Source organism: Sorex araneus, chromosome 3, assembly GCF_027595985.1.
Source record: "Sorex araneus isolate mSorAra2 chromosome 3, mSorAra2.pri, whole genome shotgun sequence".
NCBI lineage: Eukaryota > Metazoa > Chordata > Mammalia > Eulipotyphla > Soricidae > Sorex > Sorex araneus.
The window spans coordinates 179003483-179132293 of NC_073304.1; the positions used below are offsets into that span (position 1 = coordinate 179003483).

The 128811-nt window shown below is 45.8% G+C and overlaps 1 protein-coding gene and 1 non-coding gene across 9 annotated transcripts; both read right to left on the reverse strand.

Annotated features, from left to right (window-relative positions):
* Positions 1-13210: 13210 nt before the first annotated feature.
* YAP1 (Yes1 associated transcriptional regulator) lies at positions 13211-107913 on the reverse strand. 8 transcript variants are annotated; one of them, XM_055130941.1, is made up of 9 exons: positions 107454-107913; positions 103917-104167; positions 64333-64448; positions 49084-49197; positions 34964-35145; positions 32612-32659; positions 22165-22295; positions 18572-18684; positions 13211-16877 (listed from the first exon to the last, which is right to left on the reverse strand). In XM_055130941.1, exons 1-9 carry the CDS (start codon positions 107775-107777, stop codon positions 16639-16641), a joined length of 1518 nt encoding a protein of 505 aa, XP_054986916.1. In that variant the 5' UTR covers positions 107778-107913; the 3' UTR covers positions 13211-16638. The 8 variants fall into 8 exon arrangements, with proteins under 8 accessions (XP_054986916.1, XP_054986914.1, XP_054986915.1 ...); XM_055130939.1 differs by having other exon boundaries at positions 34952-35145; XM_055130940.1 differs by having other exon boundaries at positions 49078-49197.
* LOC129404023 (small nucleolar RNA SNORA29) lies at positions 102531-102669 on the reverse strand. The gene has a single exon (XR_008629634.1). It is a non-coding gene; the product is annotated as a small nucleolar RNA SNORA29 (small nucleolar RNA).
* Positions 107914-128811: the final 20898 nt, after the last annotated feature.

Genomic DNA, 128811 nt, shown 5'->3' on the forward strand with positions numbered 1-128811 from the left:
AAGTCCTGAGCACTATGGAGTGTGGCTCCCAAACAAAAGCCAATAAATGGAAGTTTTGCCTCCTTGCCTAGCTGCCGAAGACTAAGAGCACCTTGCTGTTATGCGTCTCTGAGTTCTCTGTCTCTGACTCTATCTCTGTCTCTCTGTCTCTGTCTCTGTCTCTCTCTCCTAGTCATCATCCTCTTTCCTCTCTCAGGCTCCCTTTGCTCCCTTTCAGTCTCTTCACTTTCTTTCCTTCTGTCCATGAATAGCTAAATGCTCTGGGCTTCCCCAGAGGGTTCCTAGGCTGGCCTGGGTTTCCCCTGGTCACCTCACGCTCCTCCAGGTGGGCACGGCGAGTGGGCATGCTCGCCCACAGGCCTGCTCTCTGGACATGTGAGGCTACTCCTTCCTTCTACCTCCAGGGCTTCTCCCAGGACTGCCTTGGCCAAGCTGCCTGGAGGTAACGACAGCTGGTCCTGGCACTTTAGATTGTTCTAAGAGATTAAGCTCTGTGTCGACTTTCCTTTTTTTTTCCCTACTTTTTTTTAAGAAACTTCCTTGGATCCAAAACAAAACAAAAACCCAAAACCCCAGGACCAGTCTAAAAGGACTTGAAATAGAAACATGGGCTGGCCCAAGTGACCAAGTAACAGGGTGTGTTTCAGACTGCAGAAGCCCCAGTCGCCTGACCCCCAGGGGCAGGTGTCTGGCAGGAAGGGCCAGGGCAGACCGTGACTCCTGGCTTCTCATTATACCAAGGAAATCAGAAGGCAGCACCCACGGGCAAGCATTGGGTTATGAGTGAAGGTGCGGGGACCGTCTGGGTGGGTTTAGACCAAGGACAGGAGAGACCTCAGGACTGCCAACCTCCTTATTACCACGGCACAAATCAAGTGTCCCAGCCCAGGCAGAGTCTCTTAATGCTGGGTCCCTAGAAGAGTTTAATTAAGGCAAACAGCACGGGCTTCAATTACACACAGGCTTGTACTAATGGCCTAGTGGGACATCAAAGGAGCAGTTTGGGATCTCCTCCCTCCCTCCCTCTTTCCTTCCCTCCCTCCCTCCCTCCCTCCCTCCCTCCCTCCCTCCCTTCTTCCCTTCCTCCCTTTCTTCTCCTTCATCTTTTCTTCTCCAACTGTCCCTTCTTCCCTTCCTCCCTTTCTTCTCCTTCATCTTTCCTTCTCCAACCATCCCTTCTTCCCTTTCCTTCCTTCTTCCCTCTCTCCCTTATTCTTTTTTCTTTTTCTCCTTCTTCTTCTCTCCTCCCTCTCTCCTTTCCTTCCTCCCTTTCTCCCTCTCTCTTTCTTCTATCTCTTCCTCTCTCTTTCCTTTCTTCCCTCCCTCTTTCTTCCTCTTTCTTCTTCCCTCCCCCTCTCTTTCTCTTCCTTCCTTCCTTCCTTCCTTCCTTCCTTCCTTCCTTCCTTCCTTCCTTCCTTCCTTCCTTCCTTCCTTCCTTCCTTTTTTCTTCTTTCTTTCTTTCTTTCTTTCTTTCTTTCTTTCTTTCTTTCTTTCTTTCTTTCTTTCTTTCTTTCTTCCTTCCTTCCTTCCTTTCTTTCTTTCTTTCTTTCTTTCTTTCTTTCTTTCTTTCTTTCTTTCTTTCTTTCTTTCTTTCTTTCTTTCTTTCTTTCTTTCTTTCTATCTTTTCTCTTTCCTTTCTCTCTCCATCTTTTTCCCTCCTCCTCCCTCCTTCCTTCCTTCATTCCTGAGAGGTTCTGTAAGTGAAGTGGCCGCCATGAGGACATTCTCTGACTCCAATTTTCTGCCAAGATGGGGCCCTCATCGATTCCCCTTATAACAAGACAAAAGGAAGGCAACAGGGCTCAGGGCTTGCACCAAAACCAAGAATAAAACGCTCTGTAGAGGTCTTTTTTCTTCCGTGTTCCCCATCTCCAGTAGGGGGCGCCTGCAGGAGCCTTCTAGGTCAAAAGGAAAGAGCCCCTGCGTCTGTGGGCTCCCAGGAGAGCACCCCTGACTCAGGAGGAGCCGATGCACCTCTCTAGACGACACCAAGGCCTCAGGTCCCAGGCCAAGGGGCGATCCCCACCAATTACAGTCTCCAGCATGCTCAGGGGGGACCTCTGAGTTCTGAGTCACAGCCACACCTGAGCACCCCTGGGTGAGGCTCCCAAACACAAACAAAGTCATTTTTCACTTTGATTGAATTATTCATTTGTCTCTGAGCCACACCCAGGGGTGCTCAGGGGCTACTCCTGGCTCTGAGATGCCATTGGGTGGGCTGGTGGTCACCCTGGGGATGGCTGGGGCCCTGCAGGGCTAGGATAGTTGGGAATGATCCCTCTGGGCAAGAAGCATGCATAGAAGCAGGGAAAGGAACAAACATGATAACCTCTCAGTACCTCAACACATGCCAACCATAACACCCAAAGGAGAGACAGAGGAAGAAAGAAAGTGCCATAGAGGCAGGCTGGCGCGGAGGTGGCGAGAGGGAAAATGGGGACATTGGTGGTGGGAAATGTGCACTGGTGGAGGGACGCGTGTTGGAACACTGTATGCTGAAACCCAACCATGAACAGCTTTGTAACTGTGGATCTCACGGTGACTCATTTTTTTTTCCCCAAAAAGAGCTTGGGCCTTTTGCGTTTGAAGCACAAGCATAGCCAATGAGCTCTCCCAGGCCCTGGCTTTCCAGCTCTTCACATATCTGACTGTCCTCTTCCTGCAGTAAGGTAAGAGGAGGGGAAAGACCTATTCCAGGCCAGGAATGAAACTGAGACCTTGCGGGTCCTTTCCCCGTGTCCCCCCGATGTGTGAAGGAGAATTTACCTTTCGGGCAACTCGATGAACCTCGTGGGCTGGACTTGGCGTGGGGTTTCCCCACGTGGCCTCTCTCAAAGGAGGAGGCCCTGCCCAGGAGCAGAGGGTGCAGGCCGCAGTGCAGAAGCCCAGCACACACCAGCTCTATTCTGATCCAGGCCCCCGGAGTCTCCTGCCACGATATCTGAGCAGGGACAGGTACCCGCCAGCTCACCTGTGAAAAGGGCCGGCGGGTCTGGCAGCTACTAGTCTAAGGTGGATTAAAAACAAACTAAACCCCTTGTCTCCTTCCTTGACTGTCACATCCCATTGTTAAACCCCCCAGGTTCCCCCCCACTTTCCAGAGTAGAAGTGAGGGCTCTGTGCCGGGGAAGACTGTAGTCCCAGGAACAGACAGATCCTACCTGCAGTTTGGAGTGAGGTCAGCGACCCCCAACCATGTTCCCAGCCTGTCCTGACCTCGGGGCCGGGGGAGTGGGGGGGTTGTGCTGTGGAGACCAGCAAAGGGAGGGTATGTGCCTGGGAGCCTCAAGGGAGACCTGAAGGTGTATGTCCACTTCACAGCCACACTCTGAAGGGATCGTGCAAACAAGCGCAGAGTTCTGCCCAAGGCCGACCTCTCCATCCACGCCCAGCCTGGCCCGCCTCACTGACTGAAGTGCAGGTGCTAGAAATTCCTCGGTAGGCTGTGAAGGGAATCATCCCACGGCGTTGTGAGCTAGGAATGTTGGAGTGGATCAACAGTTCGTTTGTTTTCTCGGCTACACCCGGTGGTGCCTGGGTTGCTGGGGGCTACTCGTGGATCAGGGTTCAGGAGCCATTCCCAGTGGTGTGGGAGGATCCTGCAGTGCTCATTGAACCCAGGTCTCATGCAGGCAAAGTTGAATTCTCTCTCTCTGGTCTTTTTTTTTTTTGCTTTTTGGGTCACACCCGGCAATGCACAGGGGTCACTCCTGGCTCTGCACTCAGGAATTACCCCTGGCAGTGCTCAGGGGATGATATGGGATGCTGGGAATTGAACCCGGGTTGGCCGTATGCAAGGCAAATGCCCTACCCACTGTGTTATCACTCCAGCTCCTTTCTCTGGTCTTAAAGTGGATTTGTAGGGTGGGTTTTGGAGGGAGGGGGCGGTGTTAAGGCCCTACCTGGTGGTGCTCAGGGCATACTCCTGGCTGTGTTCCAGGATCACTCCGGGTGGTACTTGGGGGAATCAAACCAGGACTGGCCGTGTGTAAGGCCTGTTCGACCCCCAGAACCACACAAAACATACCACCTCTTGGCCCTTGGGAGGACTGGATTGGTGAACTAGCCACTCATCTCCAGCTCTGTCCCTGGATGCGTTAGCAGGACAGTTTGTGGGGCCGGAGAGATAGTTCAGTGGACACTTGGTGTGTTTATGGCTGACCCGGCTGACTCCAAGCACCACCAGGAGTAGTTCCTGAGTGTAGAATCAGGAATAAACCCTGAGTACTGCCAAGTGCACCTCCCCACGCCCCCATCGCAAAAACAAACAAAAAGGAACACTGAAAGAGGAGAACCAGACTCTTAGAAGAACTGAAGTGTCAGTAAGGAGGAGTACCCTGATTTTCTTTTTTCTTTTTTTTTTTTTTTTGGCTTTTTGGGCACACCCAACAGTGCACAGGACTTGCTCCTGGCTCTGTGCTCAGGAATCACTCTAGCGGGGCTGGGCAGGCGGGGGGCAGGGGGAGTACATGCATTTTATGCCTGAGGCTCTGGGTTCAACTCCCAGAACCACAGGGGAGTACATGCATTTTATGCCTGAGGCTCTGGGTTCAACCCCCAGAACCACAGAACAAACGAACACCCAAGTATCTGGTTCCTTCATCGCAGGCTCTGCCCGGATGTCTCCTGCCAAAGCACCTTTCCAGCACTGAGACCTGCCTCAGCGTTTCAGCTCATCCCAGGCCTCCTTCACGGCCTTCTCCCCACCGCAACCGGAGTCAGGGTCGAAAATGCACGAGGTAATTCTTTTTTTTTCTTTTTTGGGTCACACCCGATGATGCACAGAAGCAATGCATGCTCCTGGCTCGTGCTCTAAGAATTATTCCTGGCGGTGCTCGAGGGACCATATGAGATGTTGGGAATTGAACCCGGGCCAGCCACGTGCAAGGCTGTACTACTGCTGTACTACTGCTCCAGGCCCGCATGAGGTAATTCTTGAAGCAACTGTAAATGAGATAATTTTTATTTCTACTTCACTGTTAACTGTATATAGAAGTAGCACTGCATCAAGTGGCACTAACTTGGTGCAGATTTGCATGGCTGGTAAAGTCTGGTACTGAGGTAGATTGGCACTGGTTGGCTCTGATTCGCATGGACTGGCACAGATTAGCATTAACTGGTATGATGATAGAAATAGACATGGAATATCATGAATTGGTATCAAGTGGCATACACCATCATATACTGGCTTCAGCTGCCATGGGCTGGCACTGGATAGCACAGGTTTGCATTGGCTGATGTAGGCTGGTACTGATTGGCACAATTTGGCAAGGACTGGGCGAGGCTTGCATGAGCCAGCATCAACTGGCATAGACTTGCAATAATTGGCAAGAGTTAATAGAAATGGGCATAGAATGCCACAAGTTGGCATCAACTGGCCTGAACTGGCACGGACTGGCACAGGTTGGTATGACCTGGCATTGGCTGGCATAGACTAGCACTTCCTGGGAAAAGCTGGGATGGGGTGGTACTAGCAGAGAATGGCATGTACTTGTATGGACTGACATTGACTGGCACCAATGTTAGAAATGGACATGAAGTGTCAGGAGCTTCATCAAACTGGCATAGGCTGGAACAAGCTGGTATGGGTTTGTGTGAGTTAATATTGACAAAATGGCATCAAATGGTAGGTTGGCACTAGATGGCATGGGCTGGCAAGGACAGAGCTGACTGACACAGGTTGGTAGGAATTGGCAACGAGTGGCATGGGTTGATATCAACTAGCACGGATTGGCATGGGCTTGCATCAACTGACATAATCGGGCACAAGTGGCACAGGCTGGTACTGAAAGGCACAGGCTGACAAGGAATGTACAGGTCATCAGGGACCGACACAAACTTCCATTGTCTTATATCAAATGGCACAGATTGGTAGAGATGGGCAAAGTGTGGCATGAGTTGGTACCAACTGCCACAGACATTGTATCAATACTACTGACATTGGTTAGCACAGACTGGCATCAGCGGGCATGGTTTGGCACTGACTGGCAGCAACCAGAAATAACTAATGCCAACTAGTGGATTTGCACAAGGTGAGTGCCGGCTGGCATGGGTTAGCACATGCTGCACTGGCGAGCACCAACTGGCAGGCTGGCATGTGTTGGAACAGCTAAAGACCTGATCTCACCATCCAGACTGAAGTTGACTGGCACAGCCTGGCATGTTGACACAGACCAACACCAATTGGGCATGGACTGGCACAGGCTGGCACTTGGTATTGGCTGCTAGAGACTAGCCCAGGTTGCAAACTGGCATGGACCAACACTGGCTGGCGCGTACTGGCAGCACCCAGGAGACTGGTGCTGACTAGTACAGACTGGCATGGGCTGGCACAGAGTGGCAGGGTTGGCATGGGTGCTGTCCATCTCAGAACCTGTGGACTTGGCTGACCCCCATCAAGGAGAGTGGGTTGCCGCCTAGGCAGCTCCGGAGGCGCAGCCGGAAGGAATCTGTGGGGATTTTCTCCAAGGCCCAGGAGCTGGGTTACTTGAACCAAACCACGCCTGTGAGCAGGTCCTCCCGAAGGCCCAGGGAACACTATTCCACAGCGGCTGTACTGCCAGAAAGACCGGGCTCGATTCTCCTAGTGCAGTCCCGATGCTGCGATTGAAAGGGTCAGTGCCCACAGTGTCAGCAGGGCACCTTTGCCCACCAGGACCCCTCCTGTCCCAGAAGGGCAAGAGGAGGGCAAAATTAAAATACTGCAATGACTTTAATACACTGAATTAATATATATAATATATTATGTATCATACTATATCTATATTTCAAACCTCCCCAAGGGATTCTGTTACTCCAGAAGGATGAGGAATCATTCCCCCAAATTATAAATCCTGAAAGCAGGGAAGTGCTTATTCTTCACTGGCATTCAACCGTCAGAGAGGGAAGGGGACAGAGGGAAGGTGGTGTGGGGGTAGGGGGGTGGTGTAGGGGGTAGAAGGAAGGGAAGGAGAGAAGAGGGAGGGGGAGAGAAACTTTTTTTTTTTTTTTGCTTTTTGGGTCACACCCTGTGATGCACAGGGGTTACTCCTGGCTCTGCACTCAGGAATCTCCCCTGGTGGTGCTCAGGGGGCCATATGGGATGCTGGGGATCGAATCCAGGTCAGCCATGTGCAAAAATCTCTCTCCAGCCCGAGAGAGACTTTAGAGACTGGAGAGCCCACAGATCCTTCAGCTCAGGAAGTGTGGGCCTTGGGACTAGTGAGGAAAACGGCCAGCGGCTTCCTCTGCCCTCCATCCCAAGTCTTGGCCAGAAGAACCAAGCACTGCGTCAGGAGTGGTCTCTGAACACCAGTGGACGTGGTGCCCTAAACAGGGCGAAAGCAACCCCTTTCAGGGCAGCAACTTCCTGTGCTGCGGGCAGATGCGGTTTCCTCGAGGCGGCTACAGGATCAGTTCAGCTGGGAGTCAAATCAGTGCCCGGCTCCGAGCGGGTCATTCCTGGGCCTCTTCTCTAGGTTTAGAAGCCCGGGGGGGGGGGGGGCAGCGGGGAAGGGGAGGCCTGTATCACATCACCGCATCTGCGTCTGTGGTCCTGCGTCTGTGGTCCTGCATCCAATGTGACCTTTCCCCCCGGCAGCCCTGAGGCCTGCAAGGCCCAGGAAGGCCTTGGCCATGAAGCCACCACAGGGACAGACCAACAGCCGGTGCTCACATCTTAGCCCAAAGAAACATGCCTGAGCATGAGGAAGGAGCATGAGAGCCGGGGGCCAGCCTCGGGGGACGGGGGACTGACATGCCAGAGGTGCTCATTGGGGTCATTGCTGGAGCAAGGAAAGTACCTTAACCCTTTATTGTCTCTCTGGCCCCTGAGGTGGTTTTTGTTTTGGGGGTTGCCTCTGGTGGGGCTATTTTTAGCTTTGTGCTCAGGAAAGTGCTTGGATTTGGGGATTGGAACCAGGTGGGTCCACGCACACGCAAGGTAAGCATCTTACTGCCTGGAGTTTCTGGCCTTATTTTCCTGTTTAAAAAAAAAAAAAAAGGCCAGTGTGTGTGACTTTTGGCTCAGCCTGCCTGGCCTCTGCCTCCGTGTCCCTGCCTGGCAGCTCACCCCGCCCCCAGCTGGGTCCAACAGCACGGCAGAAGCACGGTGTGAAGCACGGATCCAATCCACGCGAAGTTCTGGTCCCTTTGAACCAGTCAGCAGAGAGACTGCTGAGAAGTCCTGTTGGAGCCGGAAAACACAGAGCCGTCAACATTCCCTCGTGTGCTGAGGAGACCTTAAGCCTGAGTCTCCGGATAGGCCCCGGATCTTATTTTAGCCACGGACAGATATAGTCTGATGGGGTTTGACCTGCATTTAAAAATAGCAGCACACCAACTCTTTTCAGTCCCTGTGGCGCATGTGTGAGGGCTGGCGCGCTGACACGGGTTCCCTCAGGCTCTGCTCATCTTGAAAGGAGCCAGGGGCTGGTCTTGTCCAGTGGGCCTTTCCCAGATGCTCTGTTGGTGTCATGAGTCCAAAGTCTTGAGATACCCGGAGTTCACCCATGAGAAAACAGTTCTTGAAGGCCTGACAGGGCAGGAACCACATTTTGGTGCCAGGCAGCGAGTTTATCGATTCATTCTTCTCCGTGGTTGGTGACATGGCTGGGGTGGGGGTGGGGGGAACACTTGGTCACAGTCCTCACACCCAGGTCCCCTGCAGGCTTGCATGTGCCACATGGGCTGCACAGGGGCTGGGGGGGAGGGGCGGGCACACAGAGCTGCCCCCAGCAGGCAGTAGTGTGATCTGAACTCACACGTTCCCTCCAAGCCCCGCTCTCTTCCCATCCTGTCTCCTTGTCTTCCTTCTCTTCTTTGGGTCCTGTCTGCTACTTCCGTCCCATGGCCAGCAGTGTGCCCGGGCTTGGTCCCTGGCAGGTGCTCCCCACACAGGGGTCCCCCAAAGTGATGGTGCCCCCTCAAAGACTTCGCTTTTCTTCTACAAACCTCTTTGTCTTTGTGGATGCAGCTCAGCCTCCTGAATGCAGAGGGCAGCGCCCCATCTATGGAGAAGTGAGAGGAGGCAGGCAGACAGATACACACACACACACACACACACACACACACACACACACACACACACACACACACACACGCTGGTGCCCAATCTCTGGAGAAGCGAATGGAGGCAGACATACACAGAGGCTCACGCCCCATCGCACACAGAGACACACACAGAAGCCAGTGGCTCATCTCTGGATAAGGGAATCGAAGGACACACACACAGACACTCACACCCCCACTGCAGTTTCTTGCAGATGGGAGCCCCTCAGTACTCCCACTTTGTGCTCTGTAACCCCCACACAGCCTTTGGCCTCTGAGTAGCTGCTCTTGATGGCCTCATAAAAATAAATTTCCCCACAGCTTTTCTCAAAGGTACATTTCACAATTAGCTATGTGCGCAGGCATGGACAGATAAAATCATTTCTGCTCTGCAGTGCTCTGTGCCAAGGCTGAAGGGTCTCATATGGTTTGGGAAGAATCCCGCTACCTTCAAGTTACCACAGTCACCACACCCGCCTTCGTTTGCCAAGCAGACGTGCAGCGGGTAGCCATTCTAGAGCATTTCTCTCATCTGTGTTCAGATGAGAGAAGTGGTGCAGTCCTTTGAGAAATTCAAACGGTGATTTGACGGCCTGCATGGTAAATAATTTCTTAGAATATCACAGTGTCGTGTGAAAGACCTTCACAGGCATCCCTGGCTCACTCAAGCCACAGACAGCGCACAGGGTGCCAACGAAACAGCCGTTCTCCGAGGTGGGCTGCCTTCTCTGAAGAGGTTTACTTTTCCCTGACAGACTCCTTTTTTCTTCTTGAATGCAAATCAGTCCTTCCGAATCTAGAGGCCAGGATAACTCTTCATGACAGAGACAGTCTGTCTCTCGCCGAGGCCAGATTTAGAGCTGGTCTGTGCAAATACACCACTCGAGAGACAGCTGGCCTTAGCCAGTTTTTTCTTCTCTGTAGAACCAGGGTGACAGCCCGTCCTGGTTGGGAACGTGTGAATGGAACGGAGTGGCTGACTGGGCAATCCACAGGAACCGTTCTTCTCTGGCCCCGAGGGTCGGGGTCTGTGCTGGGTTTGCTCCTTCTTGTTTCCCTGCATGTGCCGGGCACTCTGGAATTCGTGGAAGGGTCCGTCCTAACCACATCTGCGTGCTCCTTGTTGCTGCTTATTCTTACCCGCTCTCGTGTGTTCTTGCCCCTGGTAAAATCTCTGCTGCTGACCAATAGGGCAGGTCCTGGTTGCTCCTGGAGGCAGGGACCCCTGCACACTCTCTGCGGTCACTGTGAACTACTGCTCGGCTCATCTGCCTCCTGTTTTCTTTAGACTGCTTGGGAAAATTACCACAAACTTGTGACTGTCAAGCTAGACTATTAGCTCCCTGCCTGTTAAAGTATATGTGATCTGTGATAAAACGAACCCACAGTGTTAGAACCTAGCGGAATGCTATCTATCTGCCGTGGGCTGGGGCAGGGGAGAATCAAGTCACAAGAGCCGAAAGCCTCCATCAATCCTTGGCCTGGTGCCCGAAGTGAGGGGCTCTGTCCTCACCTTGTCCAAGCATGTCCCAACTCCAGGGAGGGCCTCACCTCGGTTTGAAGCATAGTAAACAGTTTCACGGTGCATCTGCTCCTGAGAGTGAGGCTGAGAGGCTCAGGCACCCACACAGGCACCCCACACCAGGAGACCCTCACTCGGCAGCAGTGCAAGTCTCTGAATACGAGGGCACAGGGACAGTCTATTGTGGGGAGACGAAGTACCAAGGGGCTCTGGAAGAACATTATCAGGTTGGGGCTGGAGCGATAGCACAGTGGGTAGGGTGTTTGCCTTGCACACGGCTGTCCTGGATTCAATTCCGAGGATCCCATATGATCCCCTAAGCATCGCCAGGAGTAATTCCTGAGTGTAAAGCCCGGAGTAACCCCTGTGCATCACTGGTGTGACTCAAAAAAAGTAAAAAAAAAAAAAAATTATCAGCAACTCCCAGAAGATCTTGTGATGAACCTTCTAGCCAATAGTAGAGGGGCTGGGCCAAAAACTTTCCGTATTGCCCAGGATTTGGAGAAAAACTCACAATCTTCAGCTACTTAGCACCTTATTATCTTGAATGAAGATGCTGTGGGATTTGTGTGGTTGTGTCAGGCAGAACACAGCTGTGGGCACAGACAGGCCTCGAAAATTTTGCTCTAATGACTGTAACAGAATAAGGATTTGGTCCCCGGTGGATTTTAGATCAAGTCGGTTAATCTTTCCAACTCTGGTCCTGATTTGGCCTGCCACTCCGTACACCCAGCCAATAACGTTTCTTTCCCAAGGCACTCTGAACTGGTGGTGAACACACATGCCCAGGATATGGTCTGCCTTTTGACTCGACAGCACATGGGCTCGGGCTGATCTGCAAATCCCTTTGGCCTAGAATACAGAAGAGCTCCATGTTCATGGTTTGCTAAAAGGCAACTAACTCTCATGTCTATGTTCTTCTCTGGCTACTGGCCTCCTGACTCCTTTCGTAGGGCTTGCGTCACCCAAGGGCGTCCTGTCTCGCTGCCCGTTTTCTAGTGCTCTGTGTCTTGTGCTCTGGAGAGGTTCCCCTGACTAAGAATCCAGGCCCTGGACACTCACAGGAAGCTCAGGTGGGGACATGCCTGGTGGTGGTACTTGGGGGATCACGTACCTATGACTGAACCCGGAAAGCAGGCACTCCGGAATGTTTGGCAAGCTCTCAAGCCCCTCTGGATTTTAACTTAAAACAAAAGAACAACAACAAAGACCCAAGCGCCAGATTAGTGACTTAAAGCCTTGCTTCTTTTTTTTTTTGCTTTTGTGCTGCTGGGATTAAGCCCAGGGCCTGGCACAAGTGAAGCCAGTGCTCTCCCAATGGGCCGTTTCAGGAACGTGGACTTTCAACAGAGCTGATGGTGGCTCTGGGACAAAACCCACCAGCACAGAAGCCTCCTACCAGCCCCCATATGATCACCGAGGCACTGGCTGGCTGAGGTTCTTTCTCTTCCACAGGGAAGCTTATCCCAGGTAGGCAATTTATCCAGTGAGGTAAAGGACTTTGACTTCAGGCACTGAGGTCAGGTTCTGTATCCAAACTCTATCTCACTCTCCAATATGTAGATGGACCTTCTTCTCGGCAGAGGTTGCTCTTCCCAAATGCAACCAACAACCTTCTTCAACACACTGCCGAAACTGATGACTGATGGACAGTCCAGTACAGGTGCAATGCTGGACTACACTGGACAACCGTGGTGAACCAAGGGAGACCCTGCTGGACTTCATACCACCCTGTCATGAGCAGGGTGAGGATAACAATCCCTCTTAAGCCCCACAAAATTAATGGTTTCACTACTGGGGGGGATAAAATCATCGCAAAGTTGGGGCTGGAGAGATAGTAAAGTGGGCAGGGTGTTTGTCTTGCATGCAGCTGACCCGGGTTCAATCCCCAGCATGCCATATGGTCCCCTGAGCACCGCAGGAGTGATTCCTGAATATAGAACCAGGAGTAAGCCCTCAGCATCACCAGGTATGGCCCGAAAACAAAATGATAGCAAAGCAGGAAATAATTTAAATGTGCTATACCACCATAGCAATGTGTCAGTAATTAAAGCGATTATGCATGAAAAGCCAGAGATTAATTTTCACGGACAATCAAATCTATATCTTATTTGAAATCCAAGATGTACACTTAAATTTGTGACTGAAACAGCCAAAAGTTTTCACTAACATAAGTGCTAGGTATGGGAGACCACAAATAAATATTCTGGAACGAAACAAAACAAAACAAAACAACTCAAGGTTAGTTTGTTTTCTGCGTCATACTTGGCTGTGGTCCGGGCTTATTCCAGGGCCTAAACTCCAGATTGATCCTGCTCATGCTTGAGTGACCATATGGGATGCTGGCGACCAAACCAAAGGGGGGCCCTGTCCTGTGCCCGGTTCTAGACGAGCTAGTTTGAAAGGCTGTGTCATGGTCTTTAGGTCCTTCTGTGCCAGTTACTTGGTGATGTCATTTAAGAATGAAAGAGACACCATGGATGGTGATGGTCTGTGTCAAGAGAACAGAATGTCAGTCCAGAGAACTGCATCTGCCAAACTAAAACTACTAGTTACAACTGTAAGCACCTTTTAATTTCCTTTTATTACTAGTCCTTGTCTCAGAAGAACACTAAGATGTCAAAAAAATGTTTTAGAATATCAGTTGTTAAAAACAACAAAGAAAGTTTAAAGAAAGAATATATTTGAACCACATAAACAAACAAAAAGGTATTACACAAGAAAAAAGTAATGTAACAATGTATGTCAGTACCTAACACCAGCATGCTCTTAAAGCTAACACAAAAAATAAAAAGGCAACATTGATACTGTATATATATCTGACAAGGGCGCATTAAAGAATCTAATATAAAACATTTAAAATGTGGAAAATACTTTTTTAGGATACAGAAAACAATGGTTAAGATAGGCACCCCCACAATACCTCTCCAAACAAGCTTGTGGAAGACCCATCTCCTCTGGCCACTCCCTTCTCGGTGGGGCTAAGCTACAAAACGCTCATCAGGGGCACTATCTCCGCTCCTGCACTGGGTTTCAACACTGTTCGGTATGAATCATGAATTGAACAACTGATAACTTATCTTTCGGTCTTTCTGCCAGGATTCTGGATAGAATGCATCTACTTAGTAGGAATACTTTCACCAGCAATATTAATTGCCTCAAAGTCCTTCCGTTCTTTTTTTAAAAGGCACTGTATTTAGAAAACAGTCATGACAATAGTGCTTTGGAGAATCTGAAACCCAGATCCCTGTGCTCCGTCATCCACCTCAAGCAAAGCTAAGAGGCCCTAACCGGAAAGAACACAAGTGTAAAAAGCTGATCAAATTAAAGGTTATAAAATTGGTTTATTTATGTAAAAGCAATTCAAGAATACCCAGTTAAAACCTTATTCCAATGCTACCCAATCCAACCAGAAGCAGTTAAAACACTTGGACATTAGGAACCCGAACATCAAACAAGGAAGAATGTATGGAGGCTTCGATTCCCACCGAGAGGGGAGGCGGCCCCAGGTCTTCTTCACACAGGGGACACCTCGAGGGCCATGTACGTGTCCGCCCACAGTCTGGCTGAGACACTGAGGCGGAATTGGGAAAATCCAAGTCAGGAGGAGATGAAGAATTCCATCTTCCTGTCTCGTGGGGGGTCTTGAAGTGATTGAAATTTTAGCAATGGTCTTTAATGATAGCAAGATGCAACCATGTCTGAATGGGGGGAAAGCTTCTAGAGTTCTCTACCAGGGTCCCACAGTAAGTCTTTCCACTCCTTCCCTGCCCCTTCCACTACCTAGAGTCACTTGTATGAGACAGACGTGAGTCATCATGGTTCGTGGCTCACTGGCAAGCTGCAGGCACTCCTTCCAAGTAGCTTGGATCTGCTCGTCAAAACCCAACATGCTGTGTCATTCACATACTCAATTGTGCATTCCACATAGAATTTCATTATTGCCAGGAAAAAAATGAAACAAACCAATGCATTTGAATAGTGGCCTCTCCCCCCAAGACTTAATTCAAGATTTAATCTTTCTACTGTTCGTAAAAAATAAAAACCTTAAAGTCAGTTATCATGATCAACCTATGAAATCATTACACATACACAGTGATAGCATTGTCTTGAGTACTGAAAACACTTAATAAAAATGTCTCATTTTCAACTTTTGCACTTCTCTAAGTTGAAGGGTCAAATACTTCAATTCTGCATTAAAAAACGAACAAAGAAACACTACCATCTTCCTAAGCAGAGGCTTTTCACAGAAGTTTTAGCCAGGAAAAGGTATGTCTGTTACAAACCCTTGAAAATAAGGGCTTATTCTAGAAACAATGAAAGACCCTTAATCATAGAGGTGGCTAGCTGGTGCCACTGTAATTCATAACCAAACATTACTTCATAGCTTATACTGAAGAGTTGATTCATGCTCATTTTGTTCCTTTAAAAAATACTCTTTGGAAACCATTATTATTCCTGTAGAAACATACTCTAGTTATATCTCTTCCTGTAAAAATAAACGTATAATCATGATTATCTCTATTTCTTTGCTAAATTCAACTATCAATATACATTTATTAATCTGATCACTTAACCAGCTAACTCAGACCTTAGAGTATTCTATATATTGCCCAGGGTCAATTCTCAGCATAGAGAAGTAGGAGCAAGTAAGAACAATCTTAAAGGCAATATCTCAGACTAGTCTTTAATGTCATTGTTATAAATGAGAACTCAAGAACTAGAATTTACTTCCAAAACTAAGGCAAAGGTAAGCTTCAAAAGCTAAAGCTAAAGAGAGGTAAAACCACTACATAAAGCTTACTTCTGCAAAAAAACATTACAAACCTACTCAGTGATTTCTCATCAAGACATTAGATCAAGGGAGCAACAAGGAGGAAAACAAAACCATTTCTTGTTTGCTTCTTTCCAATCAGATACTACTGTGTGTCCAGAGGGCATATAGTACTGCTCTGGGCACAAATCATTATAACATGTCCTTTTCACATTAAGCTACCTCAAACATTGCAGATTGCCACAACCAGATTTAAACTACTTGTGAGATATAAACTACTAATCATGTATTCTAAATGCATACATTCAAAGCTACCATTTTAAAATAAATGGAAAGTAGGGAAAACTAAAAAAAAAAAAAGATACATTCTGCTATCACACTAGCATAAACAATATAAGTGTGTGTGGGTATATATGGAGAGCAGATAATCAAGATTTAAATAAGATGGTTTAAAAAAAAAATCAGGATGTAGATTTTTAACCAAAGGATCTAAAATAATGTTCCAAGCTACAACTATGAACAGAGTCACTTACTATGATTATTTGCCTAGGCTCCGAGAAACAAAAATCAAAACAAGTCCAACCAAATCAAATGGAAACAAACCCACAGAAAACCCCAAAACCTATATGAGAGTATGTGGCAATAATTACTCTATTTCTATGGAAACTGTCTCATGCCTTATAAGCTCCTAAAATAAAATCATAGTCAACGTGTGACTTATGACAGCACGAGGTGGGGACACATGGGAGTGAAACAGTCCTCAGCCTCAGTTTCAGCTACTGCTTAGAGTCAGAATCAAGGACTTAATATCAGATACACCGTATTTGGCTGGTCAGACCAGTAAGCTGCGTTTTCCACTGGCTGAAGGCAGATGAAGAGAAAACTGAACAAACTCAATGCTGCCACGGGAAGCACGTGGCTTCTGGGTCTGAGTCTGTGGCTAAAGTGATATGCGACCACCTGGACGGGGCGAAAGGAACGGCACCATCGCCACACAGGCTCACTTCCCCTCGCCCCTCCAAACCAACAGTAGTTAAAATAGCAAAAGAAACCAAAAAAAAAAAATAATAATAATAAAGTGATTTTTTTTTTTGATTCTTTCGAGCCAACTATGAAAGAGGTCAGCAATATATTAACAGCAGCAATGGACAAGGAAGAGCAAAGTAGTGGATGAAAGAATCTTGCTGGACGTTTGTTCATCTTCTTCTGTACTGAGCCCAAATAGTGTGTGTGACTGGCTATCGGGGAACTTCAGGCATTCGGGTCATGTTTCCTCTGACCCTGCACAGACTTGGGACACAGTCTGCCCGGTGCCCTACAACCAGGTGAGAAAGCTTTCCTTGTCGAGCTTGGTGGCGGCCAGCACGGACTCCATGTCATTGAGGATGTCGGAGCTGAGTGCCTCCTGCAGACTGGGCATCAGCTCCTCCCCTTCCAGGCTCATGCCATCTCCCTCCAGCGTGCCAAGGTCCACGTTTGTCCCGGGAATGCCTTCCAGGTAGTCTGGGAAGCGGTTCTGCTGTGAGGGCAGGGTGCTTTGGTTGATAGTGTCACCTAGAGGGAACAGAGGGAGACAGTCAGGCCCCCTGAAAGGCTGCCCCAGGGCTCTGCTGGGTAGCGGGCAGAGGAGGGACATGGCCCTGCAGACGGCCTCCAGCCTAAGGCTCAGAGTTTATTTTAGCACAACCACCCACAAATAATACCAAGCTTACAGAAACTTTTTTTTTTTTATCTCATTGACTTATCATTGGTTTACAATACCAAGTTTACTTTTGCTTCAACATTGTTCAGATACCAAGCGACAGCCCCGCAGAGGACCTTGGGGGTGGGGTGAGCACAGACCCCTTGGCAATGCATAAACTGCAAGGGGAAAGCAGCAGCATAGCCTGTAACAGCACCACTGCCCTCCCCACATGCGTCTCCACAATGAGACGCAGTGATGCCCTCAGCCTGGCTGCACTCCGGGGACGCTGAGCAGCAAGGACTGCATCTAGCCCATCCCCTCTTGGAGGGTCTTTACCCCTGACAGCAAAATAGCCTCCCAGAACTGCCTGAATGAACCAACCTTGCTGGCTTTGGTTTTCAGGTTTCTCAAGTAGACCTAGTCATACAGAACTGCAGAGCACTTGCCTGGCATGCGGCCCACCTGATTTTGATCCCAGGCCCCTCATACAACCACCTGAGCACTGCCAGGATCGAGTCCTGAGCTCAGAGTAAGGAGTAAGCCCTGAGCCCCACCGTGAGTGGCCAAATGCAACAAAACGACAACATTAAAATCAACACTCCTTAAAGCTTCAATAGAATATGCTTCTGGGGGTAAAGAACATAAAGTTCACTGGGAACAGGATGCTGTGTATGAGTGTAAGTCTCCCAAGGTCATCTAAGATTTAGATAAACAGAGGGGATAGCGAGGATTTGCAGGCACAGGAGACTTGCCAGATAGCATCCGGATTATCTATTAGAGAACTAGTGGGAGAGCTGGTCTGTTTCCCTGTTAATTCATGCCCTCAGAGGTGCCAGCACAATCAGTAGTCACCAGGGGAGCCACAGGACAGAGGTTCTGGAGCCTTCTCCCACTGCTGTGGGGCAGGCGGGCAGGAGCCCTGCAGCTGAGTTAACAGAGAGGGTGAAACCACCACTGAGTCTTTCTCAGATGGTTTTCCTTGTCCTGCAACATCTAAGTTGACCCAAAAATCCTCAGCCTCGGTTTCAGCTACTACTTAGATTCAGCATTAAGGACTTAATATCAGATACACCATATTTGGCTGGGCAGACCAGTAAGCTGCAGAAATCTCTGCACAAAATCAGAGCACAAGCTTCTAGCAGGCTCCTAACAAGCCCTCACTCACCTTGCCAATGAACTCAGTACTGGATTTATTCGGGGAGATGGGGTGGAGAGAGGTGGTCAGCCATAACCTCCGCAGCACCCAGGGGTGCTGACAGGGACCGAACCTGAGCCGGCCACATGCACGGAAACTGCCTTACCTGCCAGACTATCTCTTTAGTCCCGACTCAGGTGTTTTAAAGGCTAAACTAGGCCACACTATAAATGGACTTCAAACAGTGCAAAGTTGGCTCTACTGGGGGGCCGGTTTAAACTGCCCACGAAACAGGCTTGTTCTGAGTTTAAGTTATCCGGATTTTAACAGTTTTCTTCTGAATAACTCTTTGCTCACAACAGTTTGTTACACCTGGAGACAAGCATGTGAGGAAAGGGCAGGTATGGAAGAGGGACCCAAAACACCGACCTGTGTCCATCTCGTCCACACTGTCCAGGAAGTCGTCCGGGGTGCGTGGGACGCTGTAGCTGCTCATGCTCAGCCCGCTGTCTGTACTTTCGTCTCGAGAGTGGTAGGTGCCACTGCAAAGGACCATCGCAGAACACAGTCAGAGGGTGGCTGAGGAGCCGAGGCTTCTCCAGGGGATTCGGCTCTGTGCCCTCAGCACCTCTGGCCCTGGCCGGAAGTGTCGGTCCCACACACAAGTGAGTCCTGCCTGAGGCTGGCCATACTAAGGAGCCCAGAGCTCTCCCGAGGGTCTGGAGAGAGGCTGTTGACTGCCTGGGGACTAAATTCTCAGGAATACCATTGGACTGGGGGTGCACACAGCTCCCTGCTGAGGTGTCAGTTCACCAAGGGCCTGGGGGAAGATAAACCCAGGTGGGGGCTGGGACGGGCCACGCCAGCAGGCAACAGATCAGCCAAGGAAAAGCCAGCACCCCCATGAAGTAGCAGAGCTCCTTTTTGGACTGGGCCTGTCAGAGGAAGCTCCGTGATTAGAGCTCCTGCAGGCTGGACAGCTGGAAGGTTCCAGCGGGGCCCACGCACCTCAGCACTGAGGAAGAAAAAAATTAAATAACAAAAAGTGACAAGCCACATATGGTGAGTGAAACAGGAGCCACAGGGTCCGAGCAACAGCACAGCAGTGAGGGCATCTGCCTTGCACACGGCCACCCCGGGTTCGACCCCCGGCATCCCATAAGGCCCCCTGAGCCCCGCCAGGAGGGGTTCCTGAGTGCAGTCAGGAGTAAACCTGGAGCATTGCTGGGTGTGACCCCAAAACAAACAACCAAAAATACCCTAAACATGAACCAAGACAGATTTTTTTTTTAACTTAGGCTAAATAAAAACTTTCCCAGATTTCCAAAGGAGTTCAGCAAATATTGTCAGAACATAACCGTCAGAAGCAGAACTTTCCTCAGAACACATGTAACCAGCTGGCACTAGCTTCAAAACCTGGGGTTCTAGTAGGTATACAAAATCTTACGGCGAAATGTGCAGTCAGGGCCAACGCCATCCTAACGGAGGCTGAGCATCCCACAGGTGCCAACTTTCCCATTGGCACACACCCTCACCCAGTTGTGGGGCTTACACAAAACTGAAGCACAAGACAAAGACCAAGTTTTAAAAATACCTGGAGCAAAGCGGTCCAAGGCCGAGTGTCCCCACCCTCCTCCTAAACTACTCACTGCCTCTGTCAGGCCCTCCCTCGGCCTTCCATACAGCGACTACGGGGCAACTCTGACGATTCCGTTGCACACTAACTAAAAATAATACAGGCTGGCCTCTGGCCCTTGGCCTACGGTGCAGCTGCTTTGGGGAAGGGCTCTGGATGCGGCCAGTGTTCCTGCGCCTGCTTTGACTAGGAAGACCCTGGGCCCGCACCCCTCACTCCATCCCAGCCACAGACAGGCTGGTTTATACAGCCGCACCACCTTCCCTCTGAGCCCCAGGGCAAGACAGGCATCGCTGGGGGCCAAGTTTCAGGGGGGGTCACTTCCATGGCAAGCAACTGCTCCTGGCAAGAGTATCCACACAGCCCACGCCCCTGTTCAATGCCCAAGCATCCTGGCTGGGGGTAGCACCTCGGCACCATGTGCTCTGGGAGGGGGGGTTCCAGGAAGCCCCTGGGACAGGCAGACTCAGGAGAGCCGCCAGACTGGAGGCACCCAGATGGTACATCAGCCGTCCCCATGTTCACCAGGAGAGAGAAGATCAAAGGGCAGCTTGGCCCCCCTGCCAGTGCCAGGGGCCGGAGGGACAAGCAGCAAAAGGGCCAGTGAATGGGCTTCGCCCTGGCACCAGAAGGTCTGCCAACAGCACCAGGTGCCATCCCCGCCAACCCCACGGGTTAGGAGGAGCTCCTGAGCACTGCCTGGTATGGCCCAACACCCTCCCACAGTCCCCCAAAGCTGAGAATCTTCACAAATTCTCAAGGAATATGCAATATATCCATTTTTCTTCTTTTGTTTTTGTGGGGGAGAGGGCACATCTGGTGGTGCTCAGGGCTCCTGGCAGGCTCTGGGACCATATGGGGTGCCAGAGATGGAACCCAGGTTGGCCCTGTGCGAGGTAAGCACCCTGCCCACTGTACTATCGCTCTGTCCCTGATATTTCCACTTTTCTAAGTCATTCAATAGTCCAACTGTCCCATAAGCCCCCTATTCATCGTTGGATCAATAATACAGGCACTAAATTTAAACTCTGAAATCCCCCCGCCTTGGGGAAGTGGGGGTTACATGGCCATGTTTTTCTAAATAACCTCAGCTTAATTTCAGAACTATGACCTTACATGTACACAAACTCAATTTTTGACAGAGGCCACAGGAAACACCAGGATAAAATACATCACTACATTCGGGGGGCTTTCTGGAACCTGGGCACCAACAGGTGGCCAGCAGAGCTAGCAGTGGGCGGCGGGTGGGACGGAAGTGCCACTGGACACAGCAGGGCGGGAGGGTGGCCTTCTGCCAGCGCCCCGAGCTCTTCCACTCAGTTGGCGGCGATTTAAAGGCGAGCAATGGTAGCTCCCCTAAGCCAAAAGAAATTTAAATTTCATTCTTTTCTCTTTGGGGGTCACACCTGGCAGTGTTTGGGGGCTGGTGCTGAGGAGGAGGAACTGTGTGGTGTAAGGGGCAAATGTGTGTGACGGGCCTTCCACACACCAGTCAAAGGCTGTCTCTGAAGACCGGTATCATCTTTACAGCGTGGTGCTTCTGAGTGCACTGTGGGGCTGGGGAGAGCTCGAGAGAGGAAAAAAAAAGTGCCTGCCTTGCAGGCCGTCAACCCTGGACGAAGGAAGGAAGAGCACGAGAGAAAGAAAGGCGGGCATTGTTAGTCAAAGATGAAAAAGCAGAAGCCAAAGGAGCAGGAGGTTTTCATTCGTATTTAAAAATTCTGAAACACCATATTTTATGATATACAAAACGGTGTTCTGGACAAAGCACACGGCCTGTTTCAGCCTGCTCACTTCTCGGCATTGCGTTTTATCTATAATCACATTTTTGCCATCTGCCTGAAACCCAAGATTTGTGGTAACTCACTAAAATGCATCCTTATACCATGTTATTTTCAAATACTGCCTGTACGAGCGCATTTAGGGGAAAGAGGCAAGCCTTCTGCTTTATCTGCACAAACTCTTGCCCGAAGAACACAGGGCCTGCTGGGGCCCCTGTTGGGAAACTGCTCGGGTAAAACAGCACGGTGGAAAATCCCCCCGAGTGATCTCTCCACTGCAATCCCGAGGTGGGTACGATGCAGCTCACTTGCCCTCCCAGAAAAGGCATTCACATGTTCCTTCACATCCTGTAATTCTAAGGAACTGTTAGTCAACACGAGACTGCACAGGATCCCTTCCACAAGTCTGGACAGCTTGCTTCCCCTCACGGGAGCCGGCTTTTAATCCTCCGCTTCTATTGTACCTGCCAGTTATGGGGAGACTTGTTTACAGCTCTGCGTTGGGGGCCACACAGATGTTCAGACAGCTTATTACAGGTACAAAGCAGAATGATCTCCAGGCTAAGATCCTCTCCAGATACCGGCCAGGAGCAATTTTTACCAACCTGTTCAAAAAGGGGTCTGAGCTATTGGTCGTCATTGTTCTCAACTCTTGAGCCATCCCTGGAGATGATCCCGGATTCTGGGTCCCTCCGTCCTGCTCCAGTGCTGGTAACTGGCTACGGAGAGCTAATTCCTAGGGGGAAAAGAAACGATCAGTCCAGGCATTGAAAAGTGTGTGAAGTTTAAAATACCGTCATCAGGATAACCAGGAACATATAAATTTGAAGCACTAAGATATCTTTTAAACTTAATAACTTTCTGAGTCAGAAATACCCAGGCATTTCTAAGTGGCTGGGGAAGTTTCAGGTCATTGAAAAGAGAACCCAGTGAACTGAATCTGTGTGACGGGCTCTTGCTAAACCGGCAATCACATCGACTTCACCCTCAGGTCATTTCCCTGACTCTGAGAGACGCTTCCAAACCCCTCCTTTATGCAGGACAGTAAGTCTATCCCGAGCACAGAACTCCTCCTTAAGCGGTTTTGCATTGTGACTGTTGTTTCGGTTGAGGGGTGCCATGGTCTGGGGAGGCCACGCTGGGAGGGGTCCATGCATGCGGGTGCTCAAGCCGTTTGCGCTGAGGACTCCATCTGGGCCCCCTGCACGGCAGACGTGCACCCCTGCCTTCCCTAGCACCCACTCACTCCCTAGCAGTTTATTTTTTCTCACCAACCCGAACATGTTTCTGTATCTTCAGCACCCACAAATGAAACCCAGTAGGAAGATTAATATTCGGTCATTTGTTCTGAACACCAACACCGATGCCCCTGTGGTTATGCACCTACAAAGTATCTCGTTCTGACGCAGCTTTCGCTCTCGGACCACAGACACCCTGCTCTGCTGTTCCATGTGCTTGTTCATCTGCTGTTCCATGTGCTGTCTGTTGTATGCTATTCCATGTGCTGTTCTGTGTGCTGTTTTCTCCCTCGGGTCAACCACTCACACCTCATTACTAGCCCAGTCCCCTGCCACCGGCTCTGCGACTGCAGATGGCAGCTTCCTTTCCTCAGCCTTTGGCCACGGGTGACTGAGGATTCTGCCTGCCTGTGCCCTCTCACGCCAATGGGGTCTCCCAAGAAATGCCTCCTGGGTATACTCCCTTCAACTCAGATGGCCCAACCAGAGGAGTCTGGAAGAAAACATGTAAGCCTGGAAGGAGAGACACAGAATGGCTGAGGGCCTGACTCAGTGCAGTTGGCCCCCGTTCAACCCGCTGCTGGCCCCATGTAGTACGTTCTTTAATTAGGACTGCAGGGAGCAAAGTATTTATTATGCCTTTGAATTTTCATCAGTAGGACACACTTTCACACCACACAGTAGTTGCTGCAAATAAAAGATTGTATGCTCACTACTATTTTACTATTATTTTGGTTTATATCACTGGCTCTGAACTTAGGAATCATTCCTGGTGGTGCTTGGGGGACCATATGGGATATCAGGGATCGAACCCAGGCTGGCAGTGTGCAAGGCAAGTGCTTGATGTACTATTGCTCCAGCCCCACAACAGAAACTTAATAAGTAAAAATAGAGGCTCTTGAGTGAACCAAGGGTTTTGTGATAAAGCTGTGGGTATTTTAAAATATGCGGAAAATGGTCTACTATCTTAAAAAGTGCCTAATTTGCTTTCTATCAAAGAAGGCACTGAATAAACTGGCTATAATTTTCATATCTTTTCCTGACATTTCATTTAACCTTTCCGATAAAATTCCTACTTTTCTTAAATTGTTTTACAAGGCTAAAGTTGAGTTTCATGCGCAGACTCTTCACATTCCTATTATTTGTTCCTGTTACAGTTTGACTGTTCCAGGTGGTCAAAATGTTTAGCTTTTGCTTTCTCTAGAACTGAATTTCTACTTTCAGCACTTGCAGAGCTAACAGCCCACAACTTCACAAGAAAGGTAATATGGAAATACGCTGAGAGCACCATGCACTGCAGCAATGTCCAAGGCGTGCGGGGAACACACTTCTTGTCAAACCCGTGTCTGAGCCGTAATGAAGAGTGAGGAGTCCATAAACCCACAAAGATGTGGTTTGCAATTACTGGCCCGTGAACTGGAGCTGGCTCAGGTGTCCCAAGGCTGAAAATTATGGATCTAAGTGGTACTGATCTAAGCATTAGGGGGCGGAAACGGCACTTCACTGCTTGTGGGGTGGGGGGAGTTAGCATTACTAACGAAGTGGGGAAGAATATATGATGAAAACATAAGAAGTGTGGTATGGTCAAGATACAAATAATATCCACACAGGTTACGGACACCACAGCCCATGTATGATCAGCATACTTTTAAAGCTTTCGTTACAACAAACAATCCAGGGCAATGCCTAAGTGTTTACTCCATTGTTTTACTGGAGTATGCTGATGCATAATTAAATACAAGTGGAAGTAAACTCTACGTATCCAAAAGGGGACTTTCACAGCTCAGTAAATACTATATACTAAAACCAAAACTGCTTCCAGAATTTAAAAGTGGACCCCCCTCTCCCCAGGACAGTAATTCTTATGTTAATGTTTCTATATACTGTGAACATATTTAATTTCACTAAATAAGAAGAGTGAGAAATGTTGCTTTGCTATGTTTTGAAGTGTCAAGGATCAAAACATAGGGCCACACTAATGTGAAATCAGTGCTTAACTAATAAGCACCCATTCTGGCACCTTGCTCTATTTTAAAGAAATGTCAAACTGGACACACACACACACACACACACACACACACACACACACACACACACACACACACACACACACACACACACACACACACACACACACGAAATAGGCCAGACTTTCCCCCTCTTTAGCATGTGACTTTGGAGTTCAATTGAATATGGAAATATCAACCTTGATTTCCCACAGAAATGCAACCATGTGCGTATACACAGAGACCGCCTTAAGAGGGTTTCAAAAGACAGTTTTAAGACGTGATGTGGAAATTTCAGACGTGTCGATCAAGTGTGGTTCTGGAAGGGAGACATGGGGCCAGAGCTAAGGGAAAGTGCCCTCCCATGGCAGCTCTGCAGCTGGCCAGAAGCGCGTCACCCCACGTGTCCACTGCGGCTTCAGCTCGGGAATTCCTTGCATTCTTAGCCAAGGACTGTAAGTGCGAAAAATTTATGATTCTTAGAAGCAAAACACTAAAAACTTGCTTCAGAGCTGTAGAAGCCATTTGCTAGTGACTTCAGAGAAAAATAATTGTTTATTAATAAAGTTGAAAATGAAGTTAGGTAATCTAAATTTTAAAATTAAAATCTACATTCCACATAAATGCTCCATTATACTACCTTAAAAAACAACAACAACAACAACAACTCCTGTACATGCAACCGATACCTAAACGGAACAACTAATCCATGGCAGTATTTATTGTAGCACACTTATTCTTTTTTTTTTTTTGGGTCACACCCGGCAATGCACAGGGGTTACTCCTGGCTCTGCACTCAGGAATTACTCCTGGTGGTGCTCAGGGGACCATATGGGATGCTGGGAATTGAACCCGGGTTGGCTGCGTGCAAGGCAAACTCCCTACCCGCTGTGCTATTGCTTCAGCCCCTATTGTAGCACACTTTGCATACTGCACACTGCTTTGTAACTGGACAGTCTGCAGAGCTGTTTTAAAAATAAGCCTGGTGCCTGGAGAAACAGGACAGTGATTAGGGCACTTGCCTTGCATGTAATCAGTCTGGTTCATCCCTCACACCGCAGGTGGTATCCCGAGCACTACCAGGAGTGATTCGTGGGCACTCCTAAGCTGCGCCAGGTGTGTCTTGGGCGCTAGAGAGACAGCTCGTGGACTGTGCTAGTATGCGGGGGCCTGTGTGCAACCCCTGGCGATCCGAATGGTGTCCCAAGTACTTCCCTGAACGACAGCCCAACCCATGAGGCTTCTTCCCCGAACACCATAGGGGATGGGGCTGGGGGGGCAACGGTCAGTCTTGGAGACACCACTGGATAGCCGACACAACCAGAGTTTCAATTCAGAAAAAACTCATGTGAAACATTTATATCTATCTCAAATGAGTTTCTCCCAAACACAAGCCTAAAATTAGAATAGGAGTTAAAAATAGAAGTTTGTCAAGCTACTTTTCCCCCCCAAAGGTAGTTAGACTAGTTTGAAACTTTCAAAAGGGGAGACGTACGCAATTTATAGGAAATCCAGCCAAAATTTAACCATGCTTCTGTATTTCAAAGGTCAAATAGTTCCTTCAGAGCATGACATTTTCTAAACGAAGCACATATTTTTAGCTCACTTTCCTCTGTAATAATACAAAAATGTGGTGGCTTTTCCCATCGCGCTTGTAAATCTTCGCTAATCTTGGCTGCATCTGCGGGCAGAGCAGTACTGCAAAGTGCAGTGAAGGGCCCAGAGGAAACCAGGAGTCGGCCTGCTCTACAGAGTGACTTTCCTGGCCTCGGGATCTGGCCTCCTTCTCATTTAAGTAGCATCATCGTTTTCCGGAGGTTAAAAAAAAGACACTTGAATAAAACACCTATTTTGCAGCTTCCGTATTCTGGTCCCACGTAAAATTGATGCTTTGGTTCACAATCATTTAGAAAAGGGGAAAAAGCAGTACAGTTAGTCTGGAAACATTCTGAACATCCCGAGGCTATTAAATTCTCAGGGTACACAAGAAAAATGAAAGCATATGTCTACACGCAGTCAAAATTTAGAAACCAGTCAAATGGCCATCAAGAGGTCAAGAGTTTAGCAACTGCAGTATGCCTGGAATGGAATACTAGCTAGCAAAAGAAATGAACTAAATATACAACCTGAATGAATAATGAAACCATTCTAAGTGAAAAAGTTGGGATTCCATTTACAGAAAATTCCACACTGTAATGTAACTTTTTTTCCCCCCTGGGGGGGGGGGGAGTACTGAGTCAGGCCTGGTGGTGTCTGTGGCTACTCCTGGCAGAGCTCAGGGATCAGACCAATGCCGTGTGGAAGCAAAGGCGGCACCAAGTCGGCTGAACTCTCTCTGCCCTCAACTACCCTCTCCTAAAGCAACTATTGGGGCAGTGTCCCAAACGGTGCTCCCTGTCATCAGTATTGCTTGGGCCCAGCTCACCCTGTGGGCCGCAGGCTCGGGGGACCATGTGATGCGGGGACTTGTAGCAGGGTTAGCAGAACGCAAGGCTTAATGCCTGTACCAGCTCTCGAACCCACCGAAAGCAATTCTTTCTCTGGCAAGAACTCGGCTGTATATGAGCACATCCTTTTCAGATGCTGAAGGGCAGACAAGTGTGGCTAGAACCTGCCCTGCCCTGCCCTCCAACTCCCTAGCCCTAACTAATTTATGTTTAAGGATAGTTACTTTAGTGAACTAGAAACCCAAATTTAGAAATAGACACTAACTGAATCTACATCTTAGAATTTGTCTTAGTGATGGTAGTTTATGTTGGCAATGCTTAAAAAAAAAAAAAGAAAGAAAGAAAAGTCATTTTTTCCAACTGCTCAAAGATGGGCCTTGCCAGTATCCCATTTGTAAGCACAGCTCTTAAATGCCACCAAATATTTCATTATGTCCAAAGTTATCAAAACTCCTGAGCACTGGGCACAGTTGTGCAAATTCCCTGACAGTCCTAATTCTGAAAAGTGACCCCCAGACTAAGTGGCTGTTTGGTTTTCCCAGAATTACGCTAAGGCTCCACGCTTGCTGACAGATGTCTGGACTTTCATCTTTTATATTATCTGCTGCTTAATTATGGTCTCAATTAAAATAATTAAAGTTACAGCACCTCGAATCATGGCAACTTCAATGAATTTTTAAAAGTGAGAGAACAGACTATGCAAGGTATGAGGCTAAATCCCACCTCCTTTTAGGGCCTGTTATTAAAAATAAGATGCAAACATCCATGGGGGTGGCAGGAGGTCAGGGCTCAATTCCCAGCACCACCACAGGCCCCCAGGCAGCGCTGCCAGCAGACGGTGTGAATGGCAAGGCGTCCACTGACCCCGGCACTGGTTGGGCTCGCTAGTGAGCCCCCAGACCCCTGAGCACTGCAGTGCCCGCTCCCCAAAACACTCACAGGGAACATCCAAACTTCAGAGGGAAGAGACATCATCTTGGGAAAAGTGGTAGGAGGGGCCTGAAACTGGTTTCTCAGCATCAGCTGAGACAGTGTGGAAATAAAGCCAAAACAAAACACTAAGTTCTTTGCTCTTATTAAATCTGGGATGATGGCGGGAAATAAAGGTGCTGGTGACAGTTTTCTCCTGAGTCTGAACAGAGACGTTATTCTTCATTCTCTGACTAGAACCGTGCTCACCAGAGCCTCACCACCCAGAAGTGGCAGCCGGCCCTGAAAGATGCTCACCACTAGGACCACAGACCAGCCAGACCAAGCTTGCACAGACGCAGAGAAGCACAGGAGTTGGACTTAGGAAACGCTTAAGAAATGTCCCCCTTCGAAGGAGAAAGGAGCACTAAGTAAATGATGGTTGGAAGGCTCACTCCGGATGGGAGACGCGTGCTGACTATGGACCAAACATGATGGCCACTTAATACCTGTACTGCAAACCGTAACACTCGAAAGGAGAGAGAAAGTAAGAGGGAATGTGCTTGCCACAGAGGCAGAGGGTGGGAAGGGGTGGGAATGGCAGAAGGGATAGTGGGAACATTGGTGGTGGAGAATGGGCACTTAATGGAGGGATGGGTACTTAAACATTGTTTGACTGAACCGCAATCATGAAAGTTTGTAAGCCTGTAACTGTATCTCATGGCGATTCATTAAAATAATAAAAAGAAATATCCCCACTGGCTGGGGGCACAGGGAAGGAAGGGCGCTGGTCTAGCAGAAGCCGGGGCGCATAACCACCTGCTCAGAAAACCTCTCCCATTCACCAAAGAGCCAACGGCAGAATTCAAAGGAGTACCAGCCAGGAAACTGAGCACCAAAGGCAAAGATACAACTTCTAATTTCCTTTTTTTTTTTTCATTCTTTCTTAGATTAGACACTGCTTTAGAAAGAAAAAGAGCAAACACATAGCAAAAGAGAAAATGGAAAACTCCACAGACAAACGTCCCCGTACTCCGAGCCTACGATCTAACGAATTCAGCTGATCATTTTCATTTTTGTTGTTTGTTTTGGGGCCACAGCTGCTGCTGTTACTTCTGGCTCTGCACTCACGAATTACCCCTGGTGGTGCTGGGGCCCACCTGGGGAGTCTTGGGGCTGGGCGGCCGAGAGCTAGGCGGGAGCCTGGCTTCTGTACTGTGGCTCCCAAGCCATGCTCAGGGCCCCGGGTGCCAGTCCCCCCATTATGCCTGCCCTGGCAGCGGGAGTCTGGTTCAGTGCAGTACTGGGGGGCACTATGGCGACTCTCAGCAAGGCCTGGGGACCCATGTGACACCAGGGATTGAACGGCATGAGCTCCTGTTCTTTGATTTCTGTCTCCTCGGCCCCATCTTTTCATTTTATTTTAGATCTAATAATGCCTTTAAATGTGTTTTAATCTTTCTGAGGGCTGGAGCGATAGCATAGCGGGTAGGGTGTTTGCCTTGCACATGGCTGACCCGGGTTCGATTCCTCCGTCCCTCTCAGAGGGCCCAGTAAGCTACCGAGAATATCCCATCCGTATGACAGAGCCTGGCAAACTCCCTGTGGCGTATTTGATATACCAAAAACAGTAACAACAAGTCTCACAATGGAGACGTTACTGGTGGTCCACTCGAGCAAATCGACGAACAATAATAGTGCTAACAGATGACAGCGCTAATCTTTCTGAAGTCTGCACTTCACTCTCACTGACGTCAACTTCTGGCTACTGCATTAGCCTACCCCGAGGTCCAGGGACACATATCCTATTCAGAGAGACTTGCTGGCGGCTTTGCAAAGGAGCACTTCTTAAATATCTCCGAGTCTGGTGCCTTCCCATCATGCAGCAGGAGGTTCCTCTTGGAAGAGAGCAATGGGACACTCTTTCCGACTCCTGAGCTAATGTGGGGGAGGGGCGGCACAGCCAGCAGCGGGCAGGAACCACGAAGTTCCAGGGATCAAACCCCATCTCCTACACAGAAAGCAGAGTCATACTCCGGCACCAATATTGAATAAATTTGCCCCTTTTCCTCGAAGATCTTTATACAGTCTCATTTGTCTCTGGGCCATACCCAGCAGTTCTCAGGCTTATTCCTGGCTCTGTGCTCGGGAGCATTTGTGGTTCTGGGGGTCAAAACGTGACTGGCTATGTGCAGGGCAAGCGCCTTAGCCTTTGTATTATCCTTCTGGCCCCTATACATTCTATTTTTGGTTTATTTTCTTTCTGAGACTGGGTAGTTCCTCTCTGTTTTTATTGACTATCATGATGAGCCTATCTAAAGTCACCTTCATGTAAGGGGAATAATACTCCTTGGAACAACTTTTCCAACATCTAAAGTTCATCTAGAAAGTATGTCAGGTGAAAAAATACACAAATGTTTGCCATTAGGTTCTGTATGACAGCTACTCCAAATTTAAACTACACTGGAATTTCAAATATTTAATGACATTTTCATAAAGGTGCCGGGTAAAGACAATGATGACCACAACTTTAAAATCAGAATTGTCTTCAGCATTTGCAAACTAGACTTAAAAAAAAAATTAAAACAAAACAAAACTCTGGTTTAGACAAATCTAAGTAATCAATTCTGCAATTTTTTTTTTTTTTTGCTTTTTTTGCGTCACACCTGGCAATGCACAGCGGTTACTCCTGGCTCTGCACTCAGGAATCACCCCTGGCGGTGCTCAGGGGACCATATGGGATGCTGGGAATTGAACCCGGGTCGGCCGTGTGCAAGGCAAACGCCCTACCCGCTGTGCTATTGCTCCAGCTCCCAATTCTGCAATTTTAATACTATGTAACAGATTTTATTTTTCATTTATAACTTTATTTCTAAAATTTACCTGGAAATGTATTAAAGAACTTGGATTAGAAGTAACAGCAACTATTTATACTTGCTGATGATAAAAGAAAAGAGCTAGGAGATACACTTTGCAGACTTAATGTTTAAGATCTCAGTAGGAAAAGGAAGAACAATTTCAAGTCACTTTTGGGAAGAAGGGTTGTTTTTCATTTTATTACTTGAACCCAAATCTCATCTAAACTAATGTCTGTTCTTGTGTATCATCTATAGAAGACCCTTTTGGAAGCATTTTGGAGAAAAAGCAAAGAAAAACATGCCCGCATTTTATAAAGCTTTGACTCTATGTTCTTCTCCATCCCGTGGTGCACCGGGGCTTTCATCCTAAGAACATCTGCATTTGGCTTCAGCAGAGAGACTGCCTTCCTCAGTTACTCCCTTCCTAGATCTCTTGATTTTTGAATCTCTTGATTCAAACAGACATCCCAAGATACAGAATATTATTTCCCCTCTCACAAAGTCAACTGGTCTATAAGAGGGCTACCTCTGAGTTTATCAGCAAGAAGTTACCAACACCCAGGTTACAGCATAAAAAAAAAAAAAAAAAAAAAAGAAAACCAACTCCCAAAGTGGAATCCCACAAACTGCCCCTCACACAGCTGACACCACACAGTGCTCTTCTCCTGGAGCTGTGTGCAGAGGGGGAGGGAGACTCCTGGACGGTGCCCACACGCTCAGGGAAGGGCAATGAGCCCCAACTTCCGGCACAACCTTCAAGTTTCAAGAACCCTAAACACAGGGAAGCTCCATGTGCCCCTGAGGGCACAGCTGCTGTGACAAGGAAAGGCCACGTTGTCCCCTCCCGGAGACACACTCCTAAACTTGCTCTGCAGCTGGGTCAGAAGCTGGTGCCGCCAAGCAGGAAATGGTTCACGGAGCTCTGGGCAGCTCCTTCTCTCACCCGCTCATCTTCCCCAAGAACGACTACTAGAAAAACACGCTCCAACCCTAGCAGCATCCTCATAATTTTTGTTTTGTTTAGGGGCATAGCAGGTGGTACCCACGGCTTCCTCATGGCTGTGGGGTCATTCCTGGTATGGCTCAATGGACTGTATGTGGCGCCGGGGAAGGAAAGTGGGCCAGCCGCATGCAAGGCAAGCGCCTTACCCCTGACCTATCTCCTGAGCACATGACCCTGGTTCTTAATGAGCTTTCCAAAGCGATACCTCCAGGTAAATCATTAGTGCTATCTTTGTTCTTGCTGTAAGTATTCACTCCCGTAAGTCATTATCTATTGGAAGTTATGCAAGTAGAAATCAGGTGTACCTCTCAAGGCTGACAGGCCACACCATTAAGACATACACATTTCCAACACAGAACCTGAAAAGAGCTCCCCAGAATGCTACAGGCTCTCGGGCAGAAGTGTAGGGAGCAGACAGGGCAGGCTTTCTGGAGACAGCAATGTCGACTTGGGGACCGTGGTGGCAAGAGGGCTCAAAGGGATACTTGGGGCTAATCTCCCATGAGGACAGGCCCCTGGTGCAGAGTTGCTCGCTTTCCTAATTTAATGACTTTCTTCTGTTCAATGCTAAAACATCAGATAAGAGCCTACCTGACATTTTGGAGAATTTGCTGTGCTGAGATTGATATTCCGCATTGCCTAAGAGTAAAAAATAAGATGGATACAAATTACTTTGAGCCACATGGTTTGGCTATGTAGGCTGAGTTAACAAACCGTGTCCAGTCATACCACCATAGCACAGAATTCCCAAGCTAGCCCAAGCAGCAGCAGCAGACTGAAGACAGGCGCCCAGAAGCTACTACACAATGAACTGACACCTCAGAAACGTCAGACAGCATCGAGGAGAGACAGCAAGACCCCATATGCCTGGGCCCAGACGACCTGACACTGGCCAGCTGGGTTCTTTGCTTCTGAGTATTAGACAAAGCAGGAACAATATAATTTGATGTTTCCATGATAAGAGAAATTGCCAACAGAAGTTCACAGAAGTCCAAATACTTAAGGTATATTGAATTTATACTGATGGTTTAAAAAAAAAAAAAGAAAAAAGAACAAACACAAACATCCCAAGAAACAAATGATTAGTATGAAAATAGAGCAGGTCTATCACTTCAACACGAGAGATGACAACAGAAAAGACAGTAAAGAAGAGACAAGGAAAGTATCTTTCAGCGAAGTGAAGCTATCCGGTCCAAGACCCGTCACCCAGAGAAGGAGTGAGAGCAAGACTGAGCAATCGGCTGGGAGCAAGAGTTTCACGAGCAGCAGCATTTGTCCACCAGGAAAGACCAAGCTGTTCCAGAGCGCACAACAGAATGAGGAACGGTCATTTCTGGACTCCAAATAACATTTTAAAAACAGCAGCGATTCTGACATTTGCAATTAAAAAGACTTTTTTCTTAATAGTTTCCTGTTTTGATAGTCTTCATTCATATGTGAAATGGAAACTTATGACTTCCTTGAACCATTAGACACAACAAAATGAAAAGCAAACAATGAAAACAGGTTTGTTATACAAGGTCTAAACTGCCTTCCTGTTTCTTAATCGCTACCTAATCTCACTCTGAAGAGATAACAGTTTTATATGAACATCAAATATCCTTCCCTTCCAGTCATTTTGTTGGAACTTCCCTTCCCGGTGCAGACACTAAATCAATATTCTAGCTTCTTCACAGTGGAGGAAGGAGCACTTCTCAGGAGCCCAGTCCCTGACCCCCGCGCTGCCTAGCTCAGAATACTCGTCTCGGGCACACCTGACTTGGTGCCAACCACGCTCGATGATGCTGGCAGGTTACTGATAGCAATGGTGGGTGAAGTGTGGGTGGTTTCTCTGGGATTCCCTGGTGGCATTTCTCACCGCTCCTCAAAATCCTAGTCTGAGTTCAATGGCGGCATCAAGCTCACCCACGTCCATGAACACTTCAGAGGCACGTGGCACAGCACAGAAGCAAGTGAAAGCACCTCGGTCAGGTGGCTGCGCCTCACGATGGAAATGGAGACAAGTTAATGTCTACACTCGGTCTTCTGGGGGGAGAGGGGGGAAGGGGCAATGCAATAGATATGTGAATCTTATGTCTGTAAATAATGTCTTCGGGGTGTGGGGAGGGCACACAAGAAATTGACACTATTTCAGTCTAGAGAAGAGAATTAAGGAAATGGAAAAGATTTCTTTCATTGCACTTTCACCTTTTGTTCACTTTCAAAACTGCACATTTTTATTACTTAAAAATTCATATAAAACTTTAAGATTATTGCCTAAGATGACAGGCTCACACCCTCCTCTCCTGGCTGTGCTGGGGGCCGCTCCCAGGGGACCTCAGGGAAGCATGTGGGGTCAGGGATGGGCCCTGGGCCTGGCCCGTTCTTAAGGGTCACACACTCCAACAAGACACCCTGCAAGAAAACTGAGGGGAATAACCAGAGAGGCTTTCATGGTTGTTAACATCAGGCCCTAACTTTTCTAACATAAAAAAAGCAAAACAAAACAAACTCACCCATGAGTGGGTGATTTAAAGTCACTTGGGGATCTTGTAATACTGGGATGCCTCACAGTTATGTTGTAAGTAAAACACCGCAGACTCAGTAACACTGAAACATCTATCCTTTGAGAAATATCACGCTGGTGTCATAGTCCCCCAAATAATCCACATATGAGCTGTTTCTCCTGAAGTAATGCCACGCTCCTGGTGGAATTCTGAGTCAGACAGAAATGTCCATTTTCCTGTCGAAGGATGCACCATCCTTCCCCTGTGTCCTGCCGGATTCCTCTCTGCAAGCTGGCTACGGGGCACAGCCCCGAGCTCAGTGTTCAGGCCGGGGAAAGGTTTCTGCCACCCTCTGGCCCGGTGGGCCCGATCCTCCCCGAATCCAAGCATGCCCACCTGACTGACACCAGCCAGCAACCCCCATAAGTGGAAAATGGGTTTCTACCTGCGGCCTCACCTGCCGGAGCAACTCTTGCTGCTTCAGCCGCAGCCGCTCCTTCTCCATCTGCAGTTGCTGCAGCCGCATCTGCTGCTGCTGGTTGGAGCTGCCACCCCCCAAGACGCCCCCCTGTGGGCTCTGGGGGGCCAGCGGAGGGGGCTGCTTCACAGGCGCACTCTGACCCATCCTCTGGTTCATGGCTGAAAAGAAACAGAAGGTGAGTGTTCAAGTGCTGATGAAGGAACAGAGATTTCCCTACTCAGAAGCAACGAGGCAAAGCAACACAGCCCTTTCCGTATGGGACTGGACATGACCTAAAAGCCCACTGGCAGGAAACGGCTCTGGTGGTTGTTTCTGCTGTCATCGAGGCTACTGTCTACCACGCAAGAAGATGAAACTGTCTCTGAGACACTTCAAATCCAAAGAAGTCCAGCACGGCCAGAGAGATAGCTGAACGAGCTTGAGCGTCTACCCCAGCTCTGCACGGTCGCCAAGGACTGCCTAAGTGACCACTGAGCTCCAGGCTGCTAGCAGCCCCTGAATACAATGGATGCCCTGATCCACTGCCCAGAGAGCAAATGCAGAGCAGGAAGAGTGAAAAAAGAACTTAGTCCTATAGCAGGTTCTTCCCTGGTGGGGCGGTTTCCTTCCCCTTCCTTCTCTTCTACTTTCCAATAAATCTTCCTGTTAAAATACATTGTGCGCATGTGTGTGTGTATATGTGTGTGTGTGTGTACACTGCATGGTGCATATACAAAGACTAAGAATAGACCGACAGTAGTGTGACTCAAGACTGAACTGAAATGGGATGTTTTCATCAATTTTTACTTTTATTTTTAAAAAATTACCTTGACATACAAAGTCTGTTCATGACTGGGTTTCAGTCACACAGTGTTCCAACACCCGTCCCTTCACCAGTGTACATTTCCCATGATCAATATCCCCATTTGCTTCCCACCACCTACCCCAGTGTCTCCTCCCTCTCCCCATCTCCAGCTCTCTTTCTCCCCCGCAATCCCTCTCTCACATTGTCACAGTTAGTGGTCCCTTCTCTATCCTAACTGCCCCCCCGCCTCAAGCTTCAGATTGTGGACTAGTCCTCCTGGCCCTTGTTTCTAACTGTCCTTGGAAATTATTAGTCTCATACTCATTTTCATTCATTTTAAAGTTTGAACACTGACTGCTGCATACTACAAAATACGCATGTGATCTAAATCATCTTTTTAAAGCAACCAAGACATCTAGTCCGTAGTGTGACCTAGCCTGCAAGTCAGTTACAATGACCCCATGTATATCATGTGCCCCCAAGCACAGGGGGTTCTCCCCCTCCTGCAACACCATTGTCACCTGCAATCATTTTTCAGTTGACTCTTAAGTAAACCACTTGACAACTATCAAGATCTAAGAGGGGACCCTTAGACAGGTGGACTGCTGCCCCTGCCGGACACTGGGCCACCTTCTCACTGTAGTAACTGCATGAAAAACAGAGAATATTTTTATGTGAAAATGTTAATATGATGATCTCGCCACCTTTTCAGACATAATCAGCTTTTTTGGGTTTGGTGCTGGTGATCTAAGCCAGGATGTAACACATGCAACATTCCTGCTCACATATTTATTTTCTCTCTCTCTCTTTCTCTCTCTCTCTCTCTCTCTCTCTCTCTCTCTCTCTCTCTCTCTCTCTCTCACACACACACACACACACACACACACACACATACACACACCCTTTTTTTTGAGGGGTTGGGGGTAGAGGCCACACTTGAAGGTTTTCAGGAGCTACCTCAGACCCTATGATCGGGGCCCATCCCTGACCGTACTCAGGGGACCATATGTAGTACAGAGATCAACTGGGTCAGTCGTGTGAGGGGCCAACACCTACCCTGATACTATCTGCCATGCTACATTAGTTTACTACTTATACCCTAGGTACCAATGTTCGTCATAGTCCAGCCTGGCACCCCAGAGTTTGGAGGGAGGTTAACTCTTTATATTATTATTACTGGGATCTGATTTAACCCCTCAGTAGTTAAACTATTTTATTTGGGGGCCTCACATGGCTGGTACGCCTGGCTCTGCACTCAGGGCTCACTCCCTGAGTGGGCTCAAGGGACCATATAGGATGCCAGGGATAAAATCTAGGTCTGCCGCATGCAAGGCTAGTCCTTTGCCCACTGTACTAGTGCTCTGGGCCCTAACACCTGCATATGGTTCATGCGATTTATAACTCTTTATGATCTGCCATGGGTCAATAGTTGCTTTTATACTAGGTCAGGGTCAATGGCTGTGTGCTGAGCTGGGAGGAGAGCTGAATTCTGTAAGTTCTTCCTTGTTCTCAGGACTTAATACTCTGAGTTCCTGATATCCTCAAGAGTGAAGGCCCAAAGGGCCCTACCCTTGGTTCACTGTTTCTATGTGGTTTTTATCTTCTTGCCCGCAGAGATATGTTTTTTAAGTGAATGATCCCCCAGTTATGTCTTTCTGGTTATCTCATTTGATTATTTTGTCTAGCAGAATGGAGAAGAGGTGTCAAAATAGGAATCACTGTTTCGTACTGTTCAAAGCCTTACTAATCTCGGCCATGCCCCCACCAGCCCCGTATTTGAGAAATAGCTTTATAAAGAATAAACGGCTAGAACTTTCACAACTATATACTATAGAATGTTACAGGAGAGTGAATAGGAAAAAAGCCAAACATTTCTGAGAGCTAAGATTTGCCAGGCAGCAATCAACCACTTGATTTGATGCAACTCTAATATCACCTGGAATGTGTACGATTAGATGCACAACTGATAAGCATCACAGTACGATTAAACAAATGGAAAAATACCCTTTTAAAGTCAGGGATCCATCCTCAGCTTTACCTGCAGACACAAACACCTCCCTGAGTCTAATGCCTGCTTTCTCTTTGCTAAGCTCACAATGATCCATAGAGACAAAGCATCCCGTACCCGAAACCCCCCCACCCCCGATCTTTCTTTCCTACAAGGTCTAAATGCAAAAGATGGGTTTAGGAACTGACTGGTCATCTGAGCTTTCACTTCACCCCTAGAACATCTTTTGGTCTCCAGAAAGACTTGATATAATTCCCCACAGGTCCCACTGATTCCCGGGCTCCCACCAAGCTTGATGAGTTTCTGGGAGAGGAATTGGGGTGCTGGTCGAAGACGGCTTCACAACAGTCTCAAATCGAAGCCCAGAACAAACAATTACTGGTGAAGAGCATTTTGTCCAAGAACTTAAAAAATGAAAATCTGGGACTGGAGAGATAGTTCAGGGGTTAAGATGCTGGTCCTGCAATGAGGCTCCATCACCTGACCCCTGATAGCCAGGGTGGCCCCAAAATAGAACAAAAGAAAAATTAAAATCTGTCAACATCCCACTGGCAAGTTGAGGTGTATGAATTATAAAAGGGGGCCGATAGCAAAAGAGTCTAGAGCTACACACTGTTAAATATCTCACTTATTAAAAAACATTAAAAAGCCATCTGAGATTTCAAGACTAAGTTTTTACTAATACAGATTTTATCTAGTTCATTTGAAGCAATATTTTAAGCTATCTGTTTTCCTAACAGGAGGGTTTGCTTCCATAGGAGGCAATTTCCTTCACATGGACTAGTGCAACCTGAATATGGGTTGTTAAAATACACATATCACTTGTACTTGCAGTTTAAATCTTTCTTAAAATTTAAGCATGTGAATTATCCAAAAGAAATCTTCATTTTTACTCTCTTTATGCTCATGCTGATCTCTTTATGGTAGATCCTTTAAGATAGTGGGGACCAGAGCGGGGAGGATGTTTGCCTTGCACACAGCTGACTTGGGTTCGACCCCCAGCACCCCATATGGTTCCCTGAGCACGGTGAAGAATAAGTCCTGAGCACAGAGGTAGGATTAACCCCTGAGCATTGCCGGTGTGACCCCCTAAAAGACAGTGTCCTCTGGTGAGAATATTTTCATGAAATAAAACAATCCTTCCATGGTTAGTTAAAAAAAAAATTTTTTTTTTAAATTCCCTCTGAAAACTAGTTGGACAATAACAAAATTGAAGAGCATTAAATCCAAATAGTGTCTGTGCTCACTGTGTCCCCCAGCTGCCAGCACCAATGACAGTGGTCACTGTTGATGGCGCAACAGCCCGACCAGTCAGATCTTTTTTGAATCTAAGCTCCTCTACTTGAAGTCCAGAAAGGAGGGAAACAGGCAATCAAAAGATGAAGGGAAACAACTCCATAGGACAACAGAGGCATTCACAAACTACGCTGACAGCAAAGTCTCTCCTCTGGCTACTGGTCCACACTCTGGACTGCGTCACCCCAACACGTTCCTGGTGGCCATGGAAGTGCTGCCAGCATCCATGTCAAGAGCTCACAGAAGTGACCAAACACCCCGACATAGCTTCTGAGGCAGGCAGAGACTCCTTGGCAGAAGCAGCCTGCTCCTTACATGCACAGAGTCTCAAGAGCCCAGGGCACTGCACAGGACCTCACAAGCAGGGAGAAACCAAACAGGTTCTGTTTCAGGAGGCAGGGCGTTGGGGAACAGGAAAGCATTGCCAACTTCTGCCCCTCCCTCATCAATTCAGTTCACTTTGAAGAAAAAGTCTTAAAAAAAAAAAATCCAAAAACCCCACTAAACTAAAATGTGATCAAACTGTAAAAACAACAGTAGCTCTATGTAAGAACTGATATTAACGTGTAGTCTGTACCGCTTGGACCACACAATCATTAGTAACTGTTTTATCAAACAAATCCATCCTGACAGTTGGACAGCAGCAAAGCCCAGCTTGGCAATCAGCAGCAACCTGCTCCCAGACGTAGAGGTTCCTCCACGTCCCTGCACAAACCGCATGGCTTTTCCATTCACGCCATTTGAAGCTCAATCTAGGACTATTACAAAGATCCCCCCAATCTGGTCTTTGACATTTATCAATGGGATAATAAGTCCAACTACAGCAAACTTATGAAAGGTAAACTCAAAAGTAGAAGGTATTTTTTTTTTTTTTTGCTTTTTGGGTCACACCTGGCGATGCACAGGGGTTACTCCTGGCTCTGCACTCAGGAATCACCCCTGGTGGTGCTCAGGGGACCATATGGGATGCTGGGAATCGAACCCGGGTCGGCCGCGTGCAAGGCAAACGCCCTACCCGCTGTGCTATCACTCCAGCCCAAAAGTAGAAGGTATTTTTGAAACTTTAAAGCATCCTATCAAACTTCCTACCACAAAAGATATCACTGTTTTACTTTGTCTAATGATTTATATGGCTCAGAAGCTGCATGATTTTATATTAGTCTGCCTATACTAACTGTTCTTAATTTTTATTTTTACTTTTTGGGTCACACCTGGCGATGCACAGGGGCTACTCCTGGTTCTGCACCCAGGAATTACTGGAGGTACTCAGGGGACCATATGGGCTACTGGGAATCGAACCCGGTTTGGCTGTGTGCAAGGCAAATGTCCTACCCGCTGTGCTATCACTCCAGCCCCCTGTACTTAATATTTAGAAACAACCTGAACCCTCCCCCACACCTACAAATATATTCAGGGTTGTAAAATAGCAGATCTGTAGGGCCAAAGGGATAGCACAGCGGTAAGGTGCTTGCCTCACATGTAGCCAACACATGGACATGTCACATATATGCGATCAGTCATAATGTGGCCTTGAGAATGGGCTTGCTCTTCTTAAAATATTTTCAAGATTTGCCCATGTTACATCTCATTTCTTTTTTATTGCTAAATATTTTACCACTGTGTGACTCTATCATATTTTGTTCATAATTTGGTGGGCATGTGCGTTATTTCATTTTTCACAGCCAAGTGCTATCACAAACATTCACATAGGTTTTTGAGCAGGCCAAGGTTCCGATTATTTTGTATATATCCTTGGAATGGACTGGTAGCAACAACCCCTTACAGATCTGGTGTTCAATTCTTTAAGTAAAAGCCCAACTTTCCAAGATAGCACCAGTTCGCAATTTCACCAGCAAGGCATGAAGGATCCAGTATTTCCACGTTTCAGTCAACAGTTATATTACTTGCCCTTGATTTCTGCTCCCCTGAAGGGATTGGGTATATCCCCATGTGATTTGTGCTTTGCCATATACGGTAACAGCACCCCTGGCCTGTAAAGTGGCTACTCTGGGTCTCATCACAGGCAAAGTCAATTGCTCCTCCCATACGACAGCCTCCAGGCTACCCAAATTACACTCAAGTATTTCGACCTTTGAAGTGTTCAAATCTCCAGACATGCCTGGCAGGGGCCCTGGGGATGAGGCACTGCATGGTCCCAGCTCACCAGTGATCCAAACACCAAACTGCCCTCAAAATTCACCAAGCCATTGATAACAGACACCGTTATTCTGGTTAAGTGGGTTTCTTCTTTCATTAGCCACTCGCAAAAACCTGGGATGAAAATTTATTATAAAACATTTCACAAATGCAGTTAAAGATAGAGCTTTAAAAACAAGTCCCAGTAGAACATTTTCTTCTGATCACTTCATTAAGTAGCTTGGGGATTGCTAAATGAGGTGAAGGGAGAAAGCGTTGTAGCCAGTTTTCAGTTCTATCCCCAAAATACAATCATGGGCTTGCCTGCCTTGCTTTTCTTTTCTTTCTTCCTTCCTTTCTTTTCTTTTTTTATTAAAATAATTAGGAGCACTGCTATTTATTCAGTCATTGATTAAGCTGATTGAATTGGGTATGAACTTCATATTACTTTTTTTAAAAAAATTTAATTTTATAAGTTAGTTCAATATTCAATATTCAAAAACCAATCCCACCACCATTACACCTTCCCACCACCAAATTTGGGATGCTTCCATCTCAAACCCCAATCTCTGTCCCAAACACAACCAAAACAATATATTTTGTATTGTTTGTTATGAAAAACTGCTGAACATGCTTACAAAAAGTTTTCATATAGGAAACAGTGTGAAGATTGTTCTATTTTGGCAGGAGCCATTAAGACATTCTATAGGATATCACTAACATGTTGTTAAAGTTTGGATGATGTGAGCTTTGGTATATGTACCTGAAATATATATACAAAAAATATATATTTCCCTCTATGATTTGTTGCCCACTATCTGAACCCCATCAAATATGGTGTGGTAATTATGGAAAATGGGTAGGGAGTGTCTTATGATGTGTCCAGGAATATTTTCACTCATATATGAGGCTGGGCCCCAGTGTGTGGGAAGAGGCCTTGAGCATGACATGGTTGGGTTCTGGAGTTTTTTGGCTGCTGGAGCTGGGTCCCTTTGGGCGAGGAGGGCTCTCACCCGACCCCTCTGGGGCACCCCATGTGAAACAGCCTGGCACGGAGTGTGGCATGGCTATGGCGGCCTCATATTATGCTCCCTTTCGGGAGATGCAGCCAGATCACTTTCTTACCACCATGAAAAAATAAGTTTAAAGTCTACTTAGAAGAAAAAGTTCACATAATGAGACTATTAGTCTAAAGATAAGAATTACATTTTAAAATATGTCTCTACCATTAACTCATGTTAATGAGTAAACAGTTCCGTTAATAAAGGTTTTATCTTAACCACACTTAATTTACTAATGTTATTTCATTTGGGAAATTGGCCATCTAGTACAGGGGTTGCCAAAGTGGGCAATATTGCCACCCTATGGGCGATGCAGCATTGGTGCAGTTGGGGACACTTTGTTTAAAGAAGGTAGATTTCCAGGGGACCCGTGAATGATTCTTTCTCAGAAAAGAGTGTGTTGGCTCAAGCTTGGGAACCTCTGATCCAGGAGGTTACGTATCTTAGCTTCCACAGAGAAATGGTCCTTTCGTCTACTCCTTCGATGTCCCCCACTTCAACCATCTCCCCCAAGCACCCATGCCCGGGGGGTGCCCTCCCCTGTACCATCTATTTCTAGCACCCCTGTATGTAACACACTCTATAATGATGTTCTGAATAACGCAAACATATCTTCCATAATTTGGGGGGATTGTAGGCAATATCAAATAGAAATTTTATATAAACGTAATTGTATTAATATTTGTCTTCACACCTCAGAGAATGAGTTGTAAAGAGATTCTTTCCAATGAGTGACCAAGTACATCTGGTCCCATCCTCTGGAATTTAACATTTTTTTTTTTTTTTTTTTTTGCTTTTTGGGTCACACCTGGCGATGCACAGGGGTTACTCCTGGCTCTGCACTCAGGAATTACCCCTGGCGGTGCTCAGGGGACCATATGGGATGCTGGGATTCGAACCCGGGTTGGCCGCGTGCAAGGCAAACGCCCTACCCGCTGTGCTATCACTCCAGCCCCAGGAATTTAACATATTTTTTAAAAAAGAATAATATTGCATAGCTCAAGTATTGAGCTATTTTGATATTCTCTGACAGATATTCAACTGAATGCTTCTTTCATATACTATGTTATAACAATTAGTTATTATCTAAAAGTAAGTTTCTTATTGGGCTTCACTAAGTGAGAAGACAGCCTCCAGTAGAGTTCAACTGAACTGAACCGATATCAGAGCAACTTTTACGTTGTAGAACCAAGACACACCAAAAATGCAGTACCTTTAAGTCATTATCACTGTGCATAACTAATATAAGTGTATCTAAACTACTGTGTGTTCCAAGAGCTTGAGAGTATAAATGAAATTTAACTCTTCCACCTAGCACTTTCTTCTCCCCCCCCTCCCCCTCCCCCCTCCCCCCCATGAGATGTATGTGCCTGGGCATACTCACCCTGTGATAAAGCTTATCTTTAGATTAAAGGCTGAAAGGTTTCCCTGTCTCCTCTTCAAAAGCAATCCCCAACTGTGAGCAGAAGACCAAGAACTAAACTGAAATGGTGCAATAAATAGTTCCGAAAGGATCTCTAAAATCTCAAACCCATAAAGGTTCTTATTGAAACCTCCTCTTAAACAAGGGTCCAACAGCAGAGGCTGACATATTCCTCATCATCTAGACACAGCTTTTGTTATTAACTGCAGACATTCTTAAAAAAGCACTCTCATTTGACAGAAAAGTCCACTAAGAGAAGGTTAGGAATGAGTTGTCCCCAGGGGATATCTGAAGAATTTGGGCCTCTTGATTCTCACCAAAATGAGTTGGTGTATTTTTCAATATCACAGTTTAATTCATTTGAATTCAGCCTATTATGCAACTTCTAGGGAGAAAGCAGGATGCTAGCTAACTCTTCCTACAGATTTGAAAATTAGATTTTGGGAGGACATAAACAATAGGTCAGAGCAGGGCCCTAACTAGTTTTTTCCTTACGTAATAGACATACTAAGCATGAGTGTCTCATGTCAAATAAGCGCTAATCAACTGAAAATCATGCAGAGAAGGGAATGAAGTGTCAGAGAACCCTAACTTGGCACACAATTCCAATCCATCAGCATCTGGTTGCAGATTCTATTGTTGACTGTTTTGAACAGGGAGGAAAAGATTTTCAAGGTTAAGGACAACTGTAGCTGACTAAAAAGTCACAAAGACACTCACAAATGAGGCCTCAAAAAGGAGCTTCAAGTGCCTCTAACCAACAATTCTCAAAAAGTGGAGTGAAAATGCAGCTAGAAGACAACACTTTTGGAATTGAAACTGTGCCCACTAATCTGAAGGGGAGAAAATGTCTTGGGAAAAGGGGCCTACAACTTCTGGTCATTAGAACATCCCTGAACTAGAATGGACAGATGCCCAGTCCAGAAGGAAAAGATGGGAGCTGGGGTGGAAAGTCACTCTTCGAACATGACAGAGATGAGGCATGAGAGTTCTGTGAGATGGCTTCCCAGTCAGATGCAAGTAGAGATCTTACACTTCTTTCCTATAACTGGAAATGTGGTACATCCCTGAATAATTTCCTGACGGGGCAATTATTTGAGCATGTACCTGCTCATACATCTATATGGCATGTACCATGTGTGACTACAATGTGTACACAATACAGCATGTACAGTAACCACTGTCTTTCTCCCCCTAAGTTTTCCAGCTATTAATACTGGAGAAAACTGGTGTTTTCTAGAGATTAATTGTATGCAGGGGCCAGAGTGATAGTACAGAAGGTAGGGCATTTGCCTTGCATGTGGCTGACCCAGGCTCAATTCCTGGTACCATGAGATTCCCGAGCACTGTCAGGAATGATTCCTGAGCACAGAGCCAGGAGTAAGCCCTGAGCACTTACAGATGTGGTTCCCCCCCAAAAAAGCTAGATGCCAAAAGATGAAATCAAGGGGCTGGAGCGATAGCACAGCGGGTAGGGCATTTGCCTTTCACGTGGCCAACCCAGGTTTGATTCCCAGCATCCCATATGGTCCCGTGAGCACTGCCAGGAGTAATTATTGACTGCATGATGCAGGAGTAACCTCTGTGCTTCGCCAGGTGTGACCCAAAAAGCCCCCCCCTCCAAAAAAAAAGATGAAGATTCAACCTCTGTGCCAGAACTATATGACCACGGATAGGCTACAACTGCTCTAGATCTCAGAGAAGCTCAGATTTAAGACAATATTCCCTAACTCACCCACCGCTTTGGGGAAAAGATATTTGGTGGTTGGGGAGTAGCCTGAGTGGGTGGCCAAGAGCCACGGTACAGCATGTCCTGCAGAGGTAGTCTCAACTACTCCCCCCACCAATTCCTTGTTTTGAGAAATGTTGATGAGGGAACTTAAAAGTTTCTTTCTAAGGGCAAGGTTTATGAGGTTTCCCTTCACTTCTGTGGCGCAGCAGCAGACTGCATGCCCCAAAGGAGCTGTGTCTGAAACCTGCACACACCCGCATCCCTTTTTAGTTAGCAACGGCTCTTCTTACCAAGAAGATCAAACACCTCTTCCATCCTACAGTAGCTAGTAACATAATCCACAGCAAAAAAACTGGCAGAATTACCAGCAGAGATTTTAAAGAGGGTAAGAAAAACAAACTCCTGTTTTCAAAGCACAGATATCAAGGGACTTGCTCCAATAAAATTTGGATGATTAGTTGCAGGCGCTTTATCCGCCCAAGCCTCCGTGAACACGATTAGCAGCTTTAACTTCTACAGACTGCTGCATTTGTTCCCACCTCTAATGGAGCAGACTCGGGGATTTTGTTACTCATTACGTACACTGTCATCAAAAGTAAAGATCACATGTAGCGCCACCGAAAATATTTGGTCTTAAATAAGGGAAAGGGTAATGATCATAGTTTTAATACTGATACACAATTAATGCAAAACACATTAAACAACTTTTGCCTTTGGGAATTCTGTATTTTTTGAACTTATTCTTCAATTTTCATTACTTATTTTAGGAAACTTACCATATACATAGATGCTCAGAAAGAGCATTTAACAAGTTTTGGGAAACTTTTAAACAAAGGAGCAAATCAGCATCTAGATTTTGTGTGTGTGTGTGTTCGAGTCATAGCTGCAGTGCTCACGACTTACTCCTGGTTCAGTGCCCAAGGATTACTCATGATGGGAAGACACACACACAAACACACACACTTCATGGTGCTCAAACCCCGGTCAACTGCATGGAAGGCAAGCACCCTACCTTCTATACTATCTCTCTGGTCCTTCCGTGTCTAAATTTAAATGGTCTTTGGTTTCTGTGCATAGAATTAGGAATGGAATGATATTCTGGCTTTATCAGAAAAACCTCTAAAAACCAGTCCTTTTCTGTGTATCCATGAAATATTTCACAGGCCTGCCTGAAACTTAAGGATTCCTTTTTCTAAAACAGAGTAAAAACATTCCTAATAAAACTTCTTGGGAACAAATAAAAGCTCTCCTTTTGTAACAATATCACTTTAGGGCTTGTCAATAATTAGTAAATACCTAAACACATAAGGTGCCAATGATAAGTCACTTTTCAAAGGTTAAGAAACAAAAAAATTAAGATTAAAAAAAAATCCAAAACAATTTACAACAAATCACTATATATCTTGAAGCTATTATAAATAACAAAACTTCATCCTGGGAAGTGGAGGACTGATAAATTAGCCTAAAGCATCTGATAGAGAATGGAAAGATAAAGGAGGTGAGTCTGAGTTGGTCCCTAAGGGCGTGAGTGACCAAGTCATGCTTACTCAGCCAGCATGACTGAAGCATGTTGAGCACGTGGGTGTAGATTTGGGGGGCTGAGCAGAGCCGGCTTCACAGGCACAAAGGCCATGACCCGCCATGTGTTTGTGTTTGCCTGGCTCAGAGGGTCAGAATGAGGGTAGTTTATATTTTTCTGGCAGAGATAAAATATAATCCAGTATAGAACCTGAGTTTTCAAGGACAAACTCCCAAATCAGCAACTTACAGCTTGTGCCTATTTGCTGTCACTCTAGATCACAGAGACCCCCACTCTTCCCCCCTCCCTTCCTGGGCACCCTCCCTGCTCTGCTTCAGTTACACTCGAGCTCTCTGACTGAAAAGGTCTGGAACAGATTAAAAGTCGGGCCACAAAATAAAAAGCTTTGGCAAGCTGTCAAGCCTGTCTGGAATACACATACAAAGTGGGCCCAGAAGGGGAAGCTAAAAGCAGCAAAGAACTTCATGAAACTTTCCTTGGGCATATCTAATTGTATACTTGTGTGCTCATATGTGTTGGAGGTAGGGAAGGAAAACTTTGTATTTTTCTCCATCTAAAGTAAAAGATCAAGCTATAAAATTATTAGTTCTACTTAAGCTCACAACAAAGCTTTAACTGAGAATAGATTTTTTTTTTTTAAAAAGGAGCTCTGTTCCAATTTCTGCAGTGAGCTAAGAGTTAATCATCATTTCTCATTACCTTATGCTGGTGACAGACCATAGAACCATTCTTTAAAATTTCCAAAAGGTGGGTAAATTGAATTCTTTTTATCGAAGATGATTTAAGGGAACGTGACTATTAGAGTTCTAGTCCATACAGATGGCAACATTTATTAAATTCTCTACCTTACTTGGCTTCCTGTTTAAACCACAAGGGCTTATTCAAGTAGTAAATAGAATCTGAGGTTGCAAATTATTAGCATGCCACATTACATTACCAAAAAAAAAAAAAAAAAGCCAAACAAATCTTGAGCTCAGGTGTCTAGAGTTTAAATCAAATTGGTTATTTACCTAGGTGACACGGTCCCAGCTCTGGTCCCAGTTTGGCTTGCATAGGGAGGTTCCATGAGTCCACTACACTGAACAACCCCCCCTCACCCCCCAGGCCTGGGCAGGCAGATATGGGAGACCACTGGTGCAGGGGGTGTTGCCTTTCCTTTTCTGCCCAGGGATGGCAATCCCAGAGCTGAGCCCCCTTTCCCGTAAGGGCCTACAATTTCTGCCAGGTCAACCCAGCGCGGCTTCAAAGGCCCCGCGTCCCGTCGGAGCCCCGCACGCTGTTTTCATTTAGCTGCACTCGGTCCAAGAGGAAAGCTCCCGACCGCAGCGATGTGCTCGTTTTAGATTAATTTTTCCATGGCTTTGGAAAAATATCTCAGAAACCCCAGTGAAGAAACTGAAAATAGTATGTGCGTGTGCGTGGGCGGGTTGGGGGCGGGGGAGGGAGAATTTAAAAAAAAAGAAAAAGGCATTAGAGAACTTGTATACGATCGTGAAAATGTGCATATTTATTTGGGAGGGGAGTATCCTTTGGGCAAATGGGAATTTACTTATGCAAGTGATTTGAAGAGCAATATGGTTTTGCTTTTTGTTTCCTAAGGTGAAAAAGAAAAGGACCATTACTTTTTTTAAAAAAAAGTTTTGTTTTAGGAAGAGAAAGAAAATGCTTTTATGGGATTATGTCGAGAATGACAGAGATTGCTCTAATCCGGGACAGAAAACTGCCCCCGAGCACAAGGCAGCTTCTCTCTGCAGCCTGGCGCCAAGAGCAGTGCTCAGGGCTCAGCTGCAGCGACCAAACCCTTATACACAATCACTGTTTCTCCGGCAAATGAAGGCAATGTCTGCTCAGCCTCCAGATAACCACCTCCCCCCCCCTCCACACACACACAGTCCAGCCACAAAGGGGAAAGCTAAAAAAATAAAATAAAGGGTTCACGTGAAAATTTTCCACTTAAAGTGAAAATTTTAAAAGAAGCGTTAAAATAATATTGGAAAGTTTGGGTAAGTAGAATCAATAGCAAAGCAATGCCCTTTTAATGTTTTTACCCAATTCACAAAGTTAAATAAGAAAAGAAATCAAAAATATCTGAAAAGGTTTTGAAATGAACCTTTACCAAAACGAGGATCAAGCCTTGGGTCTAGCCAAGAGGTGGTCTTGTTCTTATGGTTTATGTAGTAGATCTCTCCGTCCTGAGTCACTGCTTGCTCCCACCCATCAGGAAGAGGACCTGCAAGCACAGGGTGAGAAAAACATGCTTAGTCTTTATTTGATGCACCTGAAACGTGGGGGAGGGGTATAAATTTAAAACACATCTTAACATAGAAAGAAACAACCTCATTAAAGCAGAATTAGGTATAAGTTCAGGAGAATACAGGCTTAATTCTTCTTGACTGAAAAGAAAGCAGTAAATAATGAAAACCTATATGCCTCTAAAACAAACATTTAAAAGTCAGATTAAAACAAAGCAAAACAAAAAACCTTTCTGGAACTTTTTTTTTTTTTAAAGTCAAAAGATTCTCACTAATAATACAAACCACAAAGAGCCGCAGCTCTGGGAGCCCCCACCCAGTGAGCCTGAGACAGTGTATCCCTTGAGACTCCAAGATCCTCTCATAAAAATCCATGCAAGTGTTTGCCAAGCAGTTACAGTATCATAAACATTCTGCTTACTATACAGCATGCTTTAGTTAAGCCCACCAGGCTCCATTTATTTCCATTATTTATGTGACTGGCTCAGGGTGGGGGGCAAAGAGAAAACTGCAATGCAAACTTATTCTGAAACTGCTAGGAGGTGGTGAGGGCTGCGGCTGGAACTGTTAAGTCTTGTCAGAAATCAGGAAAGAGACAGCGTAAGCTTATTTCCCAGGAGAAGAGAGAACAATCTCTGCTTCAAAGCTACAAATTGAGAAAATAACACAGGAGACCTGAGGCCTACAGAAGCCCAAAGGGACAGTCCCCGGGACAACTGTGGAAGCAAGACCACTCCTGCAGGGGTGAGAGGAAGGGGAGGGGAAGAGCTGGAGCAGCCTTAGTCCCTGCCCCACACTGTCCCCTCAGTGCCACAGTTCCTCAGTCCCTGCCCCACACTATCCCCTCACTCCCAGCCTCCACTCTGTCCCCTCATTCCCAGAACAGCCCCTCAGTCCCTGCCCCCACTCTGTCCCCTCAGTCCCAGAACAGTTCCTCAGTCCCTGTGTCCCTCAGGCTGTCCCGACAATCCCAGAACAAATAGTCCCTGCCCCCAACACTGTCCCCACCAGTCACCATCTCACAGGAGTTGGACAGGAATGTGTAACAGAGAAGAGATGGGGACAAAAACATGACAGGAACAGGGTTCCCCAATGGTTCTAAAAGGTAGTAGAAGAGGGACAGAGAACTGTGTGTGTTCATTAGCGTTCGCCTCCCCACATATACACAGTAAGTACAGTAACACTGCATCACCCTCAGATCCACACTGGGGCTTTCACCAGAAAGCATTCAATTTTACTATATAAAATAATAATTTTCTAAGTACAGGTGGTTATTCACATATGAGACTGTATAAGTCTCCGAAAAACAACCAATGCTCACCTTTCTATTACTCACAGGCCTGGTACCCAAGGATCCACGTTCTTTAATATAGGGTCTTTTTGAAAACATCACTAATTTATTTCCTTACCAATAAAAGCCCTTTTTTCAAAGCCAATTAAGTATCAATGATTCCTTATTGCCATTGAATGTCATATGTTATAAAATTATTAATAAATTCCCTAAATTAATATAAATGCCAAAGATAAGTGGTTTTCAAATAATAAGAAACAAGAAAAGCAGATTTAAAGAAAACAATCCAGGGGCCAGAGAGAGAAAAGGTGGCAAGATACCCACCTGATATTTGGCTGGCCCTAGTTCAAATCCTTGGCATCATATGTGGTTCCCTGAGCTCAGCCAGCAGTCCCACCTGAGCACCACTAGGTATGCTCCAATATTAAAAAGGAATAAAAAGAGATCCACACCAAATGGTATCTTGGTATCGTCAAGTTATAATGATAACTTATTAACTACTGTAGGATGCGGAGGACAGATAAATCATTCCAAATATAATCTAGAGCATCGAATAAAAAGACACACACACAAACACACACACACACACACACACACACACAGAAGCTGTTGCTATTTAAAACACATGCGTGGCCAAGTTTAGCTTTCACAGTTCCTATTTATCATTGTAAAACCTCCAAGACAGAGGTGCAGCTGACTGGAGCTACCAACTGATGCCTAAGAGGAAATCCTAGTCTGGGCCCGGGCTGGGAGCACACAGCCCAGGAGCACTGAGTCTGGGCCATCAGACCCTCAGGAGCCAGGGTTCTGGACCCCAAGAGGCTTGGGGGAAGGTGGAACTCTGCACACGCACTAATCACATCCAGGGTGGGCCTCTCGGCCGCTGGGAACCCAAGCTCACTAGAAGAAGAAAGGAACAATGCACTTGGCTTACAAATCAAAGCACTTTCTTCATGAGCTTTCACTGTCACTCCAGGCCATTTCCCCACCAGAAAGACCAAACGTCCTAGAATTCTGAATGATTAACAAATTGGCAGGAATTACTAGATATCTGGGGAGCTGCCACTCACCAATCTTTAGACATCTCCTGACAGCGTTCAAACATCCCCCAAGAACCCGGCTTCCCTCCCCTTCTAGGGTGGAATGGTGCTCGATGTAGCCAGCCTTGCCAGCACCCAGCTCTCTGCCACCGTCACCAGGGAACCTCCTTCTTCCACGTCTGACTTCTCAGTTCTCTTCATTCCAGCCACCAAGAATTTCTTCTTTAAATATTAGCGGACCCACTTTTCCCGCCAGGCCGCCTCCCCGTGGCACCCGAGAGCCATCAGGATGCCAGCGGGCAGTGTGCAGCGGGCATCATGCAGTGCCTATTGCTGAAACCTGGGGCCCTGCCAAAGCACACGGGTGCTTGCATGCTTCCAGCTTTCTCCAAAGCTTCCAGCTTTGCTCCTCACGTAGTTAACCCCACACTAAACGCCACACCTTCTAGAATACCATCGAGAGGACAATGCCGGCTGAACACATTTCTCAAGTCTGAATTCTTCAGGTCCAGTGTAATGCCCACAACTTTTCACAAAATCAAGTATCCTGTTGTGTCTCATCCCCTTGTCATCTCACAAGAGACAGTTCAGATGTCCCCTCCTCACTGTGGCCTTCCTGATCTTTCCCCACTGACACCCCACTCGCCTCTAGCAGAGCTGCCCTGACCATAAGTGGCCACTCGTCTCTCACAGCAAGTACTTCAGCAGTGGCTCAGGCACTGCTTAGCAAAATAAATGTCTCCATACTTTGAACTTCCCATAAGTAGGCTTAACGCCAGGTAGTACTCAATATCTTGTTTATGTTTATAAACGAACAAAAAAAAAAGACTGCAACACTATTGACCCAGTCTTTTGCTTGATCTTTTAACTTTTCGTTCAAAAATGTATCTATGTTCAGGATTCATTAAAAAAAAAATTTTTTTTTTTTTTGCTTTTTGGGTCACACCTGGCAATGCACAGGGGTTACTCCTGGCTCTGCACTCAGGAATTACTCCTGGCGGTGTTTTACTCAGGGGACCATATGGGATGCTGGGAATCGAACCCGGGTCGGCCGCGTGCAAGGCAAATGCCCTACCCGCTGTGCTATTGCTCCAGCCCCTCATTAAAATTTTTAATGTTAAAAAGTACAGAAGTGGAAAGTGAAGAAAGTAAGTTTCTTTGTGCCTTACTCCTGGGACTAGCTGAATAAGTGCAGCTCTGGACTCTGTTCCCTGGCGCCTTCTTTAAAGCAGGGAAAAGGGGCTCTCACCTGCTTGTCCATCCTGATTTAACTCAACACATGATGTGTGATTTTCCTGCTCAACACACAGGTCTCAGATTCTCTTTATTGGCATTAATTTCACAGGTGTTCTTGTTCTTATACCAGTCCTCCCTCCCTTTCCTTCGTGCTGGCTATCCGTGGTTTGTTTCTCCTTGGTGCCTCCCACATCGCTGTGGTACTAAGAGTACCAGGTAGCTGGTCAGTGAAGAAAGGATGCAAATGTTCATATCCCACAGCATCTGGGGCACTGAGCACTGTCCTCATCCCATCACACACAGAACACAGCACAAGCGGGCAACTTGCCTGAACAAAGCTCTGAATCCAGGCAGTCTAAGGCAGAGCTGGTATCTTGTGGGGCTTGGTTCTAAGACAGGGCTTGGTTCAGGCATGAGGTTCAGCACTAGACACCGAGATAAAGGCGGAAAGCAGGGGCTCCTCAGATGGGGAACACCTCATCCTGGGCTTCAAGCCATGCTCCCCCGCCTGCCCCCTCTCTGGTCCTTACCCATGGCAGAGTTCTGCTATTTCCCCCAAATCCATCCACCTCTAAAACTCATTTCCATACACTGGATTCTCAAGGCAGGTGACACTGCCCCTTTACGACAAGCTTAATTTGCATGATTATTGCCATAACGAGATCCAAATATGAAATTTAACGCAATATATCTTAGAGTCCAGAAGTGAAATCTTAACTTATGTAAATGAGATGCATTTTATTATATTGGATTAAAGGGTTTTACTTTCCTTATTTACACAGGTTAAAAATTCACATAACAATCACAAATTGGCTCTTACTGATTTACATTTTAATCATTCTATTTGCCATTTCTTAAAGTTTTATTGGACAAGTACTAGAAAGTAAATCTGCTGTATGGCTAAGGGGGCAGATTGGGGATGGGAGGGAAAATGGGGACATTGCGGGAGGGTCACACTGGTGGTGTTGGAACACTAAATGCCTGAAGCAACTGTAGAATGAACAGCTTTGTAAATCAGTGTTTTTAATACAAATAAAATTTAAAAATCTTATATTTATATAAACCATAAAATACTTAGTATTTCCCTAAAAATAGTGGACTCCCAAAGTTCATGAGGCCAGGAGACTGTAAAGGGTGAGCGTCCATGCTTAGTTTGGGTCCCACATGGCACCTCGTGCCCTGGCACTGCAACCTCAGGCTTTACAACAAACTCCTAGACTATCTGGCCAAGGGCCTCCAAAGTGGCCCCAGGTTCGCCTGAGAGAAAGAAACAGCCTTGGGATGTTTCTCCATACTGTTCTTGCCATCACAAACAACAAATTAACAAAAGTCTAATGGGTCCAATTCTTTTATTTGGGGCATTGGAGGGGTGGGCATAGGTCACACCCAGTAGTGCTCAGGACTTACTTCTGAATCTGGGCTCGGGGAGCGGGGGGACCACTCCTGGAGGTGCTTCGGGAATTACAGAGGGTGCCGTGGATTGAGCTGGAATTGGCCACATGCAAGGCAAGCACCCTACCCGCTGTACTCCTGTTCTGGCACTAACGGCACTGACTTTAGTCAAAAAGATATAAAGACACAGGGCTTAACAAATGATTCGAGGGGGAGGGGAGTCACATTCTTGATTGTGTTTGGGGTTGGGGTGTTAATCCTGGAGATGCTCAGGGAACCACTGTGATGCGCAGGGATCAAACCTGGGCTTCCCTCATGCAAACAATCTTTTGAGCCATCTCCCTAGGTGACAGTGCATTGTAACATTATGTAAGTTTCAGACGGGCATAAAGTCCAACACTGATATACACTATAGTTAGTGCATCAAACCCAATTCCACCCTTCACCTTTCTGCTGACTCCTCTTAGGGTTAAATATCAATCTTATGTCAAATTTACAATACTACTGATCGAGAAAAGTTTATAACTACAGCAAATACTGACTTCCTGTAATATTTTACAAAACAAATAAAGTATTCCATGTCATTGTAAAAGTGACTCAACATCAACTTCCTGTTCTTGCACCAGGACCCTCCTGAAACAGTGTTAGTAACAGCCACTTGAAATGTCTAATCCAACCAGAAAGTCTTGATTGACCACACAGAGATACAGGGTCAGCCGCTCCCTCTGTCCTGACCTCCAAGTCAGGGAAGGAGAAGTCACTGGCCCAGCAGTTTCCGAAACACGCCCCGGGAGGGGCTCCAGGGAGGCCGATGTGGACTGGACGAGCAGTGGCAGGAACCCTGAGGCAGATTCCCTCCTCCGAGAGGAGGCTGAGTCTCCCCATTCCAGTCTCACATTCTCATATTCTCATATTCTCACTGTCCTCACTACGCTAACGCACCCACCTTTTTCAGAAGAGGGGAAATTGTCCCAAACCCCTTAAGTCTGGGAAACCAAGTGGCACAGCTGGGACTCACTCCCAGGTATTCTAGGTCTCCAGAACCCTACTCAAGTTCTCCATTGCACATAGGAATTAGCCAAGAGTATTATTATTATTATTATTATTATTCTGTTTTGGGGCCACACTCAGTGGTGCTCAGAGGACTATTTGGGATGACAGGGACTGAACCTGGGTCAGATCATGCAAGAAGAGAGTCTTACCTGCTGTACTGTTTGGCCCCAAGAGTATATTTATTTTTTAAACTGCATTTTCTGATGTTCACAGTAAGTCCCAGATCCTACTCACAGAGATGACCTTTCAGCTCTAAACACTTCTCATGCACTCGGTACTCATCTGTCCTCTCCATCAAACGGGCACTTCATCTTTTGAACCAACTTGACCGTAAAACAGCATTTGTGTTTTTTCTCAAGTGAAACTTTAATGGAGACTTTCACATTTCCCCAGCTTAATTTCTGCAAGTCTCCAGTGGTTTTGCTGACAAGGCTAAATATGTAGGTGCCACAAGGTCACCTTCCTTGCCAAGGAACTAGCTGTCATTCCCAGGGCTCCCCTATTCTGCAGGGAACAGTCCCTGAAGGAGCACCCGTTCCTCGGGCTCAGCTCTCTCCCCACTCCCACTGCACGCCCCTTGCCCCCCAGTCTCCTCTCTCCAGGACCTCGTACAGAAGTGGAGTCTCCACCTTCTCCACTCGGCCCACTTTTGCCCCTCCTTCCAGGCGCCCACTCTTTCCTGAAAGAATCCTGTGATTTTGTTCCAATAACATCAAAATATGCGAGCAGTGTAGAAGATGGGTCCCCAAACCCTGGGGTGGGGTTCCAAAGGTAAGTTCAAGATGAAGTGATCAAACAACAAAAAGACAGGGAGCCCCTCAGAGATGGTCCCTCTCCAGGGGGAGAGAAAAGTGACATCCTGGGAGCTTTCTACAGCTCTCAGAAAGAAGCCCGTACCCGACTGATCTCCCCTTTTCTTCAGCAAAGCCAGCTCTCACTCAGCTGGCCCCGGGTCCGACCACTGCTCGCCATGACCACCTGCTCTGACCAAAGCAGCCTGTACTGAGTTAGGCAGCTCCCCAAGCTGACTGAAGCCCTTAGATCTTACAGATCACTTTCCTGTTCAGATCCAACAAAGTCTTAACATACCTTCATGACCCATGAACATTCATCCCGCTCCTCCAGATACCTGCACAGCCCAGCTCGCTGACGCCACCGGGAATGGTGGTCTGCGCCGGGGAAGCTCTCGACAGCATCCCACCCTCTCCCCGGCACTCATCTCTGACCCTGACTTAACTCGCTTTTACTTGTACTCTGGATTCGAGCAGTGCAGACAGTGGCCGGCACATGGCTACAGTCAGTGATTGCTGAGAGGGGGAATGAACTACCTATTCCTTGGCTATGCCTTCTCTACCCTCCCTTCCCACATTGCCTTGCAGTTACCAGCACTGCTGCAAACTTGTGAAAAACGGAACTTGATCCTACAGTCGCAGTTCATTTGATGTTGGTTGAATGAATGAATGACTTAGGGGGAAAATTCAGCTGTCCCTGATGGATTTTTGAGATTGAAAAACCTTGTCCTCTATTACCACAGATTAACTTCCTAGAGGAAATGGCCAAGAATAAATTCAGAGAATGTTTTATATTTAAGTTTTCACCTTTTCTTTGATGCAACTGGATTTTTTTAGATTTTAACTTCATAAATAACACATTTTAATAAGAAAATCTATATTTTGAAAAAAGACAAGTGTAGAATCAGGGTGATAGTACAGCGGGTAAGGCGCTTGCCTGGGTTCGATTCTCAGACCCATATGTTCCTCTGAACATGTTACCTGCCAGGAGTAACCCCTGAGCATCACTGTGTGTGGCTCCTCCCTCTCCCCCTCGAAGAAAAAAATAAAAAACACAAGAGCTTTCTGTAAACTCACTTAGCCTTCAGAATATTCAACACAACAACTTTTTGTAAGAAAATTAACCTAATCTAACTTTCAAGGCTGCCTCACCTTGTTGACAGAAAATGCTTATTTTAGAAAGTAGACTATTTTATAAAACTATTATATAATGCAGAATTTATTTCCTTTCGTTGACGCTGTCTATATATGGTCTAAGAGTATTATTTTTAAAAAGTAGCATCTTAATCTTTCACACAAATATTTCTCCTCTGAGTCATGAAATTATCATAGCAGTAGAGCAACCACAAGGATTTAGAAATCAGTGGGAAAGACAAAAATAATATTCCAACACTTATCATGAGAAGAAATAAAACAGGCACTTGATTTGGTTCTTAAATGTAAATAGTTTACTCTCTTTCTCAGCCTCTCTATTCCAAAGCTGAGGAAAGTTTCCACACTCTACAAATAATCACTAAAGAAATGTTGAACATAGGCATTTTAAATCTTTTTCTTTATATTGTTTTAATATCCTCTCAATTCTTCCAAATTAATCCACTGGTTAAAGTAACAGTAATAAACACATATCCTTTTTGACATTAGGTTCAGTATTCACACTAAATTCCTACTGACTTTTAGGATGCAAATAAACTCAAGATGAGTCTTTCAAAGATGACTTCTAATACATATGTATTTAAAACATTTGTTACTTTGTACCCTAAGATAAGGTTAATGGGACTCAACTATCTTGGGTTTCCTCTGCATTAGTAGATAACTTCTAGAATAAAGTAGATAGGACAATGTTACCATACATGAAATAATCAAGTATATAACTAAATATGAATAATACTTCTTAGTATGACTGTGATTTAGAAAATTATTTTAGATATTATTTTAAAGCTCAATCTTTGTAAAAATGGAACATGAAACCAAACACTGATCAGTCACGCCCACAAACCAACTTTGGCTCACAGCCATGTAGGCTCCTCTACTGTCCTTGCTCCAGAGACTCATAAATAAATCTCAAAAGAGATAACAAGCTGGAAAAATATCTCCAGACACCCATTAGAGGCTGAGATACCCAGGGCACCCCGGAGGTGGGCAGGTCAGCCCAGTCAGTGCTGGTCCAAACAAAACCCCAACAGCTGACTGCTCTCACATTCCAGAATTGCCACCATGGCCCCTGGCCGGACTCCGCTGTCTTGGGACCGAGCTCTACCCAGAAATTCATCTGCTGGGAAAATGAGGTATGTGGGCTTTGTAACTGTAATCTCCAGGCTTTTCTGAGTCGGGATGGGCTACCTCCCCCAACTCCCAGTACTTTGGGAAGCCCTGGCAGTCTGGACCACTCCCCAGAGCCATGATTCAGCTATAAATTTAACTCTAGATGTAACACCCTCTTAAAAATTCTGGACTTCTTGGAGCACAGCCACACAACAGCTCAATCTCTACAACACTAATAAACCAGTAGCACACCAGACTGGATGGGATGTAAAATAAAAGGCAACCAATTTCGATTGACAAAACAACAGAAGTTTAAACCTGTAACAATATCTTAGTAGTCTTTTACACAAGGATTCAATGTCTCCATGGTGAGGTATAACCATCACTGTCATCACTGTCATCCCATTGCTCATCGATTTGCTCAAGTGGACACCAGTAACGTCTCCAGTGGGAGACTTGTTGTTACTGTTTTTGGCATATCAAAAACACCAGGCTCTGCCGTGTGGGCAAGATACTCTCAGTAGCTTGCTGGGCTCTCTGAGAGGGGCGGAGGAATCGAACCCAGTCGGCTGCATGTAAGGCAAAAAAACGCCCTACCTACTGCGCTATCACTCTAGCCCTTTCACAACCATTTTCACAAATTTTCTTCTAAGCAAACATTTTTTGGTTATGCTGTTAGGAAAATTATTGATAACAAGCAATATTAAGTAAATTATTGAGGGCCTGCCATGGGGGTAGGCTTAAGGGGAGGTTGGGAAAATTGGAGACAATGATGGAGGGAAGGTGCAGTGGTGGTGGGATTGGTGTTGGAATACTGAATGCCGTAACAAATCATCATGAACAACTTTGTAAACCAGTGTTTACATAAAGTGTAAGAGGAACACTTATGTATATAGGCTTCACCTATTCCATGTAAATTCCAAAATATATTAATATAGAATTGCTTTAAAAGTTTTATTGACAGTGAGATATGATTATTACCATAAAGAGATCCAAGTATAAAATAAAATTTAATATCATATTACTTTATATTCCAGGGTTGAAAACTTATATACGAGAATAGACTTTTCATTATATTGTATTAAATGGCTTTAATTTTTTTATTTACATAGGTTAAAATCATATGCTAATCACAAACTGATTTATTTTCTGATCATTCTATTTGCCATTTCTTAAAGTTTTGTTGGAATAAGCAATATAAATAAAAAAAATTTGCTATGTACCTATGGGGACAGGTAGGGATTGGGAAGGAAACTGGGGATACTGGTAGAGGGAAGGTCACACTGGTAGTGTTGGAACACTCAATGCTTGAAACAACTGTATAATGAGCAACTTTGTAAATCAGGGTAAATAACTTTGTAAATAACTTTTAATATCACTGTAAAACTGTATCACTGTCATCCCATTGCTCATCTATTTGCTGGAGCAGGCACTAGTAACATCTCCATTGTGAGACTTGTTGTTACTGTCTTTGGCACATCAAATATGCCATGGGTAGCTTGCCAGGCTCTGCTGTGCGGGTGGGTATACTTTTGGTAGCTTGCCGGGCTCTCTAAGAGGGACAGAGGAATCAATCCGGGTGGGCTGCGTGCATGGAAAACACCCTATCCGCTGTGCCAAAGTTAAAAAACTAAAACGACAAAATACTGATCTGAGCCACCAGAAAACCAAGTAACAATACACTGATCCTTCAACATGATTAATTTGAATGAAAAGTTTCCATAATACTAAGTCATTTTTGTCAGAAACTTAACCACCAAATCAGCCAAGACAAAAACTATGTGTCTTAAGAATCTGTTACACTGAATTTAAATGTTTTCACTTTTAGTATTTTCCCATTTTGTTTTTCATTTATTTAAATTCCCAGGAGCCAGAGAGATAGTACAGGACTGTTTGCCTCAAACCCTGCCAATCCCAGTTAGTGTCTTGGTACCTCCAGGAGTCACTCTGCAGCACAGAAGCGGAAACAGCCCCTGACCAGCACTGGGCACGGCTGCCAACCCAAACCAAGGAAAGAAACTGATGCAAGTAGGTACAGTGATGAGCCCAGTGGCTCTTAGCGCGAGTCCATGAGTTCTGGCTCTGAAGCTCTATTTGATTTTGCAATTGGGGCCACACCCGATCAAGCTCAGGACTTACTCCTGACTCTGCACTCTGAGTTGTATTTGAAATTTCTTCAGTACCCTCCAAAAGTGAGAAGTCAAACTTTCAATTTTGTGACCTGTAAGACGTTCACAATGATCCCGTCCTAGAAATTTCTGTCCGCACTTCAAGTCTTCATGATCCTGTCCCATCTCTGTGCTCTTCACAAAGGAACAACTGAGATCCACAGTCCCTGCCTCTTTCCCATCCCACATTTATTCTCTACCTGCTCTTTCAGTTGGTCAGTGCCTCCTTGCCCTCCAGGTACTTCGTGCTGACACAGAGCAGCTCAGGAGAGGAGCAGGGCTGCTACTCTTCTTGCCTCCGTTAGCTTACTTCACCAGAGCAACCAAGGTGTGAGGCACATTCCTCACTCCTACATCTGGAGGTGTAGCGACAGTGCAGTGGGTAGGACATTCACCTTGCAGGCGGCCAACCCGGGTTCGATTCCTCTGCCTCTCTTGGAGAGCCCGGCAAGCTACCGAAGAGTATCTCGCCAGCACGGCAGAGCCTGGCAAGCTACCTGTGGCGTATTCGATATGCCAAAAACAGTAACAAGTCTCACAATGGAGACATTACTGGTGCCCGCTCGAGCAAATTGATATGCAATGGGGTGACAGTGACAGTAACAATGACATCTGGAGGTATCTCCTAGGAATTCCATGAAAATTCTCATCAAGGAGGCATCTGAAGGGACTACACTGGAAGACTGAGCATGAGTCAAATAACTGCCTGGCTAAAACACAATCAATCCCTTAACATGTCCTTTTATTAGGACACGGATCTTCTAGCTACCCTTTATTTTTTTGGGGGGGGAGGTGAAGGGATGGGAGGATGGGTCACACCTAGCTTCACTCAGGAGCGGAGGACCATATGCAATGCTAGAGGTCAAACATTTCTGCATTTGAGGTGAGTGTACTCATTGTACTAAGTCTCTGATCAAGTTACATTAAAAAAAAAAGGGCGGATCAAAGCAGATCAATAGCTTCATTTTCTTTAATTTAGATCATGACTTACAGCTTTTTTTTTTAATTGAATTTAATTATTCCAGCTTTTAGGCCACACCCAGGGATGTTTAGGACTTACTCTTTGTTCTGCACTCAGGAATTCCTCCTGGCAGTGCTCAGAGAACCATATAGGATGCTGGGGATCGAACCTGAATCAGCTGCATGCAAGGCAAATATCCTATACTATACTATTGCTCTGGCCCTTTGGTTCCTAATTCTTTATTTTTAAAAAAGAATTGTTATTTAAAACCCATCAAAAACTATGAGTCATGGGGCTGGGCACATGCCTTGCACTAGGGTTTGACCTGGTTCCCCTTGAGCCCTGCCAGGAGTGACCCCCAAGCACAGATCCAAGAATAATCCTTAAGCCCCACTGGCTGTGGCCCCCAAACAAAACAAAATAAAGAAACCAGGACCTTCTTATGAAATTCAATAATAATAGGGGTCAGAAAAAGTCCAGCGGGTAGGGTGCTTGCCTCACATGCAACTGACCCAGATTCAATCCCTGACACCCCACTTGGTCCTCTGAGCCCTGCCAGGAGTGATCCCTGAGCACAGAGCCAGGAGTCAGCCTTGAGCACAGATATGTGTGGCCCCAAAGCCAAAATAAATAAATGGTAAGGAAATCAACCTGTGTCAGGTTTGCTGACCCAGTGCTGCTGCTCAGGAGCTGTGTGTGGCCCTGTTCCCACAAGGTCCCAGGGCAGGAGGGTAGCTCTGCAGAGGAGATCATAGACAGGGGAGCTCCAATAGCTTGGGGGCCAAGGACCCTATCTGTAACAATAAGTGGCCTGAACTCACTTCACTCATCTCATTCTCGACTCATCTCATTCTCATTGACTCTTTATTTAGTTAGTTTTACTTTTTGGGTCACACCCGGCGATCCACAGGGGTTACTCCTGGCTCATGCACTCAGGAATTATTCCTGGCCGTGCTGGGGGATGGGGAGAGTGAGGGACCCATAAGAGATGCTGGGAATCGAACCCAGGTCGGCCACGTGCAAGGCAAACGTCCTACCTGCTGTGCTATTGCTCTAGCCCCTCGTTGGCTCTTTAACACCCCTGACATTCTCTAACCTCAGCACCCCTTCTCCCAAGGAGAGCAAGGTCATTTCCTCCTGCATACGCCACTGCCATTATAACTTGTGATGCAATTCAAAAGAAATTAGACTCAACGTTCACAAGCCCTTAGTTTTTCACCTTACCCTTATTATGAAAAATCTGGTGACATATTTTTTTCTTTATTAGGAACCATTTGAGGGGGGTCTTGGGGGTTTGTTTGTTAGAAAAAAACCAAAAAAGCCTTAGTCTCACCCTGTGGGGCAGTCTTGCCACCAGAGAAGTCCTTGCTGTTCATGAAAAATAATGACCTCCAGCGTCCTTCCACAGAGGGAGGGAGCATGTGATTAGATACCAGAGCTCAGGAGTCAATCCTGCCCTCCCCTAAGCACAAAGGCAGCTGTACAATCAGCCCTTCGGCCTGCCCCAAGGCTCTCCCCAGGGCTGGCCCCTCGCACCGCCCAGGTTCTAGAGGGTGTCGACCTTGGGTTGTGCAGCCCCACCACCAAACTCAATCCTGGCCCTCGCACTTGAAAGCTGTCCTCTCTGGAGAAAGAGTTTCCAGAGGTGAATCGAGACATGCAATAGGACCTAATGACCCTCGTGAGATAGTTCAAAAGTGATCTAGGTTGAATACCTGACATATAAGTAGAGTTTTGGGGGGTGGGCCATGCTGAGGGCTGATATGATGCTCTCCCTCTGAGTTACCCTTGTCGCCTTCCCTGGCTTCCCTCATCAGAGGCCTGCTGCTTCTTGGTCCCAGCCACACTTCTCTCTTTACCAAACACTGATTTGTAGTCCTACATTCTAAAACCCATTCTATATTTTACAAACAAATGCAGACTTCTAATGGATGCAGGATTTTCTGCAAAGTCTTCTCTGCAGCCATTTATATGATCATGTAGTTTTCATTTTTCCCTTGTGCTAATGTGGTATCTTACGTAGACAGATTTGCATATTATTAAACTACCCATGTATCTCTGGAGTTAAATCCTACTTGGCCATGGTATATGATCTTTTTGACTACTCTGGCTTAGTTTGTTAATGCTGTATCAAGGATATTTGCCTCTATACTCATCAGGAACCCAGGGCTATATAATTTTCTTTTGTAGTGGGGGCTCAAGGTCGTGCTTCCCTCCAGGCTGTTTGGAAAGGTTCCTGTTCCTTTGACTTTCTGCAACAGCTTTAAGCAGGTATTTAAGAGCTTAGGAAGAACTTACTAGTGAACCCATCTGGACCAAAAAAAAATTTTTTTTTCTTTTTGAGATGATTTTTGAATACCATTTCAATTTCCTTGATGGTAACTGATCTATTCAGGTACTCTGGGTTCCTCCTGGTTTAGTCCTAGAAGGTTATAAGAGTTGGGAAAAAACACCCATTTCTTCTAGGTCCTCTAATTTAGTAGCATAAACATTTTCACAGAAATGCCTGATGATACTTTGAATTTCTGTGGTATCGGTTGTGATGAATGCCTTTTTATTTCTGATTTGGTTTCTTATAGTTTTCCCTCTTTCTAAGGAGAGAAAATGGTGTGTCAATTTTGTCTGCTCTTTCAAAGAACCTTTGGGGCTGGAGAGATAGAGAGTACAGCGCTTTAGTTCTGAGTCACGCCCTGGGCCCTTGAACTGTACGGCTGAAACCTCCAGCCGGCTCTCCATGCTAACCCCTTTAAACAGGGCTGTGGTCTAGCATATTCTGCTTAAAGAAAGTAAGCCTACCCATCTGAAGCAGGAGAGGAAAGGGCTGCCCGCCACGTTCCAGGTTCTAGAAGAATGGGCTATTGTTTCTTGTATGCAGCAAGTTCTCCCTCCCAGAACACAGTGACTCTCCCAGGAGCTCACCTGAGACCGAGTGCATAGCACTCTGCTGCACCGGGGGGCTGGTGGGGGCCGTGACGTTCATCTGTGACAGCATAGCCTTCCTGGGGTCCTGCCATGTGGTTGTCTGATCGATGTGACTATGATTAAAAAACAAACAAAAAAAAACAACGACTATGTTAGAAAACACCAGGCTGAGAAAGACCAATCGCACCTACCCATATACAGCAGACGCAAGAAGCGCAGGGCAGGTCCTCTCTGCCCAACTGACCGAGCAACCATTTCCACCCACAAATCACCCAACTTTGCACTTCTTGAATCTTAAACTTAAGGTCTGAATAACAACACCTGGCACTGGAAATCAAGTAAATGGTCACCTTAGCAAGCAGCCATGACTTGCTTCTCATTCAAAGACAAAAATTTTAAGCTTAGGCCAGAGCAATAGTACAGCAGGTAGGGCATTTGCCTTGCATGTGGCCAACCCAAGTTCAGTCCCTGGCACCTAATATGGTGCCCCGAGCACCATCAGGAGTAATTCCTGAGTGCAGAGCCAGGAATAACCCCTGAGCATTGCTCGGTATGACCCCCTTCCCCCCCCAAAATATTAAGTTTACTATCTAAAACAGCAGCCATGGAATCAAACTCAAAATCTAGAAAGGAATGACTCACATTTTTCTCTGAGAACTAAAACTGACATTTATTTCACTTTTATGAGCAAAAACTTTTAGGTAAAACACCAAAATGTGGCAAGTCTTATTATAATACATTCTCTTAGGCCAAAATGAAACTTAAAAATTCACTTTTAAGTCCTTACTATCTCCTGTGACTGTCAGAGGCTGATGACTTATAAACAATAGATTTCCTAAACATTCCTAACTTGCTACACATTATTTTATACACATGCACATGAATTTGTTCACCTGTAAAGTTGGGGACAAAAACAGTTAAAAACTTGATAGAATTTAAGACTGAAAAATCTCAATAAATGATGGATAAATAATGAGTCAATAAATACTAGTTGTCTTCTTCCGGCAAAATTTAATGATTTCTGCAACAACTAAAGATAGTATTATAATTTCATATTCTTTGGCAGTGCTAGCCAGGGCTTGACACATGGGAGGCACATCTTACTCTGCCACTAAGCTACGTCCCCAGGCCCCCATAATAGGGTTTTTATGCTTTAAAACACTAAGACAGTAATGGGAAACCAGTTAAATATATGTGTATACCACAAACACATGGGAAGATTAGGCATTTAGTAGTTTGACTTTTGAGCCAGGAGCATAGAGGATGTGTTTATCCTCAATTTATCCCCACTTGGTTTATTCCCAGTACTGCAAATAAACAAAATGCTTCAAGGGTATCTTAAAAGAACCTACCCCACTAAATAATTGTTTGTCTTGCTCAGTAAACTCCAAATCTGAGTCTTCTGTTCTGGAATCACCCCACATTAAAGAACCACATAAATGGTGAGGAAAAGACATACTGTTATTAAGTTTCCCAGCAATGGGACTAAAATGTGATCTCATCAATACTGTTATCTTATCAAGAGCACAGTAAAAAAAAAGAAGAATCAGAGATTGGCTGAAGAGGGCCTTAGATAATCATCTTCTGGAGGAGGTCTTAGGCCTAAGCAAGCAGTAAAGAAGTGAAATAAGTGTTGTTGCTGTTGTTTTTTAAATGAGGAATGTCAAGGTTATTACAGATGAACCAGAAATGTTAAGAGAAAACGCTTACAGAACAGAGTAAGAAACTACTCAGATGCCAACCCAGCCATGCCTGGCTACAGGCAGTATCTCCTGCAGTGGGCTTCAGCAGCTCCTGCTGAAAGATCAGGCCCAGTAGCAGCTTTGTCTTCTTCCTTTTCAATCCTCTGCAAGAGCCACTGAGCAGCTAGAGACAAGCTTTGGACCTCTAGACACCCAGCGACCCGCAGAACACCGAGCATGCAATCCTGCTGGAGCAAAGCTGCAATCCACAGGAAGGCCTCAGTGAAGGGAACGGTCCTCACTCTCTGCTAGCATAGTAAGGAGCCAGGAAATGAAGTCACTAGGGACCATGTACGCTACTGCTCTTGTCTCCATGTTTCCAACAAATCCTAATATTTGCCAGCACAAAGAAGAGAGAGGAATCAGCTCACTGGAGGTCTTCCAAACATCTAAGAGTTGAGCTTCTCTGAAAATCCAGATTATGGAGATGACACCCATCTAGTCCTAACCAGACAGGGCGGCACCCAAGGCGTAGGAGAATCCAATCTGATGACTGAACGTAATAACCATCAACTCTTACCAAATATTGAAGATAATCAATACATTTACTCTAAGGTATTATTCTCCTTCAAGTAATCAATCTGGGTTTTAATTTATTTGGGGTTTGGGGGTCATACCTGGCTGTGCTCAGGGGTCACTCCTGGCTCTGCACTCCAGGATCACTCCTGACAGTGTTTGGGAGTCATATAAGGTACTGGGAACAGAACTCAGGTCAGCCATAAGCAAGACAAGCAACCCTAGCCCCTAAATTAGGGTTTTTAATAGAATCAGTGAATGTACAGTTTCAATGTCCTCAAAATGATGAATTATGGGGCTGGAGCGATAGTACAGAGGGTAGGGTTTGCATGCTTTGCATGCAGCCAAACTGGGTTCAGTCCCCAGCACTGCCCGAGCACTGCCAGGAATATTTCCTGAGTGTAAAGCCTGGAGTAACCCCTGAGCACAGGCAGGTGTGGCCCAAAGAAGGTGTGATTCCTGAGTGGAGAGCCAAGAGTAACCAACAGTCACCCCGAGCCTCACCAGGTGTGACCCCAAAAGCCAAAATAAAGATGAATTATTTTGCAGAAATTTGAATGTACAATTGCTCAAATTTCTCCCTGTGAAAATCTGTGGCAGCTCTTAGATCAGAGTCCTATAGACTTGTACTATGTCCCCTCAGTGATGTTCCACTTAACTTCATTTCTTTAAGGAATAAAGATGCCATTACCTAAACTGTCCAACCATAAAAGCACATAACTGAGCTGGAGAAATAGGACAGGGGTTTAGGAACTTGCCTTGTATATGGACAGCTCCAGCTGGATCCCCAGTACCACACATGGTCCCCTCCAACCTCTTAGCAGCACCAAGCATGAGCCCTGAGCACAGAGCCAGGAGCAATCCCTGAGCACAGAGCCAGGAATAAGCCCTGGGCATAGTCAGGCATGGCTCGAAGTCCACCCCACACCCCAAAAATGTAAAGCACGTAATTACTTAGAAGCATAATAAATGAAAAATAAAATTAACTACAGAATGCTCACCTTCACTTTTTCATAATTAAATCATGGGCAAGTCTTATCCTAGTAAGTCACTTTCCAACTACACACACACACACAAATATGCAAGGTTCTCTTTTATTAGAAGAACAAGAACCTTTGTTTTCTTTTGGAGCCAAACCCAACTGTAGGCTTAGGGAATCATACCGGGTCCTGGGGATCTAACCAAGATTGGCTGCTGTTCTCTCAAGAGTTAAAGAGCACCTCCCACTTTAGGAAATGCTGATCTGAATTAGAGCAGAGCAAATTCTCATGTCCATCCTAATAAATATACCAAGATGCTCTTCAAATGTTTCATCGCCAAGCACTGAAACCACAACCCTTATTAGGAGCCACTGAACAACACTATAGGAAATGGGTTTGAGAATATCAGGAAAACACTGGTGTCTTTCCTGTAACCATCCTGCCACTAACCAATGAAAGCATCAAGCTAATAGTTTCCTAAATAATTATAGCGACTAACACTAGTATTGACACTGTGATGAGTCATTTCAAGGAGAGAATAACTAACAACAACGTGGGACTGCCTGATCCCCAGAGTGTAAGCCTTAAGCCAGCAGCACCTAGAAACTTGTTGGAAATACAGAACTTTAGGTTCCACCCAAATCAATGATTAACCACCAGCACTTAATACGATCTAGAAGAAATCTTTTCCGCCATTAAAATTTGAGAAGTACTAAACCTCAATATTGGAGAACTATGCTATATTTTAAGGATGCCTGGAAGGAAGTATTTTCTGTGCACCAGGAATCTATGGTTCAGATAACAAAGTAAAATAAATAACCTGTGGTAAAAACTCAAAGTTTAATTTGCGTCATTACTGCAAAAGGGTACAATGAGATCAACCAACTGCTGATAGTACCACATTAAAAAATACTTATGTCACAAGGAAACAATTCTTACTGCACCAATGGCTTTAGGTCTTCATGCCTACTCAATTAAAAAAGAAAAAGCACACTAGCTCTTAAAGGCTGATTAGAGCATAGGTTCTCCGTGCAGAAACTGGGATGGGGCATTGTTGGTTATCACCGTTCTGAAATTAACAGGGAGGGAAGTACACTTTACTGTGTACTTCACAGTACACTAGTGATCTGCCACTAGTTTTGAATGTCGGAGAAGACATTCTCAAAACTCCACTTTACAAAGAAGAAATGTACTGTACACAATTTTAATTACAAACCATATTTTCCTAAAAGGCAATCAAAATAGACTTAGTTCTCATCAGAAAATTATTAATAGCTTATCTTTTTTAAAAAATATATAATTACAGTACCAAGCGGGCACCAGTAATGTCTCTCATTGAGACTTATTGTTACTGTTTTTGGCATATCCAATACACGCAGGTAGCTTGCCAGGCTCTGCCGTGCGGGCTCCATACTTTCAGTAGCTTGCCAGGCTCTCTGAGAGGGGCAGAGGAATCGAACACGGGTTGGCCTTGTGAAAGGCGAAAGCCCAACCACTGTGCTATCGCTCCAATACCAAGAGCAAGGCCTCAGGTATTTTTAGCTACTCATCTAACAGTCTTTATTCAGAACTGTGCTGTTGGGGCTGTAGAGTTAGAACAGGGGTTAAGGTGCTTGCCTTGCATGTGGCCAAGCCCAGTTTGATCCTGGCGCCACATCCGGTCTCCCAGGCACTGCCAAGAATAAGCCCTGATAGAGAGCTGAAGCCAGCCCTGACAGGTGTGGAGTGAATCCCAGCTCCCTTCCCCCGAAGAACACACTGGCATGTTGGACCCAAGAGAGAGCTCAAGGTGGTGAGCACATGCTTTGTAGGAGGAGGGCCCATATGGGCCCCTCAATACCACAGGGAATGCCCCCAACACCACTGCAATGCCCTGAAATAAGAAAACTCCTGTCACATTCTGGGTGATATAAGCAGAGACTGACGCACTTCAGGACTTTATTGGGGAGTCTATACAGTCATGCCCGGCCTTTTATGCTTTATATACATACTATCTTATGGTGAACAGCTTCTAACTAACGTGAAATAAATGATGATGCAATAATGATTTTCAAAGTTACACATTAAGTGAAAAATACATACAAGTTTTACTTAAGGACAAACCCTTTATATGTAGTAAGAGATGACAAGCTCTAAATACAACATTTTTATAGTGCAAGTCAAATGTGTCTTTCCCATGAGACCATAAACGACGGGAGGGTGAGTACCAGCCCTCTGCCTTCTGACAGTCCCTAGAGGAACACAATGCTTTGTTAACGAGTAAGTGCTTTAGTAACTGCTTGATAAGTTAAAGGCCTATTCTATTAAGTTAGCCTTTAACCAAGTAAAACTGTAACCGAAATGGTAAATAGATGAACTGACATACAAGGTGCAGTATCATGCATAAATCAGCTGTACTTTTCAGTAAGGAACAGACACCACTATGAAAATATGAGCTGTAACAGAGAACAATGGGGAACCGTATGAACACAGAGGTGGGTGATACTGGGGACAGCTCTGAGACCTGGTATGCATGCTTTGCCAGCAAAAGGCCTGGGTCTGAGCATTCCAACATCTCTTCCAGATCTATACCCCCACAAAAGGAAAAAAGAACACAAGCCAGTTTAATGGAGTCTTGGTTTTTATTTAGCAGGGTCAGGAGGGGTCAATGATGAACTAAGTGTATCCGTAAACTCCATATCACTTTGTAAAATGCTGCAATCTTGGTTAAAATACAGAAATAGTTTCAGCAAAATAAACCTGCTAGAAATATAGGCCTAATTCCGTTATAGGTAGGGTTTAGTCATCTTCTCAAAAGCCACACTTGGAACTGTTTTTCTTCTAAGTTTTAAACTTACATTTCATAAAACCCTACAGGGGCTGGAGAGATAGTACAGTGGGTAGGGCATTTGCCTTGTATGCAGCCAACCCAGCTTCCATCCTGGCAGTCCATATGTCCCCCCTGCACTGTCAGGAGTGATTTCTAAGAGCAGAGTAACCCCTGAGCATAGCCAGATGTAGCCCCAAACAAATAAACAAAAAAAAAAACCCCTACAAGGTATCTAACAGTTTCTTTGCATCTTTCAGACGACACAGTTTAAACATTAATAATATATATTTTTAAATACAAAGTCTAGGGGTCAGAGCAATAGTACAGCAGATAGGACTCACATGAAGCTGACCTGGGTCCGATGCCCCATGTCCCATGTTTCCCTGAGCATTGTCAGGAATAATTCCTGAATGCAGAGCCAGAAATAAGCCCTGAGCACTGCCAAGTGTGGCCTCCACATCAAAATCAATCAAACAAACAAACAAACAAAAAAAACACTATAAAGCTTCTTCAAAATGTTGGGGCTGGAGCGATAGCACAGTGGGTAGGGTGTTTGTCTTGCACATGGCCGACCTGGGTTTGATCCCCAGCATCCTATATGACCCCCCGAGCACTGCTAGGAGTAATTCCTGAGTGCATGAGTCAGGAGTAACCCCTGTGCATCGCCGGGTGTGACCCAAAAAGGGGGAAAAAAAAGTTTCTTCAAAATGCATCTGAGGAGCCAGGGTGTGGCTCGATGGTAGGGCTTACACCTGAGCTCCATCCCTGGCATCTGCCTACCAGAGTACCACCAGGAGGGATCCCTGCAGATCGCCTGCTAACCTGTGTGGACCTCTGTTCCCAGAGGAAAAGCAAGGCAATCAAATACTGTCTGAGCTTGCAGAGACGCCGGCACACACCCTGCACAAGGGCATCTTTGTGAACTCATTTTTGCTGCCAGGGTTTGCAATTCAACTATTCGGTGTTAAATATTGCCGATAAAGGCAGACAAAGATGAAATGATTCAAAGAGAATCTGTTGCTATTCTGCAGACATCTGGGTACAAATCACCATTATCCTGAAGAAAATAGGATCAGCTGTACTTACATCTAATGAGAAGCAAGCGCCTGAACTCAAGGGCTCTTTCTATTAAGAAAAGTTGACTTTCAAGAAACAACAGAAATACAATCAAAACTGGAAAACCTGGAGTAAGAAAATACAGTTGTGAGGGATGTTTTAATTTTAAAACGCCTATTTTTGCTGTCGTGGCCTCAAAATACTACAATGGCAGAAACGGTCCTAAAATTTAGAAGTGGGCAGTCGGCCCAGATTTATTGCTCACTTATCAAGCCCATGTTTGTTGTGCAAGTGTTATTTATAGAGTCACATGCTAGAGGCTGTTCCCAAGCTAGTTAAACCTCCAAGCTTAATTGACTCTAGGAACAAAGATGCATTGTTCAATCTAATCCTTCTATGAGCTACAGTTTCTAAGCTACCATATGCTTTTTATATTTGTCTATGGCTACCCTGGGTTATTTTTAGAGTCCAAATGCCCAGCGAAATAAACATATAATTTTCTGGGTAAGGTTGAAGAATAAGACTTGTACTTTTTCTCAATGATAAAACAATCTTCAGATTACTGTGAATCAAAATCTTAAATTGAAAGAATCAGGTTACCACTAGAGGCTATTAAAAATGAACTGAAATTATGAACAAGTGTGGGAAGAAAGGTACAAACAAATACAACAGCTGATGATATGCTACCACTGTAGGATGCACTCCATAATGTAATCTGACCCCATACAGCCTCAGATTTGGTCAAAGCAACAACTGCTCAAGGCTTCCTCACAATCTACCCATTTTCTATACAGGAGTGGCACACCGACTGTTCCCAAAGGTAGGAGTGAGGATGGAACAGTTCTGAGAAGAAAAAGGTCTAGTGGGGGCTTCCAGACACAGAAAGTCATTCAACCTTGATCCCAGACAGCTTTTACCTGTACACAGTTCTCTTCAGAGAAAATCTTTGTACAATCCCCACAGAACCTGAGAACTTTCTCCCTCCCAAAATACAAAAAAACATGTAGATGTCCTTGTTCCAGGATACAGAAGATGACAATGTCATCACAATGAACTGAGCCTATATGTAGGAAGAGAACAAAGAACAGTAATCAAGTCTCTTGGTTCTCAACTGGAAAGTCTAACTAGTTCCAGCTTTCACCAAGTGTCCTTTAAAATAAAAAGGAAAGTAAGAAAAAGGGCTGGAGAAAGAGTTCAAAGAACAGAGTGGATGCTTTTTGCCTTCAGGGGACCCAGGTTCAGTTCCCAAGGAGAGCCAGGAGTAGTGGGTGCTCGCCGACCCCTCAAAACAAACAACAAAAGGGGTTGGAGTGATAGTATGGCAGGTAGGGTGTTTGCCTTGCACGAGGCCAACTGGGATTTTATCCCTGGCATCCCATATGATCCCAAGTACCACCATGAGTAATTCCTGAGTGCAGAGCCAGGAATAACCCCTGAGCATCGTTGTGTGTGACCCCAAAAGCAAATAAATAAATAAATAAACAACAAAGAAAAGAAATGGCAGTACTATGGCCAAAATACATCTGAGATATTTTAAGATGCAGAAAATCTGTAAGTGGAGCTGGAGAGACAGTACAGTGATGCAGGGTGCTTGCCCTGCATGCTGCTGACCCTGGTTTCACCCCTGGCACCCAATATGGTCCAAGGCTCCCCACACCTGTACCTCATATAGTACTCCAAGCTTACCTAGAGCGATCCCTGAGCACAAGCCAGGAGTAAACTCTGAGCATAGCCATATTATTCATAGTACAGTCTTTAAGTCTCTTCAAAAGGTGGCTGATATTCTCTTACAGCTCTCGGTTTTGCTTATATTGATTTTCCTGAGAAAATGCCATTTCAGGTGGAGTTACTATATGTCAGATACCAAAAAGAATAGCACTTTTCTTATCCATATTAAAGACCTTGGCAGCATTACTGTTCCATTTTGTAACTATCAGCCTAGGGTAGGTAGGAAAAAAAACCCTGTGAAGATAAGGAAGCAAATGTGCTGAGTATCAAACTTTGGACTCATTTGCCATGACACGACTTAGGACCAAGAAGAGAGACAAGTTTTACAGTCCAACAAAGCTAGAATCAGCTCTCTGGGTCTCATCAGACACCAGCGGCGTCCAAATAAGGATCTGCTCCGTCTGCTGGCTCACGTCTACTCCGAGAAAAGCACACTGAGTTACAAACACAGAACTAGATTTTCGTTGCATATTCATGGCTACTTTCAAGTTTGACTGTTATCCATACAACAAGGCTTTAGCCACCCAAAATATTATTAACACAGGACGAGTGAAACACTCTGGAAAATATTTCCCAAACAGTAAATCACCAGAAAGGCAGTCAATAAAATCCAAAATAAACACGTCTAAGCAAAGTAGGTAAGTGGCCCTACCTAAAAGGGGTATATGTGCAGAACTTTTAGTATGAACTGCTAGAATCCTCCAGCCTTCCCCCACTTTGATGAGAATACGAGTAGTCATTAGAATCTCACACATTTCCCCCTTATTACTTAAAGCAATAGTTTGATAACACTCAAAAATGTCTTCACTTATCTAAAACTAAGGATCATACTGACATTAGCAAAATATTTTAAAGAAACCCCCAAATCTAAAACCATTAACTTTGACATATTCTACATCACCTTCTCAGGATACAAAGATTAACACTGCAAGTCATACAGGTGAGAGATGGTTTCTGTGCACAAGTAGGACAGTGTCTCACTCTAACAGCATTTCATTCAATGTTACATAAAGCCTATCTTACGTAAATACTTCAATCATGCTTTATATCACTTGTATAACTGAAATGCTGTAAATGCCTCCACTAATTCTACCACCAGAAGAAACAGCAGGACACTGGTGGAAAGGTACTGTGTTTATTTACTTAATTTTAGGCTTAATTTGTTCAACTTCAGTCAAGCCAGCAGACATTTCTGGACCTCAAATTTAGCAGCTGTGATAGACTTGTCAGGGGCCCCCGCTAAGTAAGAACCAATTCTTTCCTTCTCTGAAGCCCGCCCATGGTGCTGAAAGCAGGTATTTTATCTGAAGCAAATAAATATATGACAGGAAGACTATAAAGCAAATATTCTGGATGGAATGACAGAATCAGAGCCACCAAGGTGATTTGCTGGCAGTCAGGAACAAAGGAGGCCCTCTGTACTAGTCCTGTCCAGACGACAGACGCTCGGGAGCAGGCCAGCTCTGTGCTCTCCCTCTGCAGCTCAGCAGCTGCCCCTGGCTCTGTGCTCCCGAGTTTCTCCTCGAGGTGCTTAGGGCATCATACGCGGTGCCAGAGGGCTAACCTGGACCCCGCACACACAAAGTATACATTCAGCCCATGACATGATCTCTCTGGACCCATGCCAGGCCTCTACATATTACATGGGTGAAAGGAGCAAAAAAAATAATTTTGCATGTTGGTTTCTTTCATGCATACCCAACCTGGTACCATCTTCCTTCCCCTGGCAAGGTCTCAGCCCAGTCCTGCCAATCTGTTTCTTTCTTAGATTAAAAAAAAGTCAGATAATGTTTTGAGGTAGGGTTTGGCTTTGGAGACTGCTCTATAATCTATTAACAGAGGCTAAAAATGCAGATTAAGTATCTTCCCTCCCCTGGATTTAACATATTAATTAAAAAGAGAAAAAATGCATATTCCCTTGTCTACCAATACCAAAACAGGCTGAAAACTAGGATTCAATTTGCTTTTTTGGTAACCTGTGACTGAAATGTGATCCCATCGGAGAAAACAGTTTTCTCCTTTGAATCTTTCAAGTTAAGTGACTATGAAATTAAATTATACTACGAAATGTATTAGCACCTTTTTGAGGGAGAACTTGTACAGTCATTGGAAGAAAATGTTGTAAAGAGTCACAGTCATGGCCATAAAGAGGAAATTACTGAAAAGGTTAAACTATAAAAACAAAGTAACATTATCACATAAAGACTGATGGAATGATGAAGACCAAGCTGAGACCAGGCTCTTCATTCCCAGAGGAGATACTGTAGACACAAGGAGCAGGGACACAGGTTTCTGTTGTTTTAAACAGCAGGAGCTACGTAGAGGGTATTCCTCTCTGTTCTGATGGAAATACCAAGCATCCACCATCATGCTGAGCTAGAACTCTGAAATGTTCGTGAAGGGGCCACTCACTAAATTTGGAATTTCAGTGAAATGCTTCAAGTGTTCTTTCCATAACTAAAAATGATTAGCAACCCAAAAAGGCTCTCCAAACCAGTAATTCACTGTGGTTATCTACGGAACTTGTTTCAATAAACTTCTAATATTGATATATGAAGACTATGCACATTGAAGATAATTAATTCCTTAAAATAGTATGAAAACAGTTGAATTTTAATGAGAAGACAGAAAAATAAAATGATCACTTTTTTCGATCTCAAAGAAAAACCCCTACGATTGAGTCTTCATCAAATCTCATGCCCACTGCTGGCTGTGGTGGACAGGACAGCAAGAGAGAGGCAGAGCGGGAATAACTCCTGCCTCTTGTGACTCACTCATGTCTGTGAAATGATGGAAAGTACGTGTCACTATTGCACAACGGAGTTGCCTGACCAGAGTTTCCCAAACTTATTTGGCCTACTGCTCCCTTTTCAGAAAAAAAAAAAAAATCCTCAGTGGCCCCTGGAAATCTCCCTTTAAGCAGAGAGCTGCCATCCCCGGCTTCACCCCACCTCTGCCTCCTGGGTGGGGCCATCAAGCCGGGCTAGGTTTCAGGGATGGAGGAGACAAACCCTCATAGAAAGGAAGCACCCCGGGAGTCCAAACAGAGCTGGGAACACACTCTCACTGGGGAAGAGATGCTGAATCTTGAGACTGAAACCCTCAGGCCTGGAGGAAAGCTTTGGCACCACCATGCCCTGTCTCCCGGCAGCACTCAGGGCCTTCCCTCTCCCACTCCATCTGCCCCAAACCTCTGGCGCTCCCCAAGCTCCACATGGCCCCTCCGGGCTAGGCTAGAACTGCCCCAAGTTTCCCTGCTCCTGCCCTCGGAGATAAGTTGCACTTGGGGGTCCCAGGCCCAGGCCCCTCGAAGGGAGCAGCCCCTCCGAGGTCTCAGGACACTGTAGCTTCACGAAGCTCTACTGAGGTGTGAGACAGTTAAAACACACACGTGGCGTACTGTGATGAGGGTGCTTGCCCTGCGCGCCCACCCAGGTCGTGCCCTGGCAGGAGTCATTCCCGAATGCATGGCCAGGAGTAACCCCTGAGTGTTACAGGGTGTGTCCCCAAAAGAAAACAGAAATAAACATAGTATGCCAACACTGCAAATATGCATTATGGCAGTAAAAAAGTCTAGGGATCTCAGAGTCGCCTTAGCATTAAGTCAAATTATTAAATTTCACATATCAACTCAGAGGCATGAAGCAAAGACACACCCATGCCAAGAAATGAAAGGGGGTGGTCCCTCCCAAGCAGTGCTCAGGAAGCGAAGGGCCACCCCATCCAGTGACACGTGGGTTGTATTAGAACAACCGTGAAGCTGGGGTAAAGTACAGATTGGGCAAATGGTCCAATAAAGGAAAAAAGGTAAACCCACTTTCATCCATCACTATCACTGTATCACTGTCATCCCACTGTTCATTGATTTGCTCGAACAGGCGCTTTCATCTATAATCAGAAATATTCCAGTCAGCAACTCGGGGCAGCTTCTGTGGTTGGGGCAAGGTAAAGGAGAGTGGGGAGACTTGTCTGTGTGCTCTGGGAGCCTCCCACAACATGCAAACGTAAAAGACTTGCAAAGGATCCCAAATGATTGGGCAGGGGGGTGGGGTGGGGGTGGGTGCCAGGAGAGGACACAGCTAGCTCTGCTCAGGGCTTACTCCTGACTAGTGCAGGGACCACTCCTACAGGACTCAAGGGACCATGTGTGATGCTAGGAAGCTGCAAGCAAGCCTTCCCCACTGTTCTATCTCTTTGCCCCTGACTGCCCCCCCCCCCGCCTCGTTTTTTTCTTTAAATAATAATTTAGGTCTGCTTTGTCATTATTTCAGTCCTTAACAATCTTTTCCCTTTTCAAACTTGCTGTAACAGTTGCCACGTGTCGTTACTTAGTACTCACTGAATGCCTATGGGAACCAACCCTCACTATAGTTTGTTACAGTTTCTCATCAACTGGAGTATTTTCTTAAAGCTTAGAATCATACTGTTTTTTTGTCTCTTGAGGAGACTCTGGCAGAGCGGGCAGCAAGCACAGGACTGTCCAGCAGTGGTCAGGGGAGCCCCCCTTCCAATCTGCCTTCTCTCCAGCCCCCAAAGCCTGGGCTTGCCATTCCGGCACACTGTGCAGGCCCGGACCAAACTCGGCTTACCGATGGGGAGACTGGAAAGACAGGGCAGGCACTAGCTATTCCAGGATGGGCTGCTGATGTTTCCTTCCAATCATCTAGAGACAGCACAAATGACTCCTGGCGGAGGCGGACCCTAAATGATCTCTGGTCACTCAATTATGTGCAGGCATGATTCTCCGAGTCACTAACAGGTGATTAAGCTGACACAACAAAAGAATCTGTGGAACTAAAGGGCAAGGTCCTTTAGAGCAGGTCAGTCCTGGAAGGAGAGCTGGGCCCACGTGAACACTTTCGTTTCACAACACAGGAAACAATCACTCAAGCGCTTTCCATAGGGCGGCACCACCAACTGTCCCAACCACGGTCACGTGGCTTCCATAGGCAACATCCAACTTCTCCTCCACCGAGCAGGCTGGCAGAAGCTGAATGGAAGCGGCCAGGGTCCGACCGGCCTGCCCGGTGACATCAAGCTCACAGGTGGAAGCAGCATCCGCAGCTGCTTTGATGCCGGTGACTCGGAGGCTGAAAAACAACTCATGGCAAAGCCAATTTCATCAGCATCGTGTAGTTCATTAGCCTGGTGAGAAATGCTCACTAAAAACTGTGCCCCAGACTAAAGATGTGCAATACTTCACACATCCGTTACTTCACCAGTAAAGAAGTGTCTCCCTGTAAAAGTCCCTGCACAGCAGAGGGGGGAGAAGCAAACAGTAATCAAAAGGACAGGGAGGCAGAGTGCTTGCCTCAGTTCAAACCAGTCCCACCCAAACAAACACCAGGTCTGTCCCTGTCCAGGTAAGCTGAGAACTCTTTTTGACCTGCTCCCCGGGGTGCCATGCTCTGCCCCCCTCCCCCCCCCCCCCCCCGCACACATACGCACACATAGCCGCAATCCGGGAGGTTCCCGGCGTCCAGGGTGAGTGCATTCTTCATCTCCCAGTCCAGCCCTCCCTCCCTCTGAGTCTGACCCTGCTGGGCGCTGGGCAGCGCAGGGGGACCCCACTGTCCACTACGATTTCTGGGCCAGCACTTCTCACCCAGCAGAGGCTGCTCTGTGACTGAGTCCCTGAATGCGCTGCTGGGTTCTGACCTGCCCAATCACATGTTTCCAGAGACAAGAGCACAGTTTAAAAAAACCTCTGCAGGTGCTAAGCTCCTGACCTCCTGTGAAGGAAAGCCCTGGGGTGCAACGTTTTTACTCTGGGGAAGCCAGTAGAGCTTGGTGGTCCAGGGACCCCCGGCATTGAACACTGAGCCCCGCCACCAGCAAGCCCCCATGCGGCTGTCTGCTGCCTTCACAGCCACACAGGCATCGGTGTGTGTAGGTTTGGGCAGCAGCACTTGGAACGTCCAGTGAGGAGTCCAGCAGCACGAACTCCTGACCCACCGAAACAGACAATCTTGAGCTAACCTAGACGGGCAGACAGACCGGCCTGGATGCTCGCCACAGGACGATGGGCTTTCTTTCGGGAAGGCTTCAGCCCATTTCATACCCAAAGGCATCCTTTCAGGAACTCTGAAAGGATTTGGATATTCGAAGTAGAATATTCAGCTGAGAAGAAAGCAAAATACGTTTTCTTCAGTGACACGCCCGCATGGGCATCACTGCCAAGGAGACATCTCCTAAGTGGAAACCCAAACTCAGCCAGTGGCAAAGACTTCACAGGGACTGAAAGAACATTCCACACTTTCTTCAAGGAAATGAAATTTCAGCGATGATCACAACTACATAAAATTCAGGTACTGATTATTTCCATAGGAAATAAAGTCTATCGTCAAAAAGAGATTTGCAAGTGAAAGATTTTTTTTTGTTACTTCAAAGTCAAGTTAACATTCTAGTCTTATAGAAATAAAAAAATGTTAAGGATCAAGGCAGAATTAGGCCAATATACAAATTCTGAATCACTGCAGGCCACACACAACTCTGTAACATTGTAGGAATTTCAAAATAAACATTGAATAGAACACTGTTCTCGCAAGGATCCTATCTAAAGGGATTAAAAGACTTAGATGAAACTATTAGAGCACCAAATACACTGTTTAACTCAGGCCAACTTGGTAACTGTCAGTAGTTTTTAAACTGAAAAATGTCGCCACACAAGGCGGTAAGCACCAGCCATCATTTCTGACAGGCCCAATTCCAGGCAACTAGTTCATCTGTCCAAAGAATCAAACATCCTGAGTCTTGTAATCTGACAAAGGCACAAGGAACCCTAAGATGACTATCCGGATCTCTGTGGGGAAAGGGGAATGCTGCTTAAACACTCTTATTCCATAACAGCAGATGAGTTTAAGATAGGAAATGGAAAGTAAAACTAAAGAAAAATGTAAAGAAGATGCAAAGTTTATGTTCTAGCATCAGTGCCGGAGAGATCGAGCAGGGATTAGCCCAGGGATCAACCCAGGCTCATGCTTCAACACCATAGACCCCGGAGCAGAGCTGGGGAGAGTCCCCGAGCAGCAGGAAGCGGATCCCACCTCCCTCCCGAACCCTCTCACCAAAAATCAAAAAATAAAATTCTCTGCCCTGACTCCTGCAACTGTCTTCTCACTTGACTTCTGAACTTCTGACAGCTTTTCCTCCTTCACCTGAGTGATCTGCCAGGTGACTTGCCATGCATGTTTCCAACTCTTGCCCAATGCCTGGTACTGATCATTTCACATCCATCTGAAAAGAAGTAGTGGGTAGGGGGCCTGTGACAGTGCCAGTGCTTCTGCACCGTTTCAGGGGATGCGGTCCCCGGAACAGATTATACACTATTATTCTAAATAAAGATAATCAGAAGAACTAGAAACTTCATAACGAGGTTCTCAAAGCATCTTCCAAACCCTGATTTTATCAAAATCCTAAAACACACTAAATAATTTTTTTTTCTTTTTGGGTCACACCCGGCGATGCTCAGGGGTTACTCCTGGCTCTGCACTCAGGAATCATTCCTGGCGGTTCTCAGGGGCCCATATGGGATACTGGGAATTGAACCTGGGTCGGCCACGTGCAAGGCAAACGCCCTACCCGCTGTGCTATTGCTCCAGCCCCTAAATATATATATATATTTTTTTGCTTTTTGGGTAACACCTGGAGATGCACAGGGGTTACTCCTGGCTCTGCACTCAGGAATTACTCCTGGCAGTGCACAGGCAACCATATGTGATGCCAGGGATTGAACCTGGGTCGGACGTGTTCAAGGCAAATGACCTTCCTTCTGGACTATTGCTCCAGTCCATACTAAATCATTTTTTAAACCTGAAGACAACATTTTTTTTCATGACTATAATTCAAACCTCTTTGCATAAAAAGGCACCATTTTTTTAAAGTCCATGTTATGACTGACAGAATTTACGAGGCAAAAAATAAATATAAATTATCTGAAAGTTTTGGTATGCATGTTTGTTAGTAAAAACAAAAAAGAATTTCTAAGACACCTAAAATTAAAAGAAATTTTAAATCGCAGAAAGGCCAGGGATGCAGCACAAGCATCAGAGAACATGCCTCGCCTGTAGAAGGCCCCACGCATGACCCCTGAGATATTTGAAGCTCGACAGACTGCACTGTGGCTGGGGTGAGGAGGGAGGAGCAGAGGTAGAAGGCAGAGGTGAGGCTAGAGGGGAGACTGCAAGCCAGGCGACAGTCCAAATCTGGGCTTGTGATCCACACAGGGTACACTGCTTTAACCAAACAGGTTCCTTGACAAATAGGGCCCAGTTGACTAGACCTGGGGCCGAGAGATGGGGCTTCCTTCTGTGAATGGGTCACGGCTTCACAACCACTTCTGTCCTGAGACAGCGAACTCTGCAGTATCGCTTCAAAAAGCAGGAACAGTATGAATAAGCACAGGAATAAGAAAAGCAGAACTAAAGACAAGGTGCCTAGGATCTAAGTTCAAGAATCTTGACTTTACAATTTTAAATCAATTTTGTAAAGTACGTGTCTTGATTTTGAAGCGCTCACACTAATAGGTTAAAAATACAGCCGGGTAGGGGGCTGGAGAGATAGCACAGCGGGTAGGGCGTTTGCCTTGCACGCGGCCGACCCGGGTTCAAATCCCAGCATCCCATATGGTCCCCTGAGCATGGCCAGGGGTGATTCCTGAGTGCAGAGCCAGGAGTGACCCCTGTGCATCGCCAGGTGTGACCCAAAAAGCAAAAAAAAAAAAAAAAAAAAAAAAAAAAAAATACAGCCGGGCTACCAGGGGCTGGAGGGAAGCTCGGGACTGGAATGCCTGTGATGTATGCGAGAGGCCTCGGTTCCATCCCCAGCACTAGCAAGCGCACCTGGCCAGGAAAATGCCCAGAGCCCCACTCATGGTGGCCCAAAAGAGGAAAATAGATTGCAACACTTTACAAACATGTCCCACAGGTGAAACTAGCTCCTTGTGCTTCCTACTAATCTTCTTCTCCTTGGATTTATTTTTTCTTAATTCAGTTATGTATGAATTCTAAGAGCTTATCTTCCATAAAGATGATATATTGATGACATGCTTCTTTTCAAGTTGGTTACATCTGATTTAGAAACAGCCCCTTCTCCCTACGTTTGATACCTTCTCTGGGATACACACAGAAGCAGTCTTACCTATCAGCAGTCCCACTGGAGTTCTTTCCTCCAACACTAAATTCACAGGCTAGGGAAATGGCTCAGAGTATATGCGTGCTGTTAGCGGCCCAGATTCACAGTATCACCAAGGGATGGGACCCAGCCCTCTGAACACCATGCTGGAAAAGGCCCTAAAATCTAAAAGAGGAAAGAATTTGCATTTTTTTTTGGGGGGGGGGGTCACACCAGGCGATGCACAGGGGTTACTCCTGGCTCTGCACTCAGGAATCACCCCTGGCGGTGCTCAGGGGACCATATGGGATGCTGGGAATCGAACCTGGGTTGGCTGCGGGCAAGGCAAAGGCCCTACCTGCTGTGCTATCACTCCAGCCCCAAGAATTTGCATCTTGTGCTTTCCTTCTTTCCTACAAAAATATACTTGTTTCTTTTGTATACTCAAAAAGTATACAAAATCTGGGTCAGAGAGGCAGGACCTGGGAGGTACTTCCCTCACAGCTGGCCTGGGCTCAGTCCCCAGAGGGGCTCAGAATAGTCCCTGAGCACAGAACCAAGGAGTAAGACCTGCGCATGCCAAAACCCATACTCCCCCCAGCCCCCCCCAAAAAAACCCGGAATATAACAAACTAGCATGTATACCTGGCATTCTGAATAACTACCGGAGAATCGGGGTGAGTGTGGAGTCCTAACCATTTAGCAGAATACTTCTATTCTTGGGAACAGCAGGATTTAGTTCAGTTGGCATTACTTCTGGCCTCTTAATCAAGGTCAGTCTCACATTTCACATAAGAAATACAGTTTATAACTCTTGCTAACACTCCTGCAGAATAATCCAAAAGGCCTTAGATCACAGTTCCATCAAAAGTCAGGTATCTGGTAAAAATTCTTATCTAGGAATATGGAAATATTGTGGACATACATTACCTCTCTTACAGGGAGCTTGTGTAGCTAAAGGTAGGAGAAGTGAATTGTGTTTCCCAATTACACAACGATATTAACACTTGCTTTCAAATACTACCCTGTTCCAAAAAGAACAGGATGGTATCTGCAACAAAGATTTCACTAAAAGTGAGCATCTAGTCTTGAAGTACTTCTATTAAATAATGTCACTTTAGAATACTCTGGTGGTGAGCTAAAAATACAGAAAAACTTTCTGCAGATATGAAAGGCCGTATCAAGTGATTTCATGTAGACAATCCAAAAGCACACAACACAGACAGGGTGGCACCAAGTGATTAACAGCCCTTTACAAAAATAGATAAATAATGTTGCAATACATGAGCTCCCGTTTGAAACACTATGCTGAATTCCTGGAAGCAAATTATTCTGTTCTTTAAAAATAGGCATCCTAGTAAAATCATAGGCCTCATTTAAAATTCCTGTAACAGGTGTCTTAAAGAGTACCTGATATCTTAAAAGATCATAAGGTAAATTTCTTAATTACGAGTATTTTCTCCTACTTAGATTATAAATTATTTTATGATTCACCCCTAAAATCACAAAAACAATAGGACCTGTGGCGAGATGGCACGCTGGGTGGAGTGCAGGTAATGTGTATACACACACAAACTTGAACCAATTTTGTACAACTGGGAAAAATTCATCAATGTGTGTGCAGCTGTTAACAATTTTTCTCTATAATGCCACGAATTTTCAATTTTCATTTAAAATGGACTTGTCGAGGCCAGAGGGATAGCCCAGCAAAGAGGGTGTTTGCCTTGCCCATGGCCACCCCGGTTTTATCCCAGTCATCCCATACGGTTCTCCAAAAACCCCTAGGATTAACTCCTGACTGTAGAGCCAAGAGTAAGTCCTGAGCATTACTGGGTAAGGTCAAAAAAACAAATAATAATAATGATGATGATGATGATAATAATAATTATTTTTTAATAAACTTGTCTAGTACTCTTCTTTCAGTATTCACATAGTGTTAGCTATGGACTACTGACAAAGGTCTGTGCCAGGGGCACCAGTGAGGTGGTGTCATCTCTCCTCACACTGGACTGCCAAGCCCAGAGTGCAAGGTGCCACACACCTGCCAATCTCACTTTGCCTGAGCCTCTTCAGCCAGCCGTCGTAGATCTAATAAGGTGCTACTGAGAAATCATTCCCACTGCTTCACATTTCTAAGTGGTGGGAATTTCAACAGGACAGTTCCACGAACTAGGCTCTAATAGGAGTGCCCGTCTGCCAGAACATTTGCTAAAGTTTTCACAAATTTTCATCAAGATTGCTACTGTTAAATAAAAGCAATGGAAGACAAGTCCATAAATGAAATCAATATTTTTTTTTTCTTTTTGGGTCACACCCGGCAATGCACAGAGGTCACTCCTGGCTCTGCACTCAGGAATTACCATATGGTATGCTGGGAATTGAACCCGGGTCAGCCACATGCAAGGCAACGCCCTACCCACTGTGCTATCACTCCAGCCCCAGAAATCAAATCTTAAACCAACTATTAAATACTAGCATATAACTGTTCAAGGAAACACTGATTTTCAGAAAATTGTAACCTCTCCCGTCCTGGGTACCCATATCACGTGATCTGCTCTTAGCAATAAACCTAAGAAATAAAGAACAACAGTAATGAAACTTTACATTGTATATTCTCATCCTACATTCCCAGAAATACCTATAGGAGAATGAAGGGAACTTGTGATGGCAAAACTACATCTGATCCACCCTGATACATGTGTTTATAATCCCACAGCAGTCTATGATATACTGAGAATCTGAATGTCTTTTCAACTCATTCATTGCACTACTTGATTAGTGGTAGATTGCATGTGTCAGAATCTTATTTGCTTTAGAACAAGCAGAAATTCATCCTGATGGGTGTTGTTTTTGTTGCTTGTGGCCCATGCCTGGAAATGCTCAGTGGTTACTCCTGGCTCTGCACCCAGAAATTACTCCAGGATGCTGGAGATCCAACACAGGTGCCTCACCTGCTGTACTATCTCGACAGCCCCGTAGTGGGTGTCATTTCTTTTTAAGGAACATGGTTAATGTTTAAGATCCTAATTTAGTTCAATAAGTGTATTAGCCATCTGATGAGTGGCCAGTATTGATGGGAAATAATTACACTTAGCTCAGTCTATAAAAAGAACCTGTAAGACAAAACCAATAAAAGGCGTTGATTGTTGAAAGTCAACCATAGATCTGACAGAAATGAGTTTGTGCTCTGGAATGACACAAGCTTGGTGGTGGTCATCTGTCTCTTCAAGGTAAACTACTAATCTATGAGACGAGGAGTACCTACACCCATGTGACGATGGAGCCACCAACAAGCACTCAAGACAGCTGCGCTCATTAAAGCAGTAAAACATCAAATGCAGGGCAAAACTTGGCTCAAGGACCTGGAGAGATAATCTACCCATCCTTAAACTCAACCTAAGACCAAATCACTTATCACCTCCAACAACTCCAACAGTGATTTTTTTTTAAGATGGGGGTGGGGTGGGGATAGCGAGGCATGTTAAGGGAACCACATGTAGTGCAAGTGCGAAGCAAGTGCCATATCCACCAGACCGTCTCTCAAAGCCACTAGTTCTTCTTTTTCTGGGTTCTTCACATGCTCCAAGTTCAGAGTATGCACATTTATTTTCCTTTTCTGAAGTTTTGCCCAGATGCCTCCACAGAACAGGGACATGCAGCTCCCAAGTCCCACGGCTCTGAAAGCTCCACAACAGCTAAAACATTTCTGAGGGGAGAGGGAAAGACATGTAAGAGCAACCCTCAATATTTTTTGGTGAGCAGTTTAGTTTGTGCTGGCAGTATATAGTGTATGAGAGCGACAAGTTTTTTTTAGTGAAACTAGATTCCTCACGGGAGTCAGAAGAGAGGACTCAAGATCAGGAAACATTGGGGTGGGAGCTCTAGTTCAGTGGGCAAATGTCTGTCTTGTGCACAGCCAACCAGGATCCCATCCCTGGCAAACAGTACGATGCCCCAAACCCCACCAGGAGTGAGCCCAGAGCCAGGAATAAGGCCTGAACACCGAGAGGTGTGGCACCCCCCACCCCCAAACACACACACGGGTAAATCTGGAAGACTCTAGGGAACTAACAAGCTGACTGTTGAAAAGAATTTGCACTCCATTTAAATAGTCTCTAGGAAAAGGGTAGAAAGTAAATCTAACAGGCAGTTCCTAGAAGCTATCATTTAGCTAAACAGAAATGTCCTAAATTTCAAGTTAAGTCACAGGAACTGGGAAATTTCTCTCAATTATAAATGTCACAGTTATAAATTCATTATTCCATCCTCTGTGATGCTTACAGAGATTATTTAGAAATGGGGTGCCACTTTTGTTTATTTTTGGTTTTTGAGTCACACCAGCAGTGCTGTGGGTTTACTCCTGATTCTGCACTCAGGGATCACTCCTGGCCGGGATCAGGAGGACCATATGGGTTGCCGGGAATCAAACCTGGGCCAGCACCCTCCCCGCTGTACTATTGTTCCAGCCCCAGGATGTCATTTTTAAAAAGCTACTGGCGGGGCCGGAGCGATAGCACAGCAGGTAGGGCGTTTGCCTTGCATGCGGCCGACCTGGGTTCTATCCCTGGCATCCCATATGGTCTCCCCAGCACCGCCAGGAGTAATTCCTGAGTGCAGAGCCAGGAATAACCCCTGTGCATCGCCGGGTGTGACCAAAAAAAGCTTAAATAAATAAATAAATAAATAACTACTGGCTTGAGAGACGCTTCATAGTGACACTGTACTCATTCCTTCCCGTCTACACTGCTGACTAGACTGGGTTGTTTGGGGAGACAGAGTAACATAACCCTCATCTCCCAGAGATAACACCTATTATCTATATTTGAAACTCATTCCAAGTATAAGAGTCAAATGTCAATTTACAAAAAATTTGGACTGCATTACACACACACACACACACACACACACACACACACACACACGGCTTTGGGGTCACATCCAGCTTGCTCAGGTTGAGTTAGGGGACCACATGTGGTTTGGGGATCGAACCCAGACCAGCTCCATGCCAGGCAAGTGTCTTATCTGCTGTACTACCTCTGGTACCTCAATCTTTATAATTTCTGACTTTACCAATTTATGCTTTTTTTGTGGGGGCGGTAGAGGGGCAGGTGGGCTTGGGCTTGGTTTTAGAGTCACACCCAGTAAAATGCTCGGGGCTTCCTCCAGGTTCTGTGCTCAGGGATCCCTCTGGCAGTGCTCAGGGAACCAAGGGGGCATTGGGATTTGAATTGCGTCTGCTGCATGTCAGCCAGGCTCTCCTGGACTGACCAAACTTACGTTTTTTTAAAATTAAAATCACAGGGGCTGGAGAGATAGCACAGCGGGTAAGGTGTTTGCCTTGCATTCGGCCACCCGGGTTCGAATTCCAGTATCCCATATGGTCCTCTGAGCACCGCCAGGGGTGATTCCTGAGTGCAGAGCCAGGAGGCTCTGTGCATTGCCGGGTGTGACCCAAAAAGAAAAAAAATTAAAAATGCAATTGATACAAACCAATTTTCTTAATTTTCATTTAGTAATTTCCTTGGTTTCCATTTAGCATTTTCCTGAAATCAAATCCAGAACCACAATAAAACTTTGTGGGCTGGGGGGCTGAGAGAAAGCACACCCCCAGTGCTAAGAAGAAGCAGCTGTGCGGGATTCCAACTCTCCTCCCCCCCCCCCAAATTCATTCTCTGTCTCTGGAGTCTAGGAAACAAATTTTTAATAGGATGGAAAATACCAAGGATCAGGGGTCTAAATTTTAAAAGCTACCACACTGTGGGCCAGAGCAACATACAGCAGGTAAGAAGTGGGTTTTGTATGTGGCTGACCCGGGTTCAATCCCGGGAGATCTGCCAGGAGTGATCCCAGGGCACAGAGTCAAGAGGAACTCCTGAGCACAGCTGGGTGTCCTTGTTCTCCCCACCCCTCCACTCCCATAAATAAAAGCTATCTCCCTTTAAGACAGAAAAGGGTCTTTGTTTTGAAAGTTTCACAAAGAATGAAAGACTATAACAAACAGGTTGGCAGTGCTCTGTTTAAGATAGAAACTGATTCCCCCCCCCCAGACCTGGCTGAAGGTCACTGTTTTTTAGCTCATCAACCACTATTAGCTAATCAAATATAATTTCTAACCATATTAAAAAAATAATTTCATCCAGGGGTTACAAAAATGCTTCATGTAATTAACGTTTAATTATTTTTCTATTTCAATATTTAAAAGAAAAACAACTCCTCAGAGAAATTATGTTTTTATTCATAGGTAGACATCCAAGTTGCCTACAATCAAAAGCAAACTACCCTGAGGGGTGAGAGTGATAGCGCAGCGGGCAGTGTGTCTGTCTCCCACGCTACTGACCCCAACCCCCCAATCCCTGGCATCCTAGGTGGTCCCTGGAGCCCTCCAGAGGAATGAGCCCTGATCATAGAGCAAGGAGTAAGCCCTGAGCATTACTGGGTGCAGCCGAAAATCAAAAACAAAAAAGCCACTTCTGGGAAACAGAACATATGCACATTTTCTAAAATCACTGTGAGCACTCTCTGGTTTTATTTATATTTATGCATATTTACACACAACTTGAACATTAGGCTCTTTTTTCCCTTCAGTTTGCAGGTTCACTCGGAGTGGGCCCCTGGGACAGCTGAACGGGGCTGTGTGCTGGTTTGACCCACAGCACCAATGGTCCCCTCAGTACCACAGAAGCTCCCCAAGCACCAACAGGGTGACCCTTCCAAAACCAAAATAAATAATCACTAGTCTCATAAATAAAGTCTTATTCGCTAGCAGTAATAATGACTTTTCCCCTCCACTGTAAACAAATTCAGGTATTAGAGAAAGAAAAGGCAGCAGTATAAATCAGACCCTGGTTGGTGCCAAGAGATCCAGTTACAATTTGGCGACAAATTTCTACGTGAATTCATGCCTATGTTAATCTGAACGTAAAATAAAGGGCTAGAGCCATAGTACCGTGGGTTGCCTTCACAGGCTGACCTAGGTTTGACTCCCAGCATCCTACATGGTCTCCAGAGCACTGCCAGAGCTGATCCCGGAGTGCTGAGTCAGGAGTAAGCCCTGAGCACTGCCGGGTATGGCCCCAAACCCAAAAAATCAAATCAAATCTTTGAAAGTAGAAGTTTCAGTCAGCACACTTGTATATTCACTTTTCTGGAGGGAGGGCGAAGGAATTGGGGACCACATCCAGGGGTGCTGAGGAGCTCCCTTTTAATCTGTAGTCCAGGATGATTCCTGGCAGGGCTCAAGAGAACTTATGGGGTGCTGGGAATCAAACGTGGATTTGCCCAACAAAAGGCAAGCATCCTATCCACTGTATTATCCCACTAGCACTGTACATTAAAAAGTTAAAATCTGAGGCTGGAGCGATAGCACAATGGGTAGGGCATTTGCCTTGCATGCGGCCGACTGAGGTTCAATTCCCAGCATCTCATAAGGTTCCCCCGAGCACTGCCAGGAGTAATTCCTGAGTGCATGAGCCAGGAGTAACCCCTGTGCATCGCCAGGTGTAGATAAAGGACCAAACATGATAACTTCTCAGTATCTGTATTGCAAACCATAATGCCCCAAAGTAAAGAGAGTATGGAGGAAATTGTCTGCCATGAAGGCAGGAGAAGGGTGGGGAAAGGGGGGTATACTGGGGCAACTGGTGGTGGGGAATGTGCACTGGTGGAGGGATAGGTGTTTGATCATTGTGTGACTGTAACTCAAACATGAAAGCTTGTAACTGTATCTCACATTGATTCACTGTATCACTGTCACTGTCATCCCACTGTTCATCGATTTGCTCAAATGGGCACCAGTAACGTCTCGATTGTGAGACTTGTTACTATTTTTGGCATATCGAATACATGACAAGTAGTTTGCCAGGCTCTGCCGTGCAGGTGAGATACTTTCATTAGCTTGCCGGGCTCTCCGAGAGGGGTAGAGGAATCGAACCTGGGTCAGCTGCGTGCAAGGCAAATGCCCTACCAGCTGTGCTATCGCTATTGCTCCAGCCCCATGGTGATCTAATAAAAAAAAAATTAAAAAAAAAAGTTAAAGTTTTGGGGCCAGAGCAACAGCACAGTAGGTACAGCACTTGCTTTTTACCCAGCTGACCTGGGTTTGATCCCCAGTACTCCAGAAGTTCCCCTGAGGCCTGCCAGAAATCATCCCTGAGCACAGAGCCAGGAGTAAGCCTAAACACGACTGGGTGTGGTTCCAAAAAGAAAAGAAAAGATTGAAATTTGGGGAGCCGCTTAAAATGCAAATAAATGCCATTCACAGTGGGTAAAATGTCTGTGCAGCTGCTGCTCTCACCATCCCCACAGCGTGCATACACATGCAGCCACACGCGGGCACACCCTCGAGGGCACCGCAGGGCCTCACCAGGACAGGCCCCAGCGTCCTCATCATCCTTTTCCCCGGGCCCCCAGGTCTGTGGTCTGCTCCCTGCTCTCACTCTCATGACAGAATCGTACTTCTTGGTCTCACGGGTAGATTTGAGTATGGTCAGGAGTGACCCCTAGGCCTGTGGAACTGCTATGAATCTCCTTAACCCCAAGAATGGTTGCAATTGATGAAATTGCAATTCAAAATAGAATTGATCTAGAACCTTTTTTTGTTATTGTTGTTTGGGGCTTTTGGGTTGTTTTAGGGCCACACCCGGCGATGCTAAAGGGTTACTCAAGGCTCTGTATCCAGGAATTTCTCCTGGCGGTGCTTAGGGACTATGTGAGGCACTGGGGATTGAACCTGGGTCAGCAATGGGCAAGGAAAGTGCCCACCGTGCTGGATTATCACTCTGGCCCCTGATTTAGCATCCTTTTAGTGCTGATAGCAATAATTACTGAGCACAGATCATAGACATTAGTAAGTGGACTTCCAACCCACCGGCTGAAATCAAAGATGTCTGAAAGTAAGTGTCTGGAGCATGTCGTGCGCCTGTGACTCCATCAACCCTCAATATATAATGCTAACCCAAGGGGCCACAACCCTGCACCGTTTCTGCAGGGAGAGGTGTGAGCAGTGAGGAGAGAAAAGATGTTTTGGCCCTCAAGACTGATGTCTGAACCCCATCCCAAGTGCACACATGGGACTCAGCAGCCCCCAGCAACGCCTGCTGCTGCCGCATACCCTGCTTGTCTGTGAGGAAAATCCCCCGTACACAAAGGGGTGAAGTTGTCCAGTCACCGGTAGGGAAGCTGTGCTATTTTCCTACTCTTCTGTCCCGAGAGAGGTGAACCAGGAGCACACAAAGGGTTCGCTTTGTCTCCAAACACCAAGGGCAACGATATTCGCCTTCTGTATCACCGTCTATAAACAGTGATTATTTTGTCGCCCGTGAGGCGGCACCTGGACCAGTCCGGACAGGAACGTCTGCACACCCGCCCGAGGGGAGGGGCTAAGGCAATCCTGTTACATCACCTGGAGCCCATCCAAAGGACTCGAGTTTGGAAGCATAACCTGTATGAGTCTGAACATGTGCGGAGGAAAACAGAAACATCTGTATTTTGGCCAACTCTTCCCCAGAGGTGGGGTTTTTGTTTTGTTTGTGTTTCAAATAAATATAAATCTTTGAAAGCTGTCCAGGAGCACTTGGTAAATTTAAACTGTGACCCCTTTCCCTCATAAAGACTATTTCCAGGCAGGGTCTCAGAAACCTCTATCTACTGATCTCCCTGCTAATCTCAGTCCCTTGGGATATTAACATACTTTCTTTACCTACTGAACTAAGGAACACAGACTCTGGTTCTATACTTCCATATCCTTAAGCACTTTGATTCCTTTTATATCTCAGAAGCTTCCAGGCTTTTTTGGGTTTCACTGGCCACTCTTCTTTGATGGCTAAAATGCTCCAATCTGAATCTACTTTTTTTTTTTTTTTTAGCTTTTTTTGGGTCACACCCGGCCATGCACAGGGGTTACTCCTGGCTCTGCATCCAGGAATTACTTCTGGCGGTGCTCAGGGGACCATATGGGATGCTGGGAATCGAACCCAAGTCAGCTGAGTGCAAGGCAAATGCCCTACCCTCTGTGCTATTGCTCCAGCCCCTGAATCTACATTTTTTAATGTTTTAAGATCACTTGCCAGGAGAAGCAACAGCTGAGAAGAACCAAGTTCTCTACATGTGGGTGTTAACCTCTACTAAGCATATCAACAATTATTGAACCAATTTAGGTGCACACACAAATATTTGTTTCCTAACACTATACATATGCAGATAAAAATTAGACATACGAACTGAACTGAAAGCAGACATTGATGTATTTTATAAGGTTGCATTTAAATGCCCCACTTTGCAAAGCTGCATGTTAACAAAGCACCCCAAAATTTTATACAAAAGGGAATATATCTCCACTGCCATGTCACTTCTAACTTAATGTGTTTTGGACTTAGGGCAACATCTGGTAGTGCTCATGGGTTACTCCCAACTTGGTCCCTAGGAAACCGTGTGGTGCCAGATATTTTACCTAGGCTCCAGCCTTTTGAACTATCTTCCTGACCCCGTGACTACATTTAAAATAGGAATTCAGGGACAGAGAGCTAGCAAGGGGCTTAAGCACATTGTCATGCTGCATCCAGTCCCAGTTCAATCCCCAGCACACCACAGGGTCCCAGAAACCCACCACAGCAGGGACCAGCTGGAGCACCACTTCAGAGACCCTCCCAATTTTTAAATAATGAATGAAATAGGAATCAGGTCACCAATCTCTGCCCCTTCATACTTTTTCAGAATCCAATGCCCCCAAACAAAATTTATAAGCAGTTCTATGCCAACTACCCTGGTGGTTCTCCTACAAGAAATCAAACACCTGAAAATGTAAGCTAGCCATTTATCTGGGAAACACAAACCCCAACAATGAGATATCCCCTCGCACCAGTGAGACTGGCACATATCCCAAAGAACAGAAACAACCAGTGTAGGTGGGGATGTGAGGAAAAGGAGCCGCATCCACTGCTGGTGGGAACGTGGACTGGCTCAATCCTTTCGGAAAACAACATGGAGATTTCTCAGCAAACTAAGAATTGAGCTACAGTATGACCCAATAGGGGCTGGAGCAATAATAGCACAGAGGCCACGGCCTTGCATGTGGCCGACCCAGGTTCAATTTCCAGCATTCCATATGGTTTCCTGAGCACCGCTAGGGGTAATTCCTGAGTGCAGAGCCAGGAGTAACCCCTGTGCATTGTCGGGTGTGATCCAAAAAGAAAAAAAAAAAAAAGACCCAGCAAGTCTGCCCCTTGGTATCTACTCCAAAGGCTTAGAGAGTATTCAGATGAGTCCAGAGAGACAATACAATGGGTAGAGCACTGCCTTGCATACGGTCAACCCAGGTTCAATCTCCAACTCTCTATATGGTCCTCTGCACCCTGCCAGGAGTGATCCCTGAGTGCAAAGCCAGTAATAACCCTGTGTACTGCTGGGTGTAGCCCAAACCCAAAAAAATTTAAGACATATGTGTTCCTATGTTCATTGCAGCCTAGTTACAACAGTCAAAATCTGGAAATAACCCAAGTGTCCAAGAACAGATGACATGTAAACAAACTCTTGACTCTAAGAAAAGATGAAATCATGTAATTAGCCACTACACTGATAGGTCTGGAGAGTATGATATTGAGTGAAGTCAATCAGGAGACATATAAACAATGATCTCTCAAGTCTGGGATATCAAGAAACATTAAAAAATGGGCTGGAATGATAGCACAGCGGGTAGGGCATTTGCCTTGCACGCAGCCGACCTAGGTTTGATTCCCAGCATCCCATATGGTCCCCTGAGCACCATCGGGGTAATTCCTGAGTGCCAAGGCAGGAGTAACCCTGTGCATCGCGGGTGTGACCCAAAAAGCAAAATAAAATAAAATAAAGAAACATTTAAAAAAATAACAAATGGCCAATGACAGAAGAATATGAAAACTGGTCTAACTGACCTTACCAATTGGTGGGGGAAAGGGAGTCAGAGTGGGAGTCGGGGAAAGCAGACGAGGGCGTGGAGCTGAGCCCAGTGTGCATGGCGCCCTTCCAGTAATAGTACTGTAGATCAGAGTGCTTCAAACTGAAATTTTTTGAAGACCTTCCCTTACAAAAATATGAAATGCAAACTCACAAAACTGACACCACAGGGACAAACATAATTGAGCCGATCTTTAACCTTGCCTAAGTGAATACATAAGTATTCATTAAAAAGTGATCTTGTGTTACTTAAGTCAAATCAAGTGAAAATGCTAATAGATACTAGTTGGGCTTAGAAAATTTACTGTATGGACCTCATAATTACAATTTGCATTCACCAAAAAAAAAAAAAATCAGGTTACATAAAAAATAGCACAGTGGGTGGGCATTTGCCTTGCATGCGGCCACCCAGGTTCAATTCCTCAGCCACTCTCTTCAGAGAGCCCGGCAAGCTAACGAGAGTATCCTGCCCGCACAGCAGAGCCTGGCAAGCTACCCATGGCATATTCGACATGCCAAAAACAGTTACAAGTCTCACGATAGAGACGTTACTGGTACCCGCTTGAGCAAATCGATGAGCAACAGGATGACAGTGACACTTGCCCCTCTGACCCAAGTAGATGGGAAACTTATTTTTCAAAGAAAATTACCAAGAAGCTCTGGATTTAATAACTGGCCCCATCCAGATCAGATGACACCCACAATGCCTCGACAAAGGGCACGGGGACATTTTTTTCCCCAGAGAAAAATGCTGCAAGGAAACATGAAGATACTGGCATCTAGAGCCCCCCAATGTGGAGTCTGGGGATGCCTGTTCAGTCCCTCCAGGGAATTCACCGAAGACAACGAAAGCAAAGAAAATACCAAGAACACCCACTGCAAACATTGTCCTAAGAGATTACATTACTGCACTCATGAAATAAGAACAGCATATTATTAAAAATAACAAAGATGCAATGGGCTCAGAAAAGAGTTTGTGAAATTAAAGATGATAATTTTTTTTTGGAAAAAAGAAAAACAATCTAAATAAATGCTTAAGTGGAAGGAGGTCCCATTAGGCTAAGTTAAACAGGGAAGAAAAAGGGCTATCCTAACTAGTGAGAATTCCATAAAAAGAACAGATCCAACAGACTGAGAAGAAGCAAGTAAAAGAAAACTCGCCTGATGACTGGCCGACTGGGACCACCTCACTGTAAGGGCACCTTCACGCTGAAGGCTGAGTTTCCACCCCAGTCAGTCTCTGCTGTGATACACAAAGACACTGTTTAAAATGCCCTGGAAGCAGGGAAAGCACACAGGCAGCATGCAGCAGAACCGAGCTCCAGCCCAGCACCACACGGTCCCCCAAGCTCTGATGAGAGCAAGCCCTGAGCACAGAGCAGGAGCAGCCCTCGAGCACTGCCAAGTATGGCTCCCAAGCCCCCACTTCCCCTCCCCCACAAATATTCAAGGTTGGAGAGGGATCAATGGGCTTCGAGGCGATCTGATATTGCATGGTCCTGCACGCACCATCAACCCCCCACCAAAAATATTTCCACAGAGGCTGAGGAGTTTGCCTTACATGTGGCTATTCCTGGTTCCATTCTTAGCACCACATGTGGTCCCCCTAAACATTACCAGGAGTGCCCCATGGGCACAGAGTCAGGGGTGGCCCCTGAGCACTGCTGGGTATGGCCAAAAAAAAAAATACAGTCTACAGATTTAGTTTAAATGCACATACATAAATCTGGAAGTTAGAATAAATTAGAGCAATGCTTTTTAAAATTCCGAGGAGGGGGCAGAGCAATGTTACAGTGGGTAGAGTACTTGCCTTGCACATGGCTAATCTGGGTTCTATCCACAGCATCCCATATGGTTCCCCAGAACCTGCCAGGATTTAATTCCTGAGTGCAAAGCCCTGAGTACTGACAGGTGTGATCCCAAGACCAAATTAAATAGCATGTAGCACGGTCATCCAGTTGTTCATCAATTTGCTGGAGCGGGTACCAGTAAGGTCTCCATTGTAAGACTTGTTGTTACTGTTTTTGGCATATCAAATATATGGTAGCTTGCCAGGCTCTGCCATGCAGGCGGTATATTCTTGGTAGCTTACCGGGCTCTCTGAGAGGGACAATCGAACCTGGGTCGGCTGCGTGCAAGGCAAACATCTTACCCGCTGTGCTATCGCTCCAGTCCGCCAAATTAAATATGATAAATAAATGAAGTTCCAAGGAAAAGTAACTTAATCTTAAATTCTACAATCAAAGTGCCCTTCAAATAACAACATTTTAGGCACAGAAAAGCAAGTTACCTGGCATGCACCCTTTCCCCCTGCAAAATTGGGAAGGGAAGAAAGTGTTGGAGGAAACAGTACACAGGCTACCTTATCACAGAACGAGAAGCCAGTCTCACCTAGAGCAGATGGAGCAGGGCAAGGGCACAGGGAGGGATGGACAGCAGAAACACAACAAGACACAAAGCAACTAAGAAAATGTCAGCTACCTGGAGACCTGGAAAAACACAGGACATTATGCAGCTCCATTACAGGCACTCCTTCGAAAGAACAATGTTAAAGTCATTAAAAAAAAAAAATTAATGACAGAGGCCAGAAAGATAGTACAGAGGGTAAGGCAGGTGGGCCGACCTGGGTTTGATCCCAGCACTCCATATGGTTCCCCAGGCCCTGCCAGGAGTGATCCCTGGCACAGATCCAGGAGTAAGCGCTGAGTGTGGCTGGGTGTGGTTTGAAAACAGACATTCAAACAAAAAACTTTCTAGCTAGCCCACATTCAATGTAGTTAGGAAAGCACACACTAGGATCTTAAGAAAGTTGTGTCCAGGCTGGAGAGAGAGTTAAGTAGAGAAGTTAAGGTCCAGATGGATACAAAGAAGGGCAAGGTGCTTGCCTTGTGTGCTTCTAATTCTCCCCCTGCTCCCCCCCCACCGCCGCCACATGTTCCCCTGATCACTGCCAGGAACCCCTGAGCACAAAGTCAGGAGAAATCCCTGAGTATCACTAGGTGTGGCCCAAAAACCCATTCCCTAACACCCCTCCCCCACAAAGAAAAGATGGCTGTCTTCACTCTAAACAACTAATAGAAAAATCTAGCTGTGAACATGTGGAAAAACACATCCCTCTAAATATATACTTACTGGCCAAACAAAGACCTTCCTTTAATTTAATTCCTTTGCTTTAATTAAGCAAAATGTAGCCTCATCACTCTGAAACCCTGACCTAGAACAAGCACTGTCTCGTGACAAACACCTGTGTGTGGAGACGGAAACACAGTGAAGACAGCGGCAACTATCACAAAGGAAGGACTGAAAGTGGGCTGGAGCAATAGGATGTCGGGAGGGCACCTGCCTTGCAGTGCGCAGTTTACTCAGCCCGATCCCCAACACTCCAAGTGGACCCCCAAGCCCTGCCAGGAGTAATCCCTGAGCACTGCCCAGTGTAGCTCCAAAACCAAAGAAAACATTTGGGAGAAGAAAACATTGGTATCTTAATAGAACCACACTTGCACTGTTTTCTTAATTTGCAACAATATGCAGAGAAAAATCTTGTCATTCGCTAGGAAGTCTGTCTTCTCATGCCAAGAGCCAAAAGAGGATTACATTACTGACCACTTTTCCAAGTCTAAGTTATCATAAAGGGAAAGAGAAAAAAGACCATGTAATTTATACCAAGCATCTTTGTTTGCTCTTTAGAAGGGGTCAAGTCCTACACAAATAAAAATGCTCCCATGCTGACAGTCCTAGTTCCCAGGAAACTCGGTGCTACAGTACTTGACCAACCAGAACCATGAAGCAATTCTTCATGAACACAGCAATGTCCCCTTCCCAGCTTGAAGCTCTGATTAAGCCCAGAATCAGAAATCCTTTCTATGATTTCTATAAGAACGGCATCACTTAGTAACCACACTATAGAACAACACAGCTCTTTTAAGATCTCTTTACGTAGCACTACTCAACTATTATTAGACTTTCAAGTCATAATTAATGAGTAAATTATGCTATTATGAGAAGGAGCAAATTAAGTTTGAATAATCTTAAATCTTAGCAACTGATCTTTTAACATGACTCCACTTTGATTTGTCCTAAACTTACATTTTATTTATTTATTGATTGACTGGGCCATACCCAGCAATGCTGCAAAAAATGGGTATGACCCATTTTTGAGTCATACCCAGCAATGCTCAGGGGTTATTCCTAGCTCTGCACTCAGGAATTACTCCTGGTGGTGCTTGGGGGACCATTACATGATGTCAGGGATTGAACCTGGGTCAGCCGCATGCAAGGCAAACGCTCTACCTACTGTACTATCACCCTGGCACCTAAATTTACACTTTAGTATACATCCTGACAACTGAAAGGGGTAGCAGATGCAGTTTACCTCTTCCCAAAAGCCTTAAGGAGCAATTTCAAGCCACAGAAATAATCTCAGGGCTTCAAAACTTTTTTTTTTAGTTTAGTTTTAACTATTCAAATACTACCTAGGATATTTTTTTTTTTAAGTGAAATTTGAGGTAAGAGTATTTTTGAATGTTAATTGTTAAAGAAAACGACTCCAACCGATGCCTTCAGAACTTGCTGCTGAACATCTAGTCTGAGAATCTTGCTTAGTCGGCACAAAGAAGGCTTGCTGCTCTCCCATGGAATTTATTCTTGTCTCTCTGTTCTTCATACTGCCCATAGCCACTCTGTCAGGGTCTGCAGAAGCCCAGAGTCCTGCCTGGATCACTATGGCACTGAGGTTCTTTCTCTCCTGGACACCCACTGAGAAGTCAAGAGCTTTTCTAAAAAGCCAGAGGTTTACTTTTCATCCCTCCCATTGGTCCTATCTGCAGATAGAGAAATATTTGCTGACTGCAATTTGAACTGTTTTTTTTTTCTGCTCTTTTCTTTACAGCCTAACACCTAATGGCAACATAAGCAGCTTTCTCATTTTTTAAAAAGGAAAATCATTTGGTTATACTTAATACATTAAGAAACCAAACAACAAAATTAACTGTCATGAAATTATTCCTATTTAAAATGTGTAATTTTTTTTTCCCGCTTTTTGGATCACACTCGGCAATGCACAGGGGATACTCCTGGCTCATGCACTCAGGAATTACTCCTGGCGTTGCTTGGGGGACCATATGGGATGCTGGGAACTGAACCCGGGTCGGCCGCATGCAAGGCAAATGCCCGACCCGCTGTGCTATTGATCCAGTACCAAATGTGTAATTTTTTTTTGGGAGGGGTGGTTGCAGGAGGGACACGTTTGGTGATACTCATGGGTAAGTTACTCCTGGATCTGCACGCAAAAATTACTCCTGGTGGTGCTTGGGGGATTAAATGGGATGCCAAGGATTAACGCTGGGATGGCCACGTGCAAAGCAAGTACCCTATCTCCTATACTATCCCTCTGGACCCAAAATATCTAAACTGTATGGTGACAACTACATACATCAGCTGTGTGTTGGCTATGTGGTTATAGTCCCTTATTGGCTAAGTGTTCAGAATTTAAAAAAAAATTAAGAAACCATTTAATTCATCTCCTTTAACTGACACATTTCTGAGAAAGCTTTAATTAGGAGAGTACTCACCACTGAAAGGAAGCCTGGCAAAAGAGAAACTAAAGTGATAAAAAAATAGCTGCAAGACAGCTCATTTAATGTCAGCAACTGGATAGAATATATGCTGTGAATTGCTGAAAATCCCTAAAAAAAAAATCCTTTAAAACTGTGGATCAGGATATATATTAGGATCAAACCACTGTCACAAGAAAACTTTCATCTTCCATAATGAAAAACACTGGCCAGTTATTCAGAAAATGGTAATAGAAATGAAACAAAATTACCTTATAATAAAACAATGCATTCCCACAAACTTTTACAATCACTAGATCAGATTTCTTGAATTAAATTGTAAGGTCATATATGGTACAAATGTATACAAGTAGTTCTTTGTATTCAGTAATAGTTACAAGGTATCAGATTCAATAAATGTGGGAAGGGAAAAAAAGACTCCTTGAAACCAGAGATATTATATAACACTAATTCAGGAAGTTATTCAGCAGCTTATAAAGAAATAGGAAGTTGTTGACCAACTACTTGAAGAACAATTTCCTGTAGGAAAACTATAAGCTGAAGAAGGCAGTAATTCTCAGAGCAACAGAGAAGTCTCTTTAAATAAAAGTTCCATATGCTGTGCGGAAGAAATCGGTTTAAAACAGTAAGTTCAATAGATAGAAAACTGTTGGAATATACATAGCAAGTCTTTTATATAAACTTCACAGTCAAACCAGAGCTTTCTAGGGAAATAATTCACTGGTAAATATAGTTAGGACCACATGTCTGCCACATCACTTACCAAGTAAAGAGTCTCCAGAAGAACTAACTGACCCAGGAAAGAGTTCAACAATACCAATGACAGCCTGTCTAGCATCCTGCAGTAATTATGTTGCCTTGAAACTGGAAGCTGGCCCAATAAACTTCAAAAACTCCCTCATCCTTGGTCACACAACTACAATTAGCTGTTTCCATAGTCAATATACTGAGTTTTCAATCATATTGCATTATCTTGCAAATGTGAACCACTGATGCTCAGATTTCTTCAGACCAAGTGTAAATTTCAATAAGAGATATACTTTGTAAATTAACAAAGTATCAGAAACATAAGATACTTTTTGATGCTGAAATTAATATAAAGTGTGTAACTAATGAAAAATAAAACCATTCTGCAACTAGCCGGTAACAAGAATCTTCTTGTTCGGGGCAAGGAGTACTGATTGCAAAGAGAGCTTGACTTTAAAACATCAGAACTCGTCTAAGAAAGAACTCCGACAACAGCCATCTGGCTCCCAAAGTTTAGTCTTATGATCCTCTTTAACTCCATCAGGACAGATACTTATCTCTTTTACCTGCAGAGAATGCACAACTAAACTGTGACAACCTGTACAGCCCCAAAGGGCATGGAAATGGCTAACAAGTGGATGTGAAATAATCTTTTTATAGGTTCTCCAGCATACTATGCATGAAGCAGACACTCTACAAAGAATATAAAATTCTGTCAGTCTCAGGCAATCCAGCCTCCACATTCAGCGCTTAGGAACCCTCTTCACAACTCCTGAAACGGACCCACTAATCCATGATTTAATTAAGTAATGTTGACCTATCTTCTGCTTCTGAAAGGTTCTAATCTGAATTATTCCATGGAGTCAAAAATCCTCATGTTTCTTATAATCTTAATTCTACTTCCACTTGGAAGACCCTCAAACATGCTGAAAAACAATCTTGTTTTATTCTTGCATACAAGGACTTCCTTTTCCAAGGCTCTGCGCTCCTGCAACCATTACTCATGTGACAATTTTCGAATCCGCTTGGTGTGTTTGCTTTCCTCCCCACTGCCCACTCAGTGGGAGGCTGGGGTGGGTCTCCTTCATTAACCCAGCTAGAGCAGTATCTTTAAGATAAACATTTCTTTGCAAAGGGAGAACCATTTGGAAATTTTTTAAATAATGGTATGGAATATTTTAGTTCAAATTTTTATACAAAAGTTCATTCAAAAAATGGAAATGCAGGCAGATATGTCTATACACAATTATCACAGGAAACAAAAGGCTAAACAGAAGAGCTTAAAATACTGTTCTTTCAGCTTACACATTTAGCTACAGCATCAACCAAAGAAAACAGGCAAACAGGCTATTAAGCTGTCTAAGACTCTCTAAAACTCTCCTCGGTCAGTGTGTGACCCAGCAGGGAGAAGTTCAGAAAAGTACAGCCTTTCTTTCTCCCCCTAACAATCTGGTTTGTTTCCATTCCTCTTCCCTTCAAGACATCCTTCACAGCTAGCAGCTCTTTCAATCATTTACTTTGGATGAGAACAAATGATCATGCTCATGCAGATGAGTTTGCCAGACTTATGCGGACTTTCCAGTCTTGGCCCCTTTTTTTGTTCAGGTTGAAACCTGACCCTTTGAAATGGATGCCAGGACACCAGGGGGAAGGAAAAATTAAAAAGAAGAAAGGTGATAGAAAAGAGGGTAAAAATGAGGAATGTCCAAGATCAAAATTTCTCCTTGCTCTTCTCAATATGCCTGTCACCAGGCTGTACCTTACACCATAGAAAGTAAGAACCTACTCTGAAAGGCAATCAATATAAAAATACTTACTAAGACATATACAGCAAAACAGTACTGACTGGATTATCTAATAAGGAAATGGTACATCTGCCTTAGGAGATGATCCAGATGAATCTCAATCCAAACTTGGTTTCCTACCTAATTATCTCAACTGAATTCAACATTATTGCATAAGTACTGTTTTAAGAAAATCAGTTTCAGTATACAATCATAACTTATTTTTGCTGTTCAGCCATTTCATATAGGAAGAGGACACAAAGAAATCCTCCCCTTCAGATCATGGCAATTTTACTCTATCCCACAAGCATAGCCACCAAAGTCTATTAGTAGGAGAAAATGTGGTAGTCAAATGGGAAATATAATAATGGCTTTTAAAGGTCAGACCAAAAAAAAAAAAGTTAAAAGTCTTAGTATGATTTCAAAATTAGAAGGAATAAAATTCTATTTTGAGGCTTCTGTGAAATTGTATCACTGTTTTAAAGACAAAAAGGCTGACACTTGTAGGGGCGGGTGGAGAGCTTGCCTCACATGCAGGTGATCCTGGTTCGATCCCCGGTACCTCCATAAGGTCCCCAAAACCACTCAGGAGTGACTCCTGAGCACAGACCAGGTGTAAGCCCTGAGCCTGCTTTCCTCAAAAAAAAAAAAAAAAAAAGCTGATAATACCATAAAGGTCTTGTTTTGAAGACCCATAGGATGAAAGCCATTTGCTACCAATCAGCAGGGTATCACACCAAAATATTTTTCTCTTTACATTTTGAGAAAAAAATACCAAACAGATTAAGTCACAACCAATTGCAGTTTGCAAGACTGTCCTGCATACTGTCCCACAGTGAAATCAGATTCCCAAAGAAGTTCTTAATTTGGAGTTCTTCTCTACCAGTAAAAAGTCTTATTTTATGACTATGCCAGTCCTGTTAATTCTCATAATTTAAAAATTGTCACGGAGTAGGCCAGAGAGTGTGCAAAGGTAAGAGGTTTGCTTGGCAGAGTCAAATGGGCTCATCCCCGGCACCTCACGGTGCTCCCCAAGTCCCACCAGGAGCAAGCCCTGAGCACAGCCAGTATGTCCCAACCCCCCCTTGCCCCCCATGTCATGGGATCATTTCTCTTTCGTGGTAGGTTAATTAATAGGTTTAGTACAAACTCAAAATAAGAATATCCACTGCCACAAGCAAAAAGACTGTTTAAAGTCTCTGAACCAAAAATCAATGGAACTTTCCAAATATTATCCAAGCTAAAGAAGGTAGCTTAGTCACCCCAAACAGAAATTAGAGACTGTAAAACTGAACTTGAGCTGAGATGAGATTTAAGTGACACTTTGTCTTTTGATATTGCTTGATATTACTGTATAGTCCTTTGTAAAATACTTTTTATTTTTTAATTGAAAAACCATATATTTCTGGGGCTGACACTCAGAGCATTTGCCTTGCACATAGCCGACCCAGGTTCTATCCCTGGCACTGCTAGGAGTGATCCCTGAGAAAAGAACCAGGAGTTAAGTCCTGAGCACTGCCAGGTGTGTCATTCCCCCAACCCCCGCCAACACATACACACAAAGGAGAAGAAAGAAAACCATCCTCTCCCACAGCATCTTCACTTACTTTAAGAAGTATCTCTGTCCAGACGGTGTCTTGGCCATCTCCCAGCCAGTGGGCAGGGGTACATCATCAGGTATCTCAAAAGAGGACTGCCGGAGGTGCTGGGCACCAGGTGCAGCTGCAGGCCCAGAGACTACACCCGAGGGGGTGAGGGTCCCAGGAGACACCGCGCCCAGCTGCAGGGAAGCAGGAGAGGAGTGGGCGCGAACGTGCTGCGGAGTCAGCGCTCCTGCGGTGCCCGCATCAGTGCTGGCCTGGGAGGGAGACAGAGGAAGAAGGAACTTCTTGAAGCAGGCTCTTACAAAGACTCCCGTCCAAGTGCCTCGGCAGAATTCCACTGCAAACCAAATGCCTAAGTACTAATGACAAATTTCAACATTTACTATTTAAAAATTCCTGATGGATTCTTAAAAAGGTCTAGATACTTCAAACATATCTGATTTACAAACTATCAATTTTTCTTTATTTTTTTGTTTGCTGGTGAGGGGAAATCAAACAAGAATCCAGTAAGGTATTTGTATTGAGGACCTCACACAGGAAGGGCAAGTGCTCTACAGCTGAACTATATCCCCAATCTCTTTAGAAGTTAGTTCTCTAACTCGTGAAAAGGCCGGGGCTGGAAAGGTGAAAGCTTTGCCTAAATTCTAGAGAGCTTTCCAAGGACTGGGTGGGCCATAGTTCAGAAAACCTAAATTTGATCCTCAGAACTGTGAAAATACATAAATAGAACAAAGTAAAACATTCCAAGCACAAATGCAAGCCATGGACTAACTAAATTAATTTATTTGGAGAGGGGGAAGGTGTGCACCTGGTGGTGCTCAGGGCTGACTGGGCTCTGTGCTAAACGATCACTCCTGGAGAGCTCAGGGGATCCATATGGGGTGCTGGGGATGGACCCATGATGAACTCGGGTCCGCAGTGTACAAGACAAACTCCCTAACAGGCGATATATCATTCTGGCTCCTGAGCCATAACTTTTCTATCTAGACTTTTAAGTCTTTTTCCAAGTCAAGTCCTAAAACACATGACTAGTGTTATTTTATCTCACTGTGGGCAAAACACCATCAATAAAGCAACCATCAAAAGTTACACAACTTTGGGGCTGGAGAGATAGCACAGCGGGTAGGGCGTTTGCCTTGCACATGGCCAACCCGTGTTCGATTCCCAGCATCCCATATGGTCCCCCGAGCATCGCCACCTGAATGCAGAGCCAGGAGTAACCCCTGTGCATTGCCAGGTGTGACCCAAAAAGAAAAATAAAAGTTACACAACTTTTAATGACTGCAGGTCAGCACCATCCAAATGTACTTTAGAATGGCTTCTAATCTCACAAATGAAAATCCAACCAGCTTCTACCCAGGCAAAGATGTGAATGGTTCAATTATGATATAACTTTAGAACTTACATGTACTTACAACTTACATATATGTATAGCAGAAGGAAAAAATTCTATGCTCAAACCCCAAACATCTGTTTGAACATAGGTGGCCAGTATGCACTGAACAAATTCTTTTTTGCTTTTTGGTCACATCTGGTGGTGCTCAAAGGTTATTCCTGGTGCTCTGCACTCAGGAATTACTCCTGACAGTGCTTGGAGGACCATATGGGATTGCCAGAGTGCAAAGAAGATGCCCTATCCGCTTGCTGTACTATCGCTCCGCGCCTGAACAAATATTCTTAATCTCTGTGAATCTTAGTGTTTCATTTGTAGAAGTGTTTTTTCATGATGAAAAATAAAAATATGTACATACGTATGAGTTGATTTATATCCCATAGTTTGTGGACAACATTTTATAAGCCACTCATACTATTAATGATTATGTCTTAAAATTCCCTTATTAGAGTTAGGATTTCATTGTCAGAGTAATTTTTTAGACTCATATAGGCAAGAAAGACTGGAAACAATCAGCTGAGGCATTTTTGCCTCAAAGTCATGTACATTTTGGAATTTCCAATCACACTGAATTTTAATTAAACCATGAGCAGAGGCTGGAGCAGTAGTACAGCTAACCCGGATTTGATCCCTGGCACCCCATTTAGTCCCTCGAACCCTGCCAGGAGTGGTCCCTGAGAGCAGACTCAGACCAGAGGACCTCCTGGTCAAAATACATAACAACAATAACAACAAACCCCAAAACAAAACAAAACAAAATGAACAGAAAAGTCAAATGTAAAACTACACAGCATTGAGTTTTGAAAGAAACTTAATAAAAATTAAAAATTACAGCAAATTATGAGCCACAAGTATCCTTAAATTGCAGGACTGGATTCAGGTGCCATTGCTGGCATGTAAACTGGCCATCAGTGGGAAATTCAACCTCCCCTTTGTATTACACTTTCAAACGCATTAGCTAGCCGCTTAGCTGGGTTTTCACCCGCTTGCATCGCCAACGCATTACCCATAAAAAGTTCCAGAAACCCATTTCCAAACTGAAGTGATTAGACCAACAGCTGAATTGTTTTTCCTTTCTCCTCTTAACCCCGTGTGTTTTGCCAGCAGGTTCCTATGATCTAACCGCCTCGCCGACCCCCACTTCACTCCTTTCCCCCCCTCCACCTCCCCACCCCAGTACTCGCCCCCTAGCCAGCCCTGGAGCAGGAGGAGGAGGAGAATCTACCACAGGCCAGAAAATAAAAGGCACAGTGGGGGCGACAAACTCTCCTTCCCACTCAAGTTACAGGCCGAGTGGACGAACCACATCGCAGTATTTGGAAAACCAATTAACTTTTTGGGCAAAGTTCCTGCGCTGCTTTAGCCCGCAGCGAAGTTCTTTTTGAAAAAATAAAAGGGGGGGTACGACACGACTAAAAACTTGCACTGAATAAATCTACTGGGATTTGTCGCGGTGTCAACACTTTTTCTCCTAAGAGTTTCCTTTCGAAGTGAATTCAGATCGGCCCCCAAATCGGACGCGCGCACGCGTGTGTGTGCATGTTTGTGCGCGTGTGTGTATGTGTGTGTGCGTATGTGTGTGCATGTGTGCGTGCGTGTGCGCGCGTGTGTGCATGTGTGTGTGCGTGGAACTGCCCTGTTCTTGGCTCGCGAAGAGACTTGAAAGCAATGGCGAGCCTCGGATTAGTCATCGCTTCCCAAACACTAACTTTTAATCACAGTTGAACCGGGCAGGACTGGCCGATGAGTCAACCTGCAGAGCGCATTATCAAAGGCCGCGTTACGACCGGGCGCTGCCCCGCGCCGGGCTCGTCGGACCCGTGCGACGACCCCGCGGGCACGCGCGCCCACCCGCCCGCCGCGGGGCCCCGAGCACCCGCGCCGTGAGCAACTTCCAGGAAAGTCCGGCGGGGCGCGCGGCCGCGGGTGGGGCGGCCGGCGCGCGGGGGAGGGGCGCGGGTCCGGCGGGGCGCGGGCGGGGGGCCCGGCCAGCCCCGACGGCCCGCGCCCCCTCCCCCCGCGTCGGGCCCGAGGTGCGGCCGCGGCGGCGCGCGCATTGTGCAGCCCACCCTTCCTTCCTCCCGCCAAGCCCGGGCCCTGAAGAAAGGCCGGGCCCGGCCCCGCGCCCTGCGCCCCCCGCGCCTCACCTGCCGCGAGTGGGCCTTGGGCTCGGGCGGCTTGAAGAAGGAGTCGGGCAGCTTGCGGAGCCGCATGGGCACGGTCTGCGGCACGTTGGCCGTCTTGGGGTTCATGACGGCGTTGAAGAGCGCCTCCAGGTCGGTCTCCGAGTCCCCCCGGACGTGAACGATCTGGTGGCCGGCCGGGGGGGCCTGCGGCGCGGCCTGCGGGCCGGAGGGCGCGGGCGGGCCGGGGGGCGCGGACGGGCCGGACGCGGGCGGGGGCTGCGCGGGCGGCTGGCCCGGGCCCGGGGGCGCGGGCTGGGGCGGCGGCGGCGGCGGCCCGGGGTCCATGGTGGGGCGCGCGCGGGACTAGACGGCGGCGGGGCGGGCGCGCGGGGTGCTGCTGTCCGGGCCGGGGGGCCGCGCCGCCGCCCCGCACCCCCCGCCCGCGCCTGCGAAGCTGGGAGCGGCCGGCCGCGTCCCCGAGCTGCGTCCGGTGTGTCCCGCGGCGGCCGCGGCGCCCGACTGAGGCCGAAACTGGCCGCGCCCCGCCCCCGCGCTTCCTCCCTGCGCCGCGCAAACTTTCGCCGCCAGTTCCTACATTCCTGCGGGCGCGCGCCCCGCCGCGCACGTGACCGCGGGCCCGCGCCTCCGGGGGCGCGCGGGCCGGGCCGGACCCCCCGGCGGGGAGGGGGGAAGACGCGGCTCCGCACTACTCCCCGGGAAACAAAGTTGCTTTTTGTTTCGTCGGAAAGGGAAAACTTGGAGCGCTCCGACTTTGTAACGCGCGCGCTGGGAACTCCGCGCAAAGACACAAAAAGAAACAAAAACTTTTTTTTAAAGAGCAAAGAGTGCTCCCTCCGCGCCTGGGCAGCCAGCGCGACGCGGCCCGGCGGGCCTGGCACCCGGGCGGGGTCCGGCCTCGTGGGGGGCTCATCCGGAGGGGCAGGAAGCGGGATCGGGCAGGGCTCGGCAGGGCAGGGCCCCGGAGCCAAGAAACCCGCCTCGCCAGCCGGGACTTGCCCACAGGACCCCGAGGCGGCCCCAGTCCTGCGCGGGGCACCGTGGGGGGAGGGGGCACCGTGGGGGGGGGGGGAGCGGCCGGGCCTCCGCGGGCCGCGCCCACTCCCACGCGCACTGTGGCCACCGCGGACGCGTAGGCTCCGGAGCTCGAGCCCGACCCCCTTAGCTGGCCGTGCGACATTGGACATGTCGCCTGGAGCCCAGGACCGGGCCGGAAACCGAGTACCTGCTTCCTACCTCGGTGCGGAATTGAGTCTATCCCAGGGCCCAGAGGAAGTGTCAGTCCCGTCTGGACACGTGGGGAACCGACCCTCCACCAAAGGTTACTTCACACACCATTCAGTCTGCTTTGGAGCTCCCGCGCACACACACGCACACGCAAACATACACGCATACGCACGCACATACATGCACACTCATACATACTCGCGCACGCACACATCCTGTGCCGATCCTTCTTCACATCCAATGATTAATCTACACAAAGCAGCTTTGGCGCAGCAACTACTAAAAACGTTCCGAAGAGGGACGAGATAGCACAGCGGGAACAGTGCTTGCCTCCCACTCAGTCTACCCGGGTTCCATCCCGGGAGCCCCAGGGCGCCCCACCACAACACCAAACCGAACCCTGAAGTGAGCACAAAGGTACTGGAGCAGAGAACCCAGTTAGATCCCGGGAATTACAAGGCCTCCAGCCTCCCACAGGCAACCCCGGTGGCCGCCCTCGCCCCGTTCTCCCCTCCCCCCAGAAGGACTTCAACTGAAAACAAAAGCCAGACTCAAGGTGATCTTCAAACCTCAGTCGTAATGGAAGCTGCCCCTTCTCTGCAGCATTTACTCTCCCGAACACTGTAATTAAAGGGCGTAGGTACAGCAGAGGTCGCTTTGTTCAATATTGTTTCACCTGCCATGGAACTGAGAACAAAATTACTTTGATAAATAGATTGAAAGTCAGTTTGGAGTGATTTTATGTTCTCCGGGGCACCTCTGGAGCATCCATGAAGGTTTTGCGATTTACTCTTCCTCATCTAAAGTTTCAATCAGGTTAATAAGAAATAAAGATAGCATGTTTTCCAATCTTTGTCCTCTCTCTTCCTCTCCAGCCCCTTCTGGGGCAATTATCAGTTTAAAATACTTTGCAGTGGGGGGGGGGGGGCTGCCTTCCTCACACAAAGACCCACAGGTCTCCGGGGTCTTTTTCAATGTCTGCACAGATCACTATCTGAAAACACTAATCCTACAATTACTTGGCCTCTCCATTACAATGGACCCTCATCTCCACTGAACTCTAACCACCTGCTCCTGTGTCCACACCCTAGCCTCATCCAGAAAGACTCCAGTTGTGAAATCAAGCTGTGTTAGACTGGCTTGCGCTTCAAGCCCATGTAGTCCCTTGAACATGTGTCTATATCTTCGCTTGCTTGTGTTTTATTATTATTATTATTATTCTGGAGAAGCCTCCTTTCTTGAGCATGTATTTCCTCTCCCCTCATGTTCTTCTAAGTTATTTTGTTTAATAAAAACTATCTTGCTTTACCTAAAAAATAAGTTAAGTTTTATTGTTCTCTAAAGAGTACTTCTCTGGTTTCATTATCACACCTCATTTATTATTAACCTTTCTTTTTCACCAGCCTATCACTCCTTCCTATTTTCACTTATTTCCCAATTCAGTTTGGAAATCATTATTGCCTCAATCTCTCATAAGCAGTCGGCCTCAATTCTATTACCCATGTATGTCAACAAACTGAACCTATTGGACCAGGGAGATAGTCCAGTGGGCAAGGTACTTATCTTGCTTTTGTCTCACCCAGGTTCAATTCCCAGCCCCTTATATGGTCCCCTGAACACTGCCAGGAGTGATTCCTGGGCACAGAGCCAGAAGTAAGCCATAAGTGCCACTAGGTGTGTCCCCCAGTCAAACAAAAACCTTCAAGTTGGACCATTAAACTGGGCTGATTTAGTTACCTGTCAAGGTCACCACCCAAGCATTATAGGGACCTGGTCCCACTTTTAAAAGCTCTTATCAGTGTCAGAGACACAGGAGGTAAGGCTTTGCCAGTGGCCAACTTCAGCTTGATCCCTGCCACCAAATGTGGTGCCCTGAGCACTGCCAGGTCACTCCTGAGCTGAGAGTCAGAAGGAAGCCCCTAGAACATCAAGAATGAGGCAAAATAATAATAACAACTTTTAATATTTTGTTTTGTGAAATAAAACCAGAAACAACTAAAAGTTTTAATCAAAGCCTTTGATGTATTTTGTCTGTTTTGGGGCCACAGCTGGTGATACTTAAGGATAATTCCTGGCTCGATGCTCAAGAATCACTTCTGGCAGTGCTCAGGGGACCATATAGAATGCTGGTGATTAACCTGGGTTGGCCATTTGCAAATCAACCATTATACCTGCTGTGCTATCTCTCTAGCCCCAAAGCTTTTGATATTTTTTTCCCACGCATCCACGCTACACAATTATAAAAAGGCATCTGTTATAGAATTTCAAGGAGATTTGCTCCAGTCTTGGAAGCCGGCCTCACATACTGGGGGAAAAGGCAGCACAGAGAAGGGAACACCAAGTAAAGTGTGGGTTGAAGACCCGCTTGGGATGGGAGATGCGTGCTGAAAGTAGACTATAGATTGAACACGATGGCCACTCAATGCTTTGATTGCAAATTACAACACCCAAAAGGAGAGAGAGAACAAAAGGGAATGCCCTGCCACAGAGGCAGGAGGGTGGGGTTGGGGATGATGGGGGGGGGGTTAGGGATACTGGGATCATTGGTGGTGGAGAATGGGCACTAGTGGAGGGATGGGTACTTGAGCATTTTATGACTGAAACACAAGCACAATAGTTTGTAAGTCTGTAACTACCTCACAGTGATTCACTAATAAAAAATTTTTAAAAAAAAGAACTTTAAACTTTGTCCTATACCAAAGAATGTCCTGCATTTGATGTGTTAGGTATGAGTAATTTTTTAAATTGTATTATTTTTGAGTAAATATTATTTTTTTAATTCCGCAATTATCTGGTGAATAACACAATTAGATTGCATTGTAGTCACGGTGTTAAAAGTATTTACTTGCTAAGTGTAGGTGTTTGAAACACCATCTAGCTTTTAACTCTTGGCCCCATAATATATTAGGGGCTGAAAAGAGAAAGTGTCCGGCCCTTCTTCAGCCTCTGGAGGGTCTGGCTGACGGCTTTCTCGAGGCCAACCAGAAGCAATCTACAGTGAGAAAACTGGCCCCCTCGGTTTCTCAGCAGTGATTCATTTGGGTCCAGCCAGCCCCCACTAAGTGTTGACTGTTCTACACCTTACTCTCCTCCTCATGCATATTCACTGTTCCCCTCCACTCCTGTCAATCACAGCAAGGAGACCCAAAGGATCAAAACCCCAAAAGTTTCCCCAGAATCCACAGAAACCAGTCTGATCCTCTGGAGCTCTTCCCTCCATCACCGGCGTTTGGAAAGAGCCTTTGGTTCACCTTCGGTTCATCTGCCTTTGACTCAACACATCTGACACTGAACTCTTTACCTCCACCTCCAACCGCACACACACCCTCCCTAGCCACATCCTCTTTCTGATTCACCACTTCAGTTTCTGGGATCATGAGCCTCCCACTTGTTCAAGCATCCTCACAGTCACCTCCACTACGAAGATTCCCACTCAGCCAGTTCACCGGGTGAGTTCATTTTCTTTCATGGTTCAAAGTTGGCCTCCAAACTCCTTGTCTGTGTCTATTTCCCAGTTTGATGCAGAGCTTCTGAAATCACATCCCTGCTTTTACTTTAACTACGACCAAACTTTTTCTCTGCTGGTATCAGTGTGACTTTGACAACACACAAAGCTGATCGAGGTCTGATACCATCCAGGACAAATCTAGACCTGTTCAGTCTTGTGTCTGAGGGCCTTGAGCCTTCCAGTCCGTGCTTCTCTCTTCAGCCCATTCCCTGATCCTGCTATCAGTATTCTTTTCCAGGAAAACTCAGTCACTCTTAGTTCCTCCACATCATCATTTGTCCCCTCACCCTTTGGGTTGTGTAGTGTTATTCATGCTTTTAAGAACTTGGGTGCCCCCCCTTCACCTTGTTTCCCTGAGTTCTCAACCTCCATGTCCTAACTCACTCACATGTGGGCCCCTCCACTCCTGTGGAAGGCTTCCTGACTTCCCACTTCTCCCTGGTCCCCCCCCCCTCACAGGGAGTGAAAAGAGTTTCTTCACTGTGCTCACAGATCCCAGCCACCTCTTCCACCAGAACCCTTACCAGTAGCCTGGGTGCTGCGACAATGTCTCCCAACAACCCCACCACCACCCAGGCCAGCAGTGGTTGACAGTGAATGCAGCAGTATTTTACAGAAGAAAATACAGAAATGGAGAAGAGCGGTGGAGTGATCCTGAGCCCTGAAGCAGAAATGGGGCTTGACTGTGGATGTTGACAGGACAGCTCCTGACTTGGACAATGCAGTCACTACACACACACACACACACACACACACACACACACACACACACACACACACACACACACACACACACACCATAGCAGAGATATCTGACACTCCAGACTTTTTAATAAACACTAAGGAATTTGCCGGAATTTTCAAATATTCTTCATGAAATAAAGTTGACAACCATCATTATGCCTAATACTGAGTGCCTTAAATGGAGAACCTCTTTAAATACTTCTAACAAATCCTTAAAAAATGCAAATTAAAAGAAACCACTTACAGAAGAGGAAACTGAGGCACAGAGCAGTTAAAGAGCTTACTCAAAGTTGTAATGCTAGTGAAGCCGACTTAGAATCTTCATTTCTGACTGCAGAGCTCCAACTCCCCATCAGGAATTCATATTCCTGTTCATATTACTATTGCAGAGAGTCCAGAGGGCGACTGGCCCTGTGCAAAGGAAGAGGGTGAAAGAACCAAGCCACTGAAGGACTATTTCATTTCTGTTGACCAGTGAGTGCTGTTTAGGGTTATGGGCTCAACACTAAGTGTTTGGTTTTTCAGTGTTGGACCATGCCCAGCAGTGCTAGAGGGTTACTCCTAGCTCGCACTCAGGGGTCACTCCTGGGAGGGCTCAGGGGACCATATGAGATGCAGGAATCGAACACAGGTTTGCTGGGTACAAGGCAACTGTCTTACCTGCTCATTGGAGTCTGGCTTTTAATACTAAATATTAACCAAGAGCAAAGCTGGGTTGATCCTGGCAAGTCAGACTAAAGAATGAAGAGACACTCTTCCATGCCATGAAGAATTGTTTAAAAAATTATAGGCAATATAGCTTTTGGTTTGGGACTATATCAGGTGGTGCTTGACGCTTTACCCAAACACTGTTTTGGCGGACCAGACATACCAAGGAATAACCCCAGTTCTCCAGCATGTAAAGCATGCACACCAGCCCTGCAGCTATCTGCCCAGCCCCAGACAATATATTTTTAGGGTGTTCCTACAAGTGACTTGGATGAACACTGTTATAATATGCCAGAAGAGAGGGACCGAGCAGCCAGTGCTAAGAGCTGGAGTTGGCCTTGCTGGCATCTTGCCCAGGCATCTGTGCAGCTCACAATCTCCCATTCCCATTCCCTCATTGCAGCTCTGCACTGCTGGGACTGGGGAGCTCTGGGCTGGAGAGATAGTACAGCACTTGCCTTCCACTTAGCAGTGGCCATGGCCGTGGCCCCACTTTGAATCTCTGGCACCAGTTACTGTCCCCTGGTCACACAGCCATAAAGATCTCTTGAGCACCCTCTGGGTGGCCCAGCCCCTTCTCTCCAAAAGTGGGAACCTCTCCTCCTCATGACATCTCTACATTCTTAATTTCAGTATCCTCAACACTTCTGCTTCTTGCCTTCTGATCTAGCTCTGCTAACTATTTCTGGCATCATAGTAAAAGCCCTTGTAGAGTACTTATTATGTGCCAGTATTTTAATAATAATGCCTTTATTATGGGATTATATAAAGTGAGTGAAAATGAATTATTATTGCCTCAGGTAGATTAAGAAGGCTCAAGATTTAGTTGGCTTGGTGAAACTTCATGGAGAATTAAAAATATCTTGTGATATGATTTAATTATTAAACTCAGACATAATTTCAGAGTTTTCCTTTTTAACATTTAGGAGATATATATATATATATATCTATATCATATGAACACTGTTATAATACGCCAGAAGAGAGGGACAGAGCAGCCAGTGCTAAGAGCTGGATATATATATATATATCATATATATGCATATATGTCTTCTAAATATTAAAAAGGAAAACTCTGAAATTATGTCTCTGAGTTTAATAATTAAATCATATCAAAAGATATTTTTAATAGTCTCTTGCCCACACTCCTGGCTGTCTTCCCTGGGGCCCCTCAGAGGGGATGGGCTCCAGCTTCCCTCCCCACCCCAAGCAGAGCTCCCGGCAGCCAAAGACCACTGGAACCTAGCTACAGCCATGCTGGAGGCCCCTCTCCACACATTCAGATAGGCCTCATGCATGAAGGTACCGGTAGAGGAACCCAGGTGTGTGTAATCCCATCAATGGCCAACATCCGGAGACTTAAAAGCAAGCTCCTAGAAGTGCTTGTAGCCTACTTCTCCCTCTGGGAGAAACTGGCAATCTTCTGAGAGTTTCCTGCCCATATGGGACAGCCTTGCAAGCTTCCCATGGTGTATACATATGAAAAAATCCAGTAACAAGCTGGATCTCATTCCCCTGACTCTGAAGAACCCCCAGTGCAACATCGTTAGGAGGGCCAAGTCAAGACAGACTTCTAAGATCTCAGGGAAAGGATGAAATGAGATGTTACTGAGCCCACCTGAGAAATTGGTGATTAATGGGATTTCGTGATTTGTGATTCAAGATATGCATTTTTATATATGTATATATATGGAACTGGCAGAGAAACACAGGTGTGCGGGACCTGGGGCCGAAATTTCCAAGGCCGAAATTTCGGGACTGGGCTTCCTCCACCCAGATTCCCCATTTTCCAGTAGCTAGGCAGTCACACCCGAAAACTGCCCCCGGCTCCGGCTCCGTGTAATTCCATCAATGGCCAACATCCAGAGACTATAAAACCAAGCTCCTGGAAAAGCCTCTCATGCGGCACCATTGGGAAGAACAAGTAAAGAGAGGCTGCTAAAATCTCAGGGCTAGGATGAATGGAGACGTTACTGGGCCCACTAGAGCAAACCGATGATCAACGGGATGACAGTGATACAGTGACATATTATATGTATATATACACACACACACACACACATATATATATACATATATATGTTTTTAGGCTACTTGACAGTGCTCAGGACTTATTCCTGACTCTGTGCTCAGGAATTATTCCTAACAGGGCTTGGAGTACCATAATGGGTGCCAGGGATCAAACCCTGAGTCAGTTGCATGCAAGGCAAGTGCCCTCCCCACTGTGTTATTTCTCAGCCCCTAGAGGTTATTTGATCTTTGAATTAATATAGCCCTAAAATTATTCATGCTAAATCATGTTCAGATTTCTCACACGATGTTATTGCCACAGCCCTTGTGTCAATTATTTCTACATGGTCCATGTTACTGATCATAATTATGATAGGCCAAACATGCAGGTCAGCCTGGTGTCCTGGACATCACAGGAAATGACCCCCAAGAACAGAACTGTGAGTAGTCTTCAAGCACTAACTAATGCATATGGCCCAACCATTCCTGTACTGGTGAGGGGTGAGGGGGAGGGCAGAGAGAAAGACCGCAACAGGCTGAGTGCTTGCTGTGCATAATGGGAAGCCCACATTCAATAACTAGCTCTGCAAAGTCCCAGAAACACAGCAATGAGCAATCCTCAAACATTGAAGCCATCCTAGGGGAAAGCCCACGTTCAACAACTAGCTCTGCAAAGTCCCAGAAACACTGCAATGAGCAATTCCCAAACATTGAAGCCGTCCTAGGCTGTGAGCACTGTCAAGAGCTGGAAACAGAAAACAACTGAATGATAAACGAGTGGCAAAGAGCAGGAGTCTTGTGGCTTTTTTGGTTCTTGTTGCTGTTCTCATGCCATACCAGCTGGTGCCAGGGGACCATATGTAATGCTGGAGATTGAACTGGAATCAGCCACTGTGCAAGGCAAGTGCCTTAGCCACTGGACTATCTTTCTGGTTCTTTGCCTTTTGGATATTGAACATTGTCCGTAAATCTAGCTGTATGAGAAAAGAATCCCAAATACAACAGCCCTACCTCAAACTTATAATTCTAAGTTATCTACTCCCTAGATTATTTTTCAAAACCTTGTACCAATTGTTGATCTTGTATTTTAACACATATTAACAGAACTGAGAGTCAGATATGGCAGAGAGATATGTAAAGATGGGGCTACATTTTCTGCTGAGGGCTGGTGCTGCTATAGTTCCTGGGAGCCTCATCCAGCAGAATCCATTACTCTGCACTGTGACAAGAAGAGGTGTGGACTGGGCTTATTAGGTTATGATTATGATCAGCCTAATTAGAAAGAAACAGCCTCCACATCACCCATCAATTTCAGAAAACAGGAGATTTAAAAGACTCTAGAAACAGACATCTATATGTAAATAATTGCTTAGAAAAGCCAAATCACAGGGCAAGAGCCAGAGTATGGCATGTGGCCAACACGTGGCCAACCCCGGCTCCATACCTGGAACTCCATATGGTTCCCCAAGTACCACCAGAAGTGATTCCTGAGAATAGTGTCATTGCTGGGTGTGGCCCCCAAACAAAAACAAAATAAGAAAACCCGAATTGCCTTCACATTGACATGGTACTGATATTGGTATTAATTGGGTGAAGGGACTGGGAAGCTGGGGTTAAGAAAGAAGTAAACCCCTGCATATAACATGCTCTTTGTTAAAAATATAAATATATTAATTAAATACATAGTGCCCACTTTCCCTTTCTTTTTATATTGATTTCTGTGACAATGACAGAGAAAGATGAAAAGTTACTTTACTGACAGGAGAAAAAAAAACAACTAATGAGAAGTTCTGCTTAAGTTACTATCTGGGGGAACTACTTGTGTAAACTAGTAAATACACCACACTCACCACAGAAAAGGCCCCCCCTACATTCCCCCTATAGATAGATAGATAGATAGATAGATAGATAGATAGAGATAGATAGATAGATATGTACATATATACATACGTATTCATATTACACTACTCAAAATGAATAAGAGGGCTTCTATTATTTTTGTGTTTGTGGGTCACACCACAGTGATACTCAGCCAGTCACTCCTGGCTGTGCTCAGGGAGTCATGGGTGTCAGGGACTCCTGCAAGCCCCAACTATGTTTCCAGCCCCCAAGAGGCCTCAAGGGCTGGAGAGATGGTACAGCAGGTAGTGTTCGCCTTGCACACAGTGACCCGGGTTTGGTCCCTGGCACCCCATAAGGTCATCCAAGCCTGCCAAGTGATTCTTGAACGCAGAGCCAGCAGTAACCCCAGTGCACCTCCAGGTGTGGCCCAAGTCCCCGTCCCCCAAATAAAATACAAAGTCATAGCCACAAACACAGCAGTAAAATACTGCGAACCAGATTTCGTTTCCCTCTAGAATTGAGGGGTGCAGTTACCCACGTGGAAGAGATTAAGGTTTGCTCTGGGAGCCAATGTGAAGAGTCCTGGAGCTTGCAAAGCTTCAGGCAGAAGGGAAGGGGCACTGAACAGAGGCTTCAACGCTGCGTACTTAGCCTGCTGGCAAAGCAGGCTGGTGCATCCACAGCTAGCTGTGGAAGGGAAGAACACTAGATCTCATTCCCTGCTAGACTTGACTGAGAAGGGAACGTTCATACAGCAGGCAGGATGCGTCTGTGCACACGTCCAACACAGGCTGGATCCACATAAAGTCCCCCAGCCTCTGCCTGGAATGATCCTTGATCAATGCTGGTAGTGGTTTTGTGTGTGATTCTCAAGGGGCAGCGCATGCCACAGCGTCAGCGTCCCTCAAAGTGTTAGAAATAACATGCTCAGGGCAGAGAGATAGTAAGGGGCAGCACACCCGATCTCCCGAATTTCACTAGGAGTAACCCTGAACACAGAGCCAGGAGGAAGCCTCAATGCCCCCATCCCTCTAAAGGAAAGGGATATAAATTCTCACGCCATAGTCCGGGGTTCCTGAATCAGAGTCTCGAGGTGGTTCCGGAAGTCGGCTTTTAACAAGCCCCTGAGGTGAATCAATCCTTGTGCCAAAATGTACCACTACTCTTTATTATGCCACGTCATTACTTTTTATGTTCAGAATCAGATGTTATTAACATAAAGCACCAGGGGATTTAATTCCTTTACTACTTAAATATTAATTTCATCTCACATTCTATATGTATATAATATATATATTGATAACAAAAATTAGCAGACAACCTAGGTATTACATTTTAGTGGTGGTACTCAGAGCTCCCTCCTAGCTCTGTGCTCGGGGTCACTCCTGGAAGGGCCCAGGGGACCATCTGGGGTGTAGTGGATGAGACCACAGTGGGCCACATGCAAGACAAGTGCCCCCTCCCGCCCACCATTGTACTCTCTCTCTAGCCCTCAACATGCGTATTGTAAGGTATCTCTAAAATTTTTGTCTTAAATCTTACCTGAAAATTGATCATCAGTTCTCTAAGCAGGATTCCAATTTGTGTATAGCTTTAACATCTGTGATTATTTTGACCCAGGCATGTCTTCAACATGACATGTGGCACAAAAAATGTTTTAAAAGCCACTAAATTAAAGACCAAATTTCTCTTGAAAACTTACTATACCAAATTCTCTTTAAATCCCTCATAATATCAAACTTATTTCCTCTTTAACCTAAGTTTCCAGCATTCTACTAAGGGGAGAACATCTGGATACCATCTCTGCCTAACAGCCCATCATATATTTGAATAAAATTATTCAGTCTTCTATTTTTCTAAACATGTCCAAATCCTTGACCTTTCTTCAATGTCTTGTTTCTCAACTCTTTAATCTTGTCATCTTCTGTACCCTCTCCAAGTACCCTGTGTCCAACTTGTTAGTGTCACAGTATGGTACTAGACTGCCCCAAGCAGCACTTACTCAAATACAATTGATTATAATTCAGGGGGATTATTTAGATATATTATGCATGAAACTGTGTCATTTATTTTAAAGTATCTTATTTTGGGAAGCCAAAACTCAAACTCTTGCAGTGTGCACATAACTGTGTTGTGCTGAATCTTAGGACTAAAGGGCCAAGGTCACTTTGCTCAACTGTCTTTCTAGAGAGGAACCACCTCAGGGATCAGTTACCCGAACCATTCAGTCAGCTAGTCACGACCTACATGAGGCAGAAAACCTATTTCATGACTCCCACTAGCTGTGCTCTGAGGGCTCAGTGGCCCGAGTGTTAGACTAGAGAGGACACATTACTTCATTGCAGAAAGTCCTATTGGGCAACACTGGACTCAGTGACTTGCCCAAAGCTATACATGCAGCTGTGCAGTGGCCAAGCCAGAACTTCTAGTTCCCAAAGATATGTCACCATATAAGACTTACCTTTTTTTTTTTAAAAAAAAAAAAGGATATGATACATTACTTATCCTCCATCTAAGTAGGAATTTTTTGTATAAAAGCTTTGTGGTAGGCATGGCTTCTAACCCCAAAAAGTTTTTTTATTTACTTTTTCTGCTTTTTGGGTCATACCCAGTGATGCTCAGGGGTTACTCCAGGCTCTGCACTCAGGCGGTGCTCAGGGGACCATATGGGATGCTGAGTATCAAACCCAGGTCGGCCGCATGCAAGGCAAACACCCTACCTGCAGTGCTATTGCTCCAGCCCTAACCCCAAAAAGTTTTTAATTTTTTATTGGAGAATCACTGTGATGTACAGTTACAAACTTATGAACTTTTGTGTTTGTATTTCACTCATACAGTGATCATTTATTTACCCATCCCTCCACCTGTGCCCATTCACCTCCACCAATGATCCCAGTATCCCTCCCACCACCCCCAACCTGCCTCTTTGGCAGGGCATTCCCTTTTGTTCTCTCTCCTTTTGGGTGTTGTAGTTTACAACAGAGGTTTTGAGTGGCCCTCATGCTCAGTCTATAGTCTACTTTCAGCTCGAATCTTCCAACCCGAATGGGTCCTCCCGACATCCTCTACTTGGTGTTCCCTTCTCTATCTGAGCTGCCTTTTCCCCCAGCATATGAGGCCAGTGAAGAAATCCGAATGGCTAAAAGACATGAGAAAATGCTCTACTTCACTAATCATCAGGGAGATGATTAAAACAACAATGAGATATCATTTCACACCACAGAGACTGGCCCACATCCAAAAAAACAAAAGAAACCAGTGTTGGCGTGGATGTGGGGAGAAAGGGACTCTCCTTCATTGCTGGTGGGAATGCTGACTGGTTCAGCCCTTTTGGAAAACAATATGAACGATTCTCAAAAAATTAGAAATTGAGCTCCCATTTGACCCAGCAATACCACTCCTGGGAATATATCCTGAAGAGGCAAAAAAGGTATAGTAGAAATGACATCTGCATTTGTATGTTCATTGCAGCACTGTTTACAATAGCCAAAATTTGGGGAAAAATGGAGTGCCCAAAAAGTTTTAAGGAACCTACCTTAGGTGGATTAACTGCCTATATAGAAAATGACAGGTGGCTAGTTACATTTTCCTTCTGGCCTCTAGCTACATGTATGTAAATGTGTGGGTATGTTTAGTGAAATGTCTCAGTCCCCTCAACCTTCCCAGAAACATCAGACATTTCTCAGCTCACACCTCAATTCCTGTAGCCAATTCCTGGCTGCTCTCCCAGGCTCCATCCGGCCTTTCCTGCTTTCCATCAATCTTCTGTGATTTTACCCTCCTTTCCCTGAGTGCCATTTTCACCCTTGCTCCTCATGCAGAGCTGGAGCCGAACCATTCCTGTTGTGCATCATAAACAATGATGATAAAATCCCCAACAGCCATTCACATTTGCTGGACATGGCCACATGCATTTCCTGCACTTAATTTCCATATTTTTTCCAAGATTTCAGGATCTTCAGCCAATTGTTGCCCTTTTAAATAAGATTGTTTCTTGTTAAATATTTTAAGTGGATTTAGTCTAAAACCAGGTCCTGAAACTCATCCATGAGTTCTTTGATCCTCGCCACCCCAAAAATCACTCCATCAGCAAGCACTGTTGATTCTGGGCTGGGAAATACATCTGGAACACATCTACTTCTCTCGGTATATGAGTTTGCTGGGACTGCCATAACAAAGAATCACAGGCTGTGTAGCTTAGACAACAGAAATTTATTTTCCCACAGTCCTAAACACTACAAGTCTGACATTGAGTGTCAACAGGGCTGGTTTCTTCCAAGATCACCCTCCTTGCTTGCAGATGGCTGTCTTCTGGGGTTTTCCTCAGTGACTGTGTCCTAACCTCTCCTTTCTCAAGAATTACAGTTGTATTGGATTAGGATCTGCCATTTGCCTTAATTATCTCCTTAATGTCCTTCTTTTCAGATACAGTCCCATTCTCAAATACTGAGATTTAGCGGTGCTCAAGGCTTATTCTTGGCTCTGTACTCAGGGAGCACTCCTGTTTGTAACATCTTTTCTTGAAAGTTAATCCCTTTTCAGTGAGGCTTTCATTATGAAGCATCTCTGAACCTGATCACTCCCAGGCCCTTGGAAATTCAATAATATGACTGACCTTTTGTGATAGGTATGGAATAGGCATTTTGTTATTTGTTTTTTGGGGGGTCACATCCAGTTGGGTGCACACTCCTGGTGGTGCTCAGGGAACTACAGTGCCAGGATCGAACCCAGACCTTTTGCAATAGAATGCAAGTACTTCAGCCCTTTGAGCATCTCTTACCCCTATAATAAGTAGTTTTTAAGAAGTGCTTTTTCTACTGTACATTAAGAAAATAAGGGATAATCGATTTAAAAAAATTATGGTTGAGAGGCTGGTACAATGGGTTAGAGCACTCGCCTTACACACAGCTGACCCAGGTCCAATTTCTAGCATCCCATATTGTAAAAAAACTAAAGCACGCCAAGGGGCAAGTGCACGCGCCCCTCGAGGGCTCTCGAGCGGCTCTGTCTCACCGCCCACGTTCGGTGCTCGGGAACCGCTGTGTGTGCTGTTGGTCAAAGGCAGGCGACGAAAGGAAGAAGGCCAAACTGGTTGCTCGATCAGTTTATTTCGTTCTCTCTCTCTGCTTCTTCTGAGTCTGGGAGCTCTCTGGATCTTCTTCTATCTCCTTCTTCTCTCTCCCCTGTCTTCTTCTTCTGTCTCCCTTTCTCTGCCTCAGTCTCAGTTTATATAGCAAATTACATAGGGCAGTAGCACAAAGGTGCGTTTAACATCAACAAATCAACAAAGAAGGGTAAAACCATTTCTTGAGGAGATTAACAAAATCTCATCTAAGGAAATCTCATCTAAGGAGATCCTCTCAAGGGTGTGATTCCAAACAAGGGTGTGTCAGGGTGTGAGCTAGTAATCTGCTTAAATAGTTATAGTAAATCTACTTCGAATATTTCTAGCAATGTCATTCTGTATGAGCACAGTAAGAGATATAAAGTTTGGTTCTTCCTGAGGACATTCACTATACATTCCAGACCATGGTCCTCAGGCCAGGTTAATCTTCCTAACCCCAGCAGGGTCCTAGTCTTGTCAGTTACCTTTGGATCATGACAGCATTGTCCATGATCATGCCCTCAACTTGTAGTTGAGTATTGTGGCACTTTGGCCTGGCCTATCTCGATGCCAGGGTAGCACATAACTCACCGCTTGCCCTGGATCCATCCTGTCCCTCGTCGGGATCCTGCTTTTGGGGTGCTAGGAACTGAGGGCAATGAGTTAAGAAAGCAGATGCCCAGGAGTAAATATTATTGGAGTCAATCAACTCCCAAGTTACAAGCACAATATTGTCTTCCTGTGTCCATACAGAAAGGACATTGCTTTAAGGTAAACTATGTTCCCTAAGGCAAGGCTAAAAGGACAAACCCCATGTTATCCTACACCATATGGTCACCCAAGCCCATGAGGGGTAATTCCTGAGTGCAGAGCCAGGAATAATCCCTGAGCATCGCTGGATGGGTGTGTTCCAAAATTAAGCTAACCAGCCAACCAACCAACAAAACCCTCCAAACAAACAAACAAAAATTATTTAAATTTTTTCAGTTGAATACTGTACATGCAGGAAGCACTGGTATAGCATGTTCAACTAAGCACCAATGGTTGTGGCCCCAAAAGAAAACAAAAAGTTGGTTGAATAAAAATTCATTTCCATCATAAGTAATTTTTATTTTACTATTTCTAGCAAGAATGAAATGAAAACTGTAATGTTTGTTTTACTATTTCTAGTAATAATGCAATAAAAATTGTAATTTTTATTTTACTATTTAAGTTTGCTATTTACTCTTACAAACCTCTCTAGTAAAACACAAAGATAAGAACAGTGATACACTAGATTCTCAGTGTTTGGTAAGCCCAGCACCTTTTATCTCTGTACAAAAGCAGCAGATAAGAGAAAAAGGAGCAGGGACGCTGGGCCTCATTTAGCCGCAGGTTAGCCTCTCTGGCAGGAGCCTGGGGACTCACTGAGAGGCTATTGGGTGCGCCTGCTGCTGCTGCTGCCAGCTGGACGCAACAAATGTGCCACCAAATGCACCTTTTAGTGCTAATTATTCCAGCTCTCTAGAATAGGGGCCTGCATTCTTTTCTCTCTGTTCCTTTGTTTCCCTTTAGTTTCTCCCTCTCCCTTAAGGAAGACAAGTAGAGCAACACCTTCTGCCCTGGCAGATGCCCACCCACATCAACAACCATTTTCAAGGAAATATACAAAAGAACGCGCGCGCGCACACACACACACACACACACACACACACACACACTGATCGGGACAATGAAAAGGTACCATTTTAAATGCAACAAATTGAAAATAATATTTCCCATACTCCCCTGCTCCCACCCCTGCCCGGGGTCAAAGATCAAACCAGGTCTTATGCATTCAAGGCACGTGCCACGTCCTCAGTCCTGCAAAACAACTGTGTGTGATTGTCTAATGAAATATCAAGTTTTGTTCTGGAGAGATGATATGGGGTTAGGAAGCTTGTCTTGCATGTGGTTCACTTCGGTTTGATCCCTGGCACCAGATGGTCCGCCCAAGCACTGCCAGGAGCAACCCCTGACCACAGAGATGGGAGGAGTCCCCCAGCACTGTCAGGTGTGCCCCAACCCCAATAAAACCAAGCTTTCAAGTGTCATGAGAGTGTGTGAACATTTGTCTCTCACGGCACCTGGCACTGCTATGGGCAGTGCTATAACACAAGCACCTGATTACAGAGGCTGGTCGACTCTGGCCTTGCTGCAGTGCCAGCAATGCAACACACAGTAGGAACAGCAGACATCTAGTACTTCACAGACGAATACTATTCTTGCCTTCAGCTGGCTGGGTCTTTTTTGGAGGGGGGCCCACACCTGTTGATGCTCAGGGGCTATTCCTGGCTCTGTGCTCAGGAGTGACCCCTGGTGGTATTACTAGGACCATAAGCAGGGCTGGGGATTTGAACCAGGGCTGGCAGCATGCCAGGCAGGCACTGTGCCCCCATCCTATCAACCCCCATCTGTGATTTTGGAGGGTGTCCCATACAGCGCCTGGGAGGCCTGGCTATCCCCTCAGTTGGCGATTCTCATGGGAGTTGGGGATCACTCAGCTGGTGAGGTGGCAGTTCAGGGCAGCGCTGCTTATGCTGTGGCATGCTGGGGATTGCCTGGGTCACCCTGGAAATGACTAGGGGCCCCCGGGCCAACTGCATGTAAGGTAAGCGCCTTAACCCTGGCCTGTCTCTCTGACCACCAAGTGAGAGAGATTCTTTTGAAGAATTAGGCTGGGAAGATGCTTCAAAGGCTCAAGTGCATGCTTGGCATGTAGGAGCACTAGAACAACCCCTAGCACCATGCCAGGAAGAGAACCTGAGCACCAGCAGATGTGGCCCCAAACCAAAAATAAATGCTTTTTTAAAACTGCTGGTTAGGATTAATGGGCTTTTTTTTTTTTTTTTAAGACTAGGGTGCAAGTTTTGCACACAGGGGCTCCAGGTTCTATCTGGCACCAAAAGGTCCCCTGAGGCACACTGAAAAAGACCTCTGAGTACCTTACTGAAAGTGACCCTCCAGTGTACCAGTTGTGGTCTCCAAACAAAACAAAATCAGATAAATCAGTACATATATAATGGAGAAATTCCAGGGAGGAGATATGTTTACTATGGAATCTCTGATTTATATCCAGGGGGGAGATACATTTCCTATGGAATCTCTGATTTATTTCTAGAACTGAAGTTCAAAGATTTCAGAGCTGTGAGAAGCTAAGCAGATTGACTGTGGTTTGAGACAAAATGACAAGTGGATAAGGGATTTCCCCTCTGACCACAACTTCCTCCCACCGTCCCCACTTCCCATCCTGAAAACCTCAGATACCCAGTGCTGCGTCATCCACCCTGGGCCAGCATTCTCTGAACTGCTTCTAAAGAGCATCCCTTTGTCATCCACTTTATGATGCCCAGGTATCCACTGCTCGTAACTCATGACTAGTCAATTCTGGTCTTTAACAATGATGATAGTCTTTGACTTAATCTTAGAACCTTAAACTGTAATTCACCATTCACCATAATTCAGCACAACCAGACCTATCAATCCAGAAAAATTACTTCACAATTTTACTACCCTACTTCTGAATGAGTGCTATGCACATACCACTGGAAAGACGCAAATTTCTGCACCCACAGCCCCCATTGGCCAGTTTCTCCATCAAGAAAGCTTCCCTGGGAGGTGGAACAATAGTACAGCGAGTAGGGTGTTTGCCTTGCACGAGGCCGATCCGGGTTTGATTCCCAGCATTCCATATGGTCCCCTGAGCACCGCCAAGAGTAATTCCTGAGTGCAAAGCCAGGAGGTAATCCCTGTGCATTGCCGGCTGTGACCCCAAAAGCAAAAACAAAACAAAACAAAATAGAAAGAAAGCTTCCCTCTGTCCCTTCAGACTCTTCAGTTCCCTCCATCTCCCCTTGCAGTTGAATACCTACCCCGACACGTGACCTAAATGTCCCAAGTGCTGCAAGCCTTCTTTCCTAAGTGGCCTCCGGAATTGCTGAAGAATGCTCTCAAGGCCCACAGAAAAATTCTGTAGTCACTTGTCACCTTGTCACCCGACAAAAATTCACTACCCTCAGTTTATGACTTGCTCCTTCAGAGATGGCTTCTATACAACTGCATGGCTGAGCTCATACAATACAGTCAAGTCCACCATGTCCCTGCGGAGGAACTGCAGAGGAACTGCCGCACCGAGACACATCCTGCCCACGGCCAGTGGCTGCCCTGCTTATCCCTCTCATACCACATCCCGCTTGTCTTAGAGGATGGTGAGAAGCACCTGCTAAGCATCGGGCTACCAGGGTGAACTTCAAGGACCAGTGCTAGGTGTTTTAACTGAACAGACTCCCTCACTCTGAGTTCTAGCTCTGTACTGCCAGCTGCCTTTCAACATATACACAGATTCTGATGCAAGAATACCGTCTGTACCCACAGCACAGAGACACATGCTCCTAACATACTCCTCTTCAAATTCCCAACACTTCTGGAAGGTTCGCCATCACCTCTGCAATACATGTGGGTCACTTTTTCCATTAAAAAACAATCTAGGGGCCGGAGCGATAGCACAGTGGGTAGGGCATTTGCCTTGCACGAGGCCGACCTGGGTTCGATTCCCAGCATCCCATATGGTCCCCTGAGCACCACCAGGAGTAACTCCTGAGTGCAAAGCCAGGAGGTAACCCCTGTGCATTGCCGGGTGTGACTCAAAAAGCAAAAAAAAAAAAAAAAACCCACAATCTAGAGGGTAGGGTGTTTGCCTTGCATGCAGCCAACTTGGGTTCAAATCCCTAGCCTACCATATAGTATCCAAGCACTGCCAGGAGAGATTACTGAGTGCAGACCCAGGAGCAACCCCTAAGCATCACCGGGTGTGACCCCCACCACCTTCCCCCCCCAAAATCTAATCTAAAGGGTCAAAGAGATGGTATGGGATAAAAGGCACTTGCCTTGCATGCAGCCAACCATGGTTTGATCCCTAGAACCTCATAAGCTCCCCAGAACCCCCACTGGAAGTGGTTCCTGAATAGAGTCAGGAGTAAGCCCCAAGCACAGTCAGGTATGCCCCCCAAAACCAAGAATCTAGAGCCAGATAGTACAAGGGAAAAGTCACCTGTCCTGCATGTGGCCAAACCTAGTTTAATCCTCAGCGCTGCATATAGTCCCCAAAGCATCCGCAGGAGTGACGTATGAGCAAAAATTCAGACATAGTCCCTAAATAGCACCAGCTGTGGACCTGCCCCAAAATATGGACCTGTGACTAAGAGGATGCCTCAAAATGTTGGAATTCATGTTTTGAATGGGGGAGCCTCATTTCAATCCTGAGTACCGTAAGGTCCCCTTAACACTGCCAGGAACACTGAGCACTGTCAAATATGGTCCCCAAACCAACCAACCAACCAACCAACCAACCAACCAACCAACCAACCAACAAACAAAACCCCCACAAAGTCAAAGAATTTAGCTTGGGTCAGGCGATGGTTCAAACACGCTTTACACAGGGGAGCCCCAAGTCTGATCCCTCATACCACATGGTCCTGGAGCAGCCCGAGGTGTGACCACCACCCAAAAGACAAAGGAATATACAAAATACACAAAACGATAGGAACAGAAGATTATAAGCTATATGTTCATCCCAGAGTCCAGTAAGAGTAATACTGAAAACACACTTTTCTTTTTCTTTCTTTCTTTCTTTCTTTCTTTCTTTCTTTCTTTCTTTCTTTCTTTCTTTCTTTCTTTCTTTCTTTCTTTCTTTCTTTCTTTCTTTCTTTCTTTCTTTCTTTCTTTCTTTTTCTTTCTTTTTTAGTTTTTGGACCACACCTGGCCATGGTACTCAGGGCTGACTCCTGGCTCTGCACTCAGAGATCACTACTGGCAGGCTCAGGGGACATAGGGGATGGTGGGATGGAACCTGGATCGACTGTATGCAAGGTAAGTTACCCTCCACACTGCACGATGACTCTTGGCCCACAACTCTTTGCTGACTCAGCACAGAAGCTGTTTATAGGGAGCTCCTGCATTAGCTGGGGAGCAGCTGCAGTCTGTTTTGTTTTTTGTTGCTATTATTCTTATCTTTGTGCCACATCTGGCTGTGTTGGGTTCGACTCCAAGGGCACTGCTCAGGGCATGCCCATCAGTACTAAGAACTCGAGCAGGTCCTCCGAGGTGCAGAGCTTATGCTCCAGCTCTCGGAGCTCTCCTCCACCAGAACTGCAGCTTCACCAAGTGACAGAAGAGTCCCATTACTTCAGAGCACTATCATT

Bases quoted from the DNA above. Each gene is read 5' to 3' on its own strand.
- YAP1 (XM_055130938.1), bottom strand. From the start codon at position 107,777: ATGGACCCCGGGCCGCCGCCGCCGCCGCCCCAGCCCGCGCCCCCGGGC. The intron at 104,168-107,453 runs GTGAGGCGCGGG...TCTCCCTCCCAG, and splicing joins CCAAGGCCCACTCGCGGCAG to GCCAGCACTGATGCGGGCAC. The intron at 49,198-64,332 runs GTGAGCTCCTGG...CTGTGCTTGCAG, and splicing joins TGCTATGCACTCGGTCTCAG to GTCCTCTTCCTGATGGGTGG.